This window comes from Hemiscyllium ocellatum, chromosome 35, assembly GCF_020745735.1.
Source record: "Hemiscyllium ocellatum isolate sHemOce1 chromosome 35, sHemOce1.pat.X.cur, whole genome shotgun sequence".
Lineage (NCBI taxonomy): Eukaryota > Metazoa > Chordata > Chondrichthyes > Orectolobiformes > Hemiscylliidae > Hemiscyllium > Hemiscyllium ocellatum.
In genome coordinates, this window is record NC_083435.1 from 41428966 (window position 1) to 41573144 (window position 144179).

The 144179-nt window shown below is 42.6% G+C and overlaps 4 protein-coding genes across 5 annotated transcripts; 2 read left to right on the forward strand and 2 right to left on the reverse strand.

The window, feature by feature from the left end:
* The first annotated feature begins 14923 nt into the window (after positions 1–14923).
* LOC132832798 (zinc finger protein 658B-like) lies at positions 14924–100606 on the forward strand. Its single transcript, XM_060850953.1, has 3 exons — positions 14924–14943; positions 21305–22800; positions 98323–100606. Exons 2-3 carry the CDS (start codon positions 21790–21792, stop codon positions 99313–99315), a joined length of 2004 nt encoding a protein of 667 aa, XP_060706936.1. The 5' UTR covers positions 14924–14943; positions 21305–21789; the 3' UTR covers positions 99316–100606.
* LOC132832787 (zinc finger protein 271-like) lies at positions 41784–46917 on the reverse strand. The gene is made up of 2 exons (XM_060850936.1): positions 46890–46917; positions 41784–43300 (listed from the first exon to the last, which is right to left on the reverse strand). The coding sequence occupies exon 2, from the start codon at positions 42848–42850 to the stop codon at positions 42005–42007; it is 846 nt and encodes a 281-aa protein (XP_060706919.1). The 5' UTR covers positions 42851–43300; positions 46890–46917; the 3' UTR covers positions 41784–42004.
* On the reverse strand, positions 65592–72483 carry LOC132832784 (zinc finger protein 271-like). Its single transcript, XM_060850931.1, has 2 exons — positions 72459–72483; positions 65592–69663 (listed from the first exon to the last, which is right to left on the reverse strand). The coding sequence occupies exon 2, from the start codon at positions 68894–68896 to the stop codon at positions 67841–67843; it is 1056 nt and encodes a 351-aa protein (XP_060706914.1). The 5' UTR covers positions 68897–69663; positions 72459–72483; the 3' UTR covers positions 65592–67840.
* A 9682-nt stretch (positions 100607–110288) lies between the features above and the next one.
* On the forward strand, positions 110289–115350 carry LOC132832785 (zinc finger protein 235-like). Of its 2 annotated transcripts, none has more exons than XM_060850933.1 (2): positions 110289–110362; positions 112084–115350. In XM_060850933.1, the coding sequence occupies exon 2, from the start codon at positions 112515–112517 to the stop codon at positions 113469–113471; it is 957 nt and encodes a 318-aa protein (XP_060706916.1). In that variant the 5' UTR covers positions 110289–110362; positions 112084–112514; the 3' UTR covers positions 113472–115350. The 2 variants fall into 2 exon arrangements, with proteins under 2 accessions (XP_060706916.1, XP_060706915.1); XM_060850932.1 differs by lacking the exon at positions 110289–110362 and adding an exon at positions 110496–110520.
* The last annotated feature ends 28829 nt before the right edge of the window (positions 115351–144179 follow it).

Below are 144179 nucleotides of genomic sequence, written 5' to 3' on the forward strand. Positions count from 1 at the left end.
AGCTTTGATAAGCATCATTTGCCTTTTATGAACACATTCTGGCTTTGTCCAATCCCATTAATGTTTTCCAAAAGTCCTGTTCTCACATCTTTTATAATGGACTCTAGTATTTTAGGCTAACTGGTTTGTAATTCAGTATTTTCTCTCCCTTCTTAAATAGTGGGATTTCATTTGCCACTGTAGTAACTGCTTCAGAGTCCACGGAATTTTGGAAGATGAAAACCAACACATTCAATATTTTCAGGGCCATTTCATTTAGTACTCTGGAACATAGAGTATAGACCTTGGTGATTTGTCAGCTTTTAACCCCATTAATTTCCCTGGCACTATGTTCTTACTAATACTGGTTTCTTTCAGTTTTGCTCTTTCATGAGATCCTTGGTTCTCTAATATTTCTGGGTGGTTATTTGTGCCCTCTTTAGTGAAGACAAAACCAAAGTAAATGTTGAAGAGGATGACACTGACCAGTTGTTCCTGGTGATGAAAGTGGAGAGAGTAAGCCAGAGGAAATTAAGGAATGTAGGAACAGGACTAATCCCATCAGCCTGTTGCCTCATTCAGTTAAATCATGATAAATCTATATCTTAACTGCATTTACACATCTCGACTCTGTAACCCTTAATCCCCTTTCCAGACAATAAACCTATCAATTGTAGTAGTCTGAGAATTTCCCGACGTCATTGTGTGTTAGTGAAGTGACCTAACTTTCCGGGTGTAGAATGATCCCTACTGTAGTTGGTGATGTGTATTCGATGATCCACTTCAGATGGTGAATGTTTGATTAATACCATGGGTAATGTTTGTACTGTCCTATCTGGAGGACATCTGTACTGAGTATGGTGAGGGAGTGGGGGTGAGTCTGTACAGACCTGAGTTTCCTCAGCCCATCAAACCTTGATGTAATAACAAAGTGGCATGTTCACTTTACACTCTTCCAAGATTCATTTCATGTCCTAGAAACAAACTTGAGTCATTTTCAAGTGGTTTGTTACTTTGATTGATTCAGTGTTTGATGTCAGCTGAAAATTATGTTGTTTGTCTGGTGTTTCATCTATTACCTGTACAGATTTATAATTCATAATAAATTCAGTTTTTCAGCTTAACCAAAACTTCCTGGTTTGTCAGTATGCTGTGTTCCTATTCACTGAAATATTCAAGATTCAACAGTAAGAGTCCTGTACACAATACACTGACCAATATCACTGTGAGCTGGTGTATTTTCTCCACTAACATTTTTATCCCTTCCCATTCACAGGAAGCAGAACATTTCCCTGAGGAATCAATATTGGCATAAAGATACCAACTTCCATAAACTATGAACGCAATTTCCAGCCAATGAATTGTAGTTAGTTGTTAGATAGAAAGTGTGGCCAGTTTGTGTACAGCAAGTTCTAAACTCCAATGTGATAACAACTAAATAAGCTGTCATTGTGACAGTGAATGTGATCCATGTTGGGCAGGATATTAGGGATCATGGAATCCCTACAGTGCAGAAGTATGCCAATGAGCTCATCGAATTCATACCAACCCTCTCAAAGCATCTCACCTATATGTACCTCCTCCCTATCCCTGTAACCCTGTATTCCCCATAGCTAATCCACCTAGTGTGCACATCCCTGGACACAATGGACAATTTGGTATGGCCAATCCACCTAGCCTGCACGTTTTTGTCTGAGGGTGAACACGGAGGAAACCTATGCAGACATAGGGAGAATGTGCAAACTCCACACAGACAATCACCTCAGGGTGGAATCCTGGGTCCCCAGCGCTGTCAGGCAGCAATGCTAACCATGGAGCCATCATACTGCCTATGCACTGGGCCACTATAACACCTATGCTCTTTGATAATGATGTCATAGAGTCGTACAGCACGGAAACAGACTATTTGGTCCAACCAATCCATGTCGACATAAAGTCCCAAACTAAATTAATCCCACCTGCCTGTGCTTGACCCATATATCTCCAAACATTCCTTATTCATGCACTTATCCAAATGTCTTCTGAACATTGTAATTTTACTCATATCCACCACTTCCTCTGAAGGTCATTTCACACACGAACTACTCTGTGTGTGAAAATATATCTCCTCAAGTCTTTTTAAAATCTTTCACCTCTCACCTTAAATATACACTCCCTAGTCTTGAAATCTCCCACCCTAGAGAAAAGACGACTGCCATTCACCTTAATTATACCCCTTATTGTTTTATAAACCTCTAAAGGGTCACCCCTTAACCTCCTACACTCCAGTGAAAATTCTCATCAGTGCTCCAGCTATTCTTTGAGGTATTTTTATAAGGATGCTTTCATTAGCATTTTCGCTATGTGACACTCCAAATCTTGTTTAATACTTAAGTACATAGGTGCCTAGCTACACAGTCACATTGGCTTTTTAACTTCCAAGCTAACCCTTGCTGACTGCTTTCTGACACAAGAACCACTGCAGATTTCTTCCTCTTAGCTTGAAACTCGGCAATGTCTCCAGTTACTTATCCTTTATGTTATCTCAACTGAGCTCAAATCCAACTTACATACTATGTGGTGAATATTAAAGATAATACTTTCATGTTTCACTGAGGTAGACCAGTAGAAATTTAGCTCCACTGCTCCTGGAGTTGTCACAAAATTTAAACATTTGAATATAAGCACACAATGTTTCCCAGTTTACCTGATTGGCAGATCCAGTTTGATAGAAAGAATGGACCAAGCTTCTGTACTGAAGAAGAATTACTATTTATTACAAGTAATTAGATTTTGGCTACGGATAAACAATTATAAACCACTGGCAAATAACAAGGAAAAATGAAATCCTAATCACAATAACTCCACCTTCCATACACACACACATGACAAACAGTCAAGGTAAAACAGGTTGTGGCAAAGGAGAACTATGGAGTAGTTCAGTGGTTTCTATTCAGGAGTTTTGGTGCCATTCCTATGGTTTGTATGTTGGTCAGAACATTGCTTTTTGGTTGCCTTTCTTCAAATACTTCCACTGGTTTGCAAGAGATACAAGGCGGTTGCTTGCCTTATAACAGGTCTCTGACTTATCAGTTAAAAGTCGTAGTTTACCAGTTGTGACAACTGCTAAAGGAATGATAAATTGGTTTTCTTCAGCTTTCAAGTAGGTATTTAATGCAGAAAGTAAATAGACCTAGCTTCTGTGCCAGTAGATGTCAAATCACTTCTAACTTGTTCCCAGCCCAGAGGTGTTTAGTTACCCAAGAACCAATCACACACCTTTGTCTTTGATAACTGGTCACCAGTCCATGGACCAATGCAACTCCTTGGCTCCTGTTTATCTGCAACCACTTCAACTATCGCTTGTTCAAACAGCTGTACAAGCACAATGCATGCTGTAAGTGTCAGGTTACTAGCTTTTTAAAACATGCAGCAAACCTTTAAAACACTGATTTTAAAACAATTCCTACTCATTTCAGACCATAATTTTAAAAAAACATGAAAATAAAGACAATCCTTACAGTATTTTCTCTGCTTTATGTGCAGGTCTGCCCCTCCCTATCTGTGTAATCTCTTCCATCTCCCCCCTTACTGCACTGGAGTGTCAGCCGGGATGTTTTGCACTGTTGTCAGAGAGCGAGACTTGAACCCACAAACTTCTGACTCAGAGAACAAGGTTGGAGGTTCAAGTCTAACTCCAGATGTATTGTTTCATGAACAAGGATTAGAGTTGCTGTCAGGGTCACACAAGAACATAAAAATTAGGTGCAGGAGTAGGTATTCATCTTCTTGAGCCTGCTCTGCCATTTAATACCATCATAGCTGATCTCATCTTGGCCTCAACTTCACTTTTCTGCCCACTCCCCATAACACCATCAATCCTCTTATAATTAAAAAAAAATGTCTATCTCAAAGTAATTCCTCAGGTTCAGGGCCCCTGGTGTGCACGGAGGCTTGATGACTGTGAAAATGATGTGTCACATACATTGCATGTGAATGGTTTCTCTCCTGTGTGAACGCGTTGATGTCTGCGGAAAGTTGATAACTTGGAGAATGATTTGTCACGCTTCGCATGCGAATGACTTCTCCCTGCTGTGAGTGCATTGGTGAGCACAAAGGGATGATGAGTGGGAGAACGATTTATTGCACACATCACATCTGAATGGCTTTTCTCCAGTGTGAATGCGTTCATGTTCAAGGAGGGTTGATATACGTGAAAATGAGTTGTTGCACAGTTTGCAAATGAATGGCTTCTCCCCAGTATGAATACGCTGGTGTGCACGGAGAGTTGATGACTGAGAGAATGATTTGTCACAAACCTCACACGTGAATGGCTTCTCCCCAGTATGAAGGTGATGGTGTTCAAGTAAGGTCAATCTATGACAGCATAGTTTGTCACACATTTCACGCGTAAAAGGCTTTTCTCTAGTGTGGATGTGTTTGTGTTTCTTGAGTGTTGATGACTCTGTGAAAACTTGGCCACATATGTCACACTTCAATGGTTTTGCCTCCACATTACTCTAAAGATGCACCTTGTTCAGAAATTTTATAAGCCTGTGGATCTGTCCTCACACATCTCACACCTGACCAGCTTTTGACCAGTAGGAATGAGTCATGAGCCTCACCACACTTGGGGAGACTCACACTTCTTCCCAGCTTCACCCTGACCAATCACTCACAGCCAAACTTTCAGAAAGGTTGGTTCTGTTGGAAGGCTCCGCAGAACTGACCAGTTTCAGATCTGATGATATGTCAAATCTCCTCTGACCTGACTGATTTTCAGAGGATGTTGATTGCCTTAAGCACAAAGATAGGTAAATGGAAGTGAAACCCTTCAAGTGTCAGATGTGGGAGCGAGCTTTTGCAAGGTCATGGATGCTCATGAATCATCAACGCACTCACATGGGGAGAAACCATTCATGTGAGAGGTGTGTGACAAGAACTTTGTACAGTTGTCAGGTCTGTTGAAGCATTGGCTCATTGGAAGAAAACCATTCACATGTGAGGTATGTAACAAATCATTCTCACAGCCTTCGACACTCCATGAACACCAATGTATTCACACAGACGAGAAACCACTCAGGTATGAGGTGTGTGACAAATCATTCTCATGTTCAGGGAATCTCTGTAACCATCAACACACCCACACACGGGAGAAACCATTTCGGTGTGAGAAGTGTAACCAAGCTTTTGAACAATTGTTAGGCCTGGTGAATCATCAATCACCCTGATAAAAAAACATTCACATATGTGGTGTGCGATAAATCATTCTCAAAATCAACCCTCCTCATGCACTAATGCATTCACACAGGGGAGAAACTATTCAGGTGTGAAGTGTGTGACAAATTGTGTTCATAGTCAGGGAATCTCCACACACACCAACATATTCATACAGGGAAGAAACCATTCAACTATGAGGTGTGTGACAAATCATTTTCAATGTTCATGGAACTCCGGAAACACCAACATGTTCACATACGGGAGAAACCATTTCACATGTAACATCTGCAACAAATTACTCTCACAGTCAGAGAACCTCTGCAGACACCAATGCATCCACACAGTGGAGAAACTGTTCAAGTGTAAGGTGTGTGAGAAATCATTGATCCATCAAGACTCCTGTTCCACTGGACGATTCACACGGGAGAAACCATTCACATGTGATGTATACAACAAATCATTCTCACAGTCAGAAAGCCTTTGCCAACATAAATGCAGCTGCATGGGAGAAACCATTCACATGTAAAGTATGCAACAAGTCATTCTCAAGATGCTGGAACCTCCTGCTCTATCAGGCGATCCACACAGGGAAGTAATCCTTTAACTATACGGTGAGTGTTGAACCCAGCGATGTGCTTGACTGCCTGGTAAAAGATAGGATTCACATGGGGGAGAAACTCTTCAGGTATGATGCTTGTAACAAGGCTTTCGCACAGTCAGAATATTTCCTGTTCTGTCAGTGCTTTCACACAGGAAAGAAACCCTGTCAGTGTGATCTCAGTAATAAAGACTTCACACAATCTTCCTGGAAACTTGCTGTTTTCTACATCAACTTCCTCAATTGCTCTCTTTTCCCTTTTCTGTCTGTCTCTCTCTCTCTCTCTCCATTCCACCATCACAATGACCAGGGATAGTGAGAAAGTTCCCTATTTTAAACTGTGAAAACGAAGCAGGAATTCCATTCAATAGTATTAGGTTAACAATGTTATTAGGACTATATCAAATGATTTTTAACTTTTTCTCCTCTTTCTGTGACAGGACAAAAGCCTGGCTATTATCTGTGAGTTTGTATGCTGCTTAAGTAATTGCTGACCACAGCTCCTGAATCTCTACTAAAAAAAAGCTGAGCATCAGCTATCAGACACTTCCATCTATTTCCCTCTGGAGCATGGCCCCACCACTCTTCATCAAACTGGCATTTCCATGGTTGTCACCTGTCACTGACCTTCCCTCCACAGTTTCCCACTGAATACTCTCCCAACACCAGACAGCTTGCTTCTACCTTCTTCCTAAAATCTATAAACAAGACGAACCTGGCAGATCCTCACTTCAGCCTTTTCCTGTCCAATGAACTTATCACTTTCTGTCTTGATTCTGTTTGCGCCCCCTACCCATCCCCCTTGTCCAGTCACTTCCCACTCACATTTATGGTTCTTCTGACGCATTACATTAGTTCATTAATTTCCAGTTTCCTGGTATCAGCCATGTCCTTTTCACCACAGACCATTCAGTCCTTCTACACATCTGTCCTCCCATCAGGATGGTCTGAAGCTTTCCATTTCTTCCTCATCAGTCTCCATCCACAAAGAGCTTGTTCTCACTTTGAATAATTTGTCCTTTAGCTCATCTTGCCATCTCTAAGTCAGAGCAGTAGCTATGGGTATCCCAATGGTTCGTACCTATGCTTGTGCCAGATATTCAGTTGTCGAGGGAATACGTGAAATATTCATTATTCCAGTTTAAGTTGGCTCCAGCCCACAACCCTTTTCCAATACATCGATTACATCATTGAGACCTTCCTGGTCTCAACTTGAAGTAGAAAGATTCATCTATCCTTTTCCCAGCTTCACCTAATCCATCTCTGAATCTTTCCTTCCCTTGATTTCATGGTTTCCATTACTGGGGACGGAATTACTGTCCACCAAAATCCACTACAAACCTACCAACTCCCCCAGTTACTTGAATACAGTTCTTCTAATCTGTTTCCTGTAAGGACTCCATTCCTTCCTCGGGGCGCTTCAACCTTTTATCTCAGTGAAGGTTTCCCCAGTCATCATGGTTGACAGCTGTATCTGACCCATTTCCTGTTCAGCTGCCTCCTCTCATTCCCAGTAGTCCAATCCACTATCTCTTCTGACACACCTCCTCACCCACCCTTCTCATGTAGTAAATATACCACTGGCCAATTTTACTCCTCCCTCCTTAGTGCCTCAGGGCCCAAACATTCCAGTCTATTCTATCTGCTGCTCTACAATGGAGAGAACAAATGCAGATTGGTAACCACTTTGTGACATTTCTCTGTTTTTAAGAATGACCCTAACCTTCCAGTTGCTTGCCATTTCATGGCATGCCCTGCCACGCTAACATTCCTGTCTTCAGCCCACTGCAGTATTCCAGCAAAACCTAATGCAAGCTGGAGGATCAGCAACTATTTACAACTGAGGCACTTTACAGCCATCAGGACTCAGCATTGAATTCAACAATTTCAGACTGTGAATTCTGTCTTCCATTTTAATTACAACCCCTCCATTCATTCACCACTTCCATTGTCATGTTTGCTGAGTATGCTCCCTATTTCCTTAATACCTATACTGCGTCAATATCACTCCTCTACTATCATAAACTTCTTAGCCTTTTACTCTGGGCACCCTTACCATCTGTTCCATCTGCTCTTCCTCCCACTTTGTTAACAGATAAAAACCGTCACTTTTCAGTTCTGAAGAAGAATTATATTGGCTGTCAAACATTAACTTTGTTTCTATCTCTACAGATGCTGTCAGATCTGCTGCATTTCTTCAGTTTTTCTGCTTTTTAAAAAATATATATTGCAGTCATCAATATGATTGTTGGTGCCTCAACACTGAACAACACTGAAAAGGTTAAATAAGTGCAATTAGCAGAAAATCAACAATCTCAATATTCCCAGCAGGGCCAAGGCCATTTCTGGGGTTGACAGCATCCAGGTTGATGTTTAATAAACCAACATTAAAGATCACAAAAGTTCAATTTCCACTTGATGCAACAGACCTTTACAATTCCCGATACAGTCAATTTCAGCTGGGTTACGCTGATAAAAGTGACAAAACAAAATGCAAGTTTTCAGTCACAATTGATGTGCTTGAGTTTGTTGTCAAGATGATTTTCAAAAGCCATCAATTTGTTTTTAAAAATTGTGTGACAATTGAGGCAGTTTTATTTTAGACTCTTACATTGTGATCTGATTAGTTTCATGATCATTGCAGCCACGTAAACATCCACTGGATCATGTTCCAAGAATTGAGATGTATTTTATACCCCTTTTCATTGACTTTTAGCCCAAGGAATTCATCATTTTAGTAATTTATGTGCTGATTTTTATTAGTATTTGGTAGTGGATTTTGCACTTAGATACTGAATTGTAGACATCACTTCAAAATCCCACATGTGGGGAATGGACAAAAGAGTGGTTGAAGAGAAGAAAGTAACAGTGTCTGAAGGGATCGACAATGGACAGCCTTCTAATCACTACTCAGTGGACAAGGGTCGAAAACATGTGTTTTTTTCACTTCAAATATCTGCAAGATCTTGTTATTTTCTAATTGACAAGATAAGAACTTTTAAGACGTCCTTGGATAATGAGTGCTGAAGTTTTTTTATAATTAAAAGTCAAAACCTGATGAACCTGAATAGAACTGCCTTAAAAAGCCACAAGATGGGTCGGGCCAAATGTGAATACAACAACCTGGAAACAACTCCAGAGCAGACAGAAACTGTTCTGAGGAAATCCTACTGAATGCAAAATGTTAACTCTGTTTCTCTCTCCGCAGGTGCGGCCAAACCTGCTGAGTTTATCCAGCATTCTGTTTTTGTTTTCCGAGCATGCACAGTATTTTGTCTTTATCGTAGATGAGAGAGGATTGGATAAAAACAATGTGTCACTGTTATCTAACACCTCTTTTTGGAGATGGTCATTGCTTGGCATTTGTATGGTGGGAATGTTACTTATTATTGGTCAGCTCAAGCTGGATATTGAACAGATCTTGTTCCATTTGAACATGGACGACCACCTGTGGAGTTGTGAATGGTGCTGAACATTGTGCTATCATCAGCAAACATCCTTATATTATGATGGAAATCAGGTCTTTGATGAAGCAGCTGAAGATGGTTGGGCTGAGGATACTACTCTGAGGATCTTCTTAAGAGATGTCCTGAATCTGAGGTGACGGATCTCCAACAACCACAATCATCTTCCTTTGTGCTGGGTATGACTCCAACTAACAGTGTATTCTCTTGAGTTCTGCTCGGGCTCCTTGATGCTACACTTGATCAAATGTGGTCTTGGTGTCGAGGGCTGTCACTCTCACCTCATGTCTGGAACTCAGATCTTTTATCCATGTTTGAACCAAAGTTATAATGAAGTCAGGAGCTGAGTGGCCCTGGTGGAACCCAAACTGGGCATCACAGAGCAGGTTATTGCTGAGCAGATGCTGCTTGATAGCACTGTTGATGACACCTTCTATTGCTTTACTGATGATTGAGAATAGACTGATGGGGCGGTAATTGGCTGGGTTTGATTTGTCCTGCTTTTTGTGTACATGACATACCTGGCAACATTGCCAGGTAGATGCCAGTTCTCTAACTACTCATACAAGTGAGGAGAGTGGCAAGTTCAGGGGGACAGGTTTTCAGTACTACTGCTGCAATGTTGTCAAGGCCGATAGCCTTTGTGGTACTGAGAACCTCCAACGATTTCTTGATGTCACACGGAGTGAATCAAATTGACTGAACAGTGGTACTTGTGATGCTGGGGACCACTGGAGGAGGCGAACATGGATCATCCACTCAGCACTTCTGGCTGAAGATCATTGCGAATGCTTCTGCCTTATCTTTTGCACTGAAGTACTGAGCTCTTCCATCAAGGTTGGGAAATTTGTGGAGCCTCCCCCTTCAATCAGTTGTTCAATTGTCCACCACCATTCATGACTGGGTGTGGCAGGACTGTAGAGCTTGGCTCTGTGTATAACTTGCTGTTTTTAATTTTTGGCATGCAAGTATTCCTGTTTGGTAGCTTCACCAGGTTTACACCTTATTTTTGAGGTATCAAAAAAGAAATTGCTGGAAAATTTCAGTAGGTCTGGCAGCATCTGTGGAGAGAAGTCAGAATTAATGTTTCGGGTGTAGTGACCATTCCTCAGAAGTCCTTATTTTTAGGTATTCCTGGTTCTTCTTCTGGCCTGCCCTCCTGCACTCTCTATTGAACCAGGGTAGATCCTCTGGCTATGTCGTAATGGCTGAGTGGGGTATATGTGGGCCATGAGGTTGCAGCTTGTGCTGGAGTTAATTCTGCTTCTGTTGATGACCCACAGTGCCTCATGGATGCCAGGTCTTGAGTTGCTAAATCTGTTCAAAGTCTGGCCCATTTCAAACAGGTGATGGTGCCACACAACATGATGAAGGATATTCTCATGGACAGATGTATCTGCAGTTGGCCAATTGGTAAAGATGAGGTCAAGTATGTTTTTCCCTTATTAGTTCTGCTGCCACCTACTGCAGACCCAGTCCAGCAGCAATGTCTTTAGGACCCAACCAGGTCAATCAGTCGTCTGCTGCCATACCACTCTTGGTGATGGACATTGAAATCTTCCACCTAGAACACATTTTATGTCCTTGCCATCCTCAATGTTTCCTCCAAGACACACAACGTGGAGGAGTACTGATTCATCAGGTACCTGGTAATCAGCAGTTTAACATGTGATCATGAGAATTCACAGGGTCCAGAGTCAATGTTGAGGACTCCGAGAGCAACTCCATGCCTTTGTCATACATGAGTCAGAAGATTGAAGGTTTAAGATTCAGTCCAGAGATTTGAGTATTGAGGCTGGCACTCCAGTGCAGACTGAGGGAGTGCTGCACTTTCAGAGGTACCATCTTTTAGATAAATTAAACCAAGCCCTGTCTGCCCAATCAGGTATTATGTGAAAGAGAAAATGAGATATCCCTGATGTCAAAATTAATATGAATGTCATGAAAATAAATTACATAGTCATTATCACTGTTGGTAGGAGCTCATTGTATACAAAGAGGATGCTGCATTTCCTAAATAACAATTGTAACAAACAACACATTTAGACACTGAATTTGTCGAAGTTGCTATATAGATACAGGTCTTTTTTTTCTTAAGGAAACATTCTGCTTCCTGAAAATTATAAACCCATGATGGAGAAGGTGACAATACCCACAGTGAGACTGATCAATAAAGTAGAGACAGGACTCTTACGAAGTGTTTCAATGAATTGGTACACATTATGCTGACAAATTAGAGCATTTGGATTAAGAAGCATAAATTTATTGTGAGTTATAAGTCAATAGAGAGGATAGATAAAACAGCAGACAGACAACACCACAATACTAAACTCTGAATCAACCAAAATGACAAAGCATTTGAAAATGACTCAAGATCTTTCCTGTTACATGAAATGAATCTCAGAAGAGTGTACGGTGAACATATCACACCATTATTACATTGAAATATGATAGGTTGAGGGAACCCAGGTCTGCAGAGACTCAAACCCCCACTCTCTCCCCATACTCAGGATAGCTGTCCTCCCAGGCAGGAGTACAAACATCACCCATGGTATTAGTCAAACACCTGTCACCTGAAGCGGATCTGTCTATGGGATGAGGTCTTGAATTCATCAGGACAATTTGCAAGAAATACCAAATTCAAGGAGAGGCAATATTCATAATGTTTGAGTGGAGAGTGCTGGTTGGCAGGTGAACTCTGGTAGAGACAGTGCTATGGATAATGATCAAGTTAATGATCAATGACAGAAAATTGTTAAGCTTGTATGAATTTTAAATTATCACTGATAGGTCAAGATATTGTCCTGAGAAATTAATCAGAAAACCATCTTTTTTTGATGAGTTGGGAATGGTACAGTCATTACTTTATTTATTGTGAACAACCAAAAACTTATGTTTGTTTCTTATGAGCCACCAAGCTATAGGAAGATTACCTAATTACCCAGCATCAGACTAGCATTGAAATTCATATCCACCATTGCTCATTTATTAAGGTAGGCAGCACATACTTTTGGCTTGATGGCCACAGCCTGAGAGTGGTGAGCACTATTCATGTCGCTACGCTATAACTCTAAATAGAAATTCTAGGGATGGGAAAGATATCAATTTTAGGGACAAATAGAAGGACACTAAAATAATAAAGGAGAAAGCCTTGAACATGTCGGCGATGGAAAGGATGACTTAGATTCATAGAGTCATAATGCACAGAAACAGATCGTTCAGTCCAACTTGTCCATGTAACTAAGTTTCCCAAACTAAACAGCCCATTTGCCTGCATTTGGTCTATATCCCTCTAAACATTTCCTAATAATGTCCCAGTGTAAATGTCTTTTTAATGTTGTAATTGAACCTGCATCTATCACTTTCTCTGGCAGTTTTTTCATTCCAAATATGTGCCACCCTCTGTTTGCAAAATTTGCCCTTCAGATCCCTTTTAAATTTGATGTACTTAACCTTCTTGCTGGAAGTTAAATGGTAAACCTAATACAGTTGTAGGAACACTGTATGGAAATGTACCAGGAAAGAAATGGGTATTAAAACAGCAGCACTGATACAGGTGAAATGTGTTCCCTTGGAATACACTGGGGAGTGGTGCCTCTGGACAGTCAAGAAAATTCTTCATTGATAGTGATAAAGAAAGTCACACAATATTTTATTTCACAACAAGGGGTATTTCCTCACTTTTATATTCAAGGAGCTAAAGCTACGAAGATGTTGAGAGTTACTGGAGCAAGACAGTTACTGATGTTGGCCGATGATACAATTTGTCATCCAGTGTAGTTAATGAAGAAGGAAGTATTAACTGAAGATATATATGGAGGTTACAAACTGATCCAATTATACAGACTTATACTAAAGAGTGAATAGTGATTAAGACATTGTGCATCATATCCCAAGCTAACAGGATCCCCTAAATTGTGCAATAAAAATTTGTAAACCAAACTTTCCAAACTGTCTTACATATAAAAGGTAAAGCCCCATAGTCCTGTCAAGCCGTCGGGTTGCTCTCTCATCAGAAGGAGATGATTGGTCGTGGTTTAACCTGAAGGTCACCACAACTCAGGCCAGGGGAGAAATCGAAACCAATCTTTTGTGGTAATTGATCCCAAAATTGATATTATCCTGGAGCACAACCTGACTGATTCCAAACTATTAGCCTCACTGCGGACGTTGGGATAGTTTCCTGACTGTGATCTGACTAAATCTTGAGCACACTGAATTAGAATTAGATTGGAAGAGGTGCCCAGAATAGGAAGTGACTTGGGAATTCAGTTATCCAACAAGGTTTCGAAAACTTAGATAAAAAGGATGAAGTAAAAAGAGTGAGACTAATAGGATTAACTCATCTTCTTTAAAGAAATGCACAAGACAGATCTTGATCAAAGCATATCAGGCAGCCTACTCAGAAACTGAATCAAAACCAATAACTGAGTATTATTATTTATAAGATAAAATGTTAATGAGAAAATGGAGAGCACTCCAGATATCAGCCAATAAGGAATGGGATTTGGTCAATCAGGTGGTGGTCTCAGATGAGTATGAATGGCTCACAAAATTTCAATGCCAATTCACTTAGGTATTAGGAAATTTCCGGCTAAAGTACTAAAATATTTTTGTTGAACAACAAGATTACATAAGGACTTTGTCAGACATGCCATTCATATCAGGAAGCAGGGAAATCCCAACCATTAATTAAACTTGCGTTTTTAATTCCAGTGCCAGCTCATGAAGGACCACTTACCAGCACCTTAATAGAATGCATAAAACCCAACCTGAGTTCAGTATTGGGAATTGCAACTTTTTAAACAATTATATGTGTTTCAACTAGATCTCCTGAAACAGTGCCTTTGGGGAAAATTATGAAAAAAAGTGGGAGTGGAAAGGTTATCCAAATTTATTTTTTTTAGAAAATATAGAAAATATATTAGAAATATAAAAAATATTTTAGAAATATATAAAAACAAAGAAATCCAATCATATTAAGGTTCAGATTTTCTGTCACAAATATTCAAATAAATCTTACATAGTTGCGGGGAAACAATTTAAATCTGAAGATTATCATCCCTAATCTCAAGGAGCATTAGATGAATACCATTGAACTTGAGGGACCATAATTTAAATTTACTGTTAAGAATGCACAAATTCATTGAGATAAAGGAATTCCTTTGCTACGGTTTACCGTTAAGGATTCTGTAAGGATTCCATAATATTCAGTCCTTTGGAAGAGACTTATGGAGGAGCTAAGAGGATCCCCTAAATTGTGCAATAAAAATTTGTAAACCAAACTTTCCAAACTGTCTTACATATAAAAGATAAAGCCCCATAGTTCTGCCAAGCCATAGGGTTGCTCTCCCGTCAAAAGGAGATGCTTAGTCGTAGTTTAACCTGAAGGGCACCACACCTCAGGTCAGGGGTGATATCGAGACCGATCCTTTGTGGTAACCTCGGACAGTTGCAATGCAGAGTAATGCTGTCAGCATGATTTCAATTCCTGCACTAGCTGAGGTTACTATAAAGAACTTTCCTTCTCAAATTTTACCCTTGTCAAAGGAGAAACTGAGGAAACTCATGTTGCTCCAGAAATACTTGGATTGACTGTGAGAGACGTCAATCAGAGAGCCCACCCACTCTGCCCATTGTCTCCTCTTCCTCTTCCAGAGCTGGTTCACTTCCTATAGGGACTGAAAACCAAGTGAGGAGATGGTGAGTGAAGGAGCAGCTTTTATACAAATTGTATCCCATAATATCCACATCAGTCTTCAGGCAGTCTGACTATCCTGTGGGTAATCAGGGGTGGAAATGTCCCTTATGCTGTGTGAGAAGATCCAGCTGAGAGAGCTGTTTACTCGGTGCTTTGTGCTGAACTGTGTGACTGGAGCTGTGTGTGGGAAATTGGGAGTGTTTGTTGGAAGCATGTCCCTTTGATTTACAGGATGAGTTTTGTTGATTACTGAATTCATCTCCTATACTTGGAGACACATTGATAGCAGTGTCATTTAATGTCTCCGTTTGAGATATTTTTTCCCCTGAAACTTTGGCCTTTCGCGAAAGCCTGGACTTGGATTTGATCTTTTTGCCCAGTGCTGTGGCTGATAGCTGAATTTGGAAGGTGCACTCTGATTGAGTGCATTGTATCTGATTTCCTAGGATAAACCAGAACCCTTCTATCAGTTACACTGAAGCAATATTTTCCTCAGCTTCTAGCACTGCTTGCTCAGTGTGTTTTCTTTAATTTCTCTTCTGCAAACAAGGCAAAACATTTTAACATATCCATTGAATTACTATTTCTGCTGAGTGCATTTTTGCATTCAACAAATACTTTCAGGGTAAAACTTAACCACGACAGCATGTCTTGAGCAACCATCAACTGAGAGCTTATTTTACACTCTGCCCATCTTCTCAATGCTTGAGGAAATGGGGTGTGTATGTGGGAGATGCTGGGCAGAGGGAAGAAAGTAACCTCAGTGACTGCTTCGGGTGCATTTGCTAAACATACTGTGTGCGTAACAGTTGAGTGAGGAAAAAGAAATGACTTGAAAAGAAAAGATTTGCTGGGAGTCCACCTGGGCTGAAAGGTTTCAGTTATCAGGAGAGGCTGGATCGGCTGGGTCTCTTTTCCCTGGAGTATAAGAGACTGAGGGGTCAACTTAGAGATGTCGATAAAATCATGAGAGGCACAGATAAGTTCATTAGCCAACAGCTTTCTCCCATGGTAGAAAAGTCTCATACTAGAGGGCAAGGTGAGAGAGGAGAGATAGAAAAAAGTCCAGAGGGGCAGCTTTTTCGCATGGAACGTGGTGAGTGGTGGGGCGAGTACAATTTTGATATTTAAGAAATACTTAGGTACATGGATGGGATAGGTATGGAGGGATTTGGACCAGTGCAGGCAAATGGGACTAGATTAATTGTGAAAACTGGACAGCATGGGCAAGTTGGGCCAAAGGGCTTGTTTCCGTACTGTAAACCTCTATGACTTGTATCTGACCTCCTTTACACCACGGAATAGCAGATTCACTCACTTTGGAACTGAGGAGATGGTGGTGAGATGGTCACTGGACTCATAATCCAGAGGCCCAGAAGAATGGTTTCATGAGATGGATTGAAATCCACCACCAAAAGATAGACCAGGACATAGAAAAGATGTGCAGGAACAGCAAAGTTAGAGTGATAATGGAGTATTTCAATGTGCAGGAAGACTGGGAAAATCAGGTTAGTAGTGGATTGCAAGTAAGGTATTTGTGGAATGTCTACAAGATGGCTTTTTGGAGTAGCTTGTCATGGAGCACACTAGCGAACAGGCAATACTGGATTTAGTGTTATGCAATGAGGCAGACTTGATAAGGGAGTTTAAGGTGAAGGAACCCTGAAGAAGCAGTGATCAGAGCCTGACTGAATTTATTCTGCAATTTGAGGGGGAGGAAATAGAATCAGAAGTATTACAGCTGAATAAAGGCATCTATAGAGACTGAGGGAGGAGCTGGGTAGGATTGACTGGGAGAGTAACCTAGCAGGAAAGGCAATGGAACAGCAAAGGCAGGAGTTTCTGGGAAATGCTGGAGACACAGCAGAAATTCATCCCGAGGAAAAAGAAGCATGGTTCAGGGAGGATGAGGAGACTATGGCTGACTGGGGAGGTCAGGGATAGCGTAAAAACAAAAGAGGAAGCATATAATGTGGCAAAGGGCAGTGGGAAACCAGAGGATTAGGAAGCTTACAAAGACCAACAGAGGGGCAACAAAAAAGAAATAAGGAGGGAGAAGATTAAACATGAGGGGAAGCTAGCCAATAATGTAAAGGAAGAATGTTAGAGTTTCTTTAGATATATAAAGAGCAAAACAGAGGCAAAAGTAGTCTTTGGACCACTGGAAAATTATGCTGGAGAGATAATAATGGGGAACAAGACAGTGGCTAAGGAACTGAATTATTACTTTGCATCAGTCTTCACAGCGAAAGACACGAGTAATGTCCCAAAAATTCAAGAGAATGAGAGGGCATAGCTTAGTATGGTGGGCACCACCAAGGAGAAGGTGCTAGAACATCTGAATGGCCTGAAGGTGGATAAATCACCTAGACCAGATGGACTACACCCCAGAGTTCTAAGGGAGATAGCTGAAGAGATGTGGAGGTGTTAGTGGTGTTCTTTCTGGAATTGCTAGAATCAGAGAGGGTCCCAGAAGACTGAAAATTCGCTAACGTGACACCCTTGTTTAAAAAAAGGAGAGCAGCAAAAGAGGGAAAATTAAAAACTGATTAGCCTAACTTCAGTTGTGGGTAAGATCCTGAATCTGATTAGATTAGATTAGATTACTTACAGTGTAGAAACAGGCCCTTCGGCCCAACAAGTCCACACCGACCCGCCGAAGCGCAACCCACCCAGACCCATTCCCCTACATTTACCCCCGCCCCTAACACTACAGGCAATTTAGCATGGCCAATTCACCTAACCTGCACATTTTTGGACTATGGGAGGAAACCGGAGCACCCGGAGCAAACCCACACAGACACAGTCAGTCTCCTGAGGTGGGAATTGAACCCGGGTCTCTGGCGCTGTGAGGCAGTACTGCTAACCACTGTGTCACGGTGCCGCCCACAATCTATTGCAAAGGATGAGATGTCTAAATACTTGGAAATGTCTGGTAAAATAGGGCAAAGTCAGCATGGTTCATTAAGGGTGGGTTTTACCTGGCAAATCTGCTAGAACTCTTTGAGGAAATAATAAGCAAATTAGACCACCGAGAGCCAATGGATGTTATCTGCATGGACTTCAAGAAGATTTTTGACAAAGTGCCGCTACTGAATAACGTAAGGGCCCATGATGTTAGAGGCAAGGTGCTAGCATGGATAGAAGCTTCGCTGTTTGGAAAAAAGCAGGGAGTAGGGATGAAAGGGTTCTTCTCAGGATGGCAGCCAGTAACAAGTGGTGTTCCACAAGGCTCAGTATTGTGACCACAACTTTTCACTTTATACATTAAAGATTGAGATGAAGGGACTGAGGGCATTCTGGCTAAGTTTGCAGATGATACAAAGACAGGTAGAGGGACAGGTAGCATGAGGAGGCAGGGAGGCTGCAGACGGATTTGGACAGATTAGGAGAGTGGGCAAAGAAGTGGCAGATGGAGTACAATATGGGAAAATGTGAGATCATGCACTTTGGTAGGAAGAATAGAGGCATGGACTATTTTCTAAACAGGGAGAAAATTCAGAAGTCTGAGATGCAAAGAGACTTGGGAGTTCTCGTCCAGGATTCTGTCAACGTAAACTTGCAGGTTGAGTCATTAGTTAGGAAAGCAAACACAGTGATGGCATTTGTTTTGAGAGGACTTGAATATAAAAGCAGGAATGTAATTCTGAGGCCCTGTAAGGCTCTGGTGAGACCACATTTAGAGTATTGTGTTCAGTTTTGGGCCACATATCTCAGGAAGGATGTACTGGTATTGGAACGTGTTCAAAGGATACTCATGAGAGTGGTCCCAGGAATGAAAAGTTTCGCAGACAAGGAACATTTAGGGACTCTGGGTCTACACTCAATGGAGTTTAGAAAAATGAACGGGAGGATCCAGTTGAAGCTTACAAAATACTTAATGGCCCGGACAAAGTATATGTTGGGAAGATGTTTCCATTGGTCAGAGAGACTCGGACCCTAATCAATGAATTCATTGCCATAAGAAGGCTGTGGAGGTCAGGTACTGACATAGATAGGTTCTTGACTATCAGGGGGATTAAATGTTATGAAGAGAAAGTGGAAGAATGCGGTTGAGAAACTTACCAGTCATGACTGATTGGCAGAGCAGACTCAATGGGCTGACTGGCCTAATTTCTGCTCGTATGTCTTATTGGCCTTGTTTAAAAAGCATCTGGAAGGGTACATGAATAGGAAGGGTTTATAGGGATATGGGCCAAATGCTGGCAAATGGGACTGGAGTAATTTTGGAGATCTGGTTGGCATGAATGAGTTGGACTGAAGGGTCTGTTTCCTTACTTTATGATACTGTGTACATCAGCAACAACAGCAGAATTCAATTAAACCATATTTTGTAATCTCCTGGCCCAGCATATTCTCCACTCGATTTTAACATCACACATGCAGGTGCAGCACGAGGCATATCTAAAAGTGAGGTTTCAACCTGATGAAACTACAACACAGGTATACTTGCATGCCATAAAGCATAAGCAGCGTGCAGAAGATAGGGCAAATTGATTTTCAACCAACAGACAAGATCTAACATTGAAGGAGACTCTACAAATATCCCTACACTTTATGATGGAGAGCCCAGTAAATGTGTTCAAAGGACTAGGCTGAAACATCTCCATCCACCTACAGTTTGTAGTGCTCTTCCATCTCAGACACCTACAGAAGTCCCAGAATCAAGATGCCAGTCTTCAGTCAAGTCGATTCACTCACATGATAGTAAGAAACAGCAGAAAGTACTGGAGACTAGAAAAGAAATCGGCCCTGACAACGTTCTGACTTAAGCTCCAGAACTAGCTGTGCCGCTAGCTAGACTGTTCCAATACAGTTATTACATTGGCATCGATCCTGCAGTGTAGAAAAGTGCCTAGCTATATAAATTGCCTGTGTATGAAAAACAGCACAATTCCAACCTGGCCAAATATTTCCGCATCAATCTACTCTCAATCATCAGTGAAGTGGTGAAAGGGTCATCTACAGTATGATCAATAATTTGTTCACTAATGCTCAGCTTGGACTCTGCCATCTCCTAAACTCGTTACATCCTTGGTCCAAACCTAGACAGAAGAACTGAATTCCAGCAGTTAGATGGGAGAGTGACTGCCTCTGACATCAAGACAGCATTTGACCAGGTGTTTTATTAAGATTTCTGAGTAAAAATAGAGTCATGGGGATAAAGTAAAACAAAGAACTGTGGATGCTGGAAGCAAAAACGGAACTGGTGAGAAATTTAGCAAGTCTGGCAGCATCTCTGGAGAAATCATAGTTGATGTTTTGAGTCTAGTGAGTCTTCAAAACAGTAATGAAGAAGGATCACTGGATTCAAAATGCTGACTGCTTTCTCTCCACGGATGCTGCCAGACCCACTGTAGTTCTCCAGTAATTTCTGCAGGAATCCTTGAGAATTGAGGGGAAAGTCCTTGGCTGATTGGTGTTACACCTAGCATGTTGGAAGTTAGTTGTTGAAGAACAATGATCTCAGTTCCAAGACATCTCTGTAGCAGTTCCTCAGGAAGTGTCCTTGGCCCACTAATTTCAGCTGCTTTAGTGACTTTATAAATATTATAAGGTCTGAAATGGGGATGTTTTATGATGATTACACAATATTCTGTGTCGTTTGTGACTTCTCAAATACTAAAGCAATCATGTCTGGATATCATTCTGACTTGGGCTGATAAATGATAAGTAACATTTGATACCAGATAAGTGCTTCTGGAGAACAGTGCACCATCTCCCCATTATGGAGAGATTTTCAATGGCTTTTCAATTGCTGAGTCCCAACTGTCAAATGTCAGGGGTTACCACTGACCGCAAACTGAATTGGACCAGTCATACAAATAGTGTGGCTTGAAGAGCAGGTCAGGGTCTGGGAATTTTGAGGTAAATAACTTACCTCCTGACTCCCCAGTCCCTGTTCACCAAGTACAAGGTACAAATCAGCAGGGTAATTGAATACTGTTTCTTTGGCCTGGATGGTGAAGGTCCAACAAAGCTCGAGAAGCTACCTAACAATAGATATTCAAAAATACAGCTTACCACAAACTTCTCAAAGGCAATCAGGGATAAGCATCAAATATTGGTCTCACTAGATGCATCAAAAATAGAGATGTATATATCACTGAATATATTTAAGAAAGAAATGTTTAGATTTCTAGAAGGAAAAGGTGTCAAGGATATTGGTGGAAAGCAAATACATGCTGTTGATACAGAGCGTTAGAAGTGATAATTGGTGAACAAACTCAATGAGCCAAATGGCCTACTCCTGCTACCAATTTCTGCGTTTCTGAAAAGAAGAAGAAAATTGAGGAGTCAGATCTGTCAGTAAAGGAGGAGAAAGTATTCGACAAAATCATGTTTACTTTTCCTGTTTTACAGAAGGATTGTGCCGCACTACACCAGAGAATACAGAGAGGACAGACACAGATAGATCCTGACCATCACCCAAGGAACAACTGCACAATTGTGGGAAGACATTCTATTCCTTCACAGCATTGCTCAACACAGAGAAGGTTGGGCAGTGAAACCATCATCTGGAAATTGGTCAGGTCAGGGGAGCTTTGACATATCATCAGTTCTAAAACTGGTCAGTGGTGTGCTGCCTTCCATCAGAACCAACCTATCTGAAGTTTGACCGCAGGTGATGGGTCAGGTTGAGATTGGGAAGAAGCGTGGTGATAGTTTCAGTCCTTCACTGAGCTTCATGAATCACTGACTCATTCCTATAGGGGCGAGGCAGTTCAAGAGGAGTACTCACAACTTGTGAAGCCTTGTGACACATCAGAGAAAGGAATCCAGTGTGAGATGTCCAAAGTTAATGATTCGCTGATGCATTCACACTGTGGAGAAGCCATTTGCATGTGATGTTTTTGACAAAATATTCTCATAGACATCAACACCTCCGTGCAAATCAATGCATTTACATGATGGAGAAGCCATTCAGATGTGAGGTCTGTGACAAGTCATTCTCTCAGTCGTCACACTTCCTTGTGCACCAACGTAGCCACACAGGGGAGAAACCATTTATGTGCAAGGTGTGTGAGAAATCATTCTCACAGTCATCAAGCCTCCATGTGCACCAACGCATTCACACAGGGGACAAAACATTCTTGTGCAAGCTGTGTGACAAATCATTCTTGCAATCATCACATCTCCTCATACATCAACATATTCATACAGGAGAGAAACCATTTATGTGTGAGTTGTGTGGCAAATCATTCTCACAGTCATCAAGCCTTCGCATACACCAACGTATTCACACTGGGGAGAAACCATTCACATGTGAGGTGTGTGACAAATCATTCTCACAGTCATCACACTTCCACATACATCAACGTATTCACACAGGGGAGAAGCCATTCACGTGTACAATGTGCAACAAATCATTCTCCAACTCATCAAAACTCCTGCTCCATCAGAGGATTCACACGGGCGAGAAACCATTCAGATGCGAGATGTGCGACCAGTCATTTTCGTCATCATCAGCACTCCGGGTACACCAACGGGTTCACACAGGGGAGAAACCGTTCACTTGTGAGTCGTGTGACAAATCATTCTCACAGTTATCCACCCTCCGCAAGCACCAACGCATTCATAAGGGGGGCAAAGCATTCACATGCAGTGTGTGCAACAAATCATTCTTGAGATCATCAAACCTTCTACTCCATCAGAGGACTCACACAGAGAAGAAACCGTTCACGTGTGAGGTATGTGACAAATCATTCTCTGAGTCATCAAACCTCTTGCGGCATCAGAGGATTCACACAGGGGAGAAACCATTCAGATGTGAAGTTTGTGCCAAATCATTCTCTCAGTTGTCAATCCTCCATATACATCAACGTATCCACACAGGGGAGAAACCATTCACGTGTGAGGTGTGCAACAAATCATTCTCGAGATCATCAACCCTCCGCACACACCAACACATTCACACAGGGGAGAGACCATTCAGGTGTAATATGTGTAACAAATCATTCTCAAGGTCATCGAGATTCCTGCTTCATCAGAGGATCCACACAGCAGAGTGACTCTTTAACACTGAGGTTTGTGATGAGCATTTCTTGATATCTTTGGCTATCTGGAATACCACTCGGTTCACATGGAGGAAACTCTTCAAGTATTCATAACAAGGCTTTTGTATAGTCAGTGTATTCTCTGCACCATCAACACACAGAGGAGAGAAATCTCCATTGGTGCGAGTTCTGTAATGAAACTTTCACATAATTGTTGGACCTTCTGGAACATCAGTGAACCCACAGAGGAATGACCAGCTCATACTTTTGGCTAACTTTTATCAGTGAGTGAACTGTATAGTATCACTCAGCAGCCCCAAGGGGCTGAGAACTGCATGGTACTGGTGGGGCTGGAGGTGGGGGGGAAGGTAGCTGAGAATGCAATAGGGAGGTGAAGGCAAGTTGAAAGTGATAGATCAGTGGGACTGGGACACAGAACAAGATGCAGCTTTCACTCCCATCAAGCAACTAGTGATGATATCACCAGTGCTGAGGGATGATGATGTAACAATGGAGTCAACTTGCAGTGTGATGTCAGTGAAACAGGACTGGGAGTAAACCCCATATAGAGAGGATAACCCGCTGTGTTTATATCCAGAGTATTAACACAAACTGAACAACACTACACAGATTAAGAGAGACCATTCATTGTCTTTACTTGCAAGCATTTCAGCTAGGACCTGTTTGCGTGAGAATGACTGATAGTCAAATCTGACTTCAAGCTATTTCATTGTATGTTTCGTAAACTACTTCTGTCTGCTCCAAATGATGTTACTTAATTTGCAGAGATATTGCTTGGGACTATACACTTGAACACCTTCAAGGTTAAAGTGCAACTGAAGTGCAACAACTTGACTATGAAATATAAGATTTGTCTGGACAATGTTGCAAAATAACTTGCAAATGACATTTCAGGAATCTTTTTCCCTTTTGTTATGGGAAGGGGAATGTTTTGATAAATTACTTTTTACACTGCACCTAACCATATTTATGTGATTTCTGATGTTCTATGTAATAAAGATTTAAGAGCAGTAGCCATTTTACATATGTTTAAAATTTAAATTGCTCCGAATATTAACATGAGTTTCCAGAAGCTTAGGAAACTGAACGGTGAAATGGTGATGACTTTGAGAAGCAGATTACATGGAGATTTGAACTTGTTATTGTACCATCTGAATGAAGCCTCACATTTCAGCTGCTGTCTCCGTTCTCCTGGTAAACATTTGACAGAAAATTCTAGTGTGAAAATAGCATTCTTCATCCTCAGAGGATTTCAAACTTACAATATCAGCGTGGGATGTGTCTGACAGATTGGAAGAGGAAAACTCACAGCATCCAAGGGAGTGCTGTTGTGCAGTAGTGGGACCGACAGACATAGGAGAGAGAAGCACAAGGTGAATGGGGCAGTTTTCACCAAGGTCTCCATCTCTCTTGGTCAAATTATTTCTTAGCGAAAGGATTTGCCAGCTTTTATTAAAAGAGATCAATTGAGGCAAATACTCTTGATTGATTAAATAATATGGAGAATGTGAGGACTGCAGATGCTGGAGATCAGAGTCAAATCTGTTAGAAACAAAATTCAATAAAATTTAGACGAGACCACCAAAACTGGAAACAAGATAATTTATTCTATGATCTTGCAAGAAAGGACTTCAATTTGCAGAGAGCAAATGAAGTGAAGAAAATTCAAATTTCTACAACAGTTTCAACCTTTGAGTTGCGTGAGGTCACCTCTTCTGATCCCTACATTACCCAATCTTTCTTACCATTTCGCCTCTGCCCATCTATGCTCCACGCCCATTGCCCCCTTCTTTCCAAGTTGGCAATTTTCCCTCTTGCATGTGCTGTCATAAGGCTAAACTCTTATCTCGATGTTCCCTTTGTATCTTTTAATGCCTCGCTTATGTTTCAGTAATCTTAGCTTTTTGCTGAAACTGTTATTTTTAAATATTATGTTAAAAGGAATTATTTTCTTTAATAATTCTACATTAAAGTTATTTCCTAATACTTGCTTAGACCCTTTTTCTTATGCATAGAACAACACACTTTCCCATTGCTTACAAAATGTATGGTGCAGGAAAAGCACAGCAGGGTAGGCAGCATCAGAGGAGTAGGAGAGTTGACGTTTCGATCAGCTCTTCATCAGGAATGAGGGTTGACCCAAGGGGGGGTCTATCCAGCCTATCAAAACATGTGGGATGACTTCTTTCTCCCAAAGTGTTGTTTGTATCAGTTATTGGTTTTGTAATTAATACTGATCACATTTCATTCTCTAAAACACTTTGACATTAGATGTCATTTCATTGCCCTGATTGGTTACTTGGTCAAATCACTCTGATTGGATAATTGGATTCCAGGGAAGTGCTCATGTAACGTCAGTTTGAAGATCTTTTTGTGCACTCAACGGATTAATGAGGGTCAAAACAAATCACTGACCTGACCAAAGTGAATCAGTTCATGAAATCAGCTCAGAGAAAACAATCACTGTGAAGAGGAAGAGGAAATATTTGTGAGAGAATTAGGGGAAATGGGATGGCATTGATTTTTGTAGATACAAAAACTCTTGGCTACCTTCTCTCCAGCCCCACCCCCCTCTCATTTATCTCTTCACCCCGGAGGCTCTCTGCCTTCATTTCTGATGAAGAGTTTTTGCCTGAAACGTCGATTTTCCTGCTCCTCGGATGCTACCTGACCTGCTGTGCTTTTCCAGCACCACTCTGATCTCCAGTCCTCACTTTTGCTACACAATTTTGGGGCCTGTGTTCAGGATGGGACTTACGACAGGGTTATCTGTAGGTGTCTTGAGAGTTAATTGGGAACCAAGATCACAGCCTCTTAGTCCTCGAGTCCATCCCAGATCTTCTCCCGATTGGTTGCCTGGAGGATCTGCACTAAAATCGCCCTTGGGATCTGGAGATTCCAGCTCTATCCCCACAGAATTGTTTCCGATCGTGATGTCAGGGCCCGGGGTGGGGCTTCTCCTTTCAGGCTACGTCCATTCTTGGAGTTAAAAATCACACAACACCAGGTTATAGTCCAACAGGTTTAATTGGAAGCACTAGCTTTCAGAGCGCCGCTCCTTCATCAGGTAGTTGTGGAGTACACAATTGTAAGACAGAATTTATAACAAAAGTTTACAGTGTGATGTAACTGAAATAATACATTGAAAAATACCTTGATTGTTTGTTAAGTCTCTCATCTGTTGGAATGACCATGATAGTTTCAGTCAGACACACACACCCACACTCTCTCACAGACACTCACAAACCGCCACCACAGACACAAAAATCCACATGCACACATACACATGTGCATTTGCGGGGTGAATTTGTACTTGCAGAGCTACATTGTACTTTGCTCAAAAACTGCATGAATCCACGTAAGACTCCGTCAACTCACTTTTTAGATTAGAATCAGTCTAAACATTATGACTCAGACAGGGAACACGGGGCTAACACCGTCAACATCTCAAAATCTTATCTGCACTGACACCAATTCTTATAGTTAAGCTGAGACTGTAACTTTTTAAAAAGGTTTTGTGATTTACATATGAAAGAAGTGAAACTATCATGGTCATTCTCACAGATGAGAGAGTTAACAAACAATCAAGGTATTTTTCAATGTATAATTTCAGTTACATCACACTGTAAACTTTTGCTATAAATTCTGTGTCTTACAATTGTGTACTCCACAACCACCTGATGGAGCGGCGCTCCAAAGCTAATGCTTCCAGTTAAACTTGTTGGACTATACCTGGTGTTGTGTGATTTTTAACTTTGTACATCCCAGTCCAACACCGGCCTCTCCAATCCATTCTCGGAGGGTCCTCAGGACTGGAGGAGAGAGGGAAGTGGGAAGGGGGAAACAAAGAGGAACGTTTCAAATACACGCCAGTCTTGACTGAGAGGGAGGGAGCCCAATGTAGGTCAGTAAATATCAGAGACAGTGGGGATTAGAGTTTGTTGCATGTTAAGATATGGGAGACAGAATTTGGCTGATTTTATCTAAAAAGATCTGTGGGTTCTCAAAAGACAGATCCTAGCAGTTTTAGACCTTTACGTCAAATGGACAAAGCCTACAGTTTGGGGTATGGAAAATCCCAGGGATGGAAACAGCTTCTGATTTTTCTCCCATGTAAATCCGCTAGTCAAATCAATCCCACAATCCAATTCTTGCAAATGGATCATTGGTCATGATCACATTGCAGTTTGTGGGAGCTTGCTGTACACAGATCGGCTGTTGTTGTTAGAACAGGGATCACATTTCAAAGAGGGCTCCATTCATTGTGAACTCTTTTTTCATGCCCTGAGATTGTAAAACTTTATATATAATGCAAATCTTTGATTCTCAGGAAAACATCATGCTTCCCATGAACTAGAAATTATAAACCCATTGATAAGTAAAATAGAAAGTCCAGAGGCACAACGAGTATTGTCTCTGCCTCGGAGTCAGAAGGTCTGGGTTCAAGGCCCAATCCTGGTTAAACAACTTATAGCTACCTGTAAATCCTTCCAATAGGCCTGCTTTAAGTAATAAGAATAGGGAAATCTCCTGATTGGTCATGCTTGATGCAGAGTGGTGTTCATCAAGCTCTATCCTCTAGTGACAGGCTGATTCCCTGTTCCATGAATCTTAGCCATGGAGTGGACATCAGCAAATGCCTTGACGCATACACTACTAGAAGTGAGGAGGGAACAGAGTATCCCAGCTCAGTGACATTGACTAATATATTGTGTACAGGACTCTTACTGTAGGATCCAGAATGTTTCTGTGAATTGGAACATACTGGGCTGACAAATTAATAGAATTTTGGTCAAGTTGATAAACATATTACTCTTTGTAAATCTATTATTACAACATGGACACGGTTGGTGAACCAAAACAGCCTTTCTCTCTCATATTCGCAACACAGTAAATTTAAAACCTTCAAAGACCCTCAAAATTGACACCAATGATTCCTACAAAGACGTTTGAATAACCAATCTTAGATCCTGCAAATAATAAATTCAAGACACTGGATTGTGTTTTTAAAAAAAGACTTAGCAATTTATTAACAACATAGTAACTTCAGCAGAGTAAAGGTAAACAACAAAGTAATCTAATTGCTTTGTGCTCTAAACCCCAAAAAACTTTGTTTTCCAGGCTAATTCACACATAAGACAGACATAAGAAACACAGTTCAGGGATAAATTAAAGAAAATAACAAAGCTGGCCAGATTACTTAAGCGGGTTTCAAGACACGTTGTTCCACAGGCATAGATGATGATTTCTTGACTGGCATTTTCAGAAAACCAATCAGGGTTACCTTTATAGTTCATCCAGATAAAGAAAGCAATTCCTAGTACTTGGTTTTCTATTCTCTTAGCTTCCAAGAGCTGCTCATGGTGGGTCGGGCAGGGATCTTTTAAATCTTCATGCTGTAGTATCAACAACTACTAGGCTCTTTTCCTTTTCACAGAATTCACAGTTCAAAGACCACCATGAGATCCCACTTACCATTTAACATTACCGTTGGGATGACATGGTGGCTCGGTGTTTAGCACTGCTGCCTCACAGTGCCATGGACCTGCGTTCGATTCCAGTCTCGGTGACTGTGTGGAGTTTGCACATTCTCCATGTTTGTGTGGGTTTTCTCCCACAATCCAAAGATGTGTAGATTAGGTGAATTGGCCATGCTAAATTGCCCATAGTGTTAGGTGCATTAGTCAGGGGTAAGTATGGGGAATGGGTCTGGGTGGGTTACTTTTTGGAGGGTCGGTGTGGACTTGTTGGGCCGAAGGGCCTATTTCCTTACTGTAGGGAATCTAATCTAATCTAATCTATCTGCTTGAGTGTAAGGTCTTTTCCAAACCTGCTAGAACTAATTCCCAGGAACTGATCTCCTTAATAGCCTACTACTTCTAACGTTTTAACATAATGTTCTTCCTCAGTGATGAATCATCTGCAGAGCCTTTTGATTAGGAGCATCCAGGTCTGGCCTCATAAGTAAACAAAAGCTTGTTTGGTCTGTTTATATTTTAACACAAGCAGTTATCCACAGTTCAAATGTCATCTTTAGCTCACAGTTCCCAGCTCCAAACCAAAATTGATAAAAGAATAACACCTAACAAAATGAAAAATGAGTGACAGCTCCAATGTTATACAGAATGTCATTGAAATAGCCATAAATAACTCAATATCCAGCTGACACCAAACATTGAAATGAATCTTGGATGAGGGTAAGGTGAACACATGACACAGTTATTACATCGAGGTATGATGTGTTGAGGGACCTCAGGTCTCTAGAAACTTAAGGCCCACTCACCATTCTGTAATGAACCATATTTATTTCATTTTGGAATGTAAGCTAAAATGGAAGTTGGGACTAGTTTACACATAAATACCTGGAGAGCTTTGCAATTTGGAAAATTCATGTAAAATTTTAGCTGTGAAGGGCAAGTTTTGAAGTATAAAGGGGCTTACTTCAAGACAGAATAGCACCAAGAGTGCACAAAAACCTTCATAATAATACAAATCTCTTTTGTTTTGCAGAAAGTTATAGTTAAGATGGTGGAAGGTCCTAGGGTGATTTGAAAAAAATGTTAAGTATCCAGATCCCAGCACACAGACATAACTCGCCGTCCACAGGATAATCAGTTCCCAATGCGCACACACCTGAACAACAGCAAATCAGTAATAATCCTCAGACACTCTGCACCTCCCAGATGATTACTCCTCACCTTATATTCAGAAATGAGCTATCAACAAATCTTAGCATGTAAACTGGAAGGGAAAGTGAGATCTTGACAAAGATATTTGTATTCTGTTTAGCCATAGATGGGTTCCCAGAAGACTGGAGAATAGCCAGTGTAGTTCCTTTGTTCATGAAGGACAACAGGGATAACCCAGTACAGTTACAAAACACTTGCATCTACCTGACAATGTGGAAAATTGCTCAGGTATGAGCTGTATAAGTGGACTGTAGCAGTTCAAGAATGCAGCTCACCACCATCTTCTCGAGGGCAACTAGGGACAGGCAATAAATGCTGACCAACTAGTGACAGCCATATCCCATAACTGAATAATAATTTAAAAATGGCTGTGAGCGTTACATCACTGGTAGGGAAATTATTAGAGTAGATTCTTAGGGAAAGGATTTACTTGCATTTGGAGAAGATGGCCTTATTAGGGACAATCAGCAATGGTTTTAGGAAGGAGAGGTATTGTCTCCTCTTTTTGAGGAAGTGATGAAGATGATAGATGAGATTAATGAAGTGGATGTTGACTACATGGATCTTAGCATGGACTTAACAAGGTAGGCTGGTCCAGAAGATTAAATCACATGGAATCCACGGTGAATTGGCAAGTTGTTTACAGCACTGGCTTAGCCATAGGAATAAAGGATAGCTATAGAATGTTTTTCTGACTGGAGGTCTATGACCAGTGGTGTTCTACAAGGATCAGTGCTGGAATCTCTGTTGTTTGTAATATATAAAATCGATTTGGATGAAAATGTTGGCTGTCTGATTAATTAGTTTGCAGATGACACAAAATGGTGGACGGTGGGGAAGTATATCAAAAGATGCAAAAGTCATAGAGATGTACAGCACAGAAGCAGACCCTTCGGTCCAACCCATCCACGCTGATCAGATATCCCAAACCCAATCTAGTCCCATCTGGGAACAGATTAGCTGGATTGTCGGGGAGGGAAATGACAGATGGAGCTTAATCCAGATACGTGTGAGGTGATGCATTTTGGGAGGTCAAATGCAAGAGAAAAGTATACTGTAAATGGCTGGATCCTGTGGAGGATTGAAATGCAGAGGGATCTTTGAGTCCAAATCCAGAACTCCCTAAAAGTGGCAGCACAAGTAGATAATCCATTAAAAAAAAAGCTTGCCGTCATTAGTTGGGGCATTAAATATAAAATTGGCAAGTCATGTTGCAAGTGTATAAGATTTTGGTCAGGACAATTTGGAGTATTGTGCACTGTTCTGGTTGCCGCATGATGAGGCTTTGGAAAGGGTGCAGAGGAGATTTTCAAGAGTGTTGCCTGGACTGGAGTGTATTACCCATGAGGAGAGATTGGACAAACTTGGATTATTTTCACTAGAGTGACAGAGGTAGAGAAATGACCTGGTCGAAGTAAATACAATTATGAGGGCATGGATAGGATGGATAGTCAGAGTCTCTTTTCCAGGGTGGAGATGTCAAATACTATGTTTGGCATAGGTTTAAGATGAAAGGAGGAAAGTTCAAAGCTATGCAAGATAACAGTGGTAGGTGCCTTCAACTGCTGCTGGGAAGGGGTGGGGGGTGGGGGTAGGGGTAGCAGAGGGGAGTTGCCAGAAGCAGATAGGGTGGCAAAGTTTCAGAAGCATTTCAGCAGGATGATGAATATATAGCGGATGTACAGGCAGATGGGATTAGTTTAGATTTATATCATGGTTGGCACAGACATGGTGGGTCAAATGGTCTGTTAAGACCATAAGACATAGGAGTGGAAGTAAGGCCATTTGGCCCAACGAGTCCACTCCGCCATTCAATCATGGCTGATGGGCATTTCAACTCCACTTACCTGCATTCTCCCCATAGTTCCTGTGCTGTACTATGTAAATGCTTTCAAACATACTAAATATCCTGGGGACTGACGCGGTCTAGACCTTGTTTCAGTGCTATCGTTCAGTATGCAGTACACCAGGATGATTGTCGCCATTCTCTCCTGCAGAACACTGTGATCCACCTCCGGGTGTAGGTAGTAACTGAGACAGTTCTTTAACATCCCACTTAAAAGAGTGGGATGTTAAAGAGACACCTCAAAGAAATATGAGCATCAACAAACAAGATCCCCTCCTCAGTGTGTGCTGCATGAAATGGTGACATCAGTCATGGCAAGAAAGAATGGATCTGGTCCCTAAACAGCTTCCTCACCTTCTCTGGATATGGGTGTGGTGTGTGAGTTCCTGACAGTGAAATCATTGTGGGATAATCCGGCATGACAGTGTTCAGTGTGTGAGTGTTCACATGGAGTATTCTCAGACCGTTATCACACACATGAAGGAAGGCAATTTATTTCTGTTCAGGGAGCCCTGTGAGTCTCCCTGGATAATCTTCAATACGATCACTCACTCCCAGCACCTTGGGGAAGAAACTCTTCCATAAAACTTAAGCAAGCTCTGCTGTTGCTCATTTATTGTTGCCTTAAATTTAAAAAGTTATTGATGCTAGCTGTTGGAAACTGGGATCCCTGAAAAACTGATTTTTCCTCGTATTTACTGTGCAACATGAGATTTCATTTAACAGCTATTACAGCAGAAATTAACCTTCCAAAATTTAAGCATGAAAACACAAAAGGGCAGTATTAAGTGAAACACTGACGTATCTGAACTATGGCTAACCATTTATCTGAGAGCAAAAATACCCTATTATCAGTGCCCACAATTTTGGGGGAAGCAGTGATTCCATAAAACTCCAGCACGATCTGTAACAGCTTTCAGCATTGACTTAAATTTTACGAAATCATTTATGTGACAGAGCAATTAACTGTCCTCCTGCCTTCAGTATAATAAAGATAGAAAGTGCAGCATTTTAAACCACATTATAAATTTAAAAACAAAGCAGAAACTCTTTGCAATATTATCGAGATAATGCCATTAGGATGATCTGAAACTACTTTATGTAACATGGACAGGAGAAATAGTCAAATGAAATAAACTATTACTTTGTGATTTGCTAAAATAATTGCTGTCCACACAATGTAGACTGGAGTTATGAATACAACTTGAAGAGAACCTCAAAAAGTGCAATTGGCAGAAACTCACCATTTTCATTATTCCCATCTGGGTTCTGGTAATTTCTGTGGTTAGGACCAGCTTCATGGCTGATTTTAATAAACCAGCATTAAAGATCACAAAAGTTCAATCTTCAATTGACATAACTGACATTCAAAAAAATCCTGATACCATCAATTTCAGCTGGATTACACTGTTAAATTATATTAATTGGTATAAACTGTTTGCTTGTGGCAGTTCCTTATTTGTGAAAGGAGTTTTTCTCTAAAAACAGCTACTCATGCTTTTGAAAATTTTAAGAAACACTATTAAGATTGTGTGAAATGGACAAAAGCAGTTTTGTTTAAGGGTGGCACATTATCAATGCAGTGTGTACACATTTACTGGATCATTTCCTCATTAATATTTCAGCATCTTTGTATTTCAAGAAAATGGTGGTATAGCTCAGTGGGAAAATGAAGAATCTTCTTGCTGATTAGAATTAGGTTATTAATTGTCTCAGGATATTTACAGTATTCCTTGGTCTGAAAATTAGACTAAATTCAGGTAAAGACCCAAATCCTTTCACACTTAGCATTAATTCCTCTCTGTCATGATAAGGCCAAGGATCCTCTACAGATCATTTAATTAGTCTTCAAAAGTATTGACTCTATACATACAACTAAATGATCAATCATTTGAGACTCTTCTTTGCTCATCCTTTCTGTGTCACTGAGAGAGACACCGCTTCCCACCTGACGCTAATGTCTATCTGAACGTGAGTAGCCGGTTCCAATGTGTGTGAAAACAACTTGACGAGGCCAAATGGCCAGATAATTGTGATAAGGAAGCATCATGATTCATGGGAATGAAACTTGTTTATTTTTCAGGCGACATCTGGAGACAGCATTGAGAATGAGGAGTGAACATCTGGTTTTACATGAGCTGAGCCATGATAAAGCTGGCAACTTACTTTTAATTAACTAATGGGTTATGACAAATCCTATTGCTTGAGATCCAAGCCCATATTGTGTTCCCTAGTTCCCATTTCTGTGTTTACCCATGCTGATATCCCCAGTTTGTCAAAGCTTTCTTCCTTACATTTGCTTTTGAAATTCTTGGTCTGTACAGCTCCCTCCTCCCCACTACCAATTAAGTATTACACTAGGTTTTGCCCTGAAATATACTCTGGACTTTGGAATTTCCAACTATCTAGCCATTGATTTTGATTCATACAGCTGCTAATTTACTAAATGGTTCCTTCCTGCACCATCATTGGTATCCTTCTCCTCAGTGAAATTGTTACCATCTTTTAACATTGTTGCTTCCCTTGATAAAGCTCGCTGCCTTCAGCCTCTTAAATGTAAGACAGCTTCAGGTTTGACAGTCTCTAACAGACAACTGAGTTTTTGGTCCGTTGCTAAAACTTGGCTGAATTGTGTCATGCAGTGATCACTAAAACTGTTCAAATTGCTTCATGACTATTCAGGAACATGAAAATGCCATCCAGCTTTACCTCTTTCAAAAAAAATCTGAACAGGAATAGGTCAGTCAGCCCTTCAAACCTGCTCCCCCATTCAGTATAATTAGGGCTGACCATCCAATTCAGTACTCTGTTCCTACTTTCTCCCCCATACCCTTTTATCCTTTTAGCCCTAATAAATATATATATGATTCTTTGAAAACATTCAATGTTTTGGCCATCACTGCTTTCTGCTGTAGAGAATTCCATTGACTCACCACTTTCTGGGTGAAGAAATTTCTCCTCGTCTTAGTCCTAAATAGCCCATCCTGTACTCTTAGACTGTGAGCCCTATTCTGGATTCCTAGGTGATGGGGAACATCCTTCCAGTGTTTATCCTGTCTAGTCTTGTTCAACATTTATAGCAACAGCATTCCCCCACCCCACCATCCACCGCCACCTCTGGAGAAGCTTGTGGTCTTTTTGTTGCAATAATTGAGACCACCTGCTGTTTCCCTCTCATCCCCCTTAACTTACCATGTGAACCTCCTTTGAGGTTAACCTTACCTCAGCCCTCAGTTTGTATTATTCTTGAATTTTTCATCACCTTTTCGATCTTGGATATGAGTTGGGACATCACATTGCAGCAGTATGTGACATGGTAAAATACTGCGTACAATTCTGGACACCTTTCTATTGGAAGAATGTTGTTAAACTTGTAAGGGTTCAGAAAAGATTTACAACAATGTTACTGGGATTGGAGAGGCTGAATAGGCTGGGGTTGTTTTCCCTGGAGTATCGGAGGCTGAGGGGTGACCTTAAAGAGATTTGTAAAATCATGAGGGACATGGATAGAGTGAATAATCCAAGGTCATTTTTCAAGGGTGGGTGAGTCCAAAACTAGAGGGCATAGGTTTAAGGTGAGAGGGAAAAGATTTAAACAGGATCTGATGGGTAACATTTTCACACAGTGGGTGGTACTTGTTTCAAACGAGCTGCCAGAGGAAGTGGTAGAGGTGGGTATGATTTCAACATTTAAGAGGCATTTGGATGGATATATGAATAGGAAGGGCTTGGAGGGATATGGGCCAGGTGCTGGCAGATGGGACTTGATTGGGTTGGGATATCTGGTCGGCATGGACGGGTTGGACCGAAGGGTCAGTTTCCATGCTGTACATCTCTATGACTCTATGACATCTGGATGGGAATATGAATAGGAAACAGTTTAGAGGAAAATAGGCCTGATGTTGGCACATGAGAATAGATCAGTTTAGAATATCTGTTTGGCACGGTCAGGTTGGACAAAAGCATCTGTTTACATGCTGTATGACTCCATGATTATGACTGTATGACTGATAAAAATAGAGATGTGAAAATTTCATTGGGACAGTTTGCACCATCACTCCCGTACTGACATTCTCCAAACCTGTCACCTTCACCATCTAGAAGGACAAGCCCATAGTGTTCTGGGATGTGTAGGCTAGGTGCATTTGTAGGGGTAAAATGTAGAGTAGTAGGGTAGGGGTCTGAGTGGGTTTCTCTTCACAAGGTCAGTGTGGACTTGTTGGGCTGAAGGGTCTGTTTCCACACTGTAGGGATTCTATATAAGAGATGACGTCACTGAGTCTCTGGGAGTATTGCCTCAGCCACAAGTGGTTCAGAAGAATGTGTGTCAGGACTTTCCCTGCTGTGGGCAAGAAGAAAATATGTCAATGGTTTTCTCAAATGTGATTTTTCTTCTTTCATGAAAATAGTTACAATTCTCACATTCCTGACGTAGGGGCTGTATTTCTTTTTTTCCCCAAATCTGCAGGCTAAGTGTGGGAGCCTTTAGTTTTGAAACCCATTGGAGCTGCAGAATTTATTGTTTCTTACCTATTAGATTACTTGTGGCAGCTCTCCCATCAATGATGACTTGTTCATGGACTCTACACAGGACATTAGGGGATAGACTGGAGGCTGTCAACTGCCCCTGTGGATTCAGGGTTGACAGGTTGTCCACAATGTTCTGTCCAGTATTGTCATTCTTCAGAAGAGAAACATTATCCTGTGAATGAAAGGGGTTTTGTTCATTTGACCTCAGTCTTTAGGTGACCTTGGTGACTTCAAATTTAGTTATGAAGATCAGCCTGTTGCTGGATCTCTTAGGCTTTCTCTTCCACCACATGTCCTTTGTCTTCCAGATTTAAGTTTGGGTGTCAACCTCAAGCTGTTGAAATGCTGCCTCCTTGAGTTGTGACTTTGGGTCGTTTTGCCCATCAGTGAGGACAAATTTTTTTTCTTCCAGGAAGTCACATATTTGAGAGTCACATTCACCAAGTTAGTCCTCGTGTTATCCTGTCTCACTAAAGTTCGGTGTTATTTCAGACCATTGGAACTGGGGGCCAGATTAAAGTACAGGGTTTTTAAAAAAAAATTCTATCTATAATATTCTAAGAGGGTGTCACCTGATGTGAGTATATGTATGTCTTGGTAGAGTCATAGAGATGTACAGCACGGAAACAGACCCTTCAGTCCAACCTGTCCATGCCGACCAGATTTCCCAACCCAACTTAGTCCCACTTGTCAGCACCCGTCCCATATCCCTCCAAACCCTACCTATTCATATACCCATCCAAATGCCTCTTAAATATTGCAATTCTACCAGCCTGCACCACATCCTCTGTCAGCTCATTCTGTACACGTACCACCCTCTGCGTGAAAAAGTTGCCCCTTGGGTCTCTTTTATATCTTTCCCCTCTCACCCTAAACCTTTTGTCTATTTATCCTATCCATGCCCCTCATAATTTTGTAAACCTCGATAAGGTCACCCCTCAGCCCCCAACGCTCCAGGGAAAACAGCCCCAGCCTGTTCAACCTTTCCCCATAGCTTAAATCCTCCAATCCTGGCAACATCCTTGTAAATCTTTTCTGAACCCTTTCAAGTTTCACAACATCTTTCCGATAGGAAGGAGACCAGAAATGCATGCAATATTTCAACATTGGCCTATCCAATGTCCTGTACAGCCGCAACATGACCTCCCAACTCCTGTAGTCAATACTCTGACCAATAAAGGAAAGCATACCAAACGCCTTCTTCACTATCCTATCTATCTGTGACTCCACTTTCAAGGAACTATGAACCTGTACTCCAAGGTCTCTTTGTTCAGCAACACTCCCTAGGACCTTACCATTAAGTGTATAAGTCCTACTAAGATTTGCTTTCCCAAAATGCAGCACCTCGCATTTATCTGAATGAAACTCCATCTGCTACTTCTCAACCCATTGGCTCATCTGGTCTAGATCCTGTTGTAATCTGAGGTAACCCTCTTCGCTGTCCATGCCGACCAGATATCCCAACCCAATCTAGTCCCATCTGCCAGCACCTGGCCCATTTCCCTCCAAACCCTTCCTATTCATATACCCATCCAAATGCCTCTTAAATGTTGCAGTTGTACCAGCCTCCACCACAATTTTGGTGTCATCTGCAAACTTACTAACTGTGCCTCTTAATGCTCGCATCCAAATCATTTACGTATATGACAAAATGTAGAGGGCCCAGCACCGATCCTTGTGGCACTCCACTGCTCATAGGCCTCCAATCTGAAAAATAACCCTCCACCACCTCTGTCTTCTACCTTTGAGCCAGTTCTGTATTCAAATGGCTAGTTCCCCCTGTATTCCATGAGATCTAACCTTGCTAATCAGTCTCCCATGGTGAACCTTGTTGTACGCCTTACTGAAGTCCATATAGATCACATCACAGCTCAGCCCTTATAAGTCTTCTTTGTTACTTCTTCAAAAAACTCAATCAAGTTTCTGAGACATGATTTCCCACGCACAAATCGATGTTGACTATCCCTAATCAGTCCTTGCCTTTCCAAATACATGTACATCCTGTCCCACAGGATTCCCTCCAACAACTTTCCCACCACTGAGGTCAGGCTCACCGGTCTATAGTTCCCTGGCTTGTCCTTACCGCCCTTCTTAAACAGTGGCACCACATTTGCAAACCTCCAGTCTTCCGGCACCTCACCTGTGACTATCTATGATACAAATATCTCAGCAAGAGGCCCAGCAATCACTTCTCTGGCTTCCCATAGAGTTCTCGCTTACACCTGATCAGGTCCTGGGGATTTACCCACCTTTAACCATTTCAAGACATCCAGCACTTCCTCTTCTGTAATCTGGACATTTTGCAAGATGTCACCATCTATTTCCCTACAGTCTATATCTTCCATATCCTTTTCCCCCATTTTCTGTGGCTCCACACAAAGGCCGCCTTGCTGATCTTTGAGGGGCCCTATTCTCTCCCTAGTTCCCCTTTTGTCCTTAACATATTTGTAAAAACCCTTTGGACTCTCCTTAATTCTATTTGCAAAAGCTATCTCATGTCCCCTTTTTGCCCTCCTGATTTCCCTCTTAAGTATACTCCTACTTCCTTTCTCCTCTTCTAAGGATTCACTCGATCTGTTCTGTCTATACCTGACATTTGCTTCCTTCTTTCTCTTTACCAAACCCTCAATTTCTTTAGTCATCCAGCATTCCCTATACCTACCAGCCTTCCCTTTCACCCTGACAGGAATATACTTTCTCTGGATTCTTGTTATCTCATTTTCCAGCTGTCCCTTTACCTGCGAACATCTGCCTCCAATCAGCTTTCAAAAGTTCTTGCCTAATACCTTCAAAACTGGCCTTTCTCCAATTTAGAACTTCAACTTTTAGATCTGGTCTATCTTATTCCATCACTATTTTAAAATGAATGGAATTATGATCGCTGGCCCCAAAGTGCTCCCCCACCGACATCTCAGTTACCTGCCCTGCCTTATTTCCCAAGAGTAGGTCAAGTTTTGCACCTTCTCTAGTAGGTACATCTACATACTGAATCAGAAAGTTGTCTTGTACACACTTAAGAAATTCCTCTCCATCTAAACCTTTAACACTATGGCAGTCCCAGTCAGTCTTTGGAAAGTTAAAATCCCCTACCATAACTACCCTATTATTCTTACAGATAGCAGAGATCTCCTTACAAGTTTGTTTCTCAATTTCCCTCTGACTATTAGGGGGTCTATATTACAATCCCAATAAGGTGATCATCTCTTTTTTATTTCTCAGTTCCACCCAAATAACTTCCTTGGATGTATTTCCGGGAATATCCTCCCTCAGCACAGCTGTAATGTTATCCCTTATCAAAAATGCCACTCCCCCTCCTCTCTTGCCTCCCTTTCTATCCTTCCTGTAGCATTTGTGTCCTGGAACATTAAGCTGCCAGTCCTGCCCATCTTCGAGCCACGTTTCTGTAGTTTCTATGATATCCCAGTCTCATGTTCCTAACCATGTCCTGAGTTCATCTGCCTTCCCTGTTAGGCCCCTTGTATTGAAATAAATGCAGTTTAATTTATTAGTCTTACCTTGTCCCTGCCTGCCCTGACTGTTTGACTCACTTCTGTTCTCAACTGTACCAGCCTCAGATTGATTTCTTTCCTCACTATCTCCCTGAGTCCCACGCCGCCACCTTACTAGTTTAAATCCTCCCAAGCAGTTCTAGCAAATTTTCCTGCCAGTATATTAGTCTCCTTCCAATTTAGGTGCAATCTGTCCTTCTTGTACAGGTCACTTCGACCCCAAAAGAGATTCCACTGATCCAAAAATGTGAATCCTTCTCCCATACACCAGCTCCTCAGCCATGCATTCATCTGCTCTATCCTCCTATTCCTGCCCTCACTAGCTCGTAGCACTGGGAGAAATCCAGATATTAGTACTCTTGAGGACCTCCATTTTAAATTTCTGTCTAACTCTCTGTTATCTCCCTTCAGAATCTCAACCTTTTCCCTTCCAATGTCATTGGTTCCAATGTGGACAATGACCTCTTGCTGGCCCCTCTCCCCCGTGAGAACATTCTGCACCCTCTCTGAGACATCCTTGATCCTGGCACCAGGGAAACAACACACCATTCTACTTTTTCTCTGCTGGCCACAGAAACATGTGTCTGTTCCTCTGACTACAGAATCCCCTAACGCAATTGATTTCTTGGAAGCAGACATACCCCTCATTGCATTAGAGCCAGTCTAGTAATGTGAGCCAGCTCTCAGGAGTGGATTATGGGGTACAATTTGACCCTGCTTTGGTTGATGATGTGAATTATAGACAGATCTTCTTCAGGTGAAGATGTTTGACTCATACCACAGGGAGTGTTTGTACTTTTTATTCTGAGAGGACTAAAATCTTGAGTATGGTGAGGGAGTTAGAATTATGTGTTCCTTTTCACCAAAAGACTCAGGGCCCTACAGTTCTGTACACAATACATTGATCAATGTCGCTGTGGACCGAGTGTCTGGTGCGCTTATTGTTTCCAGCTCTCAGCAAATATAATGTTTCCTTGAATGAGATTTACTCATTTATGTATCAACTTGCATTAAATTATGGCATCCAGAAACATTTTACATTCTTTGAGGTACTTTGTGGGCAATTGCCTGTTGTGGCAAGGCAATGTGGTAGCCAATGTATGTACAAACAAACTCCACAAAACTGTAATGTGATCACAACCAGACAATCTGTTTTTGTGACATTGAATGTTGGAGCAATATTGTCCAGGACATCTGAGGTAACACCCATCTGTTCTACAATGTAGTGTTCATGGTTCTTACACATCTTCCTGAGAAAACAAACAGGACTCTGCTTTAACTCAACTGAAACATGATTCTTCCAACAGTGCGGCACTCTCTCAGTATTATGTAGGAATTGTTGAGCTAATTAAAATTTTGGGGTGCTTGTCCCTGAAATCAATTTAACTTTGTACCCTAACTTACAATATTTGCACTTCTCACTGAGCTGATCTACTGCATGCAATGAAATCATGGAAACAATTAAGAGCTGTGAGCAAAGTAGATTATTAATTATTAGCTGTTAATTTATTCACAGTAAGTATACTTAACAAAAATAGTGTAGAGACTGTGAATTAATCCTCACTTTTCACTGGCCCTTTAAATTGTTGATAGCACTGAAATATCTTTGTCTTCATCCTGATTTGAACAATGTCTTGGGAAAGTTTTTCTTGATTCATTCATGGGATAGGGGCAAGGGTTGCTAAGACAACAATTATTGTCCTTCCCAATTTTCCTGGAGGAGGTGGTGATGAACTGCTTTCTTTAACTGCTGCAATTTTCATTTTCTCTCTGACTTCATAAAATGAGAGGCAGGATGTGAGTAAATTAATCTGTAAATGATTGTTAAATTTACCTTGGGATGTGGAGACACACCCTGTGCTTTCAGAGAGGGATTCCTTGTTACTTTCCCAGTGGCAGTGAAGGAGCAATGACAAAGTTCCATGTCAGGATGGTGTGTAGTTTGAAAGGGACGTTGGAGGACGGTTCCTCCAACACGACGGTTGGAGGAAGAGCACCTCATCTTCCGCCTGGGAACCCTCCAACCACAAGAGATGAACTCAGATTTCTCCAGTTTCCTCATTTCCCCTCCCCCCACCTTGTCTCAGTCAATTCCCTTGAACTCAGCACCGCCCTCCTAACCTGCAATCCTCTTCCTGACCTCTCCGCCCCCACCCCACTCTGGCCTATCACCCTCACCTTGACCTCCTTCCACCTATCACATCTCCATCGCCCCTCCCTCAAGTCCCTCCTCCCTACCTTTTATCTTAGCCTGCCTGGCACCCTCTCCTCATTCCTGATGAAGGGCTCTGGCCCGAAACGTCGAATTTCCTGTTCCTTGGATGCTGCCTGACCTGCTGTGCTTTAACCAGCAACACATTTTTAGCTTTGACATACACTCTTACACCCGGATGCCTTTTCTCCTGCGGGAATTCCATGATGTTCAGCAGGATTGAAGATTCAGAGAGAACATTAGTGCAAACCCCCCCAGTTCAAGTGTGGCTCCTCTGATGGGCCAGGAGTGTTGACAAGTGTCTGTAGGCTTTGTCACACAGCTCACATGTGAATGGTTTCTCCCTTGTGTGAGTGCGTTGGTGGTTACGGAGGGTTGATGACCTTGAAAATGATTTATTGCACAGATGACAGGTGAATGGTTTCTCCCCTGTATGGATACGTCGGTGTTGCATGAGTGTCGATGGCTGTGTGAAGGCTCGAGCACATACTTCACATTTAAAAGGCTTCTCCCCTGTGTGAATTCTTTGGTGCATCAGGAGATGTGAATATTGAGTGAAAGCCATCTCACAAACCTCACACCTGAAGTGTTTCTCTCCTGTGTGAATCCTGTGATGCATTAGAAGCCTGGTAGATGTCGGGAAAGTTTTACCACAAACCTCACACTTGAAGGGTTTCTCCCCTGTGTGAATTGTCTGATGGCGCAGGAGGTTTGATGACTGTGTGAAGGCTTTGTCACATATTTCACACGTGAACAACTTCTCCCTGTTATGAGTACGTTGGTGAGCACGAAGGGTTGATAAATCAGAGAAAGATTTGATACACACCTCACATGTGAATGGTTTCTCTCCTGTATGAATGTACTTGTGTGTGAGGAAGGTTGATGACCGTGAGAATGACTTGTTACACACTTCACATTTAAATGGTTTCTCCCCAGTGTGAATCCGTCGGTGATTTACGAGTGTTGATGAGTGTGCAAAAGCTTGGTCACAAATCTCGCATTTGAATGGTTTCTCCCCAGTATGAATGCGTTGGTGACTCACCAACCTCGATAAGTGTATAAAAGCTCGGTCACAAAATTCACACTCAAATCGTTTTCCTTCCATGTTGCTGCTCAGCTCATGGACAACTGAAATGTGTTAGGATACATCATGAATCTGTGGAATACTCCTAATTCTTGAACAGTCTTTCACCTACAGGAAAGAATTACTCGTTCAAGAAGCTTGATGAATGATTGAAGCTCTCACCACATTTGGAGCCACTCATTTTTTTCCAGCCTCACCCTGACCGACACCCATAGCTGAACCTTCAGGAAGGTTGGTTCTGATGGAAAGCTCGACACCACTGACCAGTTTCAGGTCTGATGATATGTCAAAGCTCCTCTGATCTGACTGATTTCCAGATGATGGTTTCAATGCCCGAACTCCTCTGTGTTGAGCAATGCTGTAAAGGGATTGGATGTCTTCCCACAGTTGTACAATTGTTCTTTCGATGATGGTCAGGATCTGTGCTGCCTATTGTCTCTGTATTCTCTGGTGTAGTACAGTGCAATCCTTCTGTAAAACAGGAAAAGGAAATGTGATTTCCTCCAACTTTGATTTGCTCCTCCTCATGAATTGAAGGGGCTGATTCCTCAGTTAAGGAATTGTTCCACAGTAAATTCCAGTCTGCTATTCACCTCTGTGGAGGGAAATCAGATACAAGTCCTTTCTTTTTCCTCACTTGACCATCATACACCCTCTGTTTCCAACAGGGACACTGGACGAAGACCAGGAGCAGAAAGTGCAGTGATTTTCTTTCATCTGCCCAGCCCTCATTTTCACAGGCACCATGACAGCAATGGAGAGTATGAGTTCACTGAAAACTAATATCACTGAAACTTGTCAATCTGGAAAGATTCGAGGCTCCTCAGTCATCATCCTAGGTATGCTTCCTCCTGAGGTGTTAGGAAAAGTCCCTTCAAACACACAAATTCTCCCTTTCAAGCAGGTGGAGGCCAAGTGTGCTTTATTGGTCTTTGTAATATTATCAATTTAAAACAACTGCCATGAAGGTTGCTCTGAGATCATACAATTCTGCCTGACAACAGGCCACCTGGTCTGGTTACCATGTGGACAGATTGAAATTTCCTGAGCAAGATGTAAAGTTATCACACCTGAAAACAAGGATAACAGCAGCAGGGACTAACTGAACAGACTTTCAGTCTCTGAGATTACAGACAGAGAGTGAGACAGATTATAGACAGGCCTCGAGGACTACAGCCAGTGTGATCAGAGGGGAGGAGAAGGTGTTCTTCTATGGACTGCCAAGCAGAATGTGACAGGGAACACAGTCACATGGCACATTTGTGGGCGGCACGGTGGCACAGTGGTTAGCACTGCTGCCTCACAGCGCCTGAGACCCGAGTTCAATTCCTGACTCAGGCGACAGACTGTGTGGAGTTTGCACGTTCTCCCCGTGTCTGCGTGGGTTTCCTCCGGGTGCTCCGGTTTCTTCCCACAGTCCGAAGACGTGTCGGTCAAGTGAATTGGCCATGCTAAATTGCCGTAGTGTTAGGTTAGGGGTATGGGTGGGTTGCGCTTCGGTGGGTCAGTGTGGACTTGTTGGGCCGAAGGGCCTGTTTCCACACTGTAAGTAATCTAAAATCTAATCTAAATTAATGTAACAATCTTAAAACTCTGGAAAATTTGTCCTGGTGAGGCAGAGGAAGATTGGCAATTGGTTCAGCGCTTCTCTGTAAAACTCAGAGGAACAGCTTCTGATGATCATTGAAAGTTATGATTCAGTGAATTAGGTAAAGTGCATCTCTTGAAAGCTGGATTTGAATTTGGACTCAGTTCCTTCAAAAACTGAGATTCTGGAGAACGCAGAATCTAAATTATAACCATGATATATTTAGCTCTGTTAAATTAAAGAGAGACATTTCTTCTGCAATTCAGTGTGCTAACGGGAGGTGATGGCCTAGTGGTATTATCACTGGACTGTTAATCCAAAGGCCTAGATAATGTTCTGGGAACCTGAGTTCAAATCCCACCACAGCAAATGGTGGAATTTGAATTCAATTTTTAGAAAAACTGGAATTAAAAGTCTAATGATGACCATGAATTGATTATCAGAAAAATCCATCTGGTTCACTAATGCTCTTTAGGGCAGGAAACTGCCATTCTTACCTGGTCAGGTTGCAGACCTACAGCGATGTGGTTGACTCTTAACTACCCTCTGGATGGACAATAAATGCTGCCTATCCAGTGATGCCCTCATCCTATGTGTGAATAAATAAATTGTTGCTGACTTGGTGTATTTTAGACAATGTCGAGAGTGTGATGCTGGAAAAGCAAAGCAGGTCAGGCAGTATCCAAGGAGCAGGAGAATCAACGTTTCGGGCATAAGCCCTTCATCAGGAATGAGACTTATGAGCCGGAGGGGTTAAGAGATAAATGTGAGGAGGGGAAGGTAGCTGAGAATGCCATAAGCAAATGAAGGTAGGGGAGAGGTGATATATAGGAGAGGATGATGGACAGGTCAAGAGGGAGCGGTGCCGAGTTGGAAGGTTGGGACTGGGATAAGGTGGTGGGAGGGGAAATGGGGAAACTGGTGAAATCCACATTAATTCCATGTGGTTGCAGTGCCCCAAGGCAGAAGATGAGGCATTCTTCCTTCAGGCATCAGGTGGTTAGGTTTTGGCGAGGGAAAGTCCTCACTTTCTCGTAGTTGAGGTCATGTTTCTTTGCTTTGTTGGAGTAAAATATTGAAAACTTGAAATCTTGTACTGCAATTCCTTTAAATTGCTCACGAGGATGTCAATTCTCTTTTCAAAAGTCAACAGTCTGTAAGGGATGATATCAATACCTCACTGACAAAACATTTAGCATTACAGTTCATTGAAACAGACCCTTTGGTCCAAAACGTTCACGCCGACCATGTTCACAAACCAAACTAGTCCCACCTGCATGCACTTGACCCATTCCCATCCAAATCTTTCCCATTCATGAAGTTATTCAAATGTCTTTTAAACATTGTAATTGTACTTGCATCTACCACTTCCTCTGGAAGTTTATTCCACACACAAATCAGTCTGTATAAAATAGTTGTCTTTCTCCTCTCACCTTAAAATCGCGCCCCATGCTTTTAAACTCCCTTACCTTAGAGAAAGGACCTTTACCACCTTATCTATGCCCCTCATGATTTTATAAACCTCAATAAAGTTAACCCTTCAACCTTCAACGTTAAAAAACTCCCAGCCTATTTTTAATCCTCCATTCCCAGCAACAGCCTGGTAAATATTTTCTGAAGCCTCTCCAGTTTAATAATATCCTCCCTATAACAGGATGACCAGATTGGATACAGTACACCAGAAAAGGCTTCACCAAGAGCCTAGGAGAAAGTCAGGACTGCAGATGCTGGAGATCAGAGTCGAGAGTGTGATGCTGGAAAAGCACAGCAGGTCAGACAGCATCCAAGGAGCAGGAGAATCGATGTTTCGGGCATAAGCCCTTCATTAGGAATCATACACCATCACAACAATGTTAGTGGGAGATTGCTCTGCACACACTGTCTGTCACTTTCCGACATTATGACATCATCTACAATTCATAAAGTACTTCATTTGCTGGCGAGCACTTGGAACATCTGGTGGTTATGAAATCTGTATATAAATGTAAGGCTTTTCTTTCCTGGGAGAGTTGGAGATAGGGTGGGATGTGACCTTGGAGGGATTTGAAAAGAAAGCAAATATCAACAACTCAATTCAAATACACAAGTGACCATTTACCATCCACAAGATAATAAACAGCGCCTACCACACACACAAAACTCAACACCAGGAAACGAATAAGGATTCTCAGACACTCTTCACTTCCCAGATAATGACACCTCACCCTCTCATATTCAGGAATGAGTCACCAACAAAATTCAGCCTGGAAATCAGAGGGAAATGCTTCCAATAAACACACTCAATATCCAACACACAACTCCAGTCACACAGTTCAGCACAAAGCACCAAGTAAACAGCTCTCTCAGCTGGATCTTCCTACACAGCATAAGGGACATTTCCACCCCTGATTACCCACAGGATAGTCAGACTGCCTGAAGATTGGTGTGGATATTATGGGATACAATTTGTATAAAAGCTGCTCGTTCGCTCACCATCTCCTCACTTAGTTTTCAGTCTTTATAGGAAGTGAACCAGCTCTGGAAGAGGAAGAGGAGACAATGGGCAGAGTGGGTGGACTCTCTGATTGATGTCTCTCACAGTCAATCCAAATATTTCTGGAGCAAACGGAGTTTCCTGAAACTTTGGAAACTGACCGGGGAGATGGAGGTGACTGAGCAGCAGATCAGGCGGGGTTTAAATTTGTCATTGTCCCATCTAAATAGTATTTGACAGAGATTTCTAGTATGGGAATAACATTCTTCATCCTCAGAGGCTTTCATACTGACAACATCAAAGTGGGGTGTGCAGCATCGAATGTGTTTGACAGCAGATCAGAAGTGAAAGACATATAGCACCGAAGACAGTGATGATGTGCACTGGCAGAATCAGCACATGCACAGGAGGGAGGGGCACCGGACATTGAAAAATCACTCTCACGCGAATTTGAAGGGATCACCATCAGGCAGCCCCCCCCCCACAATCAAAACTCACAGAGAAGCTACAGCATTTGTTACTTACAGTCACGCTCCATGCAAACTGACCCTGGTGTGTAGGTTTAACCCGGGTCACTCACACCTGGATCAGGATCAAGACTTATGTACCTCAGATATTCAGATGTTCCTGTATTCCTGACTTTAATGTTATCGGACACTAGATTTAGAAGCAGAACCTGGGCCAAATGGAAAGAGGCCTCTCGACCCAATGTATCCAGTGGTGACAGGGTGCACTGCAGCTCCCTCTCGCTGAGACATAACTGCAATTTCCAGATGTTAAATGATTGTTCTGAAGTATGCTTGTATTTAATCAAGTGGGATTTAGAATGTTTAGGTTTTTGATGTGGGGATCATCTATTATTACTGAGCCTGTGGGTTTAACTTCGTCCTGAATTCTACACAGTCCTCCCCATCGATTTCTGTTCTCCTGACACCAGGGACTTTCCCATCTTTCACAGTGAAACTCCTTGAGTGTGAGGTTTACGATAAAGGTGACACCTTTCAGCCTCCAGATACACCAGGTAATTCACATTGGTGAGAATCTCTTCCAATTTGAGGTTTGTGAAATGGCTTTTATTCAAATCTCTGATCTTCAAGGCAACAGAGAATTTATAGAGAAGAGAAATGCTTTGATATTCAGGTTTACGGCCAAGCCTGCACACAGTTATCTACCCATGTGGATCACTGATTTATTCATATGAGGCAGAAGCAATTCCCATGTGAGGTATGACAGATCCACCTTGAGGTCATCATACCTTCTGAGATATGAGAGAATTCACACAGGGGAATATCTCTCAGATGTGATGTTTCTGAAAAGGCTTTCACCCAAACCTCTGATCTCCTAAAACACCAGCGAATGTGTATTCGTGAGAAAATATTCAGGTGAGACATGTGATTGGTCTTTCACACAAACAGCGTACCTCCTGGTCCATCAAACCACTCAAACAAGGGGAGAAACTGTTCAGGTGTGTATTCCACAATAATGGCTTCAGACAGATGTCAGATCTCCTGGAACATTAGTGTTATGAACCAGCCCAAACCACCTCAAAATATGTTAAGACGAAAGTATAGATCTTAATATTTTCTTATCTTAAAAGTAAGTGTAAGGCATTGCATTCCAGATGCAATTTAATTGGTCAAACTACTCTACCTTTAGCAAAACAGGCTTCATTTTTATATTCCAGTTAAAATGCAGACAGAATAAAAACGAAAGAATTGACTTAACAGAGAGTAGAGATGATGTTGTCATCCCCATACTGAAGTTCTACAAGTGAGGTCAGTGTCATTTTCATTTTGGATTTTAATAGGTTTAGGTTGAAAAATTTTTTGATCATCCTTCAGAGAATGTCAACATCATCCAGAAGCTAGTTCTTGACAAGATGAAGAATGTTGGAGATGCAGATGTAGAAAAGGGTTGGGGTGATAACAGGTCCCTGGTTGACTCCGGCTTTGACCTCAAGGATTCTGTCGTATTACTATCCGTGAGGACCACTGCTAACATCTTGTATGGAGGAGACGGAAGATGTTGATGAATTTCTCTAGACAGGGTCTTCCACAGCATTTCTCAAATGACTGAGCTAAAAGCTTTGGTCAGATTGATGAAGGCTGTTTAGAGTGGTTGGCGTTTTCTTGGCATTTTGTTGAAGTTGTTCAGCAGTGAAAATCAAGTCCACAGCTCCACAGATGGTTCAAAAGCCACACTGGCTTTCCAGAAGGATTTCCTCAGAGACCGTGAGAAGGTGCCGAGTGAGGATTGAGGGGGTGTGGAATGATTCTTCAGTAATTCTCACAGTTCACTTTGTCTCCTTTCTTGATGATGGTGGTGATTGTAGCATCTGTGAGATCAGCAGGAATTTTTCCTTTGTCCCTGATTTTTCAGGAATATTTGATGGAGATGACAGGTACGCTTTGCTTCTCTAAATTTTAAAATCTCCACTGGAATCCCATCCATTCCTGCAGTTTTTTCCTTTCTTCACTTGTCTAATGGTAGCTTCGGCTAAACTAGATGGGAGTGCAAGATCATTTTTGATAGGGAGTTGGAGGATGTCCTCAAACACATCCTCGTCAATGACTGCATTATGGTTTAAGGGTTCTTTGAAGTGTTCTCTCCATCAAAAGCTGATATTTTTTCTGTCCCTCAAAAGGGTCCCATCCTGACTATGCTCCGAGGCCAAGGCTGTTGGTGATGTATTGTATTGGTGGCAACAAATTGCAGCTCCTGAGGTTTGTCAGTTCACCACTGGCTCTTGTCTTTGCTAGTTCTTCTTTGCAACTTCACCTTTGTTGTTTGATGAGTTCTCCTCTTCAGCTTGCTGGTGATGTTATTTTGTCAGGTACATTGAGTTTTCGTCTCTCATTGATGAGATCTTAAATGATGCGGTCAATCTTGTTGAACAAGTCTTGGTGTTTCCTGGTCTTATAACCAATAGTTTCATTATAGCATGATATGATGACTGTTTTCAGTCTTAATAGATTTTCTACACTCCATTATAATAAATTCTTTGGAGATTTTAGTAAAGACAGTGTTGGACGTTCACTAGCCTGTTTGGCTCTTGATGTCACTGAACTTTTTCTTCGTCTTCAGCTGTTTCTACTGATGGACATGGAGGAGCAGATGAGCCGGTGGTCTGTCCAGCAGTCATCTGCACTGATCATCAATTTGGTAATGAGGACATCCCTTTGGTATTGGAATCAAATGATGACGTAGTTGATCATGTGTCACTGCTTTGATCATGGATTTCTCCAAGCATTCTTGAACTTGTCTTTATGGCAGAACAGTGAGCTGGTGATGACAAGCTGGTATGCAGGAGAATCCTGGTGGAATTGCAATTCCTAATTCCTTCATTTCTGATGGTTTCGTTCCAGATTTTGGACTGCTTTCCAACCCTGGCATTAAAGTCCACACCTGCCTCTGGTTAACACATACAGTAATGAGCCAACAAGAAAACTCAACTTGTAAATCAGAAAGGGACTAATTCCAAAAAAATACATTCAATATGGATAATGCAACTCCAGTAAAACAGTTCTTTTTATTTCAAAATATACTTTATTCATAGAAATAAATCTTTGGTACCTGTACAATTTGTCATGTCGTTCATAGATAGATATATATATATACACATTGCATGTCTTAACATTACAAAGAACAGATTGAATCAATCGAATTTACAGTTATCCTATTTACAGTTCCCTTTATTAACCATCCACTTTCTTATTATTTAGCTGTGGCTTCAGCGGAACCCACCTAGTGAGTGGGTGCCCTGTTATACGATAGCAAAGGAACCTTCTTTAATCCCCAGTTTATGGGGTTACCATTGTCCATTTGACTGTCCTGTCTCTGGGGTAGCTGTCTGCATCCCCATGGTAAGCACGAACTGCTGGACCTTCGCTGGGCTGAGGTAGCTATCCAGCTCCTCACTGGGGTCATTTACCCGCTCTGGTGTCATTGAGCCAAGGCAAGGGTCCGCACCGCTCAGTTCTGTGTCTGACAATGGGGCTGTCAGAGGATCACAGCTTTCAGTTACCTGTAGTTGTGGGGCAGTGGGTACTCCCTGGTTCTCACTGGGTGGAGGGTGGACTTCTGGGGGTCCGTTGTTTCCTGATTGGGAGGAAATGTCCTCCTCTTTATCTACGGCGCTTTGTCTCTTCTTCTGGTGGTGATGACCTTCCTTTGCACCCGTCTTCCCCATCCGAAGCGCTGGCCGTCTCTCCCTCGTGCAGTTGTCTTTTCCCCCTTTGCTGTGAGGCTTTGGGGGCCTGGCAGGATTTTCTCTTCCTGTTTTTTAACAGGTATCCACTCCTCTGCCTTCTCAATTACCTCGTCCTCCATTGCTTCCATCTGCCCAGCTAGAGCTAGGATCAGCTGCTGTGTCTCTCCACTGGCTGCTGCCTCCTCCACTCCAGCCTGTTCTTTTTTCTGTGTGCCACCAGACTCCGTTTCCTTACTGTCTGGGTGGACCTTGCTGGTCTTTGGGGATCCACTCCAGTAAAACAGTTCAGCACAAAGTACTGAGTAAACAACTCTCTCAGCTGGATTTTCTCACACAGCATAAGGGACATTTCCACTCCTGACTACACAGGATAGTCAGACTGTCTGAAAATTGGTGTGGATATTATGGGATGTACAAAAGATGCTCTTTCACTCACCACCTGCTCACTAGGTTTTCAGTGCCCATCTGAAGTAAATTAACTTGGAAGAGGAAGAGGAGACAATGGGCAGAGTGGGTGGGTTCTCTGATTTGCAGCTCTCACAGTCAATTCAAATATTTCTGGAGCAATTTGAGTTTCCTGAAGCTTGGGAAACTGAGCAGTGAAATAAAGGTGACTTTGAGCGACAGATCAGGTGGGGATTTAAAGTTGTCATTGTCCTCTCTGAATTAAAACCTGACTTATTGTAGTTGCTGTCTCAGTTCCCTTGATAAATGTTTGACAGAGATTTCTAGTGTTGGAACAGAATTCTTCATCCTTGGAGGCTTTCAAACTGACAACATCCTGTCTCAGCTCATCTCCTGCTGAAACCCTTAACCCTAAATTGGTAGGCTCTAGATTCAACCATACAATGTTCTCCTGGATGTTGTCACATTGTGTGCTGTAAATCTGAGTTCGTCCAAACTCTACTGTCCAAGCTAAAATCAAAACCCATTCACCACTCATGCTTCTGCTTGCTGATCTACTTTAATCAAACAACACAACAATTTTTCTCTTTCTTGTTTTCAGATCTTTCCATGGCTTTTCCGTGAGTAAGCTAACAAATACTTAGACTGTGATATGTCTTATGTCCCCAGTGGTACGCTGTCCTCGAAAATTAAAATTGAGTGCAAACGTCAAATATATTAAGAACTGTGTCTTACCAGTATGAATTTGGAATCTGAGCAATTACAATTCTGAAGCCATTTCAGCATTGGTTGTTAGTTGCAGATGTAGGACACTTTATTCCAGAAACTGTTGCATTTGGATTTTAACCATCTTATGTTGATTACATTAGAGCTAAAGGTAGACAAGTCTCCTGGCCCTGATGGAATGCATTCCTGGCACTAAAAGAGATTGGGGCAAATGGCAAATGCACTAGTGGAAATTTTCCAAAATTTGCTGCACTCTAGGGAAGTTCCAGCAGATGGGAAAACAGCAAATGTGAGGTCACTGCTTTGACAAAAGTTGGGGAAATTACAAGCTGGTTACCTTAACATCTGTCGTGTGGAAGTTACTTGAATCTACTGTCAAGGAGAAAATAGCAAGACATCTAGATAGAAATTGTCCCATTGGGCGGACGCAGCATGGGTTCATGAAAGGCAGGTCATGCTTAACTAATCTACTGGAATTCGGGGTGGCACGATGGCTCAGTGGTTAGCATTGCTGCCTTACCGTGCCAAGGACCTGGGTTTGAGTCCCACCTCGGGCAACTGTCTGAGTGGAGTTTGCACATTCTCCCTGTGTCTGCGTGGGTTTCCTCCGGGTGCTCCGGTTTCCTCCCACAAACATGTGCAGGTTAGATGAATTGGCCATGTTAAATTGCCCATAATGTTAGGTGTGTTAGTCAGGGGTAGATTATAGGGTGGGGGAATGGGTCTGGGTGGGTTTCTCTTCGGTGAGTCAGTGTGGATTTGTTGGGCCGAAGGGCCTGTTTCCGTACTGTGAGGAATCTAATCTTTGGTTGTGTCTTTCTTTGCTATTTCTATAGCAATTTGGCTTTAATTAGAAATGATGTTCAATGACTAAAGATTTCCCTGGAAGGCCTTAGCTTCTTCCAAAGATTTAGCTTGGATTTGACAGTTTTGCCCAGTGCTGTGGCTGAAATCTGAATTTGAGATGTGCATTCACAGTGAATGCAGTGCGTCTAATTTCCTAGGATAAACCAGAACACTTCAATCAGCTACAGTGAAGCAATATTTTCCTTAGCTTCTGGCACTTCTTGTCTAGTGCATTTTCTTCAAACAACTTTGGAAAACAAGAAATTTTAAAATTGCCATTGAATTTATATGTCTCTTGAGTGTTTTTGAATTTAAACACACATTCTAGCAGTAAAACTGGTCTTCACCATTACAATTCAAGCTTATAGTGAATTGATGGCACAGTTTACATTGCATCCAACTGTTGATACCCTAAGGCATATCAATATTAAGAAGTAAAATGTTTTGGGTGTTTTGAAAAACATTAAGGTAGATAATTCCCCATGGCCTGATGGGATCTATCCCAGGATGCTGAAGGTGGTCTAGCAAGAGATTGCTGAGGCCTTTACCTAGAGTCATAGAGATGTTCAGCATGGAAATAGACCCTTCGGTCCAACCTGTCCATGCCGACCAGATATCCCAACCCAATCTAGTCCCACGTGCCAGCACCCGGCCCATATCCCTCCAAACCCTTCCTATTCATATACCCATCCAAATGCCTCTTAAATGTTGCAGAGATCTTTTGTTTCCCCTTTGGCCACAGACGAAGTCTCAGAAAACTGATAAATACCCGATGTTACTGCTTTGTGCAAGAAGGCAATGGGGGATAATCCAGGAAATTAAAGGCCTGTGAGCCTTATATTTCTGGGAAGGATATTGTTGGAGAAGATTCTGAGGAACAGGATTTACATTTGGAGAAAAATGGACTTATGGAATATTTCAGCATAGCTTTATGCAAGGGAGGTCTTGTCTCACAAATTTGATTGAGTTATTTGAGCAAGTGGTTGATGGTGGTAAGGCAGTGGATGCTATCTACATGGACTTTGGGGGCAAAGCCTTTGATAAGGCATGGTAAGCTGATCCAGAAAGTCCAAATGCATAGAATCCATGGTGAGTTGGCAAGTTTTTACAAAATTGGCTGAGCCACAGAAATAAATAGTAGTGCAATAGAGGTCTATGACCAGTTGTGTTCTGTGAGGATCAGTGGGGACCTCTGTTGTTTGTAACATCTCAGACTGATTTGAATGAAGATGTTGGCGATCTAATTAGTAAGTTTGCAGATGACACAAAATGGTGGAGCTGTGGCCAGTGAGAAAGGATATCAAAAATGTAGCAGGACATAGATCCGCTGGAAAGTTGGGCAGAGAAATGACAGATGGAGTTTAATCTGAAAAAGTGTGAGAGTCGAATGTAAGAGAGAAGTATACTGTAAATGGCTGGATCCTTCGGTGCATTGATATATGGACAGATTTTGGGGTCCAAGTCTATAGCTGCCTGAAAGTGGCAACGCAAGTGGATAGGCCATAAAGAAAGCATACAGCATGCTTGCCTTCATCAGTCGGGGCATTGAATATAAAAGTTGGCAAGTCATGTTGCGACTATGCAAGATTTTGGTCAGGTCACATCTAGAGTATTGTGCACAGTTGTGGTTGCTACATGAAAGGCAGTACGTAAAGGCTTCAGAAAGAGTGCAGAACAGGATTTTCGTGGTGTTGCCTGGATTGGAGGGCATTAGCTATAAGGACAGGATGGAAAAACGTGGATTGTTTTCGCAAGAGTGTTGGAGGCTGAAAGGTGACCTGATAGAAGTAAATACAATTATGAGGAGCATGGATAAAGTGGATAGTCGGAGTCTCTATTCCAGGGTGGAGATGTCAAATACTATGTTTAGGTTTAAGATGTGAGGGGAAAAGTTTAAATGAGACATGCGAGGAAAGGTTTTGATGCATAGTAGGAGAAGATATAGTGGAATAAGGTAGCAAAGTTTAAGAAGGATTTGGACAGATACAAGAACAGGAAGAGAATACCAGGATAAGGGCCATGGGCAGGCAGATGGGTTTATTTCAGAATTGCATCATGTTCAGCAAAGACATGGTGGGCCACAGTCTATTCTTGTGCTGTACTGTTCTATGATACTAAGACTATGTTTTCCATTTACCTCACGGTGCCTGGGAAGATGGCGTGCTCTAGGTGAGGGAAAGAAAGCAGCCACACTGTCTGCTCCTGGTCACTATCCAGTGTTTCTACTGGGAACTGTGTGTAACAGTCAAGTGAGGAAAAAGAGAGCTTTTATATCTCATGTCCCACATAGGAGAACAGCAGACTAGTATTCACTGTGGAACAGTCTGTAACTGAGGTGGTGGTCAGATGGTCACTCCACTCATAATCCAGAGGCCCAGGATAATGCTCTGGGGATAGAGTTGAAATCCCACAATGCTAAGGACTAACATTTAAATTCAAATATCAAACCTGGGGTAATGCCATATCCTGAATTGCACCGTACTACATAGGAGAATAAGAGAGGACAAGCACTGTAGATAAATTCAATCCATCAGTCAGAGACCAACTGCACAACTGTGGGAAGTCATCCAGTCCCTTCACAACACTGCTCAATATAGAGAAGGTTGGACAGTGAAACCATCATCTAGAAATTGATTGGGTCACAGGAGCTTTGACAGGCCATCAGACCTCAAAGTGGTCAGTGTTGTGGAGACTTCCATGGGAATCAACCTTTCTAAAGGTTGGGCTGTGGGTGATCAGTCAGGGTGAGGCTGGGAAGAAGTGTGAGTGGCTCCAAGTGTGGTAGGTGTTTCAATCATCCATTGAGCCTCATGAACCACTAACTCATTCCTACAAGCTAGTTGAGTGTGAGAATTGGCCACAGATCTGTGAAGTCTCAAGACAAATATGTTGTACAACTGCAGAAACAAGGACAGCTTCATGGAAAGGAAGCCCTTCAAATGTGAGGTGTGTGACAGAGCTTTTACAAAGTCAGTGATGCTCGTGAATCATCACACAGGGAACAAGCCATTCAAATGCGAGGTGTGCAACAGGGGCTGTTCACAGCTGTTGGGTCTTGTAGATAACCAGCCCATTCATACAGGGAAAAAAAAACATTCACATGCAAGATGTGCAACAAATCATTCTCAGAGTCACCAACCCTCCTCATGCACCAATGCATTCACATAGGGGAGAAACCATTCACCTGTGAGGTGTGTGACAAAGTATTCTCAGTGTCATCAAATCTCCACGTATACAAACAAATTCACACAGAGGAGGAACCACTTACATGTGAACTGTGTATCAAATCATTCTCAAACTTATCTCACCTCCTCAGACACCAACATATTTATACAGAGGAAAAACCACTTATGTGTGAGGTCTGTGACAAATCATTCTCACAGTCAGATCACCTCCACACACACACTAATGTATTCACACAAGCGGAGAAACCATTCATATGAGATGTATAACAGATCATTCTCACAGTCATCAATCCTCCATGTACACCAGTTCATTCACTGTGATATATGCATCAAATCATTCTTTGATTCATCGACTCTGCAGACACCATTGTATTCACACAGGGAGAAACCATTTAAGTGTGAGGCGTGTGGCATATCATTCTTGAGGTCATGCAGTCTCTTTCAGAGGATTCACACAGAGAAGAAACCATTCAAGTGCGAAGTGTGTAACAAATCATTCGCTTTGAACCTCTGCAGACATGAACACTCACACAGGGAAAAAAACTGGTGTGTGAGACAAATCGTTCTCTCAGCTAGAAAGCCTCCACAGAGACAAATGCATCCACGCAGGTGAGAAACCATTGAAGGGTTTAAATTAGCTTAGTGTTAAAGCTTTAGTCACTGTTGTAATAAGCAAAGTGAGTGGAAATCACAGATGTACAAAGAATGAATGATTGAGATTTTCAATCAAATTTACTAGCATACGAACCACACTATTAGCAGGATAGTTAACCTTGGGTGGAGTACAAACAATACCAATGAAAGGGATGACAAAGATAATGTGAGATAATTAGACAGTGAAGTATGCTGTAACCTCTATCAGACTCAGAAGTGTATTGTAATCCACCAGAGTGAGCTTTACAGTTCACAGGGTAGTTGACTTTCCATAAGTACCCATGAAATAAATGACCGTAATCTGACTTCCTGAGTCCTCTTATCAATTTGAGGAGTTGTCTGGTATCACCATTCATATGCAAGGTGTGCAACAAATCATTTGAGGCTCTGAAGCCTCCTCCTGCCTCAGATGATCCACACAGAGGAATAATCCTTCACGTGAGATTTGTAATGAACCTTTCATGATGTCTCAACCATCTGAAAATTCACAAGATTTACACAGAGACTCTTTAGGTCCAGATGTTTGTTCCAGTCAATGTATAGTCAACACATCTCCTGACCCATCAATGCATTCAGTCAGGAAAGGATCCTTAACACTAATAAAACCTTGACCCAATTGTTGGACCTCCTGGAACATTGATGAACCACATAGATTGTAAGAGCCTGGCTGGATGAGCCTGTGTGTGTGAACCTGTACACAGTCTCACTGTGCAGGGTGTCCAGTGGGACTGGGACACAGAACAAGAAGCAGCTTTCACTCCCATCAAACAACTAGTGATGACATCACCAGTGCTGAGGGATGATGATGTAACAATGGAGTCACCCTGCAGTGTGATGTCAGTGAAACAGGACTTGGAGTAACCCCCATGCAGTGAGGACAACCCGCTGTGTTTGTATCCAGAGGGTTTACACAAACTGAACAATGTACACAGATGGAGAAACAGACTCCAGATATTGTCTTTGTTACTGAGAATTTCACCAGCACATGGTTGGGAGAAACAAAATGACAGTGGGCATCTAACCACAATCCATTGTAAAAATATTTCTTAAACCTCTTCTATCTACTGCAGTGCAGTTACTGAAGATGGGAGTCAATTTGCAGAGATAGCGCAGCAATTGCCATGACAACAACATCTCCCAGTGATACCACTTCAGGACCTGGCAGAAGCAAGAGAAACAGTGAATAAAACAAGCATATATTTGTTCCTGAACATTTTAAAGGTTATCTGCTGTGTAGAGACAAATAATATTGGAAACCTCTGGACGAATAAATAGTTTTGTTCACGAGTGATAATCTGGACTCTTGTATGTTGGGTAACTTAACAATGGATAGTGCATACAAATATTATTTTAAGAAACAGGAAAATGAATTTTTGGGTAAATACCTTTATTGTTATGAAGATGTGGTTGTACTGTACCTTTAAGAGAGTAAAAGCTAGCAGTGACAGCACCAAATGTTCTCTATAAGACACAATGTAATATGTGCTCCAGCTACTGGGGTAGCTGGTTGGCTGGAAATGACAAAACAGATTCGAATTACATCAATAAGTTTAAAGTATATCCCGAAAAATACCAAATTCCAATCAAGTTTGAATTGAATATATTGATAACCTTAAAAGCCAATGACACAATCATATGCCTTGGGGTATATGACTGGGGAAACTTGAACAGTTGGGAGGAGAACTGCTACCAGACCAACATATGTAGACTGCTAATCAGAATTTTCTGATAGGTACCTGTCTAGAGAAGGAGTTTGCACAGAGAAAAACCTCAACACCAACCTGGAGAGCCAATCTACTGACGAAGATAAAGAGAAGATTCGACCACTGGCTGGTTTTAAAATTTGAATTTTTCTGTAAGTCTTAATTTTATCGGACTAGTATTGTGGAAGGGAAGGTAAGAGATAGGTTAGGGGAAGGAATTGTAAAGCATTGTTAGTTAAGTATTCTCTTTTATATTTTAAGAAATAAAGTTGTTAATTTTTACTTCAAAAGTTCTTGGCCAATGAATTTTTACAGATTCCTGCACGGGATAAAAGTTTTCTGTGTTGCTGGTGTTAAATTAAGCAGGAGGGTTTACTTAACACTTTGGGGGCTTGGGTCGATGATTTGAACTGGTTAGATATATTTGAATAGATTTGGGGATACGAAAATCCCAGCAGATTTAAACACTTGCAGGTTAGTGTCTTAGATCTTTAAATAAAACACAGGTGAGACAATTTTTTTAAATTGCGGTGACTTGTGGTCGAGTAAATTAAAAGTGCGAGAAATGGCTCTTAAAATTGCTAAAGAGGTTCTGGGATTTGAAGATGATTCTCAACTTTGCCAAGAAAGTTTAGAAGTAAAGAAAAAAGGCCATACATTTAGAATTATCAAATAAGTTATATTTGGGTTTAACTAAGGACAAAAGTAAAGCTGAAATTGTCAGAGAACTACTCAAATACTTAGGGATGTCAGAGAAACAGTGAAGTAGAGGTAGAAAAACTTAAATTACAATTGAGGAAAATGGAGTTAGAAGATAAACAAAGGGAGAGAGACAGGGAGAGAGAGAGAGAGAGCGAGAGAGAAAGAGAAGGTTCATAGCTGAGCAAAAAGAGACAGAGAAGAAAGGTAGAGAGAAAGAGAACTTGAGAAGTTGAAACTTAGTCAGCAAAGTCAAGTTAACAGAATGAAAATTAAAAGAGAAGGCAGTAATACATATATAAATATGTCAAAACTATGCCATACTTTGAAGTGAATGATGTTGAAGCCTTCTTTATTTCATCTGAAAAATTGGCTCGGCGAATGAAGTGGTCCAAGGATTTATGGGTAATGCTAGTTCAGACTAAACTGGTAGGCAGAGCTAATGAGGTATTTGCCGCACTGTCAGATGAGGTGTCAAGAGATTATGAAGAGGTGCAACAAGCTATTTTAAGTGCTTATGAGTTGGTACCAGAAGCATATAGACAGCGGTTCAGAAACACAAAGAAGGAATCAGGTCAGACTTATGTTGAGTTTGAAAGAATTAAACAAAGTCACTTTGATCGATGGTTGCATGCTATGAAAATAGATAGGACATTTGAGGCTCTAAGATTTGTTCTGCTGGAGGCGTTTAAAAACTCACTTCCAGAAATGGTAAGAATTCATGTGGAGGAACAGTGAGTTCAGGAACAGAGAAAGGCAGCAGAATTAGCAGATGAGTACATGTTGGTGCATAAGACAAGCTTCTGGCCAGAATTCCATCCTGTGAGGGATAGAAGTTGGGAGAACGGGAGATCCTACACTACAAAACCAAGAGTACAGAACACTGGTAAGAATTTACCACAGGATAAAAAAGAAGCTGAAGGTAACAAGGAGGTGAAAGGCCTCAGGAGTTTCCACTGTGGTAAAGTGCAACACGTAAAATCACTGTGCTGGTCATTAAAGAAAGGCACTGTGGGAAAAGATGTGATAAAAGAAGCTAAGCCAGTGGCATTAGTGAAGGTAGTAAAGGAGACCCCAAGAAGAGCCGAGGAGTTGCAAAAGAGTGCACGCCTAGGCAGGGGCTGGGTATGGAGTTAGTACCTCATCTCTATAAAGAATTCACCTCTGTGGGTAAAGTTTACTCAGAAAGAACAGGGGGAGAAGGACAAGAAGTTATAATTTTGAGATACAGGATCCAACCAGTTGCTGATAGTAAGGGGTGAGCGAATATGCACTCTTTTTTGATCTGTTACCCAAGTGTGTGGTAATTTGTGGGATAGATGGACAGAAAATTGGCATGCCCCTATGTAAGGTCAGGTTGGAGTGCCAACTTTAAGACTGGGGAAGTTACAGTTGGAGTGATTGACAGTGTGTCAGTTCAAGGAATTCAGTTTGTTCTTGAGAACCATTTCGCAGGAGCCAAGGTGGGAGTGACACCCCTTGTTGTGGAGAAGCCCAAGGAAGACCAAGAAACTGAGGAGTTAACACAGAAATATCCTGGTATTTTCCCAGACTGTGTGGTAACCAGATCCCACTATCATAAGTCATAGCACCAAGCAAAAAGTAAAGAGAAAGATGAAAGAGTTGAGGTTCAGTTAGTGGATATCCTGTTTGATGTAATGGTGCAGGAAAAGGTCAGACAGAAGTGTTTAGTCCTGAAAGACTAAGAGACTTGCGACAACAGGACAATGAAAGATATATATCTGGATGAGTACTCTGAAAAGGAGGCAGAGAATATTCTGGAGGGTTATTATCTGCAAGGTAGAATCCTAACATGGAAATGGAGACCACAGCAGGTTAGTGCAGAGGAGAAGTGCCAACAGACTAACAGATATAGATTGCTAGTCAGAACTTTCTGAGAGGTACCTGTCTAGAGAAGGAGTTTGCACAGAGAAAAACCTCAATACTGACTGGAGAATCAATCTACTGATGAAGATAAAGAGAGGATTCGACCACTGGCTGATTTTAAAATTTGGATTTTTCTGTTAGTCTTAATTGGGAGTTTTATCAGACTAGTACTGTAGAAGGGAAGGTAAAAGATAGGTTAGAGGAAGAAATTGTAAAACATTGCTAGTTAAGAATTCTCTGCTATATTTAAGAAATAAAATTGTTAATTTTTACTTTAAAAAGTTCTTGGCCACTCAAACTTTTACAGATTCCTGCACGGGATAAATCTTTTCTGTTTTGCTGGTTTTAAAATAAACGGGAGTGTTTACCCCATGTCGTAACATTACACACTGTTATTAGTGACCTCTGATGTCATCATATACAAACACAGGTTTGATGCAACACACCACATGGAACACTGTTTAAATTCAAATTGCTCCAAATATTTCTGGAGCAACATGAGTTTCCTGAAGCTTGGGAAACTGACTGGTGAAAAGGAAGTGACATTAAGCAGCAAATCAGGAGGAGATTTAAACTTTTCATTATCCAATGTGAGTAAAACTTCACTTATTGAAGCTGCTGTTTCAGTTCCTATGATAAACACCTGACAGAGATTTATAGTGTGGGAATAATATTCTTCATCTTCAGAAGCTTTCAAAGTGACATCAGTATAGAATGAGTATCCTTGGATATGTTTGACGGCAGATCAGGAGAGGAAGATTTATAGCATCCAAGAGAGTGACGATGGGCAATAGTGCGATCAGGACATGCTCAGGAGGGAGGGTCACAGGATGAAGGGGCACTGGAGGGAGGAAAAAAGAAGAATGTGGGAGAGTAGATTGACTTTCAGCCCAAAGCAGTGATTTTGGGTTTCATTCTGCAAGATGTGGAATGATTCTGAGCTCCAAAGGAGTGATTCTTCACACCTTACGAAATCTCCTCATTGGCCTATCATTTTCCACCTTATCCAACAAGACTAATCCCAGACTCTGCCTCTCATCTCCCAGGTAATCCATGTCCTTTTCCAGTATCTAGGAAGTAAAAGCATATTGAAGGAATTTAGAGATAGGGCAGTAGTTTAGAAGGACAGGAGGCAAGGCATTTGTTTTTTTTTAGGACAGGATGATAACAGTAGATTAAAAATGAATGAAGGGCAATATCTGAAGACAGAACCGTAACACTGCTAACATGGAGTCTAGGAAGGGAAGTTTTGTGATCAGTATGTTGGTGAGAATAGGGTTGTGGGAACAGGGGTTTGGTCTCATGGATAAGATGAGTTCGGAAAGGGCATGAGGGGAGGTCGGGGAGAAATTACAGAAAGATGAGAGTTCAGGCTGAGGGGAGATGCTTGTTTCAGGCAGACATGTGGAAGACAGGGAAGTGACAGAGGCAGTTTATGGGATTCTTTCAATCTTATTTCCCTGAGCAGAGAAGTCAATAATCAGGGAGTATAGATTTAAAGTATTGATGGGAGGATTATGGGAAATGGAGGATAATTTTTTTCACCCAGAGGCTTTTCAGATAGTGGATGGGTGTTCTGGAATGTAGGATTTAGCATGTTTGGCTTTCTTGCTTGGTGTGGAGGTGCTTTATCAGCACCCAGTCTGTCCGTTCCTCGCTTTGGAATCTACCTACTTTTCTCCATCAGTTTCACATCTCCTGACATCAGGGTATTGACCATCTTTCATAGTTTCAGAAAACCAGGCACAAAGACAACTCTGACACCTATCATTCTAAACTAGTTACAGCTTTAAATCAAATCAAACATTCAGGCTGCCTGCTTACAGTGGGGAAAGTATTCTGTACATAACTTTGGGACTTAATCCATTAGAAACTGAATGGAATACATCAGAAACATTAATCCACAACTGACAATAACAGTTAGCACTCTCATCTGAATCAGAAAGTTGTGGGTTCAAGTCTTACTCCAGAGACTTGTGCACGGAGGCTGATAATCCAAAGTGGTATTGAGGGAATGCCGTACTGTCAGAGGTAGTATCTTTCAGATGGGTTGTATCACAGCCCTGCCTTCTTTCTTAGCTAAATTTGAAAGTTAAATCTGGAGGAATGCAGTGGACATATTGCTGATTGTCTTTCGCAAACGCTCTTACATGCGTCTGATACACAAAAGGACTTTCTGCAGTACTGGAGCATGATAACAACAACTGGTCTGTCTGATTCTGTTCAATTGAGAAAGTTTTGTTGCTTGTTAAAATTTTGTTTGTGGGATGACAGCAGCGCAGGCAAAGTCAACATTTGTTGCTCATCCCTATTTGTCTTTGAAAAGATGGTCAATAAAACCCCTGCTGCTATCATTTGTAACAAGGCTGAACTGACACAATTGATCTGGTGCTGGGTCACTTCAAAAATGGAGATCTTTTGAGAGAAATGGCCGTCAAGGTCTGAAAAGTTAAAAAATATGTTCCGAAGTCCCTATGTCAACATATATTGGTGGAATAGTTGGCTGATATTTCATGGATTAATAAGAGTTTGGTTTTGGCAAAATTCGAAGGCAGTACTGAGAAAGTCTGTAGCCTTAAAACCTGTCTTTAAACATTTCGACTAAAATGTAATGCCAAATTACAGAACACATTTGATGCACACTAGAAAATAGACAGAACAGGCCGGAAGGCTCAGAGAAAGGAGGTGAAGATAAAAACCAAGTGATAACAGGATGGTCTAAGGCAATTAAGAACATTTGCCTGAACATCAGTGAATCTGTGTGAACAGGACGCCAAGTGATAACATTCATGGCCGTTCCCTTGTGAAATTAATGAAAGTGTTAGATTCAGATCCTGAAATGAAACTCGGTACTATCAAAAGCCTTGTAATTGATGGTTAAGGCCTTTCAATTATAATGGATTCTTACTTCCCTTGCAAGCGGGGCAGACACAGAGAGAAAAACATCTTTACTGTTGCAAGTCCCTGACTTGAGAGTTCAAAAGGACATTAGAGAGAGAACCATTTTAGTGCTGAGTCTGCTGAAGCCAGTAGAAAATTAACTCAGTGCTTACCTGCTATGGATTGAATATAATTGCATTTTTGTGACTTTATGATGATATTGAGTAGCCATTACTGGTTATTAAATACAAACTCTGTAAAAGATTAAAAATCACACAACACCAGGTTATAGTCCAACAGGTTTAATTGGAAGCACACTAGCTTTCGGAGCGACGCTCCTTGGTTGCTCCGAAAGCTAGTGTGCTTCCAATTAAACCTGTTGGACTATAACCTGGTGTTGTGTAATTTTTAACTTTGTACACTCCAGTCCAACACCGGCATCTCCAAATCATTCTGTTAAAGGTAATATTGACGAAGCTTTAACTTACTTGGTGTTCTTTCAGACCTTACAGACTACCCCACTATCAATTCTAACTAATCAGATCTTATGTGTCATTTGAATTTGAATCACAACCCTCAAAAGAAAGCATGTTTAATTCAAGACAAATGTATCAGTTTAAATGCATTCTTACAGTAACATCTCAGCCTCAGGTACAGAACGATTCAATGCTTAAAAAGAAGTCTGCTCCTAGCTTAGAAATTATTCTAGGCCTAACATTGAAGAGATTCTGGCACAATGTGTCAGGAAGCCATTTTATGGTCAAAAGTTTGCCCTCCTTGCTAAGAAGCCATTTTGTAAAAAATTGTATCTGACATGTGAACTGTGCAAGGTTACCTTATGAACTCTCCAATTAGCTCAGACTGGTACCTCTTTATGATCGGAGTTTATCTCGCTTGCGGGCGCCAAACTTGGCTGGGCATGTTTTTCCCTGGTGAATGGCCTAGGGCCTTTAGGAGTGATCAGTCAAGCGTACACAGACCTGTCAATTAACTTTTCTTCCTTACGAATTATTGTCTTTCACTTTTATCTGTCTAATTAGGAAGATGCAATGTTTTCGTAAACTTTTGTACAAAGGAAGCCACTTTGTAGCAGTACATCGTAGTAGCCTGCTGGGGCACTGGAAGGGCTGGTAACCTACTCTCCCAGGTTATTAGAACCTAGTTAGTTTAGCTTTAGGGTCAGTGTTATGTTGTAACAGAGATGCCAATGGTAAATTAAACTAAACTGCCTGTAAAAGATTTTTTTATTCCACACTACCAAAGAGTACGATCTCCGGAACGAACCAAGAGAAAGGCTTGCAAGGGATTCCCTGGGCTGTCTCAGATCTCAACTTTAACAGTACCAAGTTTCCTCTCACAGAGAATTGAAGAGTGTTACAATCCCAGACCTGACCATGAAATCTATGATACAATCTGGCTAAGGATCAGTAACTTTTGTTTGAAAGTGGTCAAAATATAAGGTGCGCGGCATGTATCAATAGAATAAAGACATCATGATGCTTTAGATTTGAATAAACAACAATAAACTTTACTTCACATCATCAGAGCAATAACACAAACAATACATGTACAACTTATATTCAAACATGCGAAGCTAACATTGTAAATGTTTATTATTAACTCCACAGCACATATCACACAGCAAGTAGAACCAAGTATGATGCCAGAGATTTCTCAGTAATCGACAAGGTGGGTCATCAACTCTCATTAGTTTTCACAAGGAGTCACAATTCTTCACTTTTGTCGATCTGTCTTTGATGCTTTCTCCCAAGAATTACTCAGTCACGTACTGCTTCAATGACTGCTCCAGTTCAGTTTGATCACTCTTTCTTCCTGCATCTACACTTCCTTGGACCTCAAAACTGCACTCCTATATCCATAGGCTTAGTTTAGCTTTGCACCGAGAGCTAACTTCACCAAGCTAAGCTCTAATCCTGCCGAGTTGCAACAAGCAAATATTCCTTGTTGAGTTCTTCAAATGGTCACATTCTCAGCTGGACTGAATTCTTAGCAACTCAGATTCTTTTGAGCCAACATAGTTCCCAGACAACAAACAAGGCCCTGACTCAACATTTAGATGTTATCCAATTCTCTGAACCTCTTCCTGAGTTCTAACAACATAGAGAATATCCAACTGCTCTGAACTCTTTATTGGGAGCATGCACAGAACCTTTCTAATTCAGCTGTCTTCCCAGCAGTATGGCTAACAGCAGCATGGAGTCTGCTTCTGTTTGTCTTGTAAATTCACTGTAACTCTGGAATTGCTCTTATCTGTGATTGAATGAAAACAATGTAAGAAGCCACAACTGTAATGCTGTGCAAAATTGAATGTAGTTACCTTGCAACTCTTGCACTGAGCGTCCTCTGAATATTACAATTCATAGATTGCTGGCTTCTCCTGTACAAATGGATACAACAGAAAATTGGATTTCATCACAAAGGATTGACTGTGGTTTGTAAATTTGTTGTAGAGTGGACTGCAAAACTGTGGTCATCTGAGAACTGTGGATTACATATATATGTGATGGTCAATTTAGTTTTGGCATAGAGGGGATGGAGGTAAATGGGGTTCACAGAGAGATGATAGTTAAAACTGACCAGAGGGCAATTGATCTTTGAGGAGATAATGGTCACTGTCAGGTTGACTATAAATAGAGTGGGGGCTATCACACAACCATGCTTAACATAGGTCTGGATTTTGCAGGTTTTGTTTCAGATCTCCCATTCAAGACAATCATATCAGCATGAAGCTTGCAGGATTGTGTTGAAGTTCCTTGGACTTCAAAATCAACGGACTACAATCCGCAGAGCCCCTCGAGTTATTCTGTCAAGTGCTTTGTTTACAATGAGATATATAATGAAGAATTTCTGTTGCTGTTCTCAATATTCTCCTTGGATTTGTCTGGCAACAAAGATCATGTCAGAGGTGGGCAAACTAACCCAAGGTCACAACTCAAGAAGGCAGCCCATGAGATCTAATACTATGCTGATCATCATCATCATTATATGAAGGTTTTCAAGTTACCAGGGCCAAGGTCCTGACTAAGGTCAAATGTTCAAAATCCCAGATGGTGGTTTTTTTTTTACAAAATGATGGACAGCATTTTGAACAAATTCTCAACTATAAATTCACAGGACAACTGAAACTCTCCAGTCAATCCCCCAGTGCCCTATGGTAGAATCCTTGGGTGAGTCACCAGTGAGACAGCAGCAACAAGAAAATAAAATGATGAGAAACAACAAAACCTGTGGCCCAGGTGGTCTAAATGCTCAGGCCTTCAAAGTTGGAGCGTTTTTGCAAAATTTAGACTTATCATGCAGATTTGGGAAGCAAATTAACTTTGCCTGACTTTGTGAATATGATAATCATAAATATTTTCAAAAAGGAAGATAAACTTTGCCACATAAACTATCGATGCATTTTCCTCTTGTCCATAGAAGGGAAAATCCTGACACACTCTCCAGTGGAGAGTCTCTCCAGTTTGAATTGTCTGTTAGTGGAGGAGGCTCCTTTAGCTGGTGAAGGCTTTGTCTCACACCGACCAGTTGCTTCCTTGTGTTAATATAATGGAGCATGCATTAAATTCAAGAATGATTTGTCACTCATTTGTCAAACATGTTGATGGTTTCTTCTCTGCGTAAATGTGCTGGTCTATCAGGAAATTAAAGGAGTGAATTAAAACCTTCTCACAAATTAAAGCCCTTAAATGAATTCTCCCCGTGAATTCTCCAGTAAAACAAAAGGCTGTGACATGTCACGAAAGCTTTGCCGAAACTTCACACTCCAAGATTTTCTCTCCATTATGGATCTTCTGATGGATGACTAGGTTTGATAAGCGTGTGAAAGCTTTGTTACAAACCTCACATTGGAAGCGTTTCTCCCCAGTGTGAATCCTCTGGTGCCTCTGGAAAGTGGAGGATTGGGTGAAGGCCTTCTCACAAACCTCACACCTGAATGGTTTCTCACCTGTGTGAATCCTCTGGTGTCTCCTGAGTTTTGATAACTCAGAAAATGATTTGTTGCACACCTCACAGGTGAATGGTTTCTCACCTGTGTGAATTCGTCGGTGGGTGCGGAGAGTCGATGAATCTGAGAACGATTTGTCACACACCTCACATGTGTAAGGTTTCTCCCCTGTGTGAATGTATTGGTGTTCAAGGAGGTGTGTTGGCCGTGAGAATGATTTGTTACACAATCCACACGTGTATGGTTTCTCTCCTGTGTGACTGCGTTGATGGTCAAGCAGAGTTGATGACCGTGAAAAAGACTGGTTGCACACAGCACACGAGAATGGTTTCTCACCAGTGTGAATGCGTTGGTGTACACGGAGGTGTGAAGACTGAGAGAATGATTTGTCACACACTTCACAGATGAATGGTTTCTCTCCTGTGTGACTGCGTTGGTGTGTGTGGAGGTTCGGCAACTGTGAGAATGACTTGTCACATATCGTGCATGTGAATGGTTTCTCCCCTGTGTGAGTACGTTGGTGTAGACGGAGAGCTGATGACTTCGAGAAGGCTTTGTCACATACCTCACACGTAAATGGCTTCTCTCCTGTGTGAATGGGTTGATGCATGAGAAGGCTCCATGACTTAGAAAAGCATTTATTGCACACCTCACACTTGAACGGCTTCTCTCCTGTGTGAATGCGTCGGTGATTTACCAGTGTTGATGAGTGTGCAAAGGCTCGGTCACAGACTTCACACTTGAAGGATTTTTCTCCAGTGTGAACTCTCTGGTGTATTTGAAGGGTGTACAGTTTCACAAAAGTTTTATCACAAATTTGACACTTGAATGGTTTCTCTTCCATGTGCCAATCTTGTTGACAGTATTTTTAACAAATGCACCAAATGTGAGGAGAATGTGAATAGCTGTAGAGCCCTCTTCACGCACTTCACACTTGCTCTCCTGTATAAATGAGTCAGTGGTTCATGAGGCTTGATGAATGATTGAAGCTCTCACCACACTTGGAGCCACTCACACGTCTTCCCAGCCTCACCCTGATCGATCACCCACAGCTGAACCTTCAGAAAGGTTGGTTCTGATGGAAGGCTCCACACCACTGACCAGTTTCAGAACTGGTGAGATGTCAAAGCTCCCCTGAACCGACCAATTTCCAGATGATGTTTTCACTGCCTAACCTTCTCCGTGTTGAGCAATGCTGCAAAGGGACTGGATGTCCTCCCACAGTTGTGTTGTTGTTCCTTGGGTGATGGTCAGGATCTTTCTGTGACCTCTATCCTCTCTGTATTCTCTGGTGCAGTATGGTGCAATCCTTCTGTAAAACAGGAAAACGAAACATGATTTCCTCCAACTCCCTCTCCTTCTTTGCTGAAGGGGCTGACTCCTCAGTTCCAGACTGTTCCACAGTGAGTGCCAGTCTGCTAATCCCCTGTGTGGGTATTCCGATACAAATCCTTTCTTTTTCCTCACTTGAGGTGGTCACACACCCTCTGTTTCCAGCAGGGTCTCTGGATAGTGACTGTGATCAGATAACATAGCTACTATCTTTTCCCCTTTCTTCGTAGATGCCATAAGTCAGTAGAATGCAAGCTCAAGTTACTATGAGCTCATGTCCTGCTGGGAAAGAGCAGTTTTACACTGAGAATATGTTTTTAATATGAAAACACTCAAGAGAAATATTAATTCAATGGAGATTTAGAAATTTTTCCACTTATTCTTCAAATGTATTTGAAGAAAAAACACTGAGCAGGAAGTGCTAGAAGCTAGAGAAAATATTGTTTCAGTGTAGCTGATTGAAAGGTTCGAGTTAATCATAGATACACTGCACTTGTTCAGACTGCGCATCCCAAATTTAGCTATCATTAATCGTACTGGGCAAAACTATGAAAAACAAACTCAGGCTTTTGGGAAAGGCCAAGGCCTTCAGACTAAATCTTTAAAAGGGAGCTTAAAAGACCTTTGCTAATCACTGATTTCAACAAGTGAGTCTTCAAGTCTGGCAGCTAAATTGCTATAGTGCTGAATTAACAATGCAGAGAGTGAGAGTTCAAATCTAACTATGGAAAGTTACATACATAGAATTATTAAGAGAAACGGGCCATTCAACCCAATTGGTCCATGCTGGTGTTTATACTTCCCATTAACCTCCTCTCACCCAACCAACAGTTCCTTTCTTCCTCATGTGTTTACTCAATTTCCCCTTAAAGGTATCTGAGCTCTTCACGTCAACCACTCCATGTTGTGAAGGGAAATTTAATCAATTTGTCATTTCCAGAATACAACGAAAATAAAAACATGAAAACATTCAGCTTGTACTAAAACCTTAATGTTGTGCTTTGGAGAAGGTTACCTGTTGTTACTCCCTGGTCTGGTCTGCAAGTGACTCCAGTCCCAAATAATTTGGTCAACTTAGAACTGCCTCTGAAGGTGACTGAACAAACAATCTCTGCAAGTCTAATCATTAGAAATCTCACTCAGTGATTAGCAAAGGTCTTTTCCCTAGGGTAGGGGAGTTCAAAACGAGGGGGTATATTTTTCAGGAGAAAGGAGAAAGATTTAAAAAGGACCTGAAGGGCAACCTTTACACACAGAGGGTGGTTTGTATGTGGAATGAATCACCAGATGAATTGGTAAATGCAGGTACAGTCACAACATTTAAAAGATATTTGGATAGGTACACAAATAGGAAAGGGTTAGATGGAAATGGGCTGACTGAAGGCGAATCAGACTCGTTTAGTTTGAAAAAGTCGGTTGGCATGGATAAGTTGGACTGAACAGTCGGTTTCCATGCTGTACGACTTTACTACCTCTCAAAGCAATCTGATAACATAGTGGTTTGAAATTCTCTTCTTTGTTTTCAAATTAATCCACAGATTCACTCCTCCCTGTCTCTGTAATCTCCTCCAGCCCTCCAACCCTTTGACATCTCTGAATTTCTCCCATTCTACCTCATGAACACCTTCCATCTGAATTGCACCACCACTGGTGGCTGCTACTTCAACTGCGAAGGCCCCAAGCTCTGGAATTTTCTCTCTAAACGTCTCCACTTCATCTTCCTCCTTTAATTCCTGATGAAGGGCTTATGCATTTGACTCAGTGTCAGTGATTGGCTGACTCCTCGATATTATAGCTAGAACAATGGAGTCTTATGAAATTCTCCTGCCCTAACTGAACACCAGCCACTTCCTGCATTGTACACAATGACATATGACAGCAAAAACCAGCATTTATATAACACTTTCAACATAGTCCAATGGCCCAAAGTGATTTGCTGAAGTGTCAATAATATGTGACCCTGAAGCACGAGGTAATCTCAGTATAAAATTTGGTTAAAGTGGTAGATTTTAAGGATTGCCTTATTGGGTGGGGGGGGGGGACAGAAACAGAGATATTTAGGGAGGGAATTCCAGAGTTTAGAAAGTAGGCAGCCGAATTTTCAGCCATGAATGGTAGAACGATTAAAATCATAAATCCTCAAGAAATCAAAATTCTAGAGTGTGGAGATCTTAGAGGGGCACAGGTCCATGGTGGTTGTCAATCTTTTCTCTTTGTAGGGTTGTCGGCTCATGCCCCATCCCAGATCTTGAGCATGGAGGCTGACACACCAATATTGTAGTGAGGGAATGCTGCATTGTCGGAGATAAAAACTTTCAGATATGATCTTAATCCAAAGCACCTTCTGCACTCGCTAATGTCATGCAAAAGATCCCCTGGAAGTGTTTTAAGGAAAAGCAGGAGAGTCATACTTGGTGTCCTGGTGAATTCATCAGTTAACACCATGAAGAAACAGATTCTCTGGTCACATTGCTGCTTGTTCACATGTTGTTGCTGGAAAAGCAACAGCCAGTGTCCACATTTGAGGGGAAGTTAACAGGCTGCAATGCACTTTGGGAAAACAAAGGTCATTGAAAGTTCTATGCAAAAACACATTTTTGATTTCTGAGGTGGTTACACAGATAGAATGTTGAGAAGCTACAAAGTAATTTGAAAAGTCAGGCAACATCCAGATCCCAACACACAGAACAGACCATTCACACTGCCCAGGATAATAATTAGCTTCCAAAACACAAAAAGAACACAACAACAGGAATTCAGTAGAAATCCTCAGACACTCTGCTCCTCCGAGAAAATTACACCTCACCCGTTCATATTCAGGAATGTGGCATCAACAACACTCAGCCTGGAAATCAGAGGGAAATGCTTTCAATAAACACACTCAATATCCAACACACAGCTCCAGTCACACAGTTCAGCACAAAGCACCGAGTAAACAGCTCTCTCAGCTGGATCTTCTCACACAGCATAAGGGACATTTCCACCCCTGATTACCCACAGGATAGTCAGACTGCCTGAAGATTGGTGTGGATATTATGGGATACAATTTGTATAAAAGCTGCTCCTTCACTCACCATCTCCTCACTTGGTTTTCAGTCCCTATAGGAAGTGAACCAGCTCTGGAAGAGGAAGAGGAGACAATGGGCAGAGTGGGTGGGCTCTCTGATTGACGTCTCTCACAGTCAATCCAAATATTTCTGGAGCAACATGAATTTCCCGAAACTTGGGAAACTGACCAATAAAATGGAGGTGACTTTGAGCAGCAGATCAGGTGGGGATTTAAACTTGTCATTGTCTCATCTAAATAAAACCTTGTACTGGCAGCCGCTCTCTCAGTCCTGGTGAATGTTTGACAGAGATTTCTAGTGTAGAAATTGTAGTCTTCATATAAAACAGAAAACATTGAAAATCGGAACTGGAGCAGGCGATTCAGCCCCTCGAGCCGGCACCACAATTCAATTTGAACACAGCTGAGCATCAAACTCAATCTCCTAATTTCGCCTTTCCTTCTTATCCTTTCATCCATTTAGCTCTAAAAACAACGTCTTACATATTCTTCAAACATTCCATGTTTTAGCTTCTAACCCATGTTTGGGTGAAAACATTTCTCTTCATCTCAGTCCTCAATGACTACCCCGCCCCCTCCTTCACTATAGACTGTGACTTCTGGTTCTGGATTTCATTGTCAGCGAGAATATCATTCCTGTGTTTAATCTGTCTAGTCCTGTTCAGATTTTATGGGTTTCTCCTAACTGATCCAATCTCTCTTCATACATCAATCTTGTCATCCAGGAATCAGTCTGGAAAGCATGTGTTTCCTCCATAGCTGGAATATCATTCTTCAGGTAACAAGATCAAAAATGCATATAGCTGTGGTCTCACCAAATCTTCATACAACTGCGACAAGACATCCCTGCTCCTTTACTCAAATCCTTTCATTATGAAGGTCAATATACCATTTGCCTTCTTCACCACCTGCTGCACCTGCATACTTATTTTAAATGACTGATGTACAAGAATACCCAGGTCTCATTGCACGTTACCCCTTCCAAATCTGTTATCAGTCAGTAATAAACTGCCCTCCTTTTTTGTTACTGAAATGGATAACTTCATATTTATTCACATTTATAATTCATTATCATATATTTGCACACTCACTTAACTTGTCCAAATCAAAAATGAAATCATCTCTGTATCTTTCTCACAGTTCACCATCCCACTCAGCTTTGTTCATCTGTAAATTTGGAGATATTGCATTTATTTCTATTCTATATTGGGCAGTTACTAGATTCCAGTTAGAACTAAAGAACGTACAAAACTTGTTGTGTGCTGCAACCCAGTACGATGGCTTTATTCTGAAGCTCTGCATACTATAAACCCGAAACAAGTCAAAGTACTTGCTCTGATGAAGAGCCACTGGACTTGAAACATTAACTCTGCTTTCTTCTCACAGATGTTGCCAGACCTGCTCAGTTTCTCCAGCAATTTATGTTTTTGTTAACAAGTCTGCAACTTGACTGATGACTCACAAATGCTCATGTAACTCATCTCTTACAGAAGCACCGTCCCAACAAAATATACATTAACTATAACATTTGAAATCCCTACCCTTTACTTTCAAACTTTTCCTTAAATAAATCATAGAACGTTCATAGTTCCAGATATAACATATATATACAAACAAAGAGCCAAACTAATTACAAGGACAAGGTATATGTTTCCATTAGATACAACAAACAGGTGATGCTATCTAATAAGACAGAACCTATATGGCAGATACCTGTTGCTTTGAGCCACCTATCTTCGTACTTTCGGTGCAGGATTCTCCTTTGGTGTACCGGGAACCTCAAGTGAAGAGGGAAGGACAGATATTTTCTTCTACAGGGGCAATATCCTCATTGACTATGTTGGATTGGTCTGGGATCAGTGTGCTATCTTCATGAAATAAGACAGAGGCCTCTTCTTGAGCCACTGTGGATGATGGGTGGTTCCAACACCTAACAATTGGTCAGCATACCTTCACCATACAATCTCATCCCAGGTCTGAACATCCCAGGATCCGTCTATGCCAGGGCCTGTGGCAAGTACTCACTTGCCAACCATGTTGTACTTCTGGGTCAGTACTTGGTCACCAATGAAAAAAGCACCTCTTGGAGCCTTTCCCTTTGGGACACCTGGGCTCACTGGTTCTTCTTGACAATCTCATGCATTTCATAAGGTAGCAACAGGTTGCATGTGGATCATAACTTCCTCCCAAATAGGTTTTATGTGGAGGAATCTGGGTATTGCCTTGGGGTGTGTTTCAGTACACAGCCAGGAAGTTGTGTACTCAATGAACTAGTAACCCCACCCCCTGTGATGCTTTCAATGAAGTCTCTGACAATTGCACAAATATTTTCACAAGAAAAAGTTGAGGAATGATAGAGCACCAAATTAATGTGTCGAATGCCATAATCAGTAAATTCCTGCACAAGGAACTGAGGACTATTGTCACGAACAAACTGATCAGGATTATTGAATCTGATTAACATGTTATCCAGTTGGTCAGGTTTGCAGAAGTGGATTTCATTACTGTCACTTCTGGCCGCTCAGAATGAGGAACAACTACCACCATCAGTATTTGACCCTCAGAGAGGCTGGTAAAATCAATATTGACACATTACCATGGCATTTTAAGCCATTCCCAGAGGTGTAACGGTGATAATGGGCAGTGTAGCTGATTTTTATGCAAGCTTAGGACAACTAAGGGGCGGCACGGTGGCTCAGTGGTGAGCACTGCTGCCTCACAGCGCCAGGGTCCCAAGTTCGCATTCCAGCCTCAGGCAGCTGTCTTTGTGGAGTTTGCACATTCGCGTGTATGCACCAATTCCATAAAATGATTTCACATGCCACTTGCAAAGCATTCAACCTAACGTTGAAATGCATCATGACATTTGATAGTGAGATGTCAGTCAGGGTTCCATTTCCAAGATTGACCTGTGCGTAGAAGCTTGTGTTATGACTTCAAAAGCATGAAATCTTTGAAAGAATTTTCATAATAATTCACAAGGCCCAGGAAAGACCTTAGTTGGGACACCTTAGTTGGCTGAGGAGCCTCCATTGATTGCCTCCGTTATCACTGGTGCCTTGTGAAGCTCTTTGCTGATGTTGACGTGCCCTAATTATTCAATCGAGTTCTGGAAGAAGTCACTCTTTTCTTTTTTTTAAAATCTTGTAACCAGTGTTCTTGCAGGCATTTTAGGGTCTCCTCCAGACTTCTAAAGTGCTGCTCCTCTGTGGATCCAGTGATCAAGGTATCATCAAGGTAGATTTATATCCTTTTCAGTCCACTTAGGATTTAATCCACAGGCCTCTAAAATTAGGCTGGAGCTGACATGATCTCAAAGAGGAGCCTTTTATAGCAAAACAAATCCTGATGAGTGAGTATAGTCAGCAACTGTTGGGGTTCAGCAGCCACCCATATCTGCAAGATGGCCTGTGAAAGATCCATCTTCGTGAATTTTTGCACCCCTGCTGGGCAACTGAACAGATCTTCAATCAAGGGCAATAGGTATTTAGCTGCACATTGTACCAGTTTTAAATCACAATCAGGTTTGCCAAGTCACTGGTTTGAGATCACTGCTGTCTACCAACCTCATCAGATCTGCCTTTACTTGCAGACAGTTGGGTTCTGGATCAGTGTGAGCCTTCAAACTTTTTGGTGCTCCATCTGTGCCTGGAGGGTGATGCTCATTGGCAGATATCTCAGAGTTTGGTTGTAAAATGTTTCAGGAGCAACTGAAACTGGCCCCCTCATCCCCACCCATGGTTATTTTGATGTTATGTCCATCCAATCTAAGCACAACCCAAAATATATGCATTTCACCTTGGAGGGGCATGGAGTGGCAATATTTCCAGCATCCCCTTTTTTTTGAATGGAGCAAGCATCCCCTTTTTTTTTTAAAACCCCCACACTACCGCCTAACTGTGGTAAAGCATCCCCTTTTTATCTGTCAGCCAGGGGTCCCTGATTGGGGCTGTTAATTTGGTCAAATCAGGAACCCATATTCTAAGAAGTCCACCTGGCTGACCTCAGTACAATCTCTACATCCTTGCTTCTGTGAGGCCAAGGCCACAGGCCGGTGCTTTTTCTTGGAGAGCCTCCGAGACTGTTATAGCTCAGAGTCAGGTTGCTCCAACTCGGGCACTGTTTAACGCACAGGAGATCACCTCTTGCACCTAGAACACCTTGGTAGAATTTTACTCTCTTTTTCCAACAGAAACAATAGACATCCGTCATGTCTATCTGCAATTCCAAGGACTCATCGACACTTGACAGAGAGGGTGAACCCACTGGTTCTGATCGCCTTTCTGGTTGTTCCAATGGGCAGGCCATGTTTTGCTCCTGCACCGTTTGCAAATTTGTGGCTTTCATATGTTCCACGTGGGACCTTCAGACCTACACGAACTTTATACGTCACTGGTTCTGACCTTGGGTAAGAAGCGTGATCAACCTATATGAGGCCATTTCTGTGATTCTTAGACCAAACTTTGTGCCCTGTATCTAACTACCCCTCTCTCTCGCTTGGTGAAGTCCAGTATCTAGTACTGGCATTCCTGATGTCGTTTCACCTTCCCTCTCAGGTCCAGGAAGACCAGACTTAGCCTCGTGCAGAGTCTTCTATTCAGTAGCAACTCTGATGGTGCATGTGGGGTGCTCCTATAATCAAACAGGAACTTGGACAGTTTGATGCAGAGTCATAGAGATGTACAGCATGGAAACAGACCCTTCGATATCTAGTAAGACTGAAGGCAGGCTGTTTCTTCAAGCCTGCCTTCAAAGTTTGGACTGGGCAATTAGATGATGAATGATATCCTTATATATCTGTCCTTATATATTGAATATCATTTGGTTTTAGGAAATATCCAAGTTCCCTGCTGGTAAATGATAGTCCATTATCTGTGACCAATACTTCCAGGAGTTAGTGTATTGAAAACGATGCGCACAGTTTTCTATTATCATCCCTGAATTTGACGAATGGATCCTCTGCACTATCCACTTCTTTGAGTGGGGTCTACAGTGAGTAAAAATATTGAACCCATGAAAGAACCAGATGGACAGATAGTTCTATAACAAAATGGTTGAGGTTCTTGTACAAACCATGTTATAGAAAAATCGAGTTTTAGAAACAATGCTTAAAGTGTTGGATGTAATTACATTACAACAAACACATGTTTAAAAGCTCATGCTTCAGAAGCAGTGCCCCCAACTTGTCAATCGCGTTAGAGTGAATTTGCATTAACAAAACATATTTTGTAGCAAAATGGACTGTACAACAGAGTCCAAGGTTTATCAGGCTATTTCCATGCTCGCAGCAATCTTTTGTCCTTGTTGGCACTCCGGGCACAGCCCTACCAATGCACCTTTGTCTGGATCCAAAACCTGGTCACCAGACATAACCTCTCGCCAACATCTTCATTTTGGAGACCATTAGATGGGCCTGGTGGGAGTTCAGCCAGGATTTGGCAGAAACTTATGCTCAGGGCAATGACTCTTGTTGCCCATAACAATATGCTGTCCTCCACTGTGAGCTGGTCTCTCCGAGTTCAAAAAATGTTCAATTCTAGTTGTATTGGCCCTTTGGTTTCCACCAGTCGCTGCCAGTTGTTTCAGTTTTGAAAGGACTGGATCATTCTGAGTCCAAAGTCTGATATTGTCAGCTGTGACTGGGACCACATCAGGAAGATTTAATATTACGACAGACCCTTCCATTGGGTGTACCACCAGTGGTGTATCTGCTACTGGCAGGCTACTACTCAGCCACCCAGATGATATGAATAGAATCCCTACAGTGTGGAAACAGGCCATTTGATCCAACAAGTCCATACCAACCTTCTGAAGAGTATCCCATCCAGACCCATTCCCCAATCCTATTACTCTATATTTTTCCCATGACGAATGTACCTAACCTACACATCCCTGAAAACTATGGGCAATTTAACATGGCCAATTCACCTAACCTGCACATCTTCAGACTGTGAGGAAACTGAAGCACCTGAAAGAAACCCATGCAGACATGGGGAGAATATGCAAACTCTACACAGATAGTTGCCTGTGGCTGCAATCAAAGCTGAAAATGTGTTGCTGGAAAAGCGCAGCAGGTCAGGCAGCATCCAAAGAGCAGGAGAATCGACGTTTCGGGCATGAGCCCTTCTTCAGGATACTGCCTGACCTGCTGCGCTTTTCCAGCAACACATTTTCAGCTCTGATCTCCAGCATCTGCAGTCCTCACTTTCCCCTGTGGCTGCAATCAAACCCAGGTTCTTGGTGCTGTGAGGCAGTAGTGCTAACTACTGAGCCACCGTTCCACCCTAACTTTGAGTTCTAACTTCTAATTTTCAGCACTTACTATTAGAGCCCACTACTGAATGCAGCCTAAAGCTTTGGGTGGCACTGCCATGTCCTCTTTAGGCAGACTAAGTATGGCTTGTGGTCTGTGATTGTCACAAATTTTCATCCATAAATGCACTGGTGGAACTTTTGACTCCAAATACGACCACCACTGCTTCTTTCTCTTTCTGAGCGTATTTACACTCCGCATTAGTCAAAGTCTTGGATGTAAATGCTATTGGGTGTTTCTCTCCATTAGGCCGCCTACGAGCTAATACCATTCTGATGCCATACGGGAAGGCGTCTCATGTTGATACCAGATCTTTCTTGGGATCATCGTGTCCAATACCTTTGAGAATAACGACTGTTTCTTGTCTGTGCAACGATTTCCAAGGCTGACCCTTTTTTTTGAAAAAGGAGTTGGTGCAAAGGTGCCAGGATGGAGGCCAGTTTACGTATGAACTTTCCATAATAATTGACCAACACAAGAATTGACCTAAACCCCTGTACCGATGTGGGAACTGGGCATCTTTGATCACCCTCATTTTATTTTCTAATGGGTGTAACTTGGCCTTGACGACTCTCTAGCCCAAGTAGGTCATTTGAGGGACCTGGAACACAGTTTTCCCTTGTTAGGCATATGCACCCCCCCCCCGTCTTGGAAAAACACCATCGGAATACACAGCAACTCATATGCTCCATTTGCTTCATTTTCTAAAGATAAAGCCAGATGTCGTGTCTGTTTAAAAACCAGTTGAGCTTCAACTAATAGGTATTTTTGCATGATTACATCATTAATTGCATATTAATGACAGTCTCTAAGCATTCCATTAAGGGTTAAACCAAAGTTACAGGCTTCTGTCAGCTACCTTAACCTAGTCAAAAATCCAATCCGAATTCTCCCGGTTCTCAAATTGCTGAGTAAAAATAATAGCTTCTTAGAATTAGAGGAAACTTGGGGTTTGGGGTCATGATATTCCTTGACAATATCCGTCAATTCTTGAAAGGATTTAGTATCTGGTGCCTCAGGGAAAGTTGGGCTCCTAATAACTAAAGAAAAACTGCAGCCCCACAGGCTTTAAGGAGAATTACTAATTGATTTGTGTCAGCCACAATGTCATTTGCCTCGAAAAAAATAACACATTCTTTCCACATATTGGGCCCAGTTCTTCACAACAGGATTGAACAAGGCATGATGTAAGAAATGCTTACACCAACAGACCGCAGTCAATAATGATATGCGACAATGAAAATCCTCAACACTGAGTATTGAGCCCCACAAGGCTCAATACTCAGCCCCCTACTATACCCCTTATACACACACGACTGTGTGGCCAAATCCCACACTCCATTTACAGGTTTGATGGCAAAGCCACTGTTTTGAGATATGCAGTGCTCAACAACATGGTGTTAAGACAACAATCTCTCCATCAACACCTGCAAAACGAAGGAACTGGCCATTGACTTTAGGAAGCAATGGTGCTGAGGTGGAGATGGTCAACAGCATCAAATTCCTGGGAGTCACAAATACCAATAATCTGTCCTAGTCCACCCATGTTGACAATATGGTCAAGAAAGCACATGTCCATAAAAACTCTTACAAATTTTATAGCTGCACCAGAGAAAGCATTCTTTTTGGGTGCATCACAAGATGATATGGCAAATGTTCCTCCCAAGACTGAAAGAAACAATAGACAGTTGTGAACACAGACCAGTCCATTACGCATATGAGCCTCATCTATACTTCCTGCTACACCAAGAAAGCAATCAACATGATCGAAGACCCTTCCCGCCCAGTAATATTCTCGTCAACCCTCTTCCGTCAGTTTGCGTACACGTATGAACAGATTCAATAACAGCTTCTTCCCTGCTGTTATCAGACTTCTGAATGGACCTCTTTAATGTTAATGTTGATCTCTCTCGTTGAAAGATCACTTTCTTGACAGCCGTACCATTGTATCCTGCACTCTATTCTGTTGCCCTGATGCACTTGTGTAGTACCAAATGCCTGCAAAGCACATAAGCCAACACTTTTCACTGTACCTTAGTACACATGACAGTTATCAATCAAAGCAAATCAACTCAAATGTGACTGTCACAAACAAGTTTCTTCACGATCACACTTTTCTCTCATTGCATTGAAATAACCCGTTACTAAGTCACTCTTTATTTATACATGAATAGTTCTTGACTTCACTTCTGCCTGAGTCCAAGTCAGTTATCAGAGTGGCAATATCTCTGACCCTCCACTTTTATTCAGAGCTCCCTGATTGACTATGTTAACAGTCCCAATCAGGGAACTCATATTCTGGGAGGTCCAGCTGATTGATCTTATTACAATCACTGCAGAATCAAAATTCTTTTTTTTAAATCTTCTCCGTCACAATGGTCAATCTCTCCCACGTTGCCAGTCATTCTGTGCTTGGCAGTTACCTGCCTCCAGCCAGGACTTAAGAACATGTGAACTTTGCTGCAACCCAAAGCTTTATTCGAAAGCTGTGCCTCTCTCTAAGAAGCCGAAACAAGTCTGAACAAGTTTACAACCTGACTGATGATTCACCAGTGCTCACATGATTCACCTCAAAACAGAACATACATCAACTACAGTGCATAACAGTTCCAAGATCAAAATCATTAATCTGTGTTATGAATTGCTGGCGCCAAACACAGACAATGATGGCAGTCACTGGCTACCACTTGGAAATGACCTGTTTATTCCTATTCTTTGTTTTTTGTACTTGTAACCAGTTCTATATCTATGTCAGCACACCACCAACAATCCCATACAGTTTAACTTATCATGATAATCATTTATGTGGGGATCATAATGAAAGCCTTCTGAAAGTTCAATTCAACAAGATCCTCTGCTTCTCCTCATCAACTTGAACGTGTTCTGAGTTTAATATCTTCACAGTTATTGGGGTCCATCAGTAGCTGTGAAAATGGCTCCGCCAAATTCTCCATTGTACAACAGCCAAATTCTCCATTGTACAACACCATTCATGCTGATTGAGGTGATGGAGTGGGAGCAGAGATTGTTAAATATTACCCTCTCATTCATGTTACGAATAATCCTTTTAGCAGCAAACTTACCATCTGAGGAACTCCAAATGTGACAGTGTTACTGGATTCTGAGGAACCTAAAAACAAAAGACAAAACCAATTACCGATATTGAAAATATCAGAATCTGGATCTTTCTCAACAATAGTTCCTCATGAGCTGTGTAAGAGAATGTATACCCTCCACATGTCTGAGATGTAAAATCCAGAATTGTGGTGCACTCTTTCTTGCCATTCTCTGTATCGGGAGACCAAACCAATCAGGAATTCAGCTCAGAGCCCAAATTCACCTTGCTGTTGAAATTACTGAGAAAGTCAAAATGGCATGGGCTTAGGGTGACGGGAGAAAGATTCAAAAGGGACCTAAGGGGCAATTGTTTCACACAATGAGCTGCCAGAGGAAGTGGTGGAGGCTGGTACACTTACAATATTTAAAAGGCATCTGGATGGGTATATGAATAGGAAGGGTTTGGAGGGATATGGGCCAAGTTCTGCCAAATGGGATTAGATTAATTTAGGATATCTGATTAACATGGACAAGTTGGACTGAAGGATTTCTTGCCGTGCTGTCCACCTCTATGACACATTGACTATAAAACCTCAACAACAAATTGCTGGTTGCAGTGACCAATAACAAGGGGATGCAATTTATCTGATGGGACAACAACAGACTCCACAGTGACCATTAGAGCGGGTTTCACACAAACTAACTCAACACTTTAATTCCTTGTGAAAACCCAACATCTCCAGAAACATGTCAGAAATTGCAACGAAAACTCACATTTAAGTGAGAAAATGTTGGAGAGATTTTCTCTGGAAGTGTCTTCCTGTGTTTGATGGAGGGAGGGACAGGCCATCTCCTCAAACGTGACTGAATTACAGCCCCAAACCCAGAAAGCTCCCCCCTCACTGAGGTTGTTTAAAACCCCCTCAGGGACTCAGCTCAACTCATCCAAACCGCTCACAGCCCCGCTCCGAACTACATTACCCATGATGCATGTGGGCATTCCGCATGAGCAACGAGGGACCATTGTACAGAATCGCAGAGAACCGACCCGCAGTGTCTGACGGGAGTTGCAGTTCTGACCCGCGGTGTCTGACAGGAGTTGCAGTTCTGACCCGTGCATCGGCGGTTGGACGCACAGCTTGAGGAGTTCGATTCCGAGCCGGAGCATCTGTCACGTGCGCAGTGCCGCAGTTGGAAGTGCGCCCCTGTAAATGGCGGCCTCTGGCGGCCCCTGGCGGCGGGAGCTAGGATCGCAGTTTCTTTCCCTTCGAGCCCGATCCCCTCAACATTCCATCAGCCCAAATCCTCTCTTTCCTCCTCCTTCCCTCCTCACGAGAATCTCCCGTCAGCTCCTCATTATTATCATCGTCTTCCTTCCCAGAGTATCAGGGATATCACAGATAAGAATCGATGGTGACCTGAGGGGATAAAAAAACTTTCCATGCAGGGAGGACTGAGGATTTCCGCCTGAGAGACTGTTGGAGGCAGGTTCATTGAGATTCAAAAGGGAATTGATCACTTTCAAGAAAAAAAAGGTGGTGGGTCGTGGGAGAAAGCTGGCAAATGGCAAAAGGTGAATTGCTTCTGCAGAAGGCTACGACTGGTCAACTGGAGTTGGCAATGGCCAAGTGGTATTATCACCAGGCAGATGGTGGAGTTTGAATTCAACAGCCTGGAAATAAGAATTTAATGGTGACATAAAACCACTGCCGATTTCAGGGGAAAAAAAATTCTCTGGTTCATTAACATCCCTTAGGGAAGGTCATCGGCCATCCTTACCTGGTGTGGTCTTCATGTAACTCTAGACCCACAGCAATGTGGAACTGCCCCCTGGGCAATTTAGAATGAACAATAAATGCTGGTCCAGACAGTGACACCTACATCCCATGAATGAAACAAATAAAAATCCTCTTTTTTGTGCTGTCTTGATTTACTTTGAAGCACAAGGGAAACATAATGAGGATGAGAAGGGGGATGATGATGACAAGGAGAAGGATGACCTTGGTGAGGAGGGAAAGTGATGGCTTCGAGAGTGGGATGCGGCTGGCAATCTTGCAACAATGGCACTACCATTGACAGGGACACATCTCTTCAACCCATATCTTCTGCAATGTCTTCAGAGTGGAATTCCACAGACCTGTAGAACCCTCTGCCACAGAAAATGACTGAGGCCAAAACATTGAGCGTTTTCAAGAAAGAGTTTGATGTGGTTCTTCAGATGACAAAGAAGAAAGGATCTTGGGAGTAAAAGGGAATAGGGTAATGAATTGGATGATCAGCCATCATCATTTTGACTCTTCCTTCTATTTTTTATGGAAAATGCCATTCCCACACGAAAAATATGTGTCAAACATTTACCAGGAAAACTGAGACAACAGCCGTATTAAGTGAGGTTTATTAAGTTGGGACAATGACAAGTTTAAATCGCCACCTGATCTGCTGCTCAATGTCACCTCCATATCACCGGTCAGTTTCCTAAGCTTCGGGAAAGTCATAGAGTCACAGAGATGTACAGCATGGAAACAGACCCTTCGGTCCAACCTGTCCACACCGACCAGATATCCCAACCCAATCTAGTCCCACCTGCCAGCACCCGGCCCATATCCCTCCAAACTCTTCCTATTCATATACCCATCCAAATGCCTCTTAAATGTTGCAATTGTACCAGCCTCCACCACTTCCTCTGGCAACTCATTCCATACACGTGCCTGAATCAAGGGTGGAAATATCCCCTGTGTTCTGTGAGAAGATCCAGCTGAGAGACTTGTTTACGGGTGGTGCTTTGTGCTAAACTATTTGACTGGAACTGAGTGTTGGATATTGAGTGTGTTTATTGGAAACATTTCCCTTCTGATTTACAGGCTGAGTTTTGTTGATGGCTCATTTCTGAAGATGAGAAGGTGAGGTGTAATTATTTGGGAGATGCAGAGTGTCTGAAGGATTCTTACTGATTGTCTGTTGTTCAGTTCTGTTTGTGTGTGTGTGTGTGAGAAAGTTGGGAGTTGGTTATTATCCTGTGGATTGTGAATGGTCAGTTCAGTCTATGAATTGGAATCTGGACGTTACCTCTCTACTCAAATTCCTCCAAGATCTTCCACAACCCCAATCTCTTTCATCTCCTCAGAAAATAAAAGTGCATTCATGTAGAACCTCATTGACCTTTGTTGTCCCAAAGTGCAGCCAATTATGTTCTTTTCAAATGTAGTCACAGTGGCTCAGCAGTTAGCATTGCTGCCTCACACTGCCAGGAACCTGGTTCAATTCCCACCTTGGGCAACTGTCTGTGTGGAGTTTGCACATTCTCCTCGTGTCTGCATGGGTTTCCTCCCACAGTCCAAAAACATGTAGGTTTCTTTGAAGAGTTGGTGTGGACTTGTTGGGCCAAAGGGCCAGTTTCCACACCTTAGGGAATCTCATCTAATATAGTCACTATTGTAGGAAATGTAGCAGCCAATGAGTGCCCAGGAAGCTCGCACAAACAGCAATGAGGTAATGACCAGAGAATATGATTGTTTTCGTGCTGTTGACTGAGGGCTTAATGGTCACCAGGGATAACACCCCTGTTCTTCAAAATACTGTCAGTGCATCTTTTACATGATATTAGAGCGTGCAGAAGGGGTTTTGGTTTAAGATTCCGTCTGAAAGACAATATCTCTGACAGTGCAGCACTCCCTCACTATAACACTGTAGTGTCAGTCTCTGCTCAAGACCTAGAGTGGGACTTGAACACAAAACCCTCTAAAAAATAAAGATTGTCAATGACCATGGCCCTACATGGCCATCACTCTAGGATCTCTACACTTCTTAAATTTGATCTCTTGAGGTTTTTTTATTCACCTGTGGGACGAAGACATTGCTGACTGGCCTACATTTTATTGCCTGTCCCTAGTTCCCTTGAGAAAGTGGTGGTATGCTGCCTTCTTGAATGGCTGCAGTCCACATATGGTGTGTTGACCCACAGTGCCTGAGAATTCCAGAACGTTAGCCCATTGACAGTGAAGGAACAGCAATACATTTCCAAGTCAGGATGGTGAGTACTTTGGAGATGAGCTTGCAAGTGGGTGCTGTTTTCATGGATCTTCTGCCCTTGTCCTTCACAATGGAAGTGGTTGTGGGTTTGAATGCTGTTGTCTAAGAATCTTTGGTGAATTTCTGCAGTATACACAGTTGCTACTGAGAGTCGGTGGAGGAGGGAGTGGATGCTTGTGGATATAGTGCCGAACAAACGGGCTGCTTTGTGCTGGGTGGTGTCAAGCTGCTTGAGTGTTATTGAAGCTGCATCAATCCAGGCAAGTGTGGAGTATTCCAAGGATGTTGATACTGGGGAATTCAGTGAGTGCAACATCATTGAATGTCAAGGGGCAGTGGTTACATTGACTCTTTTTGAGGATGGTCATTGCCTTTTATTTGTGTGGTTCGAAAGTTACTTGTCATTTGTCAGCCCAAGCCTGGACGTTATCCAGATCTTGTTACATTTGAACATGGACTGCTTCAGTATTTGAGGCCGGATACAACCTTCCTATTGGGTGTAGGACATTGTATAATCATTGGCAAATATCCCCACTTCTGATCTTGTGACAGAGGGAAAGTCATTGGTGAAGCAGCTGAAGATGTTTGGGCCTAGGACACTACCCTGAGGAACTCCTGCGGAGATGTCCTGGAGCTGAAATGACTAATCTCCAACAACCACGACCATCTTCCTGTGTGCCAGGAGGCTCCTCCCTGGGGCGCCCCAGCAAAACTGGAATCAATGGGTATCAGGGAGTGTTGTCCATTGATTCGAGTCATACCTGGCACATAGGAAGATCGTCGTGGTTGTTGGAGGTCAGTCATCTCAGCTCCAGGACATGTCTGCAGGAGTTCCTCATAGTAGTTTCCTAGCCCCAACCATCTTCAGCTGCTTCATCATGACCGCAGCAGGTACTCATGGGACGTGGCCAACATTGTCTATCTCATACGCTGCGGGCAAGGATGCCCTGAGGCTTGGTACATTGGCGAGACCAAGCAGACGCTATGACAATGGATGAATGGACACTGAACAACAATCGCCAGACAGGGGTGTTCCGTCCCAGTTGGGGGACACTTCAGTGGTTAGGGACATTCAGCCTCAGATCTTTAGGTGACCATCCTCCAAGACAGACTTTGGGATATGCAACAGTGCAGAGTGGCTGAGCAGAGGCTGATAGCCAAGTTTGGGACCCATTAGAATGGTCTCAACTGGGAACTTGGGTTCATATCACATGATAGGTGACCCCACTGCACGATACACTCTTTCACACACACACACAAAGCACACATACAGACATGAACTCTTACATACTCTCACACTCACGCAGGCCCTGTGTCATATACATGCTCTTTCTCATACACACCCTCTCACGCTCACGCACACTTCACCAAGCATGCACACACGCAAACACACACTCTGTCACGTGCACTCACACCACACGCACACACTCACACTCTCTCTCTCTCATGCATACACACACACGCACATAAGTCTATGGTGGGGCTGTTTTCCTTGGAGCGTCAGAGGGTGAGGGGTGACTTTATAGAGGTTTATAAAATCATGAGGGGCATGGATAGGATAAATAGACAAATCTCTTCCCTGGAATGGGGGAGTCCGAACTAAAGAGCATAGGTTTGGGTGAGAGGGGAAAGATACAGATTAGATTTCCTACAGTGTGGAAATAGGCCCTTTGGCCCAACAAGTCCACACCGACTCTCAGAAGAGTAACCCACCCAGACCCATTCCCTCTGACTAATGCACCTAACACTATGGGCAATTTAGCATAGCCAATTCACCTGACCTGCATATCTCTGGAGAGCGCAACTTTTTCACGCAAAGGTGATGTGTGAATGGAATGAGCTGCCAGTGGAAGTGGTGGGTGTTAGTACAATTGCAACACTTAAAAGGCATCTGGATGGATCTATGAATAGGAAGGGTTTGGAGGGAAATAGGCCAGGTGGCACTAGATTGGGTTGGGATATCTGGTCGGCATGGACGAGTTGGACCAAAGAGTCAGTTTCGTGCTGTACATCTCTCTGACTCTATGACTCGCCCGCCTTGGTCACTCAGATACTCCTATAGCACTGACCTTCATGTCATTGGATGCGGCTTTTGCCAGCAGAACACAGGCAAATGGGAGAGAGTGTCCTCCAGACACAGTGCAGAGAGTGAGGGAGGGTGTCTTGGCTAAGTTGGCTCTTATTGTCAGTGTCACCACTAGGCCGACATGTCGACAAAAAATAATAAAGCATTAGAAAAATTATTCAAGGTTCTTCTTAAAGAATGAAACAAATCTTGGAAGAATGTAAGGTGAATATCATACTGTTATTATATAGATGGGCTGAGGAAACTCAGGGCAGTAGAGACTTACCCCCACGTGTTCTCTGCTTCGTTCTGATTGGTTTACTTACCAAGGTACACATTGGGGATGAGATGGTGAAGGGGTCATGAAGACAAACAGCTTGCAAAATGGTGGGAAAGGGAGAGGGAGCTTTCCAAAAGGATGGGAAAGGGAGATGGTGGTTTGTAAAAGGTTAGAGAAAGAAGAGGGAGGCTGTAAATGTATCAGAAGGTGAGAAGTAGGCTGCAAAAGGATGTGGAAGGGAGATGGTGGCTTGTAAAAGGTTGCAGAAAGAAGAGGGAGGCTGTAAATGTTTCAGAAAGTGAGAGGTAGGCTGCAAAAGGATGGAAGAAGGAAATGAAAGCTGCAAACAGATTAGACAGGGAGAGGGAAGCTTGTAAAAGGATGTGATAGGGAGGCTGAAAGTGTGGGCTACAGAAAAGTGAAATAGGTGCTGCAAGGCCAGGAAGAGAGAGGGGATCTGCAAAGGTGGAAAAGGGAGAGGGTGGCAACAGTGGGAGGCAGTGGGGAGCTGCAAGGGCACGGAAGAGAAAGGGAAACTGCAGAAATACCATCCAACAATGTAGACGGCCTTGCACCCTGAGCACTGGTTCAAGAAGGTGGTTCACCACTATACTTTCCAGGGCAATTAATGAATAATTAACACTGGCCAAGCCAGTACTACCCACAGCCCATAAAGTGTTGTGTATTTTATATTATTGACTGTATGATGAAAATACAGATAGCTGGAACTCCTGCAGGTATCCTGATTTTGTTCAAGCTAACAAAATCGAAGCAGATATAATTGTCCCAACACTCTTGAGTACAAAAGGGGGCAAAAGCATTTAACCTTCTGAGGAGTCTGGGACATCCAGAGAAGTCAGGTTCCAAAACCTATGAAGAAATTGTTTGAATGCTATGAAACCATTTTTCAGCAAAACCATCAATGATTGCTGAAAGGTTCAGATTATGGTGAAACTACCTCCCCGTTCATAGCAATTTTCAAGAAGTTAGTGGAATTTTGTGAAGTCAGAGACAATTTAATCGATGTTATCGGAAACAGACTGGTGTTTACTACTAAGATATGAAGCAATCCAGAAGAGATGACCAATATAAAGGAAAATAAACTTAAAGGTAGCAATAGAAATTGCAGCCAAGAATCTCAATTGCTCAGCTCGAACATGAGAATTCACAAAATGGCGCTGAGAGACTTGCACCAGCACAAACTCAAAATTGCCATCAGTGTGGAAAAACAGTGATATGGCAGCAAATTGCTGGTATTAAGAAGCTTTACGCAGGAAACTGGGGCAAAAAAGGCCCATTGAATTAGTGTGTTTGAGGAAGAAACATGAACAACATTCAATAAAAGTACAGAAACTGAAGAGTAGGAAGAAAATCCACACAGTACAAAAAGGGCATGAGAAAGGCCTAGGCATTTAAACTGAAGAGGAGCTATTACTAAGCATACTGGCTGTCATTGGCAACACCAATCAATACTGGCTCTTTCCCTTACAAAATGGTAAAATCAAACTGCAATATCAAAGGAAAGTGGTGTCTTGATGGCTTCACATTTTAAAAAAAATTATATAATTTTTGGAATAATTGAGAAACAACTAGAATAAGTGAAAGTCAGGCCCAAAATAATAAAGGAATACAAGTAAGCAAAATGGGTTCGGGGAAGTACAGTCAACGTAAGGAAAGTTAGTTTATTGTTACATAAGCATAACACTTTTCTTTAGCAAAGAGAGTTACTCAGAAGCTTAAAAGAAGTCATGGCAGAGAGCTCACAGACATGATATGCTCCTGCTGTGCTATGTGGCAAAATATGGAAGTGTCCTTGGTGAACCTGTGTGCAAGATGTGCGAACCACATTTCGGAGCTGGAGCGGTGGGTGAATTCATAGTGGAACATCAGTGAAGCTGAGAAAGTCATGGGTAGCATGTCCACTAATGTGGTCACAACACAGGTGCAGATTGAACATGCAATAAGGGCATGGGTCACCAAGAGGCAGAGTAGAGTCATAGAGATGTCCAGCACGGAAACATACCCTTTGGTCCAACCCTTCCATGCCGACCAGTTATCCCAACCCAATCTAGTCCCACTTGCCAGCACCCAAAGGCAGGTTGTGCAAAATCTTCTGTGATTATCCCCCTTTCTAACAGATTATACTGTTTTGAATATTGTTGGGGTAGATCACTGTATAGGTGAGCAACAGTGGCAGCCATTTTCATGTCACCATGTCTCCTGCAGAAGAGGAGAGAATAAGGAAAGGCAGGGTTATAGTAGTGGACTCATTCATAAAGGAAACAGACAGACGTTTCTTTGGCCTCAAAACAGACTCCAGGATGGTATGGTTGCCTCCCTGATACCAGGATCAGCCATGTCACTGAACATATGAAGGGCATTCTGAAGGGGGAGTGCAAAGAGATAAAGATTGTGACACGTATTGGTGCCAACCACATAGGTAGGAAAAGGGATGGGGTCCTGGACTTGGAAGATTAAAGAACAGGACTGAAAAGCTAGTAATCTGTGGATTACAACCAGTGCCACTTGCAAGTGAGCATAGGTATAGGAGGTTAGTCCAGATGAATTTGCAGCTAGAATGATGGTGCAGGATGAAGCGCTTTAGATTTCTGGGATATTGGGGCCATTTTTGGGGGCAGTGGGACCTGTATAAGATGAGAGGGATGCATCTGAACTGAAATGGGACCAGCGTCCTTGCAGATAGGTTTGTTAGTTTCGTTAGGGAGGGTTTAAACTAAATTGGCAGGGGGATGAGAATGTTCAGCGGGGGAATAGAAATTAGAAATGAGAAATGACAGCAAGTGAGTCAGTAAGGCAGAGATATTACAGGTCAGTAAAGGCACAAGGGAGCATGGCAAGGTTAAATGGCATTAATTTTAATGCAAGAAATCTGACAAACAAGCCAGATGATTTGCAGGAACAAATTAAAACATGGAGTCATGATGTCATTGCTGTCACTGAGACATGGTTAAGAAAGTGTTTTTGGTTGGAATGGACTGGGAGAAGATACTGTCAAGTAAATATGCCTCAGAATAATGGGATGCATTCAAGAAGGAAAAACAGGGAGTGTACAGGGCCAAGACTTACCAGGAGAGAGAAATGATGGGACCATCAAATCTGTGAACCCGGGATATCAAAGGATAGACATAATTGAATTACGAGAAAAATGGAAGCTTATGGAAGATACCAAGGGTTCAAAACAGCAGGTGATCAGAGGTGCAAAAGGGAACTTAAAATTTAAAATAATGGAAGTGAAATGTTTAAAGAAAACTTTAAAAGATATTTTAATCAGTGTATCTCTTTTAAGCGTAGCTGAATTGCTACGGAGATTATAGGGACAGGGAAAGGTGAGGCCATGCAGGCATTTCTAAACAAGGAAAATTTTAAAGTCGAGGTATTGTTTGACCAGGAGGCAATGTAGATGAATGAGCACAGAGCTGTTTGGGAAACAGGTCTCAGTCACAGTCAAAAACAGAGTTTTGGAGGAGCTCAGGTTCACAATGTGAGATGTGGCAGCAGCCAGAGAAGCACTGGAATAGTCGAATCAAGAGGCTTCAAGGATAATAATGGTTTCCTTATTGCTGTTTTGGACGCTGTATATTTTGACCCGGTGTCAAACACATCCCAGACTGATGTTATCAGTTTGAAACTCTTTGAGGGTGAAAGATGCTATTCCCACACTAGAATTCTCTGTCAAACATTTACCAGGGAAACTGAGACAGCAGCTGCAATAAGTGAGGTTTTATTCAGATGAGACAGTGACAAGTTTAAATCCCCACCTGATCTGCTGCTCAAAGTCACCTCCATTTCCCCGGTCAGTTTCCCAAGTTTCAGGAAACTCATGTTGCTCCAGAAATATTTGGATTGACTGTGAGACGTCAATCAGAGAGCCCACCCACTCTGCCCATTGTCTCCTCTTCCTCTTCCAGAGCTGGTTCACTTCCTATAGGGACTGAAAACCAAGTGAGGAGATGGTGAGTGAAGGAGCAGCTTTTATACAAATTGTATCCCATAATATCCACACCAATCTTCAGGCAGTCTGACTATCCTGTGGGTAATCAGGGGTGGAAATGTCCCTTATGCTGTGTGAGAAGATCCAGCTGAGAGAGCTGTTTACTCGGTGCTTTGTGCTGAACTAGCCCAGCAGGTCAGGCACCATCCAAGGAGCAGGAAAATCAACGTTTCGGGCAAAAGCCCTTCATCAGGAATAAAGGCAGGGTGCCTGTAGAGTGGAGAGATAAATGAGAGGGGGGTGGGAGTGGGGAGAAAGTAGCATAGAGTACAGTAGTTGAGTGGGGGAGGGGATGAAGGTGATAGGTCGGAGAGGAGGGTGGAGTTGTTAGGTGGAAAAGAGGATAGACAGGTAGGACAGGTCATGAGGGCGGTGCTGAGCTGGAAGGTTGGAGCTGGGGTGAGGTGGGGGAAGGGTAAATGAGGAAACTGGTGAAATCCATATTGATGCCCTGGGGTTGAAGTGTTCCGAGGTGGAAGATGAGGCGTTCTTCCTCCAGGTGTCGGGTGGTGAGGGAGCGGTGGCAGAGGAGGCCCAGGAGCTCCATGTCCTCAGCAGAGTGGGAGGGGGAGTTGAAATGTTGGGCCACAGGACAGTGGAGTTGATTGGTGTGGGTGTCCCGGAGATGGTCCCTAAAGTGCTCTACTAGGAGGCATCCAGTCTCCCCAGTGTAGAGGAGACCGCATCAGGAACAACGGATACAATAAATGATATTAGTGGATGTGCAGGTAAAACTTTGATGGATATGGAAGACGCCTTTGGGATCGCAACCACACCAATCAACCCCACCGCCCTGTGGCCCAACATTTCAACTCCCCCTCCCACTCTGCTGAGAACATGCAGGTCCTGGGCCTCCTCCATTGGCGTTCCCTCATCACCCGATGCCTGGAGGGAGAACGCCTCATCTTCCGCCTTGGAACACTTCAACCCCATGGCATCAATGTGAATTTCACAATTTCCTCATTTCCCCTTCCCCCACCTCACCTCAGCTCCAACCTTCCAGTTCAGCACTGCCCTCATGACCTGTCCTACCTGCCTATCTTCCTTTCCACCTCTCTCCTCTGACCTATCACCTCCATCCTGATCCCCATTCATCCATTGCACTCTTTGGTACCTTCCCTCACCCTCCTCTCTTTCCTATCACCTCCATCCACACCCCCATTCACCTACTGTACTCTATGCTACTTTCTCCCCACCCTCACCCCCCTCTCATTTATCTCTCCACTCTGCAGGCACCCTCCCTTTATTCCTGATGAAGGGCTTTTGCCCAAAACATTGATTTTCCTGCTCCTCGGATGCTGCCTGACCTGCTATGCTTTTCCAGCACCACTCTAATCTAGACTCTGGTTTCCAGCATCTGCAGTCCTTGTTTTTACCTACTTTGTGCTGAACTGTGTGACTGGAGCTGTGTGTTGGATATTGAGTGTGTTTATTGGAAGCATTTCCCTCTGATTTCCATAGAGTCATAGAGATGTACAGCACAGAAAAAGACCCTCTGTTCCAACCTGTCCATGCTGACCAGATATCCCAACCCAAGTTGGTCCCACCTGCCAGCAACTGGCTCATATCCCTCCAAACCCTTCCTATTCATATACCCATCCAGATACCTTTTAAATGTTGTAATTGTATGAGCCTCCACAACTTCCTCTGGCATTTCGTTCCATACACATATCACCCACTGTGTGAAAACGTTGACCCTTAGGTCTCTTTTATATCTTTCCCCTCTCACCCTAAACCTATGCCCTCTAGTTCTGGACTCCCCCACCCCAGGGAAAAGACTTTGCCTATTTATCCTATCCATGCCCCTCAGGATTTTATAAACCTCGATAGGGTCACCCCTCAGTCTCCAACGCTCCAGGGAACACAGCCCCAACCTATTCAACGTCTCCTATCGTTCAAATCCTTCAACCCTGGCAACATCCTTGTAAATCTTTTCTGAACCCTTTCGGGTTCCACAACATCTTTCCGATCGGAAGGAGACCAGAATTGCACACATTATTCCAACAGTGGCCTAACCAATGTCCTGTACAGCCGCAACATGACCTCCTAACTCCTGTACTCAGTACTCTGACCAGTAAAGGAAAGCATACCAAATGCCTTCTTCACTATCCTATCTACCTGTGACTCCACTTTCAAGGAGCTATGAACCTGCACTCCAAGGTCTCTTTGTTCTGCAACACTCCCTAGGGCCTTACTGTTAAGTGTATAAGTCCTGCTAAGATCTGCTTTCCCAAAATGCAGCATTCACATTTATCTAAATTTAACTCCATCTGCTGCTTCTTAGCCCACTGGTCCATCTGACCAAGATCCCGTTGTAATCTGAGATAACCTTTGCTCTCCACTGCATCTCTAATTTTGGTGTCATCTGCAAACTTACTAACCATACCTCTTATGCTCACATCCAAATCATTTGTATAAATGATGAAAAGTAGTGGACCCAGCACCGATCCTTGCGGCACTCCAATGGTCACAGGCCTCCAGTCTGAAAAACAACCCTCCACCACCACCTTCTGTCTTCTACCTGTGAACCAGTTCTGTATCCAAATGGCTAGTTCTCCCTGTATTCCATGAGATCTAACCTTGCTAACTAGTATCCCATGGGGAACTTGCCAAAAGCCTTACTGAAGTCCATATAGATCACATCTGTTGCTCTGCCCTCATCAATCCTCTTTGTTACTTCTTCAAAAAACTCAATCAAATTTGTGAGACTTGATTTCCCACGCACAAAGCTATGCTCACCAACCCTAATCAGTCTTTGCCTTTCTGAATACATGTACATCCTGTCCCTCAGGATTCCCTCCAACAACTTGCCCACCACTGACGTCAGGCTCACTGTTCGATAGTTCCCTGACTTGTCTTTACCACCTATCTTCAACAGTGACACCGCATTAGTCAACCTCTGGTCTTCTGGCACCTCACCAGTGACTATCATTGATACCAATATTTCAGTAAGAGGCCCAGGACGCACTTCCCCAGCTTCCCACAGAGTTCTAGGTACACATGATCAGGTCCTGGGGTTTTATGCACGTTTATGCATTTCAAGACATCTAGCACTATTTTTCAAGATATCACCATCTGTTTCCCTACTTTCTATATCTTCCATGTCCTTTTCAACAGTAAATACTGATGCAAAGTACTCGTTTCGTATCTTGCCCATCTCCTGTGGTTTCACACAAAGACTGATCTTTGAGAGGCCCTATTCTCTCCTTAGTTCCCTTTTGTCCTGAATGTATTTATAAAAACCCTTTGGATTCTCCTTAACTGTCTGTGTCAAAGCTATCTCATGTCCCCTTTTTGCCCTTCTGATCTCTCTCTTAAGTATACTCCTACTGCCTTTAAACTCTTCTGAGGATTCACTCCTTTTCCATTACTACTGTAATACTAATAGAATTATGATTGCTGGCCCCAAAGTGTTCCCGCACTGACACCTCAGTCACGTGCCCTGCCTTATTTCCCAAGAGTAGGTCAAATTTTGCACCTTCTCTTGTAGGTGCATCTGCATGCTGAATCAGAAAATTGTCCTGTGCCCACTTTACACATTCCTCTCCATCTAAACCCTTAACACTGTGGCAATCCCAGTCCATGTCTGGAAAGTTAAAATCCCTACCACAACCACCAAATTATTCTTACAGGTAATGGAGATCTCCTTACAAATTTGTTTCTCAATTTCCCTCTGACTATTGGGACATCTATAATATCCCAATAAAGTGATCATCCCTTTCTTATTTCTCAGTTCCACTCAAATAACTTCCCTGGATGTATTTTTCCAGGAATATCCTCCCACAGTACAACTGGAATGCTATCCCTTACCAGGTTGAGCTTTTTTTGCTGGCTCATTCCTGAATATGTGAAGTTGAGGTATCATTGTGTGGGAGGTGCAGATTTGACTTTGGATTCTTATTGATTTCTGATTGTTGAGTTCTGTGTGCGTGTGTTGGGAGCTGGTGGTTTATTCACTTGGCTGGATAGTGCATTTGCAATGTAGAATAATACCCACCAACTTGGATTCAATTCCCACACCAGCTGAGGTTACCATAAAGGATCCTTCTCAACCCCACCCCACCCCCCCATCCCATCTGAGGCACAGTGACCCTTAGACTAAAACCATCACCAGTTTTCTCTCTCTGTAATGAGAAAGTAGCCAGTGGTACAGTAGGACTGTGGTGACTTTTAAGTTAATTATTCAGTGAATGATCAGATCTTGCTGTGTTTTGGGCTTCTGGACATTTCCTGTCTTCTCAAATCCCTATATGTCCACCCATCACCCAGCCCTGTCACCTCCTCAGAAAAGAACATAAAGGCTTGCATTTAAATTAAAAAAAAACCTTCAAGTACCCTCATGTTACACCATGCACACTCCTGCTTGTCTCTTGCTTTGGTCAGCATCTTGCTCAGCAAATTCCAACCTTTCTCCATGGTACCCAGACCATTTGATCTCTTGCCAGGCAGTTAAGCAGCTTTTTTTTTCTATTTGGTCATGGGCTGGGGGCATTGCAGGTTAGACCAGCATCAAATGTCCATCTCAAATTGTTCAGAAGGCAGTAAAGTGTCAACCCTGTTTTTGGGAGTCTGGATTCACAGGTCGTCCAGACTGGGTCAGAGGCAGATACCCGTTCATGAAGGATCCTAATCGACAATTGTAACGTGGTCACCATTGTGAGAGCTTTTTTATTCTATATTCTTATAGGATCAAGTGTAACCATTTGTCATGTGGGATTTAAAACCAGTCTGGGCTCCTGGCTTAGCGACTCAGCTCTGAGAAACCTTCTTTTCCAGTTTATTCTGTTTGCTTTTAAATGATAAATACAAATTAAACATAATTATCTAACAAATCACATTGATGACACACTCCTGAATTGAACCTTCTTGACAGTTGGGGAGAATTGAACACTAGGTTCAAACCTGGACTGTTCCCAGTCGTGTCCTTGAGCTGTCTATCTGCTGATTTAATGATAATCATGGAATGAGGGTTGCGCCGGGCTGTGGGATTGTGGTGGGAATACAAACCTGCTGCTGCTGATGGCTCACTGCACCCCGTGGACCTTGGGGATTTGGGATCTGTCCTTCGTCTCTATCCATTGTCATGATGAAGATGGTGAATTACTTGTTCATAAGTAGGGAGGGGACTGGTAGTTTTCCTTGAACTTGTTTGGTCTGAAGCCCTGACAATCTATGGAGTCAATATTGAGGACGTCTCCACCTACCAGTGGGATGGTTCATTCCTATGAGTGATGATGGTGGAGTCTGAGATGGTTCCTAATTAATACGATTCAGTGTTTCTTAAAGTTTGCTCAGCCATTTCAGAGGGCAGTATAGAGTCAATCGTGTTGTGCGGGCCTGGATACACATGTAGACACAACTGGGAAGTTGCAGCAGGTTCCCTTTCTCTAAGGACAACATTTATGTTTTCAGGATTACGTCAAATTGTCTGTCCTGGTCACCATCCAGTGTCCCTACAGCAAACAGTGTATATGACAGTAAAGTGAGGAAAAAGAAAGAACTTGTACCTGATTTCCCCACACAGGGAATAGCAGACTGCCACTCACTGTGGAACAGTCTCTAACCGAGGAGTCAGCCCCCTCAGCAAAGAGGGAAAGAGAATTGTTGGAAATCATGTTTCCTTTTCTTGTTTTACAGGAGGATTATACTGTACTACACCACAGATCCTGACCATCACCCAAGGAACAACTGCACAACTGTGGGAAGACATCTAATCCCTTCACAGCATTGCTCAACACAGAGAAGGTTGGACAGTGAAACCATCGTCTAGAAATCAGTCTGATCAGGGGAGCTTTGATGCATTATCAGATCTGAAACTGGTCAGTGGTGGGGAACCTTCCATCAGAACCAACTCTTTCTGAAGGTTCGGCTGTGGGTGAGCGGTCAGAGTGAGGCTGGGAGGAAGTGTGTGTGCTCCGAGTGTGGTGAGAGCTTCAGTCATTCATTGAGCCTCGTGAACCCCTGACTCATTCCTACAGGGGAGAGGCTGTTCGAGTGTTGAGTTGTGTGATGAGGGCACCAGAGGCCTGTAAGGTCCCTGACATGTACGATTTATCTGCAGTATAATTGATGATAGAAGGACAGCTACATGGAAGTAAAACCCTTCAAATGTGAGGTGTGCGGTAAAGCATTTGCGATATCGACAACCCTCTTGAGACACCAGATGATTCACACAGGGGAGAAACCATTCAAATGTGAGGTTTGTGAGAAGGCTTTCACTCACTCCTCCCATCTCGTGAGGCACCAGAGAATTCACACAGGGCAGAAGCCATTCACATGTGATGTGTGTGAGAAATCATTCTCAATCTTATCCAACCTCCGAGTACACCAACGCATTCACACCGGGGAGAAACCGTTTGCATGTGAAATGTGTAACAAATCATTCTCATACTTATCGAGCCTTATAAGGCATAAACGCATTCACACAGGGGAGAAACCATTCCCCTGTCAGGAGTGTGACAAATCATTCTCATACTTATCGCACCTCCGGAGACACCAATGCATTCACACGGGAGACAAATCATTCACATGCGAGATGTGTAACAAGTCATTCTCACAGTCCGACAGCCTTCTCAAACACCAACGCACTCACACAGGGGAGAGACCATTCTCCTGTGATGTGTGTGAGAAATCATTCTCACAGCCAGCACACCTCCGTGGACACCAACGTATTCACACAGGGCAAAAACCATTCATGTGTGAGGTGTGTGAAAAGTCATTTTCGGATGCATCAACCCTTCGCCGACACCAGCGCATTCACACAGGGGAGAAACCGTTTACGTGCAACGTGTGTGACAAATCATTCTTGACATCATCAAATCTCCGCGTTCACCAACGCTTTCACACAAGGGAGAAACCGTTCAGGTGTGAGGTGTGCAATAAATCATTCTCATGGTCATCAAACCTCTTGGTCCATCAGAGGATTCACACAGGCGAGAAACCGTTCAAATGTGAGCTATGCAACAAATCATTCTTGTCATCACCAGATCTTCATATGCACCAACGTATTCATACAGGAGAGAAACCATTTAACTGTGAGGTGTGTGACAAATCGTTCTCGAGATCATCAAGCCTCCTGCTCCATCAGAAAATCCACAAACAGGAGTGACCTTACATGTTAGCGTTGCAAAATAGATTTGGTACATCCTCAAATCTCCTGGGACCCCACTTGATTCACAGGCGAACTGAGGAATAATTTCTTTCCCCAGAACGTGCAACAGTGAAATTACCTTGAAGGAATAACCACTCCACATTTAAATTGGGATTGTAACAGGTTGTTTAGTAAGACTACATTTGAGGTAAAATAAGCTATCACTTAAAGAACCTTGAAGAAGACCACAAGACCATTTGTTCTGGATAGCTTTCAGAAATTGAACAAACTCATGTCTTGGGAGTTTGAGAGCCTGACTGGACACAATGAGTGATTTTTCAGTCGATCAGTCAAGAGACCATGAATGAAACCTCAGACCACACAATAAGTGTTGAACAATTTGACTTGATCTCTGAACTCCTCTGACCTCCCGATAGAACTGTAACGAACAATAAGGTAGCAAGCTGTATGAAAGCCACCACATTTGTATGTGCTTCAAATTCCTTGGAAATGAGCATTCCAGAGAACTTTCTGATAAAATCGAAACTGATCTGATCTAATAACCAAGATCTACCCCATTGGAACCAGCTTCCTATTTTAATGCACTGATCATGAACCAAGATATGAGATTATTACAGTATGTGAGATGATACAGATTTGAGGACGTGTTTGTGATGACCATGGTTACGCATCTGATTGCAGCGGCCAGCTGGAACTGACAACCAGAAGCGGCAGGTACAAAACACTATAAATGCCGGAGGAAAGCGCTTCAGAAGCGCTTCACAGGAGGCTCCCAAGCACTGAGGATGTCACCTAGACAGGGGACGAAACGTCTGCAACACAAATTCCCAACTCGGCGAACAGAACCACAACAACGAGCACCCAAGCTACAAATCTTCTCCCAAACTCTGATTTTTTTTTGTTAGTTTTATGAACCATGTATTTAGCACTAAGAGTGGTCATAGTAGCAGATGGTAGAAGTAACAGAGAGCAATAAGAGCAGAAACAGACAGCAGCAGAAACAGATAGCAGTAAAAGCGGCCAGCAATATCAGCACTGCACAGTACAGGGTACAGAACTGCTCAAAACCTGATTGGATGAACTCAAACTGGACAATGAGACTAAAGGGATAGCAAGAACCAAAGCAACACTGTTTCCAAAGCAACAATACAAGCTTTAACAATGAGGTTACAACTCAGATCTTCCAGGAACATGTTTGTGAGTTTGATCCTCGTTTAAGTCAGAAGGGGAGCAGAGGACTCACATTTGTAAGTTGATGAATGTCACAATAAATAATTAAAAAGAGGAATTGTGAACAGTGTCCATTTTTTCCCCACAGACAGTTTGGCGTATAAGACGGAGGTATGGGTTCATCTGTCTACAGTTTGGAATAACTTCTGCACATTTATACTGGCCCATCATATACTGACAAAAAAGGTATGGCACATGTTAGATACAGTGTCACACTCAGTCAAAACTGTCTCTGGAGTGTTTGATTAACCTGGGTGACTCACACCTAGCTCAGGATCAATCCTTACCTGCCTCACTCACTTGGATGCTCCTGTATTATTGAGCTTAATGTCACTGGTTGGGAGCAGAACCCAGGCAAATGAGATGGGTGGGGAGTCCTCCAGACACAGTATATAAAGTGATGGGACAATGTCCTGGCTAAGTTTAATTTTATCGTGATTGCATTGCAGTTCATTGGAGCTTGCTATGTACCAAGTTTCCTGCAGAACAGAAAGTGATGACCTTTCTTTGGCTTTGAAATGCTTTCTGACTTGCTGTGTTTGTAAAAGAAATGCAACTCCTTCCCTCTTAAGGAGACATACTGCTTCCTGTGGACTGAAATTATAACCCCATTGATGGAGAAAATATCCTAATCACAGTAACACTGACCAATGTATTATGTGCGGGATTCTTACTAGAGGATCCAGAGTGTTTCAGTGAGGAGGAACACAATGCATCAGCTAAATCATGGTTAGTGTGGCTGAGTTGAATTCAATTGTAAATCTATGCAGATGTTTTGTAAAACAGCAGAGAATACAATATTCAGCTGATTTCAAACTTTGAATTAACCAAAATCACAAAGCATTTGAAGAATGATTCAAAATCCTCCCCAGGCTATGAAACAAACCTTGCAAGCGTGTAGGGTGAGTATATCACACTGTTATTACATTGAGGTATGATGGACACATTCTCTGTTCCAATTTGATTGGTTCACTTGCCAGGGTACAGACTGGGGATGAGACGGAGGTCACAAAGGGGCAAACAAGACGAATGGGCTTGCAAAGGTGTTGGAAAGGGAGAATGCAAAAGCATGGAGAAAGGAGGCAGGGGAAAGGGAGGCTGGAAAAGGGTGTGACAGGGAGAATGAGGTTTGGACCAGGCAGGCTTCAAAATGGTGGGACAGGGAAAGTGAAGCTTGCAAGAGAGTGTGGAAGGGAGAGACTGCAGAAGAATGGGGAAGGCTCATAAATACATGAGGCTCCATGTGAAAGGGAGGAAGAATGCAAAAGGATGAGGAGGGAGAAGGAGGTTATTGAAGGGTGGGGCATGGGAGTGGAGGCTGCAAAAGGTTGGGGGGGGGTGCTGCACAGAATGGAAAAGGGAGACAGTCTGCAAATAGATGGAGAAGGGTGGGTGAGGTTGCAAGTTGGTAGAGAAAAGGAAAGTGAGGCTTCAAGTACAGGGAAGTGAAGGGGTGAGTGGGTGCTACAAGGCCAGAAAGAGAGTGGGGTGCTACAAAGGCAGAGAAGGGAAAAGGGCCCTGTAAAAGAGTCATCCAACACTGTGGATGCCCCTATATTCTAAGCATAGTAACAGTTCAACAAGGTGGTTCACAACCACATTCTCCAGGGCGATATGGGTGGATAATAAATCCTGGCTTAGCCAACAATATCCACATTCCATTAAAGGGATACTTCTCGAGCAGCGAACTGTATGCAGTGTTGGATGTTATTGCTATCCTCTGACATGTATTAAATTATCTATCAGCAATCCAACTTACATGGGAATGCTGATGGGCTCTCTAGATTGCCTTTTCCAAATAAGTCAACTCCAACAGTCCGGAATGTAGACTTTTTCCATTTTGATCAATTGGAGAACAGTCCAATAATGAAGGACAAGTTAAGTACACCAGAGATGATCCATTGCTATCAAAGTGGTGGACATGGTCCTTGTTGGCAAGATCTCAGGAACTACTCCAGAACTGAAGTCATTTGTCACATGAAAGCTAGAACTATCTGTACAAGCAAGATGTTTACTAGGGCGAATGACAGTCATCATTCCAACAAGGCTAAGGAAATGTGTTAAATCAACTACACGAAGGTAATTGTAGCATTGTCACATGAAGGAGATAGCCAGAAGCTACTTTTTAGTGGTCAGGGTTCAACTCTGAAATTTAGAGGTGGGAATATGTGCAGTCAAATAGAGCTCACAACCTACCTCCATTAGTGCCATTACGCTCATGGGAATGGCCAGAAAGACTATGGCAAAGAATCCATATTGACTACTCTGGACCTTTTGAAGGGCTAATGTCTTTCATTGTCATTAGGGAGAGATGCATAAAGTGTTAACTATAGGCTGCTTCACCTAAAATCTATTGTTGAAAAATAATTGGAATCAATTATTAAGGAAGTGATAGCAGAACATTTAGAAAATCATAATTCAATCAAGCAGAGTTCAGCATAGCTTCAAGAAACAGATCACGTGAATTGTTTTATTGAGGTTTCCAAGGAAGTCTCAACCAGAGTGGATAGAGGGGAACCAGTGGATGTGTTGTATTTGGATTTCCAGAAGGTGTTCGACAAGGTACCTCACAAAAGGTTAAGTCACAAAGTATGAACGCATAGAGTTGGAGGTAGTATATTGGCAAGGATGGAGTGCTGGCTTATGGACCTGAAACAGTGAGTGAGGATAAGGGGTTTGTTCTCAGGTTGGCAACCTGTGACTGGTGGGGTTCAACAGGAATCGGTGCTGGGACCAGAACTGTTGACAATACATATTAATGGCATTGAGGAAAGAAGTGAATGTACTGTAGCTAAATTTGCAGATGACAAAAAAAGGTGGCATAGCAGGCGGTGAGAGGGATATAGTTTGCACAGAGACTTGTTAAATACATGGGCAAAAGGTTGGCAAACAGGGTATAATATGGGAAATTGTGAAGTTGTTAATTTTGGAAGGGAGAAATTTAAATAGAGAAAAATTGCAGAAAGCTGCAACACAAAGAGACTTGGGGGGTACTTGTACACAAACCACAGAAAGTTAGCACACAGATGCAGCTGGTAATCAGGAAGCTAAGGAATACTGGCCCTTATTTCAAGGGATTTGTAGTATAAGAGTTGGAAAGTCTTACTGCAACTGGATAAGGCACTAGTGAGACCACTTTAGAGTACTGCAAACAGTTTTGGTCCCATTATTACAGAAACATATAATTTCATTGGACAGACTTCAGCGAAGGTTCATGAGGATGACCCCTGATATTGAGGGAATGTCTTAAGAACAAAGGCTAAACAGGTTGGGACTCTATCCACTGGGGTTTAGAAGACTGACAGGTGATTTCATTGAAACATATAGGGGAAAAAAACCTGAAAGAACTACAGATGCTGGAAATTAGAAACAAAAACAAAAATTGCAGACCTCAGCAAGTCTGGCAGCATCAGTGAAGAGAAATCAGAGATAATGTTTCGGGTTCAGTGAATCTTCATCAGAACAGAACAGGGGCTTGACAGGGTAAATGCTGAGAAGATGTTTCCTCTCATGAGAGAAGCTAGGACCAGAGGGCAAAGTCTCAGAATAAAAGGGCACAAATTTAAGGAATTTCTTTTCTCAGAGGGTTGGTGAGTCTTTACAACTCCTTGCCACAGAGAGCTGTTGGGGGGGGGGGGGGGCAGAGTCCTTGTGTATATTTAAGGCTAAGATGGATACAGTTGAGGAATAAAGGGAAAACAGAGGAAAGTGAATATAAGGAATGTTGAATCGAGCATGATCCTATTAAATGGTGGAAAGGACTCGACAGGCTGAATGGCCTACTCCTGTTTCTACTTCTTATGCTTTTATGGCCTTACACAAAAATGAAGTGGCTTTAAAGTTCCCATAATGAGGATGATATCTTCAGAGAAAGTTATTGAAAGATTTGGGGAGATCTTCTTGTGAGGTTTGGTTATCTGGAACAATGTGTTAGTGATCATGATCGACAGTTTGTATCATAAGAATGAGGACTGTCTAAAGTAGAAATTAATTGAACAAATCTGATCATCCAGCCACAAATGATTTGGCAAAAACGTTTGATCAGGCAATGAATTTGAGAACAAGGATCACTATTCAAAAGACTAAGCCAATTCTTGTTAACAAGCCAGAACAAAATCGTCTGAACAACTCCAAGTTTTCCAGTATTTTTAATGGTGAAACATCACTTGTGCTTCATATTTGATGCACAGAAAGCCCCATAACAAAAAAAAAGTGTTGATGAGAAACAGCAGAATCAGGTTTTCCAATGAGAGAACAAAGTCAGATGCCACATTTTCCAGAAAGGTCAAGAAGTGCTGGTGAGAAATTACAATATTAGCGAGAACGTGGGTACTAGCCATCACAGCTGCACAGACTGGAGCAGTTTCCTACACCTTACAGATGAGAGGCGGTGTAGTAAGGAGAACACATGTAGATCAACCCTTGGCAACTAGAACGAATATGCCAGGGACATCATTAATTAAACATCGATAAATAACTATGTCAATTGGAGATCTGCATGTACCTGAGGATAGAACAGTAACAGGATTAACTGAGGGAGACAGTAATTTAGTATAGGGGGATAGACAAATTGTGCAACTCCTCAAACATTCAGTTTCTCAGAAGAAGATAACATAAGATGTTCCCAGTACACCTAAAAGATCTGAGGTTAAATCAATAAGAAAAATCAACAGAAGTGTGGTGACAGCCACACAGGAATTGACGTTCTCTGGATTGCTTTATTGTTGTATATATGGTTGTAAATTATGTGAATATTTTCATTGCAAAACCCTCTGATGTAAAAGGAGGTATGGTGAATTTGTGTAAAAATGGTGGATTGTCATTTTAAGAGTCCAATCACATAACTTATTGATGACATCATTGGCGATTTTGAAAGAACAAACGGTTTCCGTAAGCTTGCCGCCTGTTGAGTGAATACTTCCATGATTAAACTCCTGATATTTCACGCTTCAGCCCCTTGGTCTTTGGAACTTAACGGAAAAGAATGCTCCGCTAACCAGCATTCAGAAAACATGAGATCACTGAGGTAATGAATTAGATTGTAAATGGAAGTGGAATCTCTGGCTTAAAGCTGTATTTATTCAGAAGCTAAATGAGAAAATTGTAGTGGATTTTATTGTCATGAATACTGTGTCAACTGCTTAATTTAGTTTTGAGATGAAGATTTGAGATACAGTAAAATAAGACATAACTGCATGGTGCATGCATATGTGGTGGAAACATATTAGTTGCAACCTCAACAGTCAAAAGAACATGTGTTTAGGATGCTTTTATTTATATGTAGAAGTATGTATTAATTATCTTGTAAAACTTTGTTCTTAACCTGTTTTACTAACTTAAATTCTGTGTCATCGATCAGGTTTTCCTTGTTTGTGGTAGATTTAAGTTTTGAGAGTATGACTATTATTAAGGACATTGACAATACCTTTTAATTCTGCTGCCATGTGAGTCTGAATACCTGATATGTCAATATCAAGTCTATGCGACTGCCTTACCTCATGACGTTGGTTAGAGAGGATGAAAAAGTAGCTCCTGAAAAACTGAAGCATTCCAAGGAAGAGTCATATTGGATTCAAAACATGAATTGTTTCACTCTCTATAATTAAGACAAATTTGCTATGTTTCTTCTGCACTTTGTGTTTTTATTTCAGATCTCCAGCAACCACAATATTTTGCTTTGATTATATCAAAAATAATTTGTTGTACATCTTGCAAATAGATGTTCTTTTCCCTTGCATAGGTATGTGTCTGCAGAGGTATGATGAATGTGAGACTGGTTTCACTCGCAATTTGACAATGAATGGTTTCTCTCCTTTATGAAAGTGCTGGTGGTTGGGGAGAGGTGATGACATTGAGAATAATCTATCACACACCTCAAACATGAATGATTTCTCCCTTGTACAGATGCGCTAGTATTTGTAAATGTTTGATATGGTCGAGAATGATATTGTCATGAATCTCACATTAATGGTTTCTCCCTGGAGCATCCTCTGAGGCAGGAGGAGGTTCCATGTACTTGAGAATGTTCAGTCAGACATATCACAAGGTGAATGAATCTGTATGATTATGTGGATGAACATGGAGCTTCACAGAATAAGGGAATGATTTGCTACACATGTGTCACATGTACATGTTTCTTCCCTGTGTGAGTGCATTGGTGTCTGCAAAGCTCCAATAATTGGGAGGATGGATTGTCATAGGTGAACAGTTTCTCCCCATGTGAATGTGGTGTGTGTGGAGGTTCTCAGATTGCAAAGAAGATTTGTTACACATTTCACGTGTGCAGGGTTTCTCCTTTGTGTGAGTGCACTGGTGTGTGTGAAGATTTGATTACCATGAGAATGATCTGTTCCATGAATATAAATTGCGCTGATCATTTGGCCCTGCCATTTTGGCGCTCATTACTTTGGCACTGAGCTGTTTTGACACCAATTCAGAAAAAAAAAGTCTTGTTTGGTTAAAGAAGAGAGGATGACTAACGACCCAATCTAATTTTCTCAAGAAGCAAGAGTTGATAGTCAAAGCTGTAATGACCCGCTGTAGATTCAAATCTCGTTTTGTAATCATTTTCTCATTTAACTATTGTTAATAGTCATCTACTGCCTCGATGATACTTAAGCCCTTCTGTCTTCACATTGGAAAGCTGTAATACAATTTTCTTTTCATACCAGAAATGGCTGAAAACATTCTAAGCAAGAGAAACAAACCAAAAATTTCACACAATGGTTATCTATATGTGTTTGATAAATGTAGCAAAATGTAAAAATGCGTTTTTATAATGAATAGGTTAAAAATAATGAATAAAAGAGAAGTAGATTTATTTCTTACAATGCAATAAAAACAAATTTCTTACGGGCTCTACAAGAGTTTTTAAATTCTGAATTGGCGCCAAAGTAATGAGCGTCAGAACAGTTTAGAGCCAAAACGGCGGGGCCAAATGATTGGCGCCAAAAGGGTGGCACCAAATAGTCCCATTCCGCTCATGGAAGACTCCTCACCACTGACCCATTTCAGGTCTGATGATATGTCAGAGCTCCCCAGACCCAAATGGATTCCAGATGATGGTTTCCCTGCCCAACCTTCTCTGTGTTGAGCAATGGATGGGAGTGGATGTCTTCCCTCATTATTACCCCTCAATTTCTCTCTCATCGCTCCACCAATTGCTTTAAATCTCCGCTCCTTCATTGTTGATCTCTCTGCTCAGGGAAATAAGATTCAATCCCATCAGCTGCCTCTGCTTCCCTTCCATTAGTCCCTGATCCGAATCTGTCATCATTCTCTGGTTTCATTCCTGTCCGAGCTCATCATGTCTATTAGTCCCACATCCTGTTCCCTCAACCTTATTGTCCCTAAACTGCTGAATACCCACTTACCTCTCCTGATTCCCATGTTGGTTGAGATTATTTAGGGTTTTTTGCTCTTCAGACCTTGCGGCTAACTCCTTTAAATCTGCTGTCAAAAATTAAAATGTCTCCTCTCAGAAAGACATCCTTTGACCCCCTCAGTTCTTGCTAACTGCTATTCTATGAGCTCCCTACCCTATCTACAGTCATGTTGCCTCCCAAATCCGGGAAAGGAAGATGGAATCATGTGAGACTGAGAGCAGAGTAAAGGATGAGGAAATGAATGTGGTGTCAGCCAAAGGGTGAAAGTCTAATGGAGAGGTGAGAATGAGGAGGAGGGTTCACTCTGCAAGTCACTCCCACTTACTGTAGGTCATGGACAGGTTATTCCCTGATCACAGATTCTTTCCTTAAATCTGCTGTCCTGAGCCCCACTTCTGTGTTCTTCTTTCCTGTATCTCTCATTTCTGGGTCCATTCCCTCCAATCTCTCTCTCTCCCCTTTGCATGTGTTGATCCCACCACTGCGTATCATTACTGACTTGGATGCTGTGGTGTTAATCTTCTAATCTGCTGTCAAACTTTTCTGAGGCCAAAATTCCATATAATTGCTATCAGTTCAAAAGCCTCTGAGAACAAAAAAATGCTAATCCAACACTAGAAATCGCTATTAAATGTTTACTAGAAGAACTGAGACAGCAGCTGGAATCAGAGGTTTTGTTCAGATAGAACAATTATCACTTTAAGAAGTAAGATCTGGGAGCAGGAGTAGGCCATTCCACCCCTTGTGCCTGCTGTGCCATTTGACATGATCAAGGATGATCTCATCTTGGCCTCAACTCAACTTTCCTGCCCATTCTCGATAACGCTTCAACCCGTTACTAATTAAAAATTGGACTATCTCCTCCTAAATTTATTCAATGTCCCAGCAACCACCACACTCCAGGGTAGCGAATTTCACAGATTCATGCTCTTTAGGAGAAGATATACAGTGAGGGACATAGGTTTAAGGTGAGAGGGGAAAGATTTAAAAGGGACCTAAGGGGGAGCTTTTCACACAGAGGGTGGTGCGTGTATGGAATGAGCTGCCAGAGGAAATGGTGGAAGCTAGTATAATTATAAGATGTAAAAGGCACCTGGAAGGGTATATGAATAGGGAGGTTTGAGAGGGGTATTGGCCAAATGCTGGCAAGTGAGACTAGATTTATTTAGGAATATCTGGTCAGCATGGACAAGTTGGACCCACAGGTCTGTTTCATGTTGTTTATCTCTATGACTCTAAGTAATTTATCTTCATCTGTTTAATCTGCCACCCCTTATATCAAAATTATGACTCCTCATTCTAGTTTGCTCCCCATGATGACACATCCTTTCTATGTCCATTTTGTTAACTTTCTTTAGGATCTTCTATACCTCAGTTAGATCTCCTCATTCTTTCGAATTCCAAAGTGTATAGGCCAGAATTGCTCAATCTCTCTTCATTAAACAAACCCCTTCATCTCTGGAATCAATCGAGTGAACCCTCTCTGAACTGCTTCCAATACAAGGCAAAAGTGAGGACTGCAGACGCTGGAAACCCGAGTTTAGATCAGAGGGGTGCTGGAAAAGCACAGCAGGTCAGGCAACATCCTAGGAGCAGGAAAATCGACGTTTCGGGCAAAAGCCCCTTATCAGTCTGATGAAGGGCTTTTGTCCAAAACTGGATCAGTGGTGCTGGAAGAGCACAACAGTTCAGGCAGCATCCAAGGTGCAGAGAAATCGACGTTTCGGGCAAAAGCCCTTCATCAGGAATAAAGGCAAGAGAACCCGTCGATTCTCCTTCTCCTCGGACCCTGCGTGACGTGCTGTGTTTTTCCAGCGCCACACTCTCTGCTTCCAATACAACTACCTTCTTCCTTAAGGGGGTCTATGATTGTTTGCAATACTCCAGGTGCAGTCTCACTCAAGCTTTGTACAGTTAGTTACATCCCAACTTTTCTGCTCTCTTCCTTTAGCAATACAGAGCGACCCCCGTATCCATGGGTCCAACTTCCGTGGTTTCAGTTCTCTGTTCACATATTACAGGGAACTTTGCAGAACCAGGGACCGAGGGCAACCCGGAAGGTATATTTCCCCTTTAAATGAATGGGTTTGGACCTACCCATGGTTTCAGGCTTCCGCGGAATGTATCCCCACGGAAATGGCGGGGAGGGGACTACTATAAATGTCAAAATTCTAGTTATTTTTCTTATTACCTGCCGTACTTGCATAGTAGTTTGCTGTGCTTCATGCATGGGGACCCCAGATCCCTTTGCACCAAAGCACTGTAAAGTTGCTCTCCATTTCGATAATACGTTACCGTTCTGTTTCCGAGCAAAATACATGACGTCACACTTAACCATCTGATTCAATGTTCGTCAATTTTTTGCCCATTCATCACCTATCCACATCCACTTGTGCCTGATCTGCTGCTCAGTCATTTCCATTTCACAGGTTAGTTTCGTGAGCTTCAGAAAACATGTTGCTCCAGAAATATTTGGATTGACTGTGAGAGACGTCAATCAGAGAGCCCACCCACTCTGCCCATGCTTTCCTCTTCCTCTTCAAGAGTTGCTTCACTTCCTTTAGGGAACTGATTAGCAAGCGAGATGGTGAGTGAAGAAGTACATTTTATACAAATTGCGTCTCATAATATTCACACCGATCTTCAGGCAGTCTGACTATCCTGTGGGTAATCAGGGGTGGAAATGTCCCTTATGCTGTGTGAGAAGATGCAGCTGAGAGGGCTGTTTACTCGGTGCTTTGTGCTGAACTGTGTGACTGGAGCTGTGCGTTGGATATTGAGTGTGTTTATTGGAAGCATTTCCCTCTGATTTCCAGGCTGAGTTTGTTGTTGGCTCATTGCTGAATATGAGAAGGTGTAATTGTTTGGGAGGTGCACAATGAGATGATACTGATTTCCTGTTATTCAGTTCTGTGTGTGTGTTTTGGGAGTTGGTTATTATGCCGTGGACTGGTAACTAGTGAATTATTTGTTAATGACAATGAGAAGAGTACATTGGCTCTCTGATTGACATCTCTCACAGCAAGTACAAATATTTTGGAGCATTTCAGTTCCCTGCAGGTTGTGAAACTGACCATGTGGAGATTCCATCTTTCATGGTCCCATTAACAAATTCTAAATGTTGATCAATCACCCATTTGTCCTGTAAAGTCCAGGGAATATAATTCTGGTTTGTTTAATTTCTCCTCATAATTTTAACCTTTGCAGTCCAGGAATGCTTTTAGTAAATTTGCACTTCACCCTCTCCAAGGCCATTATCTCCTTCCTATGTTTCAGTGTCCAGAACTGCTCCCAGTATTTCAGATGTGTTCAAACCAGAGCTTTGTATCAGTGAAACATGATTTTTACCACCTTGTACACGTTTTCTCGAGATATAAAGACCAACGTTGTGTCTGCCGTTAGATTATTTCTGTCCCTGTTCATGTTATTTTCATGATGTACAAGGGTCTCCAATTCTTTCAACATCCTCTGTGTGATGGAATACCCTCCATTTGGCTGGATATGCACAGCTCCAACAACAAAGCTCAACACCTCCCAGGATTAAGCAGTCCAGTTGACTGACATCCCATTATTCACCTTGAATGTCAGTCCTTTCACCAGTGTCACTCTCTGGCAGCAGTGTGCGCCATCTTCAAGATGCACTGTAATAACTCACCAAGATGCCTTCAAAAGTATTTTCCAACCCTCTAGTACCTGAGAACGACAAGGAACAGCAAAGGGTAGTTTGCTATGTGGAGTTGAGGCCAGAATCAGATCAACCAAGATCATATTGAATGGCTTACTCCTGCTCCTTGTTCTTGTTTGTAAACCCAAGAAACACCACCAGCAGCCTGTTCCCCTCAAAACCACACAGCATCCTGTTTTGGAACTATTATCACCATTGCTTCATGGTCTCCAGGTCAAAATCATGTGAAGCTCCCTTCCTAACAGTGCTTCAGATGGACCTACATTCGCATTTCCAGCAGTGATTCAGTAACATGATTTAGCACCTCATTCTGCAGGGCAGTTAGGGATGGACAACAAATACCAATCTCATCAGTGACACTCTCATTCTGTGAAGAAATTAATAAAACGTGACTGAGGAGTGAGCATCTTCAGCAAAGGAGGAGAGGGAATTGGAGGAAATCATGTTTATTTTCCTGTTTTACAGAAAGATTGCACTCTACCACAGCAGAGAGTACAGAGAAAGTAGACACTGCAGATAGATTCTGACCATCATCCAGGAACAACTGCACGACTCTGGAAAGACATCCAGTCCCTTCCCAGCATTGCTCAACACAGAGAAGGTTGGGCAGTGAATCCATCAAGTGGAAATTGGTCGGGTCAGGGGAGCTTTGACATATCATCAGATCTGAAACTGGTCAGTGGTGTGGAGCATTCCATCAGAACTAACCTTTCTGAAGGTTTGGCTGTAGGTGATCAGTCAGAGTGAGGCTGGGAAGAAGTGTGAGTGGCTCCAAGTGTGGTGAGAGCTTTGATCATTCATCGAGCTTCATGAACCAGTGACTTTGTTCTACAGGGAACAGGCTGTTAAAGTGTGAGGTCAAGTGTTATCCAGACTTCACACAGAAATCAAAGCTAATGAATCTCCAACGCACTCACACTGAGGAGAAATCCTTCAAGTGCAAGGTTTGCAACAAAGCATTCTGCAACTCATCGAAACTCCTGCGTCATCAGAGGATTCACACGGGAGAGAAACCATTCACATGTGAGGTGTGTGATAAATCATTCTCTGTATCCTCACACCTCCGTGTGCATCAACGCATCCACACAGGGGAGAAACCTTTCAGATGTAAGGTGTGCGACAGATTATTCTCACGGTCAGAGAATCTCCGAACACACGAACGCGTCCACACAGGGGAGAAACCATTCACGTGTGATGTGTGTGAGAAATCATTCTCACAATCAGGACAGCTCCGCACACACCAACGTATCCACACAGGAGAGAAACCATTCACTTGCAAAGAGTGTGATAAATCATTTTCAGATTCATCGTCACTCCGTAGACATGAGCGCATTCACACAGGGGAGAAACCATTCACTTGTGAAGTGTGCAGTAAGTCCTTCTCATCATCCTCGACCCTCCACACACACCAAAGTATTCACACTGGGGAGAAACCATTCATGTGTGTTAAATGTTTCAAATCATTCTCGGATTTGTCATACCTCCGCAGACACAAACGCATTCACATAGGAGAGAAACCATTCACTTGTGAGGTATGCAATGAATCGTTCTCATCATCTTCGACCCTCCGCACACATCACCACATTCACATGGGGAAGAAACCATTCACTTGTGAGGTGTGTGACAAATCATTCTCTCAGTCAGGGATTCTCCGGGTCCACCAACACCTCCACATGGGAGAGAAACCATTCCTATGCCAGGTGTGTGATAAATCATTCTCGCAGTCAGAAAGCCTTCACAGACACCAATGTATCCACACAGGAGAGAATCCGTATACATGTGAGGTGTGCAAGAAATCATTCTCGAGGTCCTGGAACCTCCTGCTCCATCAGAAGATCCACACAGTGGAGTAACCCTTTCATCGTGAGGTTTGTGATGAAGCTTTTGTGAAATCTTTGACCATGGGGATCCCACATCATTTACATGGGGATCACATATTTGTGATACTTGTTCAGTGGTTATGACAAAACTCTCACCCAGTCAGTGTGTTTCCTGGTCCATCAACACATCAGTGCAGTGAGGAATAAGCAGTTGTGTTTTGTACCCAGAGCATTGACAAAAACTTAGCAATGCTATACACAGATTGAGAGCCTGGATTTTGTCTTTGCTTGTGAACATTTCAATCAGTACCTGTTTGAGAGCAAGAAAGTGGTGGTGAAGTCTGATCACAAGCAATCAAAGCATCTTTCCTAAACGACTTCTGTTTGTTCCAAATGTTTGTAAAGAATGTTATTTAATTTGGAGAGATATCACTGAAGTGAAGGACAAATAAAGGAAGCAGATGTACATCAGTGACATGCTCTATGGAGTTGCACTCTCTTCGGAGAAAGTTGATGCTGGTACATAGTGTGAAATATTCCAAGATTCAACAAGAAGCAACAGCACAGCATACTCTGGAAATGATCAACTGAGCAGAGATGTTGGAAAAGATCTTTCAGTCTCCATATCATCGGAAATAATTTATAAACTCAAATGGTGCACTGGAACCCTCGAACATTCCAACATACTGACCCCATTGGGATAGCCTGGGACACTTCAAGTTCCAAAAGGCAATATCCTGGCTCTCAGGGATCTTCTGAAAAAAAAACTGACTTGAATTTGTATCAGAGTTTGCAATGTACTTACCTGAATAGTTGTCTGGCAATTATCAGCTGCAACCCCAAAACTATTTCCCGCCCTGCTGACAATATCCCTGACTGATGCCATCACACTGACTCTTCCCCAGCACACTACACCATACCTGCACAGATCGTCCCGACTCCGTGTGGATTTCTGCACTAATTCTCTTTGCTCTCTCTCTCTTCAAATATGACAGGTGCTTGTGATAAAAAGATGTCCTGAAATCATCAGCCAAGCATTTGAAAGAGCTGTTCATGACTTATGACAGCCCATGGATGAAGCTGGGAGTAGACCTCTGTGCTCTCACTGGAACATTTATGATAGATGACAATGAATGGTAAAATAAAGTAAGATTTAAAAAGAGAACAGCAAGAGCATTAGAAGGAATTGTCAGAATATAAAGGGTTAAAGCAGTGTATGGAAAATTCCTGTAATACACATGTAATTACAGATGTCAAAGGACAGAAAATAAAGAATGACCATTTCTCTGCTTGAGAAACTGCTGAGGCCTGTCTAATAGCTGAGAAATGAGTTTACCAGTAATGAAGAGAATGGAGACGGTGAGGCTGTGACGCTGAGATCAGGGAAGTCAGGATCAGGCAATTGGAACTCCCAAAGTTAATGTGAGGCTTGCACATAGTTTTGAGAGAGAACTCAAAAACCAGTCAGCGAACCTTCACTGGATCTCCAAGACATTTGACGAGAGTAACTGTCAGGTCAAATTCCTTAACTTAGATACCAGGCTTGCACCAATCAGAACATTACATGCCATTTAGTGAGAGCTGATTAGAAAGTTAGGCATTTAACCTGCAGTGTATTACTATTAGGAAAATATGTTAACTTTCTTCTGTTGTCAAGAAGCATTTGTTTAGCTTTGAATAAGTGTGTCCTGCTTAAATGTAGTAAAGCTGTATTTTGTTTAAAGCTGATGGAACTCTGAAAAGCCAAGTTTAAACATTAGAATGACAGCAAACATGCACTAAGGTTAGTGACTAGTGGGTTGTCTGCACTAAATGGGGTGTGTAAGTGCATTTTATGTAAAAAAACAACTATTTTCAACTCAGAGCCTTTGAACTGTTCATCCATGCATGTGATTAAACCACTTATATCTTACACTCTGACTGCTTAGTGTTGATTCTGTTATTTAACACCATCTACCTGACCTTTCAATTGGTGTCATGACAAAATCTAAAGAATGCAGAAGACTGAAAGGGTACCTGGACAAGTTGCTGTGAGTATTATTCTGTTCCTTCACAATTAGGCTCAGTCCCAGGAAGCATCAGGCACCCATTCAAGAATGAAAGTCTGGACAAGAGTATAAGAGTGCACTACTGCCTCACGGCACCAGGGACCTGGGTTCAATTCCAGCCCCGAATGACTGTCTGTGTGGAGTCTCCACATTCTCCCCATGTCTGTGTGGGTTTCCTCCCACAATCCAAAGATGTGCAGGTTAGGTGAATTAGCCATGCTAAATTGTCCATAGTGTTTAGGGATGTGTAGATTAGGTGCATTAATAAGGGTAAATGTAGAGTAGTGGGGAATGGGTTTGGTTGGGATACTCTTCGGAGGGTTGTTGTAGACTTGTTGGGCCAAAAGGGCCTGTTTCCACATTGTAGGGATGCTATGATTCTAAGGGGTAATGGATATACGTTGAGGTGAAACAGCTGTATTATTATGATTGTTGTTGTAACAGTACAGTTGGTATCAGTCTCAAGTAACAAGTTCAGGCTTGGGAGAGACCAAGATAAGAACCAAGCCTTTGACTAAAAATAACCCTGACAAGCCTGTCCAGATGGCCAAGAATAGAAAACTTAAATGTAGACCAGAAGGGTTGCTTGACACTGAAGTGATAAAAGCACGAAACTGGTCAAAAAATGATTAAGAAAGTCTGGAATCTAATTGAAATTCCTGTGCAACAGCCGACGTGGTGGGACAAAGAGAAGAATATATACAAAAAAGGAGTGGAAGCAGACAATTCAGCTCCTCAAAACATTTGCACCATTTAATACGATCATGACAGATCTCATCTTTGCCTCACCTCTACTTTCCTACCCACACTGTCCATCTCCTTTAAATTTACTCAATGTTCTGGTGTTGTGAAGTCCACTGATTCACAACCCTTTGAGAGAAGTAATTTCTTGTCATCTCTGTTTTAGATCTGTCAACTGTTATTCTAAGGTGATGATCTCTTGTTCCAGATTGCTCCTCATGAGGACATGTTCTTTCTACATCTATTTTGTCAATTGCCTTTAGCATCTTGAATACCTCAATTACACCTCCTGTCATTCTTTTAAACTCCAATGCATAAAAGACCTGAATTGCTCAGTTTCTCTTGATAAGACAAAGCTGTCATCTCTGGAATCAATCTGCTGAGCCTCCTCTGAGCTGCCTCTAAGACAACAATCACCCTTCTCAAGGAGACTAAAATTACACACAGTACTCCAGGTGCGGTCTTACCAATGACTTGCACAGTTGCAGCAATACTTCACGATTTATATACTTCCTTCCTTTAGCAAAACATTTAGGGGAGTTGGGGAGTGAAGATCTAGTGGTATTAATGCTAGACTATGAATCCAGAAACTCAGTTAATATTCCGGAGTCTTCGGTCTGAATCCTGTTACGGCAGATAGTGGAATTTGAATTCAATTTAAAAATTCTGGAATTAAGAGCCTAGTGATGACTATGAAACCATGGTCGCTTGTTGGAAAAACGCATGTGGTTCACAAATGCCTTTCAGGAAAAGAATTCTGCCATTCTTACCTGGTCTAGCCTACATGTGACTCCAGACCCACAACAATGTGATTGACTCTTAACTGCCCTAGCAAGCCACTCAGTTGTATCAATTGCTGTGAAATCTTAAAGAAATGAAGCCGGATGGATCACCTGGCATCAACTTAAGCACCAGAAAAGACTCTGGCAGAACCTGCCCTGTCGACCCTGCAAAGTCCTCTATATTAACATCTGGGCCTAGTACCAAAATTCGGTGCGCTGTCACACAGACTAGTCAAGCAAGAATTTGACATAGTCATACCTTGCAGACAATGTTGCATACCCCACTATCATCATCCCACCAGCAGGACAGGCCTAGCAGAGGTGGCAGCACAGCGGTGTACAGTCGAGAGGGAGTTGTCCTGGGAGTCATCAACATTGACTCCGGACTCCATAAAGTCTCATGGCTTCAGGTCAAATGGGCAAGGAAAACTGCTAAGTACTATGTACTGTCTCCGTCCACTAATGAATCAGTACTCCTCCATGATGAACACTTGGATGAAGCACTGAGAGTGGCAAGGGCACAAAATGTACTCTGGGTGAGAAATTTCAATATCCTCCACCAAGGGTGGATTAGCAGCAGCATGACTGGTCAGGTGCTTAAGGACATAGCTGCTAGACTGGGTCTGCACAGTCCTTGTGGAAACAAAGTCCCACCTTCACATTGAGAATGTAGTAACTCAGGACTAGGCATCCAGTCCAATCAAGGCTCACTGATGATTGCACAATGTTCAGCATCATTCGTGACTTCTCAGATACTAAAGCAGTCCATGTATAAACGCAACAGCACAAGGACAGTAGATACATGGCGACACCACCATTTACATGTTCTCTTTCAATCTACTCACCATCCTAACTTGGAAATGTTATCACAGTTGCTTCAGTGTTGTTGGGTCAAAATCTGGAATTCCTTGCAAGGACATTGTAGGTCAACCCACAGCATTTAAATAACAGCAGTTCAAGAAGGCAGCTCACCACAACTTTCTCATGGGCAACTAGGGATGTACAATAAATACCAGCCAGCCACCAAAGCCTACATCCGAGTGAACAAAAAAAGAAGCTTTTTTTTGATCCTTGGATATTAATCATGGCGTCCTTGTGGTGATCAAAGTTTCTTCTATTCAACAATATCAAAGGTTTCTTTTGTCAATTGTATTTCTGTTTTTTTTTAGTCGTCAGCAATTTCACAGTATGCCACTGACAGCATTTTCCCTCCATAAGGATAAAATGTGCTCATGCCAAATTTGTAGATGGCACTAAAATAGGGGGAAAGTCAGTTGGAATGAAGAAATACAAAATTCATAAATGAGCATGGATAGGTAGGATGAGTGGGCCAAAATCTGGCAGATGAAGTTTAATGTGAATAAGTTGTGGTTATCTATTTTGAGTGGAGAAATAAAAAGGCATTCTATTATCGAAATAGTGAGGAACTTCAGAATGCTTCAGTTCTGAGGGCTCTGGGTGTTCTTGTGTATGAATCGCAGAAAACTAGAATGCAGCTACAGTAAGAAATAAAGAAGGCAAATGAGTTTTTGGCATTTTTAACATTCATTTGTGGGATGTGGGCATCACTGGCAGACCAGTATTTATTGCCTGTCGTTAGTTGTCTTGAGAAAATGGCAGTGAGCTGCCTTCTTGAACTAGTGTTGTCCACCTGCTGTGGATTGACTGTCAGTACCATTAGGAAGGGAATTCTAGGATTTTGACCCAGCGACAATGAAGGAACAACAATATATTTACCAGTCAGAATGGTGAGTGGCCTTGGAGGGAAACTTGCAGATAGCGCCTGATAAAGAAGCAGCGCTTTGAAAGCTAGTGCCTCCAAAAAAACCTGTTGGATGGACTATAAACTGGTGTTGTGTGATTTTTAACTTCGTACTCTACAATGAACAACACAGTAAAACACAGTGAAAAGCTTCAATGCAGCACCATTTTGAATAGTTTAACAATAAAAAAGATAGAGCTAAATGGGAGTCCATCCTTGTTCTGCCACCTCCACCATGAGTCCTGAGCCCTGAGCTGGCAGACTGATGATATCTGTGCTGCCACTCCTCCGTGGCCTGCATCAGAGTCACCACTCTTCATCACTGAGCCCATCAGGCCACTAATGCTGCCTTCCAAGCTGCATCCACACTTGCCCTGCAGAAGCCTCTGGCTCCACTGGTGCTTCGCTGATAATCAATGTTTTGTAAATTTTTTGGACGAAAGAATCTAAACAATCATCGTACGTTACACTGTAAACTTGAAAAAGAGAAAATCATTTCAGAATTCAACTCCAGGAATTTTCAGCAGAAGAACAACACTGAGCAAGAATTGAACCCTGGACAGATGCTGTTGGTTGAAATCGTAGTCAAATTCCACCATTAATCGGGCAATAGCCAACTTGGGTTGTGAAGCTTAACTTGCTTACTTGAGGGGTCTTATTACACTCAATAAAGTTAAAATCATTGTTCCAATATTTGATTGTGTGATTTCTTAATAATTAGCCAATTTAAAGGTAGTGTGTGGTAATTTACATTGTGATACATTGATTCATGATGACTTTGCAAAGGCTTAATCACAACCCTCACACTTGAAGGGTTTCATTTCCATGATATTGCCCTTGTCTTAATAGTGGATTTAAAATGATGCAACAATTCTGTTAGATTATAAGTTTGTACAACTGTCCTCACACATCTCACACTTGAACAGCCTCTCACCTGTAGGAATGAGGCACTGGTTCATGGGCGTCAATGAATGACTGAAGCTCGCACCACACTTTGAGCCACTCACACGTCTTCCCACTGGGGAGAAAACATGTCAGTACAAGAGTGACAGGTCTGTTCTCTGCGCTGGGGGAGTCCAGAACTAGAGGGCACAAGTTTAGGGTGAGAAGGAAAGATTTGAAAGGGACCTAAGGGGCAACTTTTTAATGACAACATTTAGATGGCATCTGGATGAGTTTATGAATAGGAAGGGTTTAGAGGGAAAAGGGCCAAGTGCTGGAAAATGGGACTAGATTAATTAAAGATATCTGGTTGGCATGGACAAGTTGGACCGAAGGGTCTGTTTCCATGCAGTACATCTCTGTGACTCTAAATAACAAAGATGATTGATGAGGGTAGAGAGGTGTACGTGATCTATATGGATTTTAGTAAGGCTTTTGACGAGGTTCCTCGTGGGAGACTAGTTAGCAAGGTAAGATCACACTGGATACAGGGAGAACTAGCCATTTGGATACAGAACTGCCTTGAAGGTAGAAGACAGAGGGTGGTGTTGTAGGGTTGCTTTTTGGACTGGTGTCCTGTGCCCAGTGATGTGCTGCAAGGATTGGTGCTGGGGTCCACTACATTTTGTTATTTATATAAATGATTTGGATGTGAACATAGGAGGTATTACTTAGTAAGTTTACAGATGACACCAAAGTTGGAGGGGTAGTGGACAATGAAGAAGGCTCCCTCAGATTACAACAGGATCTTGATGGGCTGAGAAGTGGCAGATGAGGTTTAACTTAGATAAAAATGAAGTGCTGCATTTTGGAAAGGCAAGTGAGGACAGGACGTATATACTTAATGGTAAAGTCTGAGGGAGTGTTGCAGAACAAAGAGACCTTGGAGTGCAGGTTCATAGTTCCTTGAAAGTGGAGTCACAGATAGACAGGATAGTGAAGAACACGTTTGGTATGCTTGCCTTCATTCATCAGAGCACTGAGTATAGGAGTTGGGAGGTCATGTTGCAGCTGTACAGGACATGGATTAGGCCACTTTTATAATACTGCATGCAATTCTGATCTCCCTGCTCTTGAAAGGATGTTGTGAAATTTGAAAGGATTTAGAAAAGAGTTAGAAGGATATTGACAGGGTTGGAGGATTTGAGGTATAGGGACAGGCTGAATAGGCTGGGACTGTTTCCATGGAGCAGCGGAGGCTGAGGGATGACCTTATAGAGATTTATAAAATCATGGGAGGGGCACAAACAGGTTGAATAGCCAAGTTCTTTTCCCTATGGTGGGGAGTCTAAAACTAGGTATAGGTTTAAAGTGAGAGGGAAAAGACTTAAAAGGGATCTAACGGGCAACTTTTACATGTGGAGGGTGGTGTGTGTATGGAATGTGCTGCAGAGGAAGTGGTGCAGGCTGGTACAACAACAATATTTAGTAGGCATCTGGATGGATATATGAATTGGAAGGCTTTAGAGGGATATGGTCCAAGTGCCAGCAAATGGGACTATATTAGTTTAGGACATCTGGTCAGCATGGATGAGTTGGACCAGAGGGTCTGTTTCCATGCTGTACAACTCTGACTCTATAATTGATGTGTTTATATTTGCATGAAGCAAGGTTGGAATTTGAATAATGAGCAGCTGATGTGACCAAATGAGTGCTATAAGATGCTTCCCTGCCCCTTTCGAATTTCACTTCAGTTTAACTGAGTTGGAGCCCTCCCTACATCACTTCAATAACATAACTGTTAACCTGTACACAGTCTCCAGTAATTATTAGAAGACGCACACTTGTTACACATTACAATTCTTCCAAGTTTTGCGTCATCTCCAAACTGAATTAAATTGTAACTTGGACACCAAGATCCAGCTCATTAATATATCAGGAAAAGCAAGGGTCCCAATATCAGTCCCTGGTGAACATGCTACAAACGTTCCTCCAGCTTGAAACCGTTACTCTCTGTTTTCTGTCACTTAGCCACTTCTGTTCCTGTGTTGCAACTGATTCTTTCACACCAAGATCGATAACTTTCCTCACAAATTTGTCCCATGTACAAAATAACCAAAAATATTAAATCATAATTGACAAAAATGTTCCTGTACATTTTTGTCAAAGTTTTTTTATATTGAGACAGTAATATTTCCAAAAGAAGAAGAGATGTCAGCATTTATTAAAATCTTGTGAAAACCCAACACAGAGTCATAGAGATGTACAGCACGGAAACAGACCCTTCAGTCCAACCTGTCCGCGCCGACCAGATATCCCAACCCAATCTAGTCCCACCAACCAGCACCCAGCCCATATCCCTCCAAACCCTTCCTATCCATATACCCATCCAAATGCCTCTCAAATGTTGCAATTGTATCAGCATCCACCACATCCTCTGGCAGCTCATTCCATACACGTACCACCCTCTGTGTGAAACAGTTGCCCCTTAGGTCTCTTTTATATCTTTCCCCTCTCACCCTAAACCTATGTCCTCTAGTTCTGAACTCCCTGATCCTAGGGAAAAGACTTTGCCTATTTATCCTATCCATGGCCCTCATAATTTTGTAAATCTCTATAAGGTCACCCCTCAGCCTCCGATGCGCCAGGGAAAACAGCCCCAGCCTGTTTAGCATCTCCCTATAGCTCAAATCCTCCAACCCGGGCAACATCGCTGTAAATCTTTTCTGAACCCTTTCAAGTTTCACAACATCCTTCCGATAGGAAGGAGACCAGAATTGTACGCAATATTCCAACAGTGGCCTAACCAATGTCCTGTACATCCACAACATGACCTCCCAACTCCTGTACTCAATTCTCTGAACAATAAAGGAAAACATACCAAATGCCTTCTTCACTATCCTATCTACCTGCGACTCCACTTTCAAGGAACTATGACCCTGCACTCCAAGGTCTCTTTGTTCAGCAACACTCCCTAGAACCTTACTGTTAAGTGTATAAGTCCTGTTAAGATTTGCTTTCCCAAAATGCAGCACCTCGCTTTTATCTAAATTAAACACAATCTGCCATTTCTCAGCCCATTGGCCCATCTGATCAAGATCCTGTTGTAATCTGAGGTAACCCTCTTCACTGTCCACTACACCTCCAATTTTGGTGTCATCTCTTATGCTCGCTTCCAAATAATTTATGTCAATGACAAAAAGTAGAGGTAGCAGCACTGATCCTTGTGGCACTCCACTGGTCACAGGCCTCCAGTGTGAAAAACAACCCTCCACCACCACCCTCTGTCTTCTACCTCTCAGCCAGTTCTGTATCCAAATGGCTAGTTCTCCCTGTATTCCATGAGATCTAACCTTGCTAATCAGTCTCCCATGGGGAACCTTGTCGAACGCCTTACTGAAGTCCATATAGATCACATCTACTGCTCTGCCCTCATCAATCTTCTTTGTTACTTCATCAAAAAACTCAGTCAAGTTTGTGAGACTTGATTTCCCACGCACAAAGCCATGTTGACTATCCCTAATCAGTCCTTGCCTTTCCAAATACGTGTACATCCTGTCCCTCAGGATTCCCTTCAACAACTTGCCCACCACCGAGGTCAGGCTAACCGGCCTATAGTTCCCTGGCTTGTCTTTAATGCCCCTCTTAAACAGTGGCACCACGTTTGCCAACCTCTAGTCTTCCGGCACCTCACCTGTGACTATCGATGATACAAATATCTCAGCAAGAGGCCCAGCAATCACTTCTCTAGCTTCCCACAGAGATCGCTGATACATCTGATCAGGTTCTGGAGATTTATCCACCTTTAACCGTTTCAAGACATCCAGCACTTCCTCCTCTGTAATCCGGACATTTTGCAAGATGTCACCATCTATTTCCCGACAGTCTATATCTTCCATATCCTTTTCCACAGTAAATACTGATGCAAAATATTCATTTAGTATCTCCCTCATTTTCTGTGGCTCCACACAAAGGCCGCCTTGTTCATCTTTGAGGGGCCCTATTCTCTCCCTAGTTATCCTTTTGTCCTTAATATATTTGTAAAAACCCTTTGAATTCTCCTCAATTCTATTTGCCAAAGCTATCTCATGTCCCCTTTTTGCCCTTCTGATTTCCCTCTTAAGTATACTCCTACTTCCTTTATACTCTTCTAAGGATTCACTCGATCACTGTCTATACCTGAAATATGCTTCGTTCTTTTTCTTAATCAAACCCTCAATTTCTTTAGTCATCCAGCATTCCCTACACCTACCAGCCTTTCATTTCACCCTGACAGGAATATACTTTCTCTGGATTCTTGTTATCTCGTTTCTGAAGGCTTCCCATTTTCCAGCCATCCCTTTACCTTTGAACATCTGCCCCCAATCAGCTTTCGAAAGTTCTTGCCTAATACCATCAAAATTGACCTTCCTCCAACATCTCCAGAAATATCTCAGACATTTCAGCAAGAACTCACATTTGGGAAGAAAATGTTGGAGATTTTCTCTGGAAGTGACTGAATTTGTGGTCCCAAACCCAGAAGACTCCCCCTTCACTGAGGTTGTTTAAAACCTCCATGGGAAATCAATATGTAGAGGGCCCTACTTGGGATGGTCCAACCTTAGGAAACAAGGTCGGGCAAATGACTGAAGTGTCAGTTGGAGAGCACTTTGGGTCCTGTGACCATAACTCTCGTAGCTTTAACATAGTTATGAATAAAGATAGGACAGGTCCACAGGGTAATTTGCTAAACTGGAGCAAGGCAAATTTCGTGGTTGTTAGGCAGGATCTAGCAGAGGTCAATTGGGTGAGTGTGCTTGAGGAAAAGGAAACACTGGCAAATGGGAGGCTTTTCAAAGTGTGATAACAAGAGTCCAGGGACAGTGTGTCTCTGTTAAGGTGGAGGGAAAAGCTAGCACATTTCGGGATCTCCTGGCTGACAAGGGATATTGAGGCTCTGGTCAGAGAAAAAAAGGCATACATTGTATTTAAGCTGAAAGCACAGCAGATCAGACAGCATCCAAGGAGCAGGAGAGTCAATGCATTCCGGATAAAGAGCTTTATCTGAAACAACGACTCTTCCGCTGTTCGGATGCTGCCTGACCTGCTGTGCTTTTCCATCACCACACTTTTTGACTCTGACTCTCCTTATTTTCTCCTTAAACTGTCTGGCTGAAGTGAATCTTTAGATGGCTATAAAATGTGTAGGAGCAAACTTAAGAGGGAAATTAGAAGAGCAAAAAGAGGGTATGAGATGGATCTGGCAGATAAGGCTAAAGGTAATCCCAAGCAGTTCTACAGTTATATAAAGAATAAAAGGGTGGCTAGTGACAGAAAAGGTTCCCTTAAAGATCAGCATGGACATCTATGTGTGGAGCCACAGGAGATGGGGGAGATTTTTGATGAATATTTTTCCTTAGTATTCATTGAGAAGATAATCATGGATGCTGAAACAAGAGAAACGAATGGGGATGTTTTGGACTGTATACATATTACCAGAGAGGAAATGTTTGCAACCTTAAAGTGGATAAATCCCCGGGGCCTGATCACGTCCATTCTTGGACATTGCAGGAGGCTAGGGAAGAAATTACAGAGGTTCTTGCAGAGATTTTTGCTTCATCTGTAGCCACTGATGAAGTTCCAGAAGACTAGAGGGTGCCTAATGTTGTTCCACTCTTTAAGAAAGATAGCAAATTAAAACCAGGGAACTACAGGCTAGTGATCCTTACATCAGTTTTGACAAGTTGTTGGAGAGGATACTGAAGAACAGGATTAGTCAACATTTGGGTGCTCAAGGTCTTATTAGGGATAGTCAGCATGGATTTATGTGCAGGAAGTCATGTCTGACAAATATTTTAGAATTTTTCAAAGAGGTAACCAAGAGGATAGATAATGGTTGGGCAGTGGACATTGTCCATATAGACTTTCATAAGGCTTATGACAAGGTCCCACGCAGCAGGCTAGTCATGAAGGTTAAGTCGCATGGAATACAGGGAGACCTAATTAATTAGATTCAAAATTGGCTCGATGGTAGGAAGGAGAGGGTGATGGTTGAAAATTGTTTCTCAGACTGGAGGCCTGTGACTAGTGGTGCTTCACAGGGTTGTTGGTGTGATCTTTGTTATTTGTTATTTACATAAATGATCTGAATGTGAATGTACAGGGCATGATTAGTAAGTTTATGCGGATGATACAAAATTAGGAGGTGTTGTTAATTGCGATGAAGATTATCAAAAATTACAGAGGGATTTTGATCAGATGGGGAATTGGGTCAAGGATCGGCCAATACAATGCAGTACAGATCAGTGTGAAGTGTTGTACTTTGGAAAGTCAAATCAAGGTAGGACTTATACTTGAAAGTGGCTTCACAGGTAGTAAAGAAACCATTTAGCATGCTGGCCTTCATTGATTGAGGCTTTCAGTATAGGAGTTGGTATACTACGTTACAGTTATACAAGTCATTGATGAGGCTGCACTTGGAATATTGTGTACAGTTTTGGTCATCCTATTATAGGAAAGACATAGTTAAGCTGGGAAGAGTGCAAAGAAAAATTTACAAGGACTGGTAGGCCTGAGTTACAGGGAGAGGTTGTCTGGGATAGGACTTGAAATGTAGGAGAATGAGGGGTGACCTTATTGAATTGTATAAAATCAGGATGGGCACAGAGAGGATGAATGCAGATAATGTTTTTCCCAGGGATGGGGAATGGAAAACTAGAGGGCATTGGTTTAAGGTGAAAGGTAACCGATTTAAGAAGGATCTAAGGGACAACTTCTTCATACAGAGAGTGGTGCATATATGGAATGGACTGCCAGAGAAAGTGATTCAAAGAGGTACAAGAGTAACATTTGGATAGGTACATGCATGGGAAGGATTTAGTGGCATATGGACCAAATGCAGGCAATTGGAACTACCTGGATGGGCACCATGGTCAGCACCTATCGTTTTGGGCCTGGGGATGTTTCCATGTTTTCTAACCTTATAACTCAGCTCAATTCACCCAGACTCCTCACAATCCTGTTCCGAACTACATTACCCGTACTGCATACGTGGACTCTGCGCCTGCGCAGTGAGGGTACGGCTAATTTACGCGTGAGCCTGTGGTGCCTGATGGGAGTTGTAGTTCTTAGCGGCGCAGCGAGTTAGCCAACGTTCGGGAAATCAGAGTCCACCAACGCGAGCGGCTGTCACGTGGGTACTGCCGGAATTGGAGGTACGGCCGTCAGTGATCTCCCCTGGCGGCGGGAACCGGTATTGCGCCAGAACCCGTCCTCCAATCGTCAGTTTCCAGCTCCATGGATTCAATGTCCTTCTTCTTCCCGGTTTGGAGATGCCGGTGTTGGACTGGGGTGTACAAAATTAAAAATCACTCAGGTTATAGTCCAACAGGCTTAACTAGAAGCACACTAGCTTTCGGAGCAACGCTCCTTCATCGTGGAGGGCTCAATCCTAACACAGAATTTATAGCAAAAAATTTACAGTGTGATGTAGCTGAAATTATACATTGAAAAATTGATTGTTAAGCCTTTCATTTATTAGAATACAGTGATAGTTTCACTTCTTTCATGTGTAAATCACAAAACTTTTTTTAAAAGTTGCATTCTCGGGTTAGCTGTTAACAATAGTGATAGCTAGACAATATGTTGAAGGTGTTAGCCCTCTGTGTTCTCTGTCTATGCCATGATGTTTAGATTGATTCTAATCTAAAAAAGTGAGATAATGGAGTTTTACATAAATTCATGCAGTTTTTGAGCTCAGAGTTCTACATGAATGTAAGCAGTTTTTGAGCAAAGTGCAATGTAACTCTGAAGGTACAAATTCACCCCACAAAATATATGTGTGCATGTGGGTCTTTGTGTGTGTATCTGTCTGGGTTGGGGGTTGTGAGTGTGAGAAAGTGTATGTGTGTGTGTAGTGAGTGCAGAGTGCCTTAAGTCTGTGAGGGAGTGCATGTGGGAGTGTGGGTGTCTAGGAGAAAGTGAGGACAGCAGATGCTGGAGATCAGAGCTGAAAATGTGTTGCTGGAAAAGTGCAGCAGCTCAGGCAGCATCCAAGGAGAAGGAGAATCGACGTTTCGGGCATGATCCCTTCTTCAGGAATAAGGAGAGTGTGCCAAGCCGGCTAAGATAAAAGGCGGGGAGAAGGGACTTGGGGGAGGGGTGTTGGAAATGCGATAGGTGGAAGGAGGCTAAAGTGAGGAGACAGGCCGCCTACTTGCGGAAAGTTTCAGAGAACACCTCTGGGACACCCGGACCAACCAACCCAACCACCCCGTGGCTCAACACTTCAACTCCCCCTCCCACTCCACCAAGGACATGCAGGTCCTTGGACTCCTCCATTGCCAGACCATAGCAACATGACAGCTGGAGGAAGAGCATCTCATCTTCCGTCTAGGAACCCTCCAACCACAAGGGATGAACTCAGATTTCTCCAGTTTCCTCATTTCCCCTCCCCCACCTTGTCTTAGTCCCAACCCTCGAACTCAGCACCACCTTCCTAATCTGCAATCTTCTTCCTGACCTCTCCACCCCCACCCCCACTCTGGCCTATCACCCTCACCTTAACCTTCTTCCACCTATCGCATTTCCAATGCCCCTCCCCCAAGTCCCTCCTCCCTACCTTTTATCTTAGCTTGCTTGGCACACTCTCCTCATTCCTGAAGAAGGGCTCATGCCCAAAACGTCCTGCTCCTTGGATGCTGCCTGACGTGCTGTGCTTTTCCAGCAACACATTTTCAGCAGTGTGTGTGTCTGTAAGGGTGTATATGGGTGTCTGTGTGCACGTGTGTGTGTCCATGTGTATGTGTGTATAGGAGTGCCTGTGTGTGTGTAGAGGAGTATCTGAGTGTGTGTGTAGTGCAATGGTGGTCACCTGTAATGTGACATGAACCCAAGGTCCCGGTTGAGGCCCTCCCTATTGGTACCGAACTTAGCTATCAGCCTCTGCTTGGCCACTTTTCTCTGCTGCCTGTCCCGAAGTCCACCTTGGAGAATGGTCACCTGAAGGTCTGAGGCTGAATGTCCTGGACCACTGAAGTGTTCCCCAACTGGGAGGGAACCCTCCTGTCTGTTGATTGTTGTGCGGTGCCCATTCATCCATTGTCGTAGCCTTTGCTCGGTTTCCCCAATGTACCATGCCTCCGGGCATCCTTGCCTGCAACGTATAAGATAGATAACAGATGAAAGGCTTAACAGACAATCAATTTTTCAATGTCTAATTTCAGTTACATCACACTGTAAATTTTTGCTATAAATTCTGTACGTTAGGATTGACCCCTCCACAATCACCTGATGAAGGAGTGTTGCTCCGAAAGCTAGTGTGCTTCCAATTGGTCTATAACCTGGTGTTGTGTGATTTTTAACCACCTTCTTCCCCACCTCATTATATCCCCCTTGTGCTTCGGAGCTGTTACGGCAAACAATATGTTGTCAGCCACTGGTAGTCCCCATTAGCAGCTGAACTTTAACCATTTCTTTTTCTGTCCTACTGTTGCTCCGTCTCTGGGCTCCATCTCCATCTATCGTTTACTCCTTCCCTCTCCCCCAATCCCAGTTTCAGCACATATACCGGACTTTTATCTAACTCTAATCAGTTCTGAAGAAAGGTCACTGGACCCAAAACGTTAACTCTGCTATCTCGCCACAGAGGCTGTCAGACGTGCTGAATTTTCCCGGCAATTTTCTTTCTTTGTTCTTGATACTCTGGGAAGGAAGATGGTGAGGAATGAAGTGGATCTGAAGGGAGACTATACTGAGCAGGGAAAGAGGAGTTGTGGACTGAAGGCATGTTCGGGGGGAATGGGCTCGAGGGGGAGGAGGCTGCGATACTGGCCCCCGCCACCAGGTGCCGCCGTTTACAGGGGCGCACCTTCCATTGCGGCACGCGCGCGCGCGCTCAGATTCGAACTCCTGAAAGCTGGACGCCCAACTGCCGTCGCGCGGATCAGAACTACAACTCCCGTCAGACACCGAGGGTCGTCTCGCCTCCTAATTCTATACGTGGGTCCCAAGTGTACCATGGGTAATGTAGTTCGGAGCGGGGCGGTGAGCGGTTTGGATGAGTTGAGCTGAGTCTCTGAGGGGGTTTTAAACAACCTCAGTGAAGGGGGAGCTTTCTGGGCTTGGGGCTGTAATTCAGTCACGTTTGAGGAGATGGTCTGTCCCTGCCTCGGCTAATCATACCTGCTTTTTCGAACCTGTAGATAGTTTGAACAAAGCCAAAGTCTTTAATGTATTCGCCGTCAGTATAAAGCCATCCAAGGATATACAACAATGGTGTTGTTGATGTATGTCAGTGGAGCTGGAGGAGACAGGGACCTGCAGCCTGGGGTAAGACACATACTAAAGCCAGAAAGGGTGAGTGTGTACGTGGAGATTTGGAGTGGGGGAAACAACCAGCAGACCAGAAATCTGGAGAAAGAACACGTAGAAGCGCCAGAAATCAAATTTCTTCTTCAACAGGTAATCTGGAGGGCAGAGGCCACAGAGATGTACAGCATGGAAACAGACCCTTCGGTCCAACCCGTCCACACCGAGCAGATATCCCAACCTAATCTAGTCCCACCTGCCAGCACCCGCCCCATATCCTTCCAAACCCTTCCTATTCATACACCCATCCAAACGCCTCTGAAATGTTGCAATTGTACCAGCCTCCACCACATCCTCTGGTAGCTCATTCCATACATGGACCACCCTCTGTGTGAAAAAGTTGTCCCCTGGGTGCCTTTTATATGTTTCCCCGCTCATCCTAATCCTATGCCCTCTAGTTCTGGACTCCCCCATCCCCAGGGAAAAAACTTTATCTATTTATCCTATCCATGCCCCTCACCAGGTTATAGTCCAACAGGTTTAATTGGAAGCACTAGCTTTCAGAGTGCTGCTTCTTCATCAGGTGACAGCCACCTGATGAAGGAGCAGTGCTCTGAAAGCTAGTGCTTTCAATTACACCTGTTGGACCATAAACTGGCGTTGTGATTTTGAACTTTGTACACCCCAGTCCAACACTGGCATCTTCAATCATGCCCCTTATGATTTTGCAAACCTCTATAAGGTCACCCCTCAGCCTCCGACGGTCCAGGGAAAACAGCCCCAGGCTGTTCAGCCTCTCCCCATAGTTCAAATCCTCCAACCGTGGCAACATCCCTGCAAATCTTTTCTGAACCCTTTCAAGTTTCACAACATCTTTCCGATAGGAAGGAGACCAGAATTGCATGCAATATTCCAGCAGACACCTAACTAATGTCCTGTACAGCCACAACATGACCTCCCAACTCTTGTACTTGACACTCTGATCAATAAAGGAAAGCATACCAAATGCCTTCTTCGCTCTTTAGATTTAGATTAGACTTACAGTGTGGAAACAGGCCCTTTGGCCCAACAAGTCCACACCGACCCGCCGAAGCGCAACCTACCCATACCCCTACATTTACCCCTTACCAAACACTACGGGCAATTTAGCATGGCCAATTCACCTGACCCGCACATCTTTGGACTGTGGGAGGAAACCGGAGCACCCGGAGGAAACCCACACAGACACGGGGAGAACGTGCAAACTCCACACAGTCAGTCGCCTGAGTCGGGAACTGAACCCAGGTCTCAGGCACTGTGAGGCAGCAGTGCTAACCACTGTGCCACCGTGCCACCTCTTCTATCTACCTGCAACTCCACTTTCAAGGAGTTATGAACCTGCACTCCAAGGATTCCTTGTTCAGCAACAATCCCTAGGACCTTACCATTAAGTATGTAAGTCCTGCTAAGATTTGCTTTTCCAAAATGCAGCATGTTGCATTTATCTGAATTAAACTCCATCTGCCACTTCTCAGCCCATTGGCCCACCTGATCAAGATCCCGTTGTAATCTGAGGTACCCTTCTTCGCTCCCCACTCCACCACCAATTTTGGTGTCATCCGCAAACTTACTAACTATACCTCTTATGCTCACATCCAAATCATTTATATAAATGAAGAAAAGAAGTGGACCCAGCACCGATCCTTGTGGCACCCCACTGGTCACAGGTTTCCAGTCTGAAAAATAAACCTTCACCACCACCCTCTGTCTTCTATCTTTGAGCCAGTTCTGTATCCAAATGGCTAGTTCTCCCCGTATTCCATGAGATCTAACCTTGCTAACCAGTCTCCCATGGGGTACCTTGTCAAAAGTCTTGCTGAAGTCCATATAGATCACATCTACCACTCAGCTCTCATCAATCTTCTTTGTTACTTCTTCAAATAACTCATTCAAGTTTGTGAGACATGATTTCCCACGCAAAAAGTCGTGTTGACTATCCTGAATCAGTCCTTGCCTTTCCAAATACATGTACATCCTGTCCCTCAGGATTCCCTCCAATAGTTTGCTCACCACATCAGGCTCACTGGTCGATCATTCCCTGGCTTGTCCTTACCGCCCTTTGTAAACAGTGGCACCAGTTAGCCAACCTCCAGTCTTCCGGCACCTTACCTGTGACTATCAATGCTACAAACATTTCAGTTAGAGGCCCAGCAATAACTTCCCTAGCCTCCTACAGAGTTCTAGGCTACACCTGATCAGGTCCTGGGGACTTAACCACTTTTATGCCTTTTAAGACATCCAGCATTTCCTCCTTTGTAATATGGACATTTTTCAAGATGTCACCATCTAGTTCCCTAGATCTGTATCTTCCATGTCTTTTTCCACTGTAAATGCTGATACAAAACACTCATTTAGTATCCCCCCCATTTTCTGCAGCTCCACAGAAAGGCCGCCTTGATGATCTTTGAATGGCCTAATCTCTCCCTAGTTTACCCTTTTGTCCTTAAATGTATTTGTAAAAATTCTTTGGATTTGCCTTAACTCTATTTGCCAAAACCACCTCATGTCCCCTTTTTGCCCTCCTGATTTCCCTCTTAAGTATACCCCTACTGCCTTTATACTCTTCTAAGGATTCACTCAACCTATTCTGTCTATACCTGACATATGCTTCCTTCTTTCTCTTAACCAAACCCTCAATTTCTTTAGTCATCCAGCATTCCCTATACCTACCAGCCTTCCCTTTCACCCTGACAGGAATATACTTTCTCTGGACTCTGGTTATCTCATTTCTGAAGGCTTCCCATTTTCCAGCCGTCCATTCACTTGCGAACATCTGCGCCCAATCAGCTTTTGAAAGTTCTTGCCCAATACCATCAAAATTAGCCTTTCTCCAATTTAGAACTTCAACTTTTAGATCTGGTCTATCCTTTTCCCTCACTATTTGAAAACTAATAGAATTATGGTCGCTGGCCCCAAAGTGCTCCCCCACTGACACGTCAGTCACCTGCCCTGCCTTATTTCCCGAGAAATTTCCCAGGTTTTGCACCTTTTCTAGTAGGGACATCCACATACTGAATCAGAAAAGGTTCTTGTACACACTTAACAAATTCCTCTCTATCTAAACCCATAACATTATGGCAGTCCCAGTCAGTTTTTGGAAAGCCCTTACCACAACCACCCTGTTATTCTTACTGATAACTGAGATCTCCTTACAAATTTGTTTCTCAATTTCCTGCTGACTATTAGGGAGTCTATAATACAATCCCAATAAGATGATCACCCTTTCTTATTTCTCAGTTCCACCCAAATAACTTCCCTGGATATATTTCCAGGAATATTCACTCTCAGTACAGTTGTGATGCTATCCTTTATCAAAAACAGCACTCCCCCTCCTCTCTTGCCTCCCTTTCTGTCCTTCCTGTAGCATTTGTATCCTGGAACATTAAGCTGCCAGTCTTGTTCATCCCTGAGCCATGTTTCTGTAATTACTATGATATCCCAGTCCCATGTTCCTAACCATGCCCTGAGTTCATCTGCCTTCCCTGTTAGGCCCCTTGCATTGAAGTAAATACAGTTTAATTTATCAGTCTTACCTTGTTCTCTGCTTTGTCCCTGCCTGCCCTGACTGTTTGACTTACTTCTGTTCTCAACTGCACCAGTCTCAGATTTATCTCTTTCCTCACTATCTTCCGCTGTCTCCCACACTTACTAGTTTAAATCCTCCCGAGCAGCTCGAGCAAAATCTCTCTGCCAGTGTATTAGTCCCCTTCCAATTTAGGTGCAATCCAACCTTCTTTTAAGGTTCACTTCTACCCCCAAAAGAACTTCCAATGATCCATAAATGTGAGTCATTTTCCCATACACCAGCTCCTCAGCCATACATTCATCTGCTCTATCCTCCTATTCCTGCCCTCACTAGCTCGTAGCACTGGGAATAATCCAGGTATTACTATTCTCAAGGACCTCCTTTTGAAGTTCCTGCCTCACTCGCTGTAAGCTATGTACAGAATCTCAACCTTTTCCCTTCCTATGTCGTTGGTTCCAATGTGTACAATGACCTCCTGCTGGCCCTCTTTCCCCCTTGAGAATATTCCACATCCCCTCAGAGACATCCTTGATCCTGTCACCAGAGAGGCAACACACCATTCTGAGCGTGTAGGTTTGCTCGCTGAGCTGTAGGTTTGATATCCAGATATTTCATTACCTGGCTAGGTAACATCATCAGTGGCAACCTCCAAGTGAAGCGAAGCTGTTCTCTCCTGCTTTCTATTTATATCTTTCTCCGGTATGGGTTTCCTGGGGTTTTGTGGTGATGTCATTTCCTGTTCATTTTCTGAAGGGTTGATAGATGGCATCTACATCTATGTGTTTGTTTATGGCGTTGTGGTTGGAGTGCCAGGCCTCGAGGAATTCTCTGGCATGTCTTTGCTTAGTCTGTCCCAATATAGATGTGTTGTCCCAATCGAAATGGTGATTTTTTTCATCCGTGTGTAGGGCTACGAAGGAAAGAGGGTCGTGTTCGTGTATCCTAGTGGCTAACTTTCTTCCTGTTTGTCCTACGTAGTGTTTGTGGTGGTCCTTGCATGGAATTTTGTAGATGATGTTGGTTTTGTTCATGGGTTGTACTGGGTCTTTTAAGTTTGTTAGTTTTTGTTTGAGAGTGTTGGTGGGTTTGTGTGCTACTAGGATTCTGAGGGGTCTTAGTAGTCTGGCTGTCATTTCTGAAACTCTTTGATGTATGGTAAGGTGGTTAGGGTTTCTGGCTGTGTTTGGTCTGCTTGTCGTAGTTTGTTCTTGAGGAATCTGCGCACTGTATGTCTTGAGTATCCGTTCTTCTTGAATATGCTGTATAGGTGGTTCTCCTCTGTTTCCCGAAGTTCATCTGTGCTGCAGTGTGTGGTGGATCGTTGGAATAGTGTTCTGATACAGCTTCGTTTGTGTGTGTTGGGATGGTTGCTGGTGTAGTGAAGTATTTGGTCAGTGTTTGTCGGTTTTCTGTATACGCAGGTTTGTAGTTCTCCGTTGTCCTTTCTGTCAACTGTGACGTCCAGGAATGCGAGTTTGTTGTCGGTTTCTTCCTCCTTGGTGAACTTTATGCCTAGGAGGGTATTGTTGATTATATTAAATGTCTCTTCTATCTTGTTTCGTTTTGTGATGACAAAGGTGTCATCTACGTAGGGGACCCAAGATAGAAGAGACATTTAACAGAACCAACAACACTCTCCCAGGCATAAAGTTCACCAAGGAGGACAGAAAACCGACAAACACTGACCAAATACTTAACTACGCCAGCAACCATCCCAACACACACACAAACAAAGCTCTGTCAGAACACTATTCCAACGAACCATCACACACTGCAGCACAGACTAACTTCGGAAAACAGAGGAGAACAACCTATACAACGTATTCAAGAAGAACGGATACTCAAAAAATACAGTGCGCAGATTCCTCAAGAACAAACTACGACAAGCAGACCAAACATAGCCAGAAACCCTAACCACCTTACCATACATCAAAGAAGTTTCAGAAATGACAGCCAGACTACTAAGACCATTTGGAATCCTAGTAGCACACAAACCCACCAACACTCTCAAACAAAAACTAACAAACTTAAAAGACCCAGTACAACCCATGGACAAAACCAACATCATCCACAAAATTCCATGCAAGGACCACCACAAACACTACGTAGGACAAACAGGAAGAAAGTTAGCCACCAGGATACATGAACACCAGCTAGCCACAAAAAGATATGACCCTCTCTCCCTCGTAGCCCTACACACGGATGAAAAAAAACACCATTTCGACTGGGACAACACATCTATCCTGGGACAGGCTAAACAAAGACATGCCAGAGAATTCCTAGAGGCCTGGCACTCCAACCACAATGCCATAAACAAACACATCGATCTAGATGCCATCTATCAACCCCTCAGAAAACGAACAGGAAATTACATCACCACCAACCCCAGGAACCCCACCCAGGAGAAAGATATTAATAGAAAGCAGGAGACAACAGCTTTGCTTCACTTGGAGGTCACCACTGATGATGTTACCTAGCCAGGTAATGAAACGTCTGGATATCAAACCTACAGCTCAGCGAGCAAACCTACACCCTAAAACTCAACCTTCACAAACCTTGCAAAACCTATGGGCGCAACATGCTACAACTCACCCGAAGACGGAAAAGGAATGCCATCCGAGAGAGTTCTTCCCGTGAACAACTATACTTCCTGCACGAATGTTTAAGAAAACAGGTACTGCCAAAATGTCTCCAATATAAACCGCCGATAAAAACAGCTCAAGCCAGAAGTTTAACAGAACAAAACGGCTGCAGAATGCTCCGAGAACTCATCAATGACGCCCAGCACAGACTCCGAAAATACAACCGGGAAATTGCGCGCCAAAAACCGTTACTCAAACAAGCAACAAATCAAGAATGGACAGACGTGGTAGAACGAGCCATAAACACCAAACAACGACAAACACAGATAAAGAAAAATCGGGTCCTGAACAAAAAACTTGACAAACTCACAAAAAAAGACAAAACAGATAACACAGGGGCATGGATAATGAAATTATCAGACCCGACCCTATCAGACACAGAAAAAGCGGTACTAGTAAAAGGATTAAATTTCAATTACCAACACTGACAAGAAGGATTTCCTAGCGGCATTAGAAACCACATTGAAGGACACCAATCTCACAGAAGAAACACAACAAATGATCAGACGAACAGTTGCACCTACTCTGAGCCGAAAGAGGAAAGAAAACAAATTGAACACACAAGGAAAAAAACCCTAGAAAACCTCAAAAAAAGACAAAAACGTCATTATATTGCCTGCAGGCAAAGGTCGGCTCACACTCATCCTGAACAGAGGGGACTACATAGAGAAAGTCAAGGCACTACTCACAGACACCAACACCTACCAGCAGGTAGCGCTAGACCTGACCCCACAACTAGGAAACAAAATTACATATCTCCTAAGAAAATTACACAATTCCAGACAACTAAACAAGACAGAATTCCAAAAAATGAAACCCGACAGGACCAACGCCCCACAATTCTAACGACTACCAAAAATCCATAAACCAGGAGCCCCCCTCCTCCGACCGATAGTCTCACTACCCGGAACACCAACTTAGAGACTGGCCAATGAACGACACGCAAGACTGAAATATCTAGTAGAAGAGTCACAGCACTCCATCCACTCCACCCAGGAATTCCTAAAAATCATCAAAAACACCAAAATAGAGGAAGACGAAGCAATTATCTCATTCGACGTAACAGCACTGTTCACCTCCATCAACATCGACTTGGCAAAGGAAACACTTACCACACTTTTAGAACAGACCATCTCACACACCTCAACCACCATCAATCACATTACCAACAAACACATCATGAAGCTAGTGGATCTGTGCCTCACCACCCACTTCACTTTCAACAACATAGTCTACAAACAAACCAACGGCACATCCATGGGATCTCCGCTATCTGGATTCATAGCAGAAGCAGCAATGCAAAGACTAGAACAAACTGCCCTACCAACCATCAAATCAAAAATCTGGGTCCGCTACGTAGATGACACCTTTGTCATCATAAAATAAAACAAGATAGAAGAGACATTTAACATCATCAACAACACCCTCACAGGCATAAAGTTCACCAAGGAGGAAGAAACTGACAACAAACTCGCATTCCTGGATGTCACCGTCGAAAGAAAGGACAACGGAGAACTACAAACCTGCGTATACAGAAAACCGACAAACACTGACCAAATACTTAACTACACCAGCAACCATTCCAACACACACAAACAAAGCTGTATCAGAACACTATTCCCTCGAGCCACCACACACTGCAGCACAGACGAATTTCGGAAAACAGAGGAGAACCACCTATACAACATATTCAAGAAGAACGGATACTCAAAAAATACAGTCCGCAGATTCCTAAAGAACACACCACGACAAGCAGACCAAACACAGCCAGAAACCCTAACCACCTTACCATACATTAAAGTAGTATCAGAAATGACAGACAGACTACTAAAACCCCTCGGAATCCTAGTAGCACACAAACCCACCAACACTCTCAAACAAAAACTAACAAACTTAGAAGACCCAGTACAACCCATGGACAACACCAACATCATCTACAAAATCCATGCAAGGACTGCCACAAAAAAAACGTAGGACAAACAGGAAGAAAGTTAGCCACCAGGATACATGAACACCAGCTAGCCACAAAAAGACACGACCCTCTCTCCCTCGTAGCCCTACACACAGATGAAAAAAAACCCACCATTTCGACTGGGACAACACATCTATCCTGGGACAGATTAAGCAAAGACATGCCAGAGAATTCCTAGAGGCCTGGCACTCTAACCACAACACCATAAACAAACACACAGATCTAGATGCCATCTATCAACCCGTCAAAAAACGAACAGGAAATGACATCACCACAAACCCCAGGAACCCCATCCAGGAGAAAGATATAAATAGAAAGCAGGAGACAACAGCTTCGCTTCACTTGGAGGTTGCCACTGATGATGTTACCTAGCCAGGTAATGAAACATCTGGAAAGCAAACCTATAGCTCAGTGAGCAAACCTACACCCTAAACCTCAACCTGAGCTACAACCTTTGCACACACCATTCTGACTTGTCACTGCTGGCCACAGAAACATCTGTCTGTATCTTCGACTAGAGTGTTCCCTAACACTCTATTGGAACCCAATATACCCCTCATTGCATTACAGTCAGTCTCAATATCAGAAACTATGCTGTTCGTGCTACGTTCTCCGGAGATTCCCCCCCAACCCCCCCCCCCCCCCCCCCCCCCCCAACCAACATTTTCAAAAGCAGCATACTTGTTTGAAATGGGGATAGCCACAGAAGACTCTTGCACTAACTGCCTGCCTCTCTTACCTTTCCTGGAGTTAACCCATCTACGTGACTGTATCTGCAACTTTTCCCCCTTCCTCTAACTGCCATGCGTCACATTCCCTTGCTCTTGTAAATTCCTCATTGTCTCTAACTGTCTCTCCAACCGATCCATTCAATCTGATAGGATTTGCAACCAACAGCATTTATTGCAGATATAATCCTCAGCAAACTGTAAAGTCTCCCTAAACTCCCATATCCGACTCTTGTAGGAATTGTGTTTTTTAAACCTATTTTTGGATTTTTTTTTGTCTTTTTCTTCCGTACATGAGTGGGGAGATGCATGTTTTCAGTTCACAGACTCTGGAAGTCTCTGGATGTCTTTGTAGTTACAACTTTGTCACAACTTGCAGCTCAACAAACCAAAGGGCCATCATCAAAAGAATAATTTCCTTTACTGAAAGACTCACCATGTCAGTTAGTCTCAAAGCATCACCCTCCTCTGTTTCAAAAGCAATGTTGTGTAGCACAGGTTCAATGGACACAAAAACCCACTTTGTTTCTTCTAGTTACACAAACAACAACCCCCCCCCCCCCCAACATTTCAAGTGTATAGAGTCTAACTTTAATTTCAGTTTGTAGTCCTAAAAAAAACAAAAATATAGTCCTTTACTACTGGATCAAAATTGTTGAACAACCTTTCTAGGCAATTAATGCTGGCAAATAAATACAGGGCTAGTCAGAGTCACCCACGTGCCATGATAATGGATAAAAGAGATGCTGGAGTCATAGCATAGACTTAATAGACCATCAATTTTATTTTAACTGTTTTTTTCTATTGGGACTGTCATTGATGGGAGGCTGCTTGTGTACTGTAAAAAAAACATAATTTATTACATAACAAAAAATAAATATGAACTTACTTGAACTATTTGAAAGAGGCACTTCACAAATATCAGAAATAAAGATTTCATTTTTTACCCATGATAACAACATTAAACGCAAAACTCAGTGAAGGGTCACCCACTCTCCACTTTAAAGCTTATGATGAATTTGTACAGCAGTAATTGATTCCCTTTTGGCAAATTTCTGTATTCATCCCATGTTATTTTCTTTAGTTAATGTCTCTTTCTGAGACTTTATCAAACTACTAACACTGCTAATTTATAAATGCAGGTTCCTTAAAACTCATTCCTTCTGCAGTTTGCTGCTTCAGAAATTTTCTTCCAAGGAACTCAGGACCTCTATTCCATCCCTGACTGTTTTGGAGACATATTAATAACAATTATGGTATTAGAGACCATTTCTCTCTGAGTACACCTACACAGGATAGCGCTCACCTTCCTCAGGATAGTGCTATCATAGTGACACCAGAATCATTATTGCTTCATTAACATGTATGTAAACAAACTGTTTTCCAGACACCCCAGTATCATTCAAGACTTCAAAACTGAAACAAATGCAATATCCCCTACTTCTAAAAATACGTTCTGTAGAATTACAAAACAAATTTAAATCTATACTTTGCAGTTTCTGTTTAGAGTCTAAGTTTTCAAATAGCAACATGATCAATCTTCATCACGGTGCGATACAATTTCAAAAGTAAAAGTGTCAAAAAGCCATAGAGACTGTTAGTAAAAAATGAGGTCTGCAGATGCTGGAGATCACAGCTGCAAATGTGTTGCTGGTCAAAGCACAGCAGGCCAGGCAGCATCTCAGGAATAGAGAATTCGACGTTTCGAGCATAAGCCCTTCATCAGGAATAAGAGAGAGTAGCCAAGCAGGCTAAGATAAAAGGTAGGGAGGAGGGACTAGGGGGAGGGGCGATGGAGGTGGGATAGGTGGAAGGAGGTCAAGGTGAGGGTGATAGGCCGGAGTGGGGTGGGGGCGGAGAGGTCAGGAAGAGGATTGCAGGTTAGGAGGGCGGTGCTGAGTTGAGGGAACCGACTGAGACAAGGTGGGGGGAGGGGAAATGAGGAAACTGGAGAAATCTGAATTCATACCTTGTGGTTGGAGGGTTCCCAGGCGGAAGATGAGGCGCTCCTCCTCCAGCCGTCGTGTTGTTATGTTCTGCCGGTGGAGCAGTCCAAGGACCTGCATGTCCTCGGTGGAGTGGGAGGGAGAGTTAAAGTGTTGAGCCACGGGGTGGTTGGGTTGGTTGGTTCGGGCGGCCCGGAGGTGTTCTCTGAAGCGTTCCGCAAGTAAGCGGCCTGTCTCACCAATATAGAGGAGGCCACATCGGGTGCAGCGGATGCAATAGATGATGTGTGTGGAGGTACAGGTGAACTTTGGGGTAGAGACTGCTACCCCTTCTCCCCTAAAGTTTGATTTAATTTAAAGTGTCAAATATTTAGAGATACAGGTGTCAGTGTTGTCTTTCTGTCTGGGTTCCTAAGCTGTGAAAGGTGGTAAAGTCTCTAGTATCAGCTCAAATGGACATCTTAAGGGATTGTCTTCAATCAGGACTGCTGTTGGATCATTCTGCTTTCTATCTGCTTTTGCTAACACTCAGCAAAGTTCTATTATTTAAACACCGTTTTAATAGTAAGTAAGGATTAAAACTCAAGGAATAATGCACTCTTCCCAGGAAAGTCAGTGTTGGTGTAAGTGAGCATTTTATTTTTAAATCCCTCATTTGCCTCACCCCACCCTTCCTCTGTAATGTCTTTGACAACTCAGTACTGCACAAGGGTGTGAACCACATTATCTGTGCTGAAGTCCTGGAGTGGGACTTGAGCCCACAGCCCTCTGACTCAGAGAACAAGGTTATGTGTTCCAGTCCAGCTCCAGATGAATTATTCCATGAATATGGATTAAAGTTGTCAGAGCCAGAGGACTCCCTGTACAACCCACTCTTTAAGTGGATCAAGAGGAAATCAACAATACAAATGGTTATTCAAAGAGAAAGAAGGCAAGAGTTGAGCTAATTAATCCCAATGTACTTTTCTGTGTGCCTTTATTCCAGTATCCCTATTTCTGTTGTGACCCTTTCCCTCTATGCCCTTCTTCAGGCTTCCCTCTCCAATACACCCCTTTTCATTCGCTATTGTATTTTATTCTGTCTCTTGTGTGTATGTCTCTCTCTCTCTCTCTCTCTCTCACCTATGTCCCTTCCTTTCTTTCTCCTCAGCCCCTTTCTCTCGTTTCTCCAGTTGCTCCTGTGTCCACTCTGTCTGTGATCCTCTTATCTCTCCTTTTGTCTCCTGCTATTTCCACTATGGCCTTCTCTCTGTCTCTCGCCACCATGTTCCTCTCTCCCCTGAGTACCCCCGCTTCAAGTGTCCCCCCTCTCTCTCTCTCTCGTGCCTCCTTCCCCATTTCCTCTCTCTCTCTCTCGCTCTCTCACATATGTTCCCCCCCCCCCCCCCCCCCAAATATCCCTCTGTCTTCTGAATGTTATCACTGCTGTGATGCCTTGGGACTTGCACTTCTGATTTTATGTTGTGTTTCATTCAGTCCCTTATTTACATTTGATGGCATCAGAGACCACAGTAATAAAGTAAGCCACATGTAAAAAATACTTTGTTTAAACATCCCGTTTTTCATAAAAAGGAATAACATTACACATATGGCTATTTACAAGTTATTCCTTAGATATAGTCATGGAAATGCTCATACACAAATGAAAACCGTTTTGCTGAGAAAAAAGATACTTTGTCAAAGCTTTTTGTTTTCCACTCATCAGGACAATTTGCAAAAACACCAATTTAAGGGGAAAGTCAACACTTGTACTGCAGGAAAGGACAGTGTTGATTGGTTGGCAGTTGGTTTCAGCTTGGATGAGGCACAGACATTGAAGAATACACCAGGTAATAATGTTCGGCAGTTAACTGCTAGTCTTTATTTAAATTTTAAACCAAGCAGGCTTATTGATTGGTCAAGGCATTGCCCCGACAACTGAACCAGCAACGGCTGAATCCTATTTTGTTGAGCTGAAAATGCAGCATGTAAGCATTCTTTCTGTGTTTCCAAAGAATACGGACCTTTGTATTAAACCATACAGAGGGTGGGTCAACACTGTGAGCTGAACAGAGAATTGGTTATCAATGTAATTCTTCACACACTCAGGATTATCGACCAACATTGTCTGTAAATCTCACAATATAATGTCCAACATGAGATCCAATTGCAGAATTGTAAAACAATTTCTCGATGTTCCATATATATGCAAAGAAAGTCTCTGCTGGATTGATGACTTCCAGAGCATGTTGTGCTGTGGCTTCTTGTTGGGTCTGAAAGATCTCTCACTCTGTCCCCACATCAGCCTTCTTAGAGAGAGTGCAGCTCTCTGCAGCATGACAATGATGTATGTCTGCTTCCTTTGCTTGTATTTCACTTCTAAGTGATATCTCCAGGAAAAAAAGTAGCATCCTTTGTAAATACTTTGGAATAGATAGAAGTGTTTTGAAGAAGATGCTGTGAAGTGGCCTGTGTTCAGAAATGAGCATCACCTTCTCTCTTTTGAATTGTACTGGCTAAAGTGCTGACAAGCAAAAACAATATTCTGTCTATCTCAATCTGTGTACAGTGCTGTTCAGTGTGAGTAAACCCTCTGGATACAAACACAGCGGGCTGTCCTCACTGCCTGGGGGTTACTCCAAGTCCTGTTTCACTGACATCACACTGCAGGGTGACTCCATTGTTACATCATCATCCCTCAGCACTGGTGATGTCATCACTAGTTGTTTGATGGGAGTGAAAGCTGCTTCTTGTTCTGTGTCCCAGTCCCACTGAACACCCTGCACAGTGGGACTGTGTGCAGGTTCAAACACCAAGACAGATTTGCAAGAACCAGCATCAGTGAGTTCATTCATGTGTCAGGAGGTCAAGCAAATATGTGACGGCTGTGTTATAGATCACACTGTGTGAAGGCATTGATGGAGCATGAGATATGCTGACTGTCTGAAAGCCTTGTCACATACCAGATGCTTGAGTGGTTTAGCCCCTGTGTAAATCTTCTGGTGTTTCAGGAATTTAAAGGAGTGCGTGAAAGCCTTGTCACATTCCTGAAGAAGTTATCCCTCTTGTGTCTCAGGAGAAGTAAGATATTATAGAACATTCACAAAAAAATTACACGTGTGAAAGTTTACTCCCCAGTGTGAATTCTCTGATGGAGCAGGAGCCTCCATGACTCTAAGAATGATTTGTCACACAGGCCACACTTGAATGGTTTCTCCCCAGTGTGAATACGCTGGTGTCTGCAGAGGAGCCATGACACTGAAAATGATTTACTGCACACATCGCATATGAATGGTTTCACCGCTGCATGAATGTGTTGGTGTGCACGAAGCTGAGAGGATGTTGAAAATGCTTTGGCACACACCTCACATGCAAATGGTTTCTCCCCTGTGTGAGTGCGTTGGTGT

Bases quoted from the DNA above. Each gene is read 5' to 3' on its own strand.
- LOC132832784 (XM_060850931.1), bottom strand. From the start codon at position 68,896: ATGGAAGAGAAACCATTCAAGTGTCAAATTTGTGATAAAACTTTTGTG.
- LOC132832785 (XM_060850933.1), top strand. From the start codon at position 112,515: ATGAATCTCCAACGCACTCACACTGAGGAGAAATCCTTCAAGTGCAAG.
- LOC132832798 (XM_060850953.1), top strand. From the start codon at position 21,790: ATGTTTTTGACAAAATATTCTCATAGACATCAACACCTCCGTGCAAAT. The intron at 22,801-98,322 runs GTGTGCAACAAA...TTCAAATGTGAG, and splicing joins AGAAACCATTCACGTGTGAG to GTGTGCGGTAAAGCATTTGC.
- LOC132832787 (XM_060850936.1), bottom strand. From the start codon at position 42,850: ATGGAAGGAAAACGATTTGAGTGTGAATTTTGTGACCGAGCTTTTATA.